Source organism: Microtus oregoni, unplaced genomic scaffold, assembly GCF_018167655.1.
Source record: "Microtus oregoni isolate MIOR12 unplaced genomic scaffold, Mior012 000005F_ref0000423, whole genome shotgun sequence".
Lineage (NCBI taxonomy): Eukaryota > Metazoa > Chordata > Mammalia > Rodentia > Cricetidae > Microtus > Microtus oregoni.
The window spans coordinates 622,755-759,176 of NW_024543064.1; the positions used below are offsets into that span (position 1 = coordinate 622,755).

The window sequence follows — 136,422 nt, forward strand, 5'->3', positions numbered from 1 at the left end:
CTTCTCAGACCCCACATAAACGTCCTTTACCTCGGCGCCTGGACTCATGCAAACCTGAAGCTGGCCAATACAGCCTGAGTCCAGCGCAGCTGAGTCCTGCCTCACCCACTGCCCTCTAGAAAGGACCCAACATGTTCTTACAGGGTTCTTAGTACTGGTCAGCCCATTCTCTCCAGAGAATCATATGGAAATTGAGCTTCACCTCCCACAAAGCTTGCTGTACCCCAAGTGAGTAACTGGACCCTGCATTGAAGGTTGTTTCTATGTGGTTGAGGGGTTGTCTGTCTGTTGTGCTCCCTGTGATGGACAGTCTCCTTATTGTCCTCTCTTTAAGCATTGTAAACAAAAGGCAGGGAAAAAAATCTCTGTAAGACAATAAATTTTATGCTTTGTGAAATTATACTTTGATCATCTCATTTTAACCATACAAAACATTGTCAAGCAGCTTTGCAAAGGACCAGGCTGAGGAAACGGATTCCAATGGTCTGTGCTCCCACCGGAGAGAAGGCCTGCAGAAGTGAGATATAGGGCTCACTATACCCCACCATACACAAGCTGGCTCTGGTATGCAACATATATGCCAAAACATACCAAGGTCCAGTGATCCCTGGAAATGGGGCTTGTATCCCAGCCAAGAGTCGGCATTGGAGTGAGAAGTGGGTGTTGTTGTTTTGTGCAGTGCCAAGCCCAGGGTCTCATGAATGTAAAGCAATCATTCTACCACTGAAGTGAGAATTGGAAGTGCCCTTCACACCCCAGGGTCAGTGACTTCTGGCTACTTCTCCAGAGCCTCTCCAGGATTGGGTGTGCTACCTGCTCAGGCTGGGGACCACAAGCCCCAATAACTCAGCCCAGGCCTCGGCAGAAGTGCTATGTGCGCCAACACACCTGCAGCCCCACCCTACTAATCTGGGGCAGAGGAGTTTCTTTGGCCAGCTCTGGGCTGACCACAAAGACCCCTGTCCCCAGCACAGCATAGGAAGGGCAGGATCCGTGACAGTAAGCAGTCCCACAAATAATGACATCTCATGGGGGCCACTCCTATTCCCACAGGACTCTGGGCACAGCTGGGAGAAGATGCCCTGCCAGCTATGCCTAGCACAACCTCCTGTTCCCGCAGCTTAGACCGGGGAAGAGACCCCAAAGGAAGAGCCATATTAATGGAGCCTAGGGGTGGGTGCACAGCCTCTAAGGGGATGATGGAGCCGCTTAGCATGGGCAGAACCACAAAGAAACCTGAAAGTGAGGAGGGCTATAGGGTAGCCTAAAACAACAGAAGTTGTTTTTCAAAATTTCCAAAATTCATCCAACACCTCACCAAGGCCCTAAGGGGAGCCCCCGTGTTTCCTCTTAGTTCACAGGTCCTGTGGCTTAGGACAAGATGATTCTCCCGAGATTCTAACTCAATTACATCTGTACAGACCTTTCTTTAGAAAATAGTCATGTCCATGGGCTCCAAGACGCAAGATATGGTTTTGTATTTTGGAAGCACCATATATCCCATCAAACTTTGTAACCCTTACAAGGCTCTGAACATGTGTGGTTCATACGGACCTCGGGAGGAAACTACAAATTGGCGCCAAGAACCAATGTGAGCCATGCTTGGTGTCAGAGCCTAGATTACTAGGTCTGGATTAAGGAGTCCCCGTGAATGCTCAGGATGATGCTGGAAGAATTCACGAGAGGATGCACAAAGAGGATGGTTCAGACATAAGGGGGGATGTCAATGCCTGACCCCTATTTATCCTCAGCATCCCCCCAGCCTCCTCAGCCCAGTTTGACTTCCCTACTGACTCTTGCTTTGCCCCTCAGCTCACACAATGGCCCCTTTCACCATCCGCCTGAAACTCTTGTTTACCTCTGGGCAGCTGCTGAATCATAGTTCCTGGGTAACAGTTGCCTGGAGACAGTTGCCAGGTCACCACTGTTGTATCCCAGCAAAGGGTTCCTAAGACCTTGCAGAGCAGGTTAGAGACACTGGCTGGTCACCTGCTGAGGGTCCTGACCAGGGCTGAGGCTGAGTGCTTGCCCTCCTGTACCCTGGTTATTTGCCCTTCCCAGAAGTAGACAAACAGGAGAGAGGACCGGCCAGAGACTGGGCAGCTTGGCTGAGCTCAGTCCTCTGCCGAGGTCACTCTCTCTCCAAACCCCAGTGTTTTAGCCAAGAGAGGAATGTCTTGTGGGGTGGGGCTGACCCATGTGGGTAACTCAAGCTCTGGGGAGGGCTGGGAGCCCTCAGGATGATTTGCCTAGAGCCATGTCTGTCTCCCCAGAACTGACCCCTCAGAAGGGCCACCTCCTGAGATCCACAGAGAACGCATCCCCAGACAGTGAGCGCTGCTCGGGAGGCACCAGCCCTTCAGAAAATGTCAGCACCTTCTCAGAGCCCTGTGTTGCCAAACGTTGTGTCTGGGGAAAACTTCAGCAGAACACTGATGTGGTCATTTTCTTGGCCGTCTTCTTCAGGTTTAAACGCATCTTCTGCCCATTGTACCGGGGTGTGATTTCCTGCCGGTCTTTTTATCTGACCAGGTAAAAAAGTTTATTTTAAATTTATTATAAAGACTTGAAGCTTCTGTCTAGCTCCTCACCTGGAGCTTTCCCCAAGACCCAGAACCACATGATTTGTTCCACTATTGAACAGCTTGCTTTCTGAAGTAGTAACTGACACTCTTACTGTGAAACTTCCTTTCTGGATTCTGGGTCTGACCCTGAGAGAGACTCTGGAACACACTAGACAGGGGCAGCTGCTGGCAGTGTCCCAGCTTAGATGCTGCCCTTCCTCTCTCGGGTAGACATATTCCTACTCACCCAGTAGGGTTTTTAAGGAAAGTTTTTGTCATTTTGTGGGGGTTTTATTTGTTTATTCATTTTTGAAAGAAGCTCAGGCTAGTTTCCCACTTCCCTAGGTTCCTGGAGTTGGCACTCCAACGTGTGCCCTCCTCAAAGGGTAGAGGGCTCTGGTTGATCACAGGGCAACCCCGCCCTAACTCCAAATAGTATGTCCAACTTCTTTTCTTTCCTAGTCTCTCAACAAGCTACAATGTTGAGTCTCTGTGGGTTTGTATTTGGTTTGATCCTTTTGGCCCTGTCCTCAGTTCTTTCTGGACAATTTCCTGGACTTAATTCTGACCTTTGTGTTTCATGTTTAATTCTCACAGGCTCCTTCCTATCCTGTTAGAATTCAGCACCTTTTTAGGAAACAGTATCTCTCCCACTCTCAAATACATTCTAGAAGAGAGTTAGAGTCCTTCAGTTTCCACATTTTTCTTCTTCCTGTGTGAGTCTGTATGTTCCTCTTGTTCATACCTAGAAGACCTCCTAAGATCTCCCTGGGGCCAGGCAGCCTCTTATGCTGTAGACAATACTGGACACCAGTGTCTTTTTTTTTTTTTTGGTTTTTGGTTTTTCGAGACAGGGTTTCTCTGTGGTTTTGGAGCCTGTCCTGGAACTAGCTCTTGTAGACCAGGCTGGTCTCGAACTCACAGAGATCCGCCTGCCTCTGTCTCCCGAGTGCTGGGATTAAAGGCGTGCGCCACCACCGCCCGGCTTGGACACCAGTGTCTTAAGGTCCCATTTCCATAGCAGGTCCCCATGGCTCTGGGTTCTGGAGACGCACTGGAGTGCATAGGACTTCCCCAGTGATTGCAGACTGCACACCCACACCTCCTACCTCAGCCTCTTCCTGGAAGCTTTTCTAAGTGGGAATGGGTCTCCAGACACCTTGGATTCCCCCATTTGCAGCCTACCCTCTACAGAAGTATAAGGTTCTCAATCCAGGCTTTCTCTCCACCCTACCTACAGAACTTTTTGAAAATTTTTTCCTGTCTTGTCAGCTCAGGGGGCATGGAATTGGTAGACAACTTTCATCTGGTTGCTGTCCTTGGCTTTTCTTTGCTGTCAGTCACTCTATAGCCACAGACCTGTTTCCTCTTTAGAGCTGACCTTCTCCTATCCAAGGGCAGCAACTTGTCTTCCCCTCCCAGTCACAAGACTCTGTGTGCTGTCTCCTCACTCACTCCTGACCAACAAACTGGGTTTATTTCCTTAATGTGGGGCACAAAGATTCATCTAGGAATAGATTTTAAATGCCCTAAAATGTTCTAAGTATGGAAAATAGAGAAAAACGGCCGCGTCCAGGACAGGAGTGGCAGGGAAAGAAAGGTGATGGTGGCTTTAAACAGGTTGTGTGATAGAACCAGGATTGAGCACCTGGGTAGCCATAACTGGTAGGAATTTTGATCGGGGCTAGGAACCTTTTTGCCCTTCAAGCCTGCAGATGGGACACCTTACCAACAGCAAGACTGATGGGCACCCTATTTGCAGCAGACACAGAGGCCACACTCGTCGAGGTCGGGGCCGTCTCAGCCGAAGAAGAGTCACCCGGCGGAGACGGAATGCAAAGATGGCCTTGCACCCACGGACTGGGAGGCCTCATGGCCATCACAGAGGTGGAAGTGAGCCACAAGCTGAAGGCACAGCCCAGGACATGGGGAGTCAGCCTTCCCCAGGCAGGGTGGGCCCAGCTGTCTGCCCCATCCGAGGGCTGGGATCTCAAGCTTCTCGAAGACCCCGAAGGGGTGTAGGGACTACATCTTCCTCAAAGGCTCATCGCCCTGGTGCCCTCATGCCTGCAACACGCAGTCATACAAGATTCATCCACTGCCGGGGTAAGCCCCCTCGGACACATGTCAGCTCCAAGAGACCCAAACGGTCCAGGATCCGTCGATGCCACACTCGGGCACCAGGTGAATGCAGAGTATCTCTGAGACTGGTTCCACATACTCTCAAGTCAGGACCTCCAGGGACAGCATTTTATAGGAAGGGAACTAGGCTTATACCAGGCCATGTCCAGTCAGCCAGCCAGGCTCTGAGAGAAGCTAGCAGGGGACAACATATAGGGACACTATGCTCAAGAATCTGCAGGTTCTACCTGTCCATGCCATTACAGTGGGCACTCCCTACCCCAACTCCACTTAGTGCAGCCTCTCATCTCTCCTGGTTGATCATAGACCCTTGGGTCACCCATGATGTCATCATAGACATTGTGACCCCTGCCCTCTGGAGACATACATCCCCACATCATGTCTGTAAGGGCTTCTGCCTCACACTCTGGCCCACTCCCTGCATGGAGCCGGCCCTGCTGGTAAGGAGGGTGGAAGTGGGGGTCACCCTTTTCATCCCCTCTGTAGTCTCTACACTACCTGGACTCTGCGTGATTTAAGGCTGGTGGAAACTGCCTCCTTTCACGGGTGCAATGACCCTCAGACCCCTCAGGCAGGTCTGTGTTGGGCCAAAGAGAGGTCCAGAGGGGTTGGGTTAGTTCCCAGCAGCTTCTGGCATTGGCTGGGCTTGGGCAGATAGAGTGGGTACCTCCCCATTCCTCCACCTGACAGCACTGATCTCCAGGCTGGACCCATGAGAAACGGATGGCGAGCAGTGTCGAGGAGGGGCTCCGACCTGAGCTAAGTCAGCTGGACCAAGATGCAGGTGGGGCCTCTGGCAGCTGGGAGGGGCAGGAAAAACCCTACTGAGCCAGAAGCCTGAGGCCTCTGACCACCTACCTGCCCACAGACCTCCTGGAGGAAGAAGAAGCCGCCAGACTCCCTTTGACCTCCCTGGAGGGGCTCTTTCTGGAAGGGGACAAGCAGCCCAGTCCAGGTCAGGGCCCTTTCTTTTACATCGGAGGCACCAACGGAGCATCAATGTGAGTGGACTTTGGGCAGCCCTGGTCTGCCTTCCGACCCCTGGTGTGGACTTAGCCCACGATGCTGCTATGGGGTGACCACTCCTGCCCTGTCTTCCTCAGACAACCGCAGGGCCCCCCCAGTTACTAACGCCTTTTACCCCCACAGAATCAGCAACTACTGTGAGAGCAAGGGCTGGCAACGCACACAGGACAGCCGCTGTGAGGATTACAAGCTGAAGTGGTGTGAGATCAAGTCCAGGGACAACTACTGCAGCTTCCGGGAAGGTAGGGGACACCCTGAGGGAAGCAGATGTGGCAGAGCAGCTTCAAGGCACCACCCACACAATCCTTTCTGTCCTGCCAGGCCAGCAGCTGCTGTTCCAGCTCCCCAACAATAAGCTGCTTACCACCAAGATCGGGTTGCTCAGTGCCCTGCGGGAGCATGGACGCACTTTAAGCAAAGCCAGGTTGCTGCCCAGCGCCCAATCCAAGTGAGCCCACCCCGCCCAACCCCAGGGGTGCACCCACTTCTACCTCCATCTTTAGGACCATTTTCCCCATTCCGTAAACTTTCCTCAGCTGGTCTACCAATCTGCTTCTCCTCCAGCACATGCCCACCATCCTTTGCTCAGATATCTTTACTCTCTGCCCACAACAGCCACCCATGGATGTCCCTCTGCACTTCTCCATTGCTCCACCCACTTAGCCAACATTTTGCTCCCACTCATTCTTATCTGCTCAGCCATATCCATCTGGTTTCCTCTAACCTTACCAAGCTGAACCTCAATGGTTCACTGATTACCTCCCCAGCCATTTACTCACCCAAATGTTTACTTAGAGATCTATCTTCTCATTCAACCAACTGCTCGCTGTCAGCCCCTGAAGGTAGCGTTTAAACACAGCCATCTATAACACCACCTAGACATCTGTGTCTCCAGCTGTCTACTTCTTACTAACTTTGACCAGCAACTCGTCTGCCCGCCTACCCCCAGACCCATCTATACTCTCACTCTGCATATCCACCCACATCTACAAACATGCTGGAGGTTACTACTCAGACCAGGACGTATGTCCCTTTGGGGAAAGGATGTATCAGCCCTTGGGAGCTTACATGGCCCAGCCCAGGATGCCTTGGGCCACAGGGGTAGATAGCTGAGAGAGACCAGAACTGAGTTATAATAAAAGGCAGTTTGGGAGCTCAGATACATACTATGGTTCTATGCCAGGCACAGTCTTGGCATTGGAAATCAACCCACATAGAAGAGAGCAAAGGGGAGAGAGAAAGCAAGGAGATGGGATGGAGGAGCCACAGTGGGGCTGGCAGCCAGAGGCTGAGAGTATGAGACACGTAAAAGGATATTCTGCAAGGACACAGTGTGAACAGAGGCCTTGCAAAGGAAATAGCTGGGGGACACCTGGTAGCCCCTTCCAGCTAGCCTACAGGTCAAACTACCAGATCACTGGCCAAGTTGAAGTCGGAGGACAGCCCTCCCATGTCTTCACCCCCCTGCTCTCCCAAGGGTTCTAAAAATGGACGAGTTTTTCCCAGAGACCTATCGGCTGGACATCAGGGACGAGAGACAGACTTTCTTCACGCTATTTGATGGTGAGAGGCCCCTGGGTAGGGCCAGGCACTCTAAAAGGGTAGACAAGATGAGGTTCGGAGCCCAGCAGGGTGGGCAGAGGGTTGGGGCAAGGCCAGACCTGGAAAAAGTGGAATAGTTCTTGAGAGGAAAAGTGAAGCCAGGGCTTGGGACTTGGTGTTAAGGGGTTGGAAAAAGAGGGTGGTGGTAGCCTTAGTTAGGGGTAGGGGTGTGGCAGGGCCATAACCAGATTATGGGTATGATTAAAGTGAGACAAAGGAACCGCCCTCTAAACTGGGGCGAGGTAGCGAAATCAGGGTAGGACAAGGGTTGAAGCCAGTTGGAGCTGGTCGAAGTGGTCAGGGCTGAGGGGGCGGGGTAAAGAAAGGGAAGGTCAAGGCTGGGGTGTGGTCAGGGCCAGGGCAGGGTGAGGGATGGGAGGGGCAAGGAGCACTCAGGGCCAGAGGCTCAGGGGTTACTCCCTGCAGAAACCGAGATTTGGATCTGCAAGCCCACGGCCTCCAACCAGGGAAAGGGCATCTTTCTGATCAGGAGCCAGGAGGAGGCTGCTGCCCTGCAGGCCAAGACCCAGAGCATTGAGGACGACCCCATCTACCGCAAGATGCCCTTCCGTGCACCTCAGGCGCGGGTGGTGCAGAGGTGTGGGCGTGGATACCAGGAAGGGCCTGGGTCCCAGACTAGTTGGTGCCTGGTGGTAGGAAACAGTGCTGCGGAGAAGCCCTCGGCCATTGCAGGCTGTAGCATCCAAACAACTTGCCTCCACATCTAGCCCTACAGCCTGCGCAGAGGAGGTGCCACATTTTAGCTGGGATGGCAGATAAGACTGCCCCTAAACACAGGCTCACTGGAGAGGGGGGGGCACGTCAAGGAGGGCTTGGTCCCTAGGTCCTCTGTCCTGTATCTGTCTTCCCTACTCTCCAGCCCAGCTACAACCTATCTGCAATGCAGAGCTGACCAAGGGTCCATCTGCCTACAGTGGGGTCCAGATGCTCAGTTTCACATAGGACTAGGAGGGGAAATTCAGATCACCCTTAGAAAGGTCCCAGTAGTGCCTTACCCTCTGCCAGTATTTACCCTTTCTCTGGCCATGGCTGCTACTTGCTGCCTTGTTCCCCTTCTATAGCCCCCCCCCCCCCAAACACACTCTCCCTACCTTAAGTCTTGAAGATCTGAAGACTATATGGAACACCCTCTCCCTTCCAAAGCCATTCACCGTTCAGGATCCAGAGTCAGCCTTCCTCCTCCAGATGGCCCTCCCCACCACAGGGGCCCAATCTGCTCCCAGAAACTTCCTAAGGGAGCTACACTTTAAGGTGGCCAGACACTTGCAGTAGATAGAGATTTGGTTATGAGGCCCTCTTCCCAATTCCTCTGACCAGTTCAAACTCGGAAATGTCCTCTGATCATGGACAGCGTTCAGCTAGCTGTCATGTCTAAGACAGGAGGGAGGCAATGAGAAAATGGTTCTTGTGGGGATGACAGTTGTAGGCCAGCTGACCAAGCCACTCAGTCCCAGGTGCCCCTTATGGTACCCCCTAGATATATCCAGAACCCGCTGCTACTAGATGGGAAGAAGTTTGATGTGCGCTCCTACCTGCTCATCGCCTGTACCATGCCCTACATGGTCTTTTTTGGCCATGGCTATGCCCGCCTCACCCTCAGCCTGTATGACCCTCATTCCAGTGACCTCGGTGGTCACTTGACCAATCAGGTAAGAAACCCCTTATGGGTAAAGCCCCTTTTCTATAGGCGTGGATGAGCTCAGAGAAACACTCTGATTGCTTGGGAGCACAGAGGAAGGGTCTGCCTGCCCAGGGTTGAGAGTGACTTAGTAGCCTTTGTCTAGCTTTTACCCCAACAGAGACTCAGGTGTCCTACAGAAGGACCTTAGAGCCAAAGGTAGAATGGGAGTCTCAAACAAGAGGTCCCTTGTTTAGGGTCTGTGGGGATTTTACGACTAGGAGGTGTGTGCGTGAACATCTCAGAAGCACTTGTCATGGGAGACAGGAATGGAGCTTCTGTGAAGGTCAGAAGGTTAGGATAAAGCATCCATAGAGTGGTCTCTTCGGAGAGTGACCTCTAGGCTCTGCTTTTGCTGTAGTTCATGCAGAAGAAGAGTCCACTGTACATGCTTCTGAAAGAAGGCACTGTGTGGAGCATGGAGCACCTCAACAGATACATCAATGACAAGTTTAGAAAGACCAAGGGCCTCCCCAGAGACTGGGTCTTCACCACCTTCACGGTCAGTCTGGCTTCGAGTGGGGAATCTGTGTTCATGTTGCCCTTGGGTTGGGCAAGGCGCGTGGCTTTTCATGAGTCATTGAAGCTTATGTAGTTGTAGTAAAGTCATGTCTAATTGTTCTAGGTGTCATTTTCAATATCATGTTGAAGAGGCAAAAGTAGACGTCCTTGTATTTCTTCTGATTTGAGGGAAAGTCTCACAAATTCCCTTCTCTCCCTAGTGTACTAAGTATTTTTTAAGGGTAAGATGCTGAGTAATATAAAATGCTGTTCCTATACTGATTAGGATGATCATGTATTATTTTTCCAACATTCTATTTGTGTGTATTGCATCGATTAACTTTCACTGCTCTTACGTATCTGGAATAAATTCTAGGTGGTAGTGGTATGTGATAATTCTAATATGCTTTTGAGTTTGATTTTATTGTATTTAAGTATTTTTGTGTCTGTGCTCATAAGTAATGCTGACCTATAGCTTTTCTTTAGTATTTTATCTGATTTTGATATGAAAATGTATCATTTCCCTTTACTTGATGTCTTGATGTTTTATTCTGGCTCATAATTTTAGAAGTTTGAGGTCTATGATCAAATTGATGAAGAGGTGAGCAGGCTCTGACACATTCGCCCCTGTGATGGTCTGCCCTGCTCAAACCTGAGAAACTGTAGTTGGAAATCCATAAAACTATGAAGCAAAAAGTCCTTACTCTTTGAAAGTAATTCTTTCAGGTATTTGTTATAATGAGAAAAACAAAAACAAAAAATTGGCACACCCTGTGAAGTAGCCTGGACTTTTAGTTGGAGGGAAGGTTTGTCATTAACACTGGTTTCCCATCACCCCTCAGTCTCACTTGGTTGATGTCAATTAAGATTTTCTATTCTTGTTTGTTTTTAAATTTTGATATTTATTAGTTTTTCTGGTGATTTTTTGCAGTTCTCCTTGCTTATATAATATATTTAGTGCACAGATATTTACAGTGTTTCCTTAAATTCATTTTACTATGCTGAGCATGGTGGTGCACACCTTTCATCCCAATTAGGAGGCAGAGGCAAACATCTCTGTGAGTTCTAAGCCAGTCCGATCTATATGGCTTCAGGCCAATAAGGTCTACTGGGGGACAAAGGAAAAGGAGAGGAGAGAGAAGGACGAGGAGGAAGAGAAAGAAAGGGAGAGAGAAAGAAAGAAAGAAAGAAAGGGAGAAAGAAGAAAGGAAGGAAGAAAAAAATAAAGAAGAAAGAGAAAGGAAATCAAGAAGAAGGAAGGAAAGAAGGAAGGAAAAGAAAGAAAAGTTGAGAAAGAAAAAGCCAGGAGCCAGGTGGGGTAGCACAATGCCTGTAATCCTACAATTTGGGAGTCAGAAGCAGGAGTTTCAATAACTCAACATATATTTAGCTACACAGAGAATTCAAAGATAGCCTGGTTTATATGAGATCCTGACTCAAACAAAACAAAACGCAGAGGACTAGGATTATGCTCTGTGGTAGAGCATTTACTTAGCATGCACAAGAGCTCTGGGCTCTAACCTACCACACAAAAAATGAATGAACACTTTTTATCCCAATATATGTTGTATCTTTAAAATGTTCTTTGGAGGCTAGGGAGCTTGATCTGTGGTCAAGAGCACTTTATCTACAAGCATGAGTTAGAATCTCCAATATCCATGTAAAAAGCCGTATGTGGCTGTGCATGCCTGTGACCCAGCACTGAAGAGTGGAGGCAGTTAGAACCTGAGAGCTTACTGGCTAGCCAGCCTAGCTGAAAAGGTAAGGTCCTAGTCTAGTGAGAAGCCCTGTCTCCAGGCAATAAGACATAGACTGATAAAGGAAGACACCCTAGGCTGCGCAGCCAAGGTCCAGAGAGCACACTCTGGAAGCATAGGCACAGGCATGCACTTTGGCACACTCACATGCACATACCACACACATTGTAATTCACACACAGGCAGGCCCACATGCACACGCACATTCCTGCGCGTTTGAAAAGATCATATAACCCACTGTTCATTAGAAGGTTCTGTAAAGGTCTGTGGAGTCTAGGTTTTTGTTTTGTTGTTGTTGTTTTGTTTTGAAAGTCTCAATATGTAGCCTTGACTAGCCTGGAACTTATTATGTAGACCAGACTGGCATCAAACCAGTAAGAAATAAGAGATTCGCCTACCTTTGCCTCCTGAGTGCTAGGATTAAAGGCATAGGCTACCACATTCAATGTTAAATACATTTTTAACATCCTTTTTGGGGTGCGGAGGAAGGTCACCGCCAAAGGATGACTTTCAGTAGCTCTTCCTCCACCATGTGGGTCCTGGGACGAAACTTGTGGTTAGGCTTGGCATCAAGTACCCTTGCTAGAGAAGCCACCTTACCTGCCCTTGTTTTATACATTATTGTATGTGTGTGAGTGCAGGCAAACATGTGCCGTGGTGAGAATGTTGAGGTCAGAGGGCAGGATTTTTCTTCCTCTGTGGGACCTGGGGACTGAGCTCATGTCCTGAGACTGGTGTGGCAAGTGTCCTTACCCACTGAGCCATCTTGTTGTCCACTGTGTGTGTGTGTGTGTGTGGTGTGATGTTGTATGTGCTGAGGCCACAGCAGGTTCTAGGAATCAAACTCAGGTCACCAGGCTTGCACAGCAAGCACCTTCATTGACTGAGCCATCTTACCAGTCCTGTACAACCATTTGTTCATAGTATTGGTCAAGTCTTCTGCTTTTTAACCATCTATGTATGTAGTCCAATCGTTATCTATCTATCTATCATCTATCATCTATCTATCTCTATCATCTATCATCTATCTACCTATTTATCTACCTATCTATTATTTACTTTGTCTTTTTGCAACAAGGTTTCTCTGTGTAGCCCTGGCTGTCCTGAAACTCGCTCTGTAGACCAGGTTTGCTTCACATTCACAGGAATCCACCTGCCTCTGCTTCCCAAGTGCTGGGATTGGAGGTGCTGGCCTTCACTGCCTGGCACTGCTATTTTCTGTCTCATATGTCTTCTGTTTACTTCCTCAACTACCACCTCTTATTGGAGCAGACATATGCTTTCTAGTGTGTCTTTTAGTTGTAATCTTATTGTTTTCTTAGTGGTTGTATTTGAGATTACCATTAACATCTTAGTCATAATTATTCTGATTCACATAGTTAATTTCAATAACATAGAAAAACATGGTTCCTATTTTATAGCTCTATTCTCTATTGTGCTGACTTTAGATCTACTTCATTCAGTTGCCTTGTTAGGAAAATCAATTTCCGGTGAAAAAAACAGATATGCTGTCTTTTACTTAACATAGTCACCTTTACTAGGGTTTTTATTTTTATTTCTTCATGCGAGTTCATGCCTCTGCTTTTCCTTATGTGGAAATGTCTTTTTGTTTATATGTTTTTTGAGACTGGGTCTCACCGTGTAGACCAGGCTGGCCTCAAACTCACTGAGATCTGCCTGCCTCTGCCTCTTGAGTGCTGGGATTAAAGGTGTGGGAATGTCTTAATTTTTTCATTAAAAAAAGAGATTTTAAAATGTTTATGTGTTTGAGTGCCTGCATGTATGTATGGGTACCACATATGTGCCTGGTGCTCACAGAGGCCAAAAGATGGCTTTGGATCCCTTGGGATTGGAGTGAGAGGAGACTGTGGACAGCCTTACGTGGACTCTGGAAACCTAAATGGGGTCCTTTGCAAGAACAGTCAAGTGTTCTTAACAGCTGAGTCATTTCTCCAGTTCCTAATTTCCCTATTCTTGAAGTATGCCTGTAACCCTAGTCCTTGGTGGTGATACAGGCAGATTCTCTTATAAGAGAAGGGCTGCAAATAAGGAATCATCACACCAGTGCACATGGGTTCCGATTGAACTCAAGTCCTCATGCTTGTTAGCCTGGGCTTTGAAGTATGATTTTGTTGGGTAAACAAATCCTTTTTACTATTTGTATGTGCTGTGCATGTATGTGATGTCTGTACATGTAGCACATGCATGTGGAGGCCTGTAGCAGGTGCCTTGTGTCTGTCCTCGGTCACTCTCCACCTTTATTTTTGGGACAGGGTCTCTTATAAGAGAATCTGCCTGTATCACCACCAAGGACTAGGGTTACAGGCATGCAGTTGCCATGTTTGGCTATTTATATATTCTAGGGCACCGAAATCAGTCTGTGCTTGTACAGTAGATGGCACTTGACCAACTAAACATTTCTCTTTTTAGCCTCTGTAGATAGAATTCTTGGTTGGCAGTTTTTCCTTTTAGTGTTTGGAATATATCATTCCATTCGGGCCTCATGGTTTCTGATAAAAAAGTGACTATTAATCTTATTGAGTATCCCTTTTATGTGATGAATAGGTTCTCTCTTGCTAATTTCAACATTCTCAGTCTTTTTTATGATTTTGTATGTGCATGCGTGTCTGTGTATATGTTCATGCCTGTGGGTATGTGTGTGAAATTTTGGAGGTCAGAGGTCAACTTCAGGTGCTGTTCCCCAGATGGCATCCTCATTGTTAAAGACAGAGTCATGTCTTCGTTGAGTTGAAGTTTACTGGATCTGTTTGTCTCTGCTGTCCCAGCAGAAGGGCTGCAAATAAGGAATCATCACACCAGTGCACATGGGTTCTGACTGAACTCAAGTCCTCATGCTTGTTAGCCTGGTCTTTGCTGACTGGGCTGCCTCCCAAGCCCCCTCTAGTCTGCTTATGATTGTTGTTGTATGAACGGCGGGGCTGTGTCCCGCCACCCGGCTAGCTTTACCTGAAATAATTACAAGGAAACTGTATTCTCTTAAACACTGCTTGGCCCATTAGTTCCAGCCTCTTATTGGCTAGCTCTTACATATTGATCTAACCCATTTCTAATATTCTGTGTAGCCCACGAGGTGGCTTACCAGGGAAGATCTTAACCTGCGTCTGTCTGGAGTGGGAGAATCATGGCGACCGCCTGACTCGGCTTCTTTCTCCCAGCCTTCTGTTCTGTTTTCTCCGCCTATCTAAGGGTTGGCCTATCAAATGGGCCTAGGCAGTTTATTAATAAGAAATCACTCCCACATCATATGATATGATAAGTCTATTAATTTATCCTTCTTAGACTTAATTGAACCATTTAAATTTAGAGATTGATGTTTTACATCAAATTTAGGAACCTTTCTGTCATTTCTTACAATTCCTTGCCCCTTTCCTTTCTTTCTGGGGTTCTCAGTACCTATACCTGCTGGGTTGATTCCTCTCCCCAAGAAGCTTCTAACTAAAGCAACCTGAAGTGCTATAATGTTCTCTGTTCTACCAGGGTTTTGTGTGTTCTAGCTGTCTCTCTGCTGCGAGCTCTAATTTTCTTCACTTTTGTATCTCCTGGTACCTGCCTCACAGTATGGTTTTGCTGAATGTGTTTCTGTGAGCCTGTAACTCTGAGCATGTGAAAATGTGGGCAGTCAGAGCTACGCGGGTGAGAGGTGACTTCACCTGGGTCAACCCGCCACAGCCAGGATCTCTCCCTGCTTTGCCCACAGAAGCGGATGCAGCAGATCATGGCCCATTGCTTCCTGGCGGTCAAGTCCAAGCTGGAATGCAAGCTGGGTTACTTTGATCTCATTGGCTGTGATTTCCTGATTGATGAGAACTTCAAGGTGCTGTCTTGGGAAGATGAGGTCTGGTAGGCTGGCACAAAGGGGGTAGAACCCATCTGTACAATGACCGCGTACGCAGGCCCAGTGGGTGGGCTCAGCCCTAAAGTCGGATGTGTCATAAAGCTCTCCTCCTACGGGACGTGAGCAGCCCTCAAGAGCAGTCTTAACTCCTTGAGCAAACATGGGGAAGAAAGCCATGGAAAGAAACAATCTGCCCAGAATCACATAGCTTGATAGGGACCAAGAGAACAATCTTCTTACTGGCCAACTGGGCTGTGGGTGGATTAGGGATGCTGACCGCTGTCTGCCGCAGGTGTGGCTGCTGGAGATGAACTCAAATCCTGCCCTACATACCAACTGTGAAGTCCTGAAGGAGGTGATCCCTGGAGTGGTTATGGAGACTTTGGGTGAGCTCTGGGCAGCCCCTTGTCACAGCATTCCCGTCTGCTTCTTTGTCCAGTTCTGGGTAACCCATCCAGCTTGCCTCCAAGTTCAGACTCTACAAGTCTGGTTTCCCAACACCCCATAATCTGCAAGGCCCCCCAAGCCCTCTTTCTGCTCCAACGTCTCTGTCACCTGACCCACCTACGTCTAACCCTTCACGGACATGCTGGAGAAGTTGCCCTGCTCCAAACTGCCCTCTCACTCACTCACCTCACTCACCCTCTCACTCACCTTGTCCTCCTCACAGATCTAGCTCTTGAGACCTGCCAAAAGAGCTTGCATTGTCAGAAGATGCTGCCTCTGCTGTCACAGCGTCGCTTCGTGCTCCTTTACAACGGCGAGACTATGGACGTGTGGCCGCGCTTGGGGGGCTCGCGCCCCCTTGCCCGCCTGCCTCCGCCACCGCCGCCGCTGCCTCCCAGGCCCTCCAGTGAGGCAGCATCCTCTACACTGTCCTCAGCACGTGCCACAGCAGACCGACCTGGAGCACGCAAGCCGGTGCCTTCCAGGGCTGCTCCCATATGCGCCTTCCACAAATCGCGGCTGCCTGACTCCAGCGGAGGGTCCAGAGCGGAGTCCGAGCCCTCTCTTTGTTCTGGGTCCCCAGAAAACAGCAGGGACGCGACTGGGGAGCCCTCCCTGGGGCCGTCCGAGGAAGAGCGCGAGGAGGAACAGAGGAGCGCGAGCCACCGGGGCTCCTAGCCGCCACAAGCAACCAGCGACCCTGCTCGCGGCCGTGCCCTCTCCGGGACCTATAAAAGCTACTTTGTGACAAACGCGGCCTCCAGAAGCCGGTCCCACCTGGGTGCCCCAAGCCCTTCTGTCACCCTCCTCTCTTTGCTCCTCGGTTGTCCTTAGCGGAAGGAGAGGGAGCTGCATGCAGAATGGGAGTGCATCCTTCAGAAAGGGAAAAACTTCACTGACCTGTTTTTCCTTCTATGGGGCAGCCCACCAAATCCTGGGTTCCCACTTATTGCTCTTTCTCATCCTGTAAGATCCTCCTGAAACTCCATGGCCTTCATGACCTTTTCAGCCTGGCATTGGGACTCACCCTCTGTTCCCTGGAGTCCCCAGGAAAGGTCTCGGATGCCCATGGAACTCTGGAAGTCCTATCCTACCTCATTACTATTCTGGAGCAGTACCGGGATTCATTCTCATCCTGCCCACCATCTTTCTTTTGGCCTTTCAGACACTGTGGAACAGGGTCTACAGCCTCCTTCCCCACAAAGGCCTGGAGTTTGTCAGGGATGGGAGAGGTATAGAGGAGTTGGCCAAGACAGGGCAGTTCCCAGGAGAAGGAAGACAGACATTAAGCTGACATTCGTGATTGCTCTCCCTCCTCCCCTGCCACCCCCTGCAATAGTCATGTTCCTAGTTAGCATGGAGGTTTGAAAGGAGACCTCTGACCACCTCACATTTTACACCAAAGTGGCCAGAATCCTGCCTTTAAGTCCCTGCAGCCAACTCCTGTCCCCTTAAGTTACCCCACCCCTACAAAACTCCAAAGACAACCTCCTACCAACTTGCAAAAGGACCTGCTCAGCTTGAATACTCTCTTGCATATCCTCTTCCTTGTTTTCCCTTCTGACCTTTAATTGGTCCCAAACATCAGGCTTAGCTCCATCACACGGGAGAAATGCCAGACTGGTCCCTGTTCTTTATTGAAGCAAAATCCCTCGGGAGGTAAGGGATCTTTCCTTGCACAACAGTCTAAACTGAGCCAGTTTCTAAGATGCAATGCCTGGCCACCAGTAGAGGGCTCTGTCCGCATACAGGGAAGTTCCCTTCCAGAAACTCCTCACAGTTGAACAACTGAGGCTCAGATCCCAAGGAAATTATAGAGACCCTACTTTAGCTTGTGAGCAATCTCACATCTCTGCACACTCCCCACAACCCTTCTCCATCCAGATGCTCCAGTCTTGCTGTGGCCTAGGGCATGAGGTACAAGGTGTGGTACAAGCACACTCTTGTCTGTAGGTGACCAAGCCCAGCATCTTCTGTAACAGTCCAGGAAAAGCCTGTCCCTGGTCAGAGGGTCTCTGGTCTATTGGCTCTGAAGCCCACTGAAGCTAAGAAAATGGAAACTCAGCCTCCCGAGAGCTTAAGTGTCCTACGTCTTGGTGAATCTACACCTGTTCCTGGGGTCAAGGTCACATTTTTGTTGGCAGCCATGGTGCTACTAGCCATGCCCCTTGGGGCCACCTGTCACTGCATTCTCGACTTGTGCCTCCTCCAAGACTTAGATTTCCCATAGCCTCTCCCCCTCCTCACAGTTCCCTGACCAAGTCAGAGCTGTATCCCCATCACTGGCGTGACAAATATTTCTGCTCTCAGCACCACATGGAGCTGCAGCCCTGCCCCCCTGGGGGGGGGGTCATCTCATGTCAGTACGGGTGACAAAGCTCTCAGGAGGAAGATGCTTCCTCTGCTGTTGTGGGGACATGGAACCTCTACTGAGACCATGATGTAACAAATACTCGTTGGCAGTAGCCTGTCCTGCTGTGCCAACCACAGGCTCCCCAAGGGCTTGGGCTGTCTGCTACCCTTCATTCCTGGCAGCTGCAGAGCATGTCAAGAAGGGTTTCAGGGACCTCCTGCTGCTCACTCATTCCACGGGAATGATAAGCGATGGACCCATCAACCTCCTCCAGATCCTCCTCAACTCTTCACAGCCTACATGCAAGTCCCCCAGAGCCCTGAGCTCAGGACTTCATCAGACTCTGGGGAGAGAGGGGCTGTGGGGCATCTGAGCACCTGGCCACTTGGCAGCTTCAAGGTATTCTCTGATATTCAAACAATATGACAGGACTGGGGGTTAAGGAGCTGAATGATGGCATCAACTCTGGGCTGGCCCTGCAGAGCAACCGATTGCCACTGGGGTTGGTCACCCAAGAACGGGGCTCCTGACAGCTGAATATATCCTCCCTTCTAATCACTCCCTGTTCTCCTGAGAGAATCCTGAGACCCTCCTGCTGAAAGTGTCAAGAGTTTCCTTCAGAAGATGTGGGGAATTGAGCTATTCACAGCTCTGACCCAAGCACCCTGTGCCTTCTGTTGTCCCTGCAGTCAGACCTTTACTGCACATACGTGCACACGCACATGCACACACACGCACGCACGCATAGGGTCTGGAGCTTTCTGCGTATTTTAGCTTCGGTCAGACAATAGTGGAACATCCTACATACTTTCCCACTCTAGTCCCCCCCCATCTAAAAAGGGGCCCGAACAGTAGCCTGGTCTTCAGAAAGTCACCCTAATTCATGGAGCTTCTTGGGAAGATGGGGTAGGTAAGGGATGGATGTCTACCTTCTTTCTCCACTCAGCTGCTTCCCATAGGGGCTAGTGGCTGTATAAGGGACAGTCCCTGAAATGTGAGCCCAGCCCAATAGAAGACCTAGACGTAGAGGTACTACCTGGTCATGCCTCAGTAGCTAGGAGCAGTCATTACCCACCTGCCCCCCAAGGTCTCTGGACTGCTGTCTGGAGCTGGGGGAGGGGTTGCCGAGTTGTAAAAAGGAAGCGACCTCTCACTTTCCATGATACAGGTCCTTCTCTCAAGCTGTGGGCTCTCAGCAAGCGAGAGGGTGGAGGCTGGGCAGGAGTCACCAGCTGTGGCCGGAAGCATTTCTGGGAACTGGGCCTGTGCGCTAGCTCTTTATCTGAGAACAAAACTTAAGAAATCAAGGCCAAGGGGTGTGTGTGTGCTGTGGTTTTCCGGAAGAAATGGAGAGTGGCTACTGTGGGGTAGGGGTTTCTGGGAATTGCAGTGAAACCTCCCTCCTGCTAGTCTAGGCCTAGCAGAGACACACCTCAGCTGCTGTGGCTGCCAGACTCTGCAGGTGGGTAAATGTCGTCCCTACTTCAGAAGGCAGGGTTTGAAATGGTCTCTGCTGGAGTGGCAGGAGGTGGCAGGAGGCTTCTGCAGCAGAATCTTTTCAGCCCATCCTCTTCTCCACGTTTCTAGTACTCCTGGATTTCACACGCACCTGCTTGCAGTCATGGACTCTGTCCCTACTTGACTACAAACTCTCAGCCCTGGGGAACTGAACAGACCCTGCACAGCTCACGGTTCTTGTGGAAATCCCCACATCTAACAGGCTGGCACAGTTCATCTTATGCCCCTGAGGTGAACATGAGAGGAATTGGGGGCGTTGCTGACTGCAGGGCAAGGGTACATGGGAGACTACCGCATACCTCACCCCACCCTGCAGAATCTCCCGCCATCTCTATCACATCCATCAGTCACCCACGGAGGAGTTTCCAGAAGATAGCAGTCTGCACACGTCATGCTATTTGGGGATGCCCCCACCTGTGGCAGTTCCAGGGGAAGGCAGGACTGCCTATTGCTCAGAATCTAGGGGTGTGGTGTGATAGGCAAGCTAGGAGATGCCCCCAGCCTCCACCTCCCTTCCCAGGCTTACTCTAGACTTTGTAGATTGTGCCTGACTCCTAACCCACCCAAAAGGGGACAGAAGAGGCAGCTCCAGGCAATGAGGGTGCTGGTACATCCCCAAGAGACTTCATGTGGCCCTGAGCGCTGTGCGTTCTGATCCCAATGTCCTCCACTTCCATGGCAATTTTTCCATCTCTTCCTCCAGTCTCTTCCAGGTGCCTGTGTGTTGATGGGGCTGTTAGCATCAGAAGTTGCAGATACATCCCCCCAATCCCTATTTACCTGCTGTGAGATAAAAGACAGGAGACATTAAGTGGAAGGAGGAACAAGTAAGTGCCCAGGTGTGCAGATGCCTTAAGGGTGCTGCTGCAATTCCTTCCCTCAGGCCTGCCACTCCCTGGATATCCATTCCAGGGTGGCCTTATTGGGTGTAGCTCTGGATGTCCTGGTTACTTTGTAGACCATGCTGGCCTCGGACTCCCAAGATCGGCCTGCCTCTGCCTCCCGAGTGCTGGGATTAAAGATACGTGTCACTACACCTTGCTCTTACTGGATCTTTCTATGAGCAGCCCCTACAACTGCCAAGAGGCAGGAGAGATGTTTTGCTCGGAGGGCCTCAGAGCCAAAACTATGCACTGTGCACTCCAGAGAATTTGCCTCGTGCCAGGAAATGCTGATATGGAAACTGGCTAAAGCCTGATTTTTAAAGTCCTAAAGTGCCATCCAACCCAGTCTCCCAGGCATCCCAAAGGGCAGTATCCCGAAGACTACAGGCTCAGTACATGGTTGCCTAAAATGGAACAGACAGAGGTGAGGGGAAGTGGTTTGGACAAGAAGCCAAGAGGACTGGAGAGCTGGCTCAGCACCTGCCGCTCTCTCACGCCTGCGTTCAGTTCTTAGCACCTATGTGGTAGCTCACAACTATCAACTCCTGCTCCAGAGAGTTATACATGATGCAAAGAAACTTACGGAGGAATAAATAAAAAATAGAAGATGAAGCAAAGAAGGCATGTATTCAGTATAGATTACCTCCTTCCAAAAGCCTCTCTAGTCTGATGGTCCCTCCTGAGGATTTGTGGCCAAGATTAACCTTGCCTCCACTCCCTTGAAAGATCATTCTAAAAGTCTTTATTACATTTTTGTACACGCGCGTGTGCTTGTGTGGACACTCACAGGCATGTGGCATAGCGTACATTTGGAAGTCAGAGGACAACTTGTCAGGGTTGACAGATTCTATCATGTGGGGTCAAACTCATCAGGCTTAGAGGCAGGAGCCTTTGCCAAGATATTTCACTAGACCATCCTTTCCATTCTACGCCCTGGAAGTGACCGTGGGCACAGGATGACAAGGGGTGTCCTCAAATGCAGCCCTGGGAACCTTACTTTCCTCTGTCCCTAGAACACAGTCACTCAGGTTACTAGAAAAATATTTATTGAAAACCACTTGTACAAGGTCTTGTCCTGAACACTCAGTGCTCTCTCTTGGAGAGCCTAAAGACCCCACTCCAACAGAGCTGACAAAAGAGGAAGACAGCCACAGGACCCAAGAGGAGTCACTACTCTCTTCACCCCCATCCTCTTACACCCACTTCCACCATCGAGGGGAGCAGGGCCAGGCCCAGGGAAGGATGCACAGTAGAGTCCTTGCTCTCACCAAGGGTAGGTCTGGGCAAGTCTTAGAGGGTCTGGCTTGGAGTACAGAGGAAGAAGAGCCCTCATGGCCACCGGTCTCCCAGACGATTCTTTTCCTCCGTTTGCTCCCCACGCTCCTCCTCGGGGAACTGAAAGCTGCAAGCATCCTCAGCTGGTGGAAACTGCACCTCCAAGAGTGGCTGCGTCTCTGCAGTAAAAATGTGGTCAGCAAGTAGCCTGAGCTGCATGTTCCCCTTCCCAGGGACACAACTGACCTCGGGGATATTTGTGCTGCCTCCTCAGCTGCCATACGTGTAGGCAGAGCTGGACTATGATTAAGAAGAGAATGCAAACAGTCGTGGCCAGAAGGATGACAGCCAAATGACCATGGCGTTCAGTGGGCAGTGGTTCCGGGATGCACACAGCATTGTGAGTCTTGTTCCCAGGGAATATGGTGAGAAATCCAAACTGGGTACAGCTGGACACAGACACAGACACTGTCAGGCTTGGCTACCCAAGCAGTCACACTGGGACCGTTAGCCTCTGAGACATTTGGGAGATGAATGGGGGCCTTTGAGGGTTTACAAGGGAGGGGTGGGAGAGGCTTCCTCAAGAGTGGGCCTAGGCTACTCATCCAGGACTTACTCGGCCCAAGGTCTGCAGCGGCCCTCACGGCCTGCGGAGAAGGTGCCCATGGCACAGTCAACACACTCGAAGCCAAACTTAATATTCCCTGTGGATAGACAGACAGACTATAAGGACTACTGAGGTTAAAGAAGAAGGAGTCAGCACTCTGGAGGCAGAGGCAGGCGGATCTCTGTGAGTTCGAGGCCAGCCTGGTCTACAAGAGCTAGTTCCAGGACAGAGAAACCCTGTCTCAAAAAAAAAAACAAAACAAACAAGAAAAAAAAAAGTCAGACTAGGGTCTATCAATCCACCGGATCTAATGTCTGCAGGACTAGAGGCTGGACAAGCAGTACTATGTACACCTATTCCAGAACTAGAATGATACATTGGTCCCTATGAAGAAGGATAGGATTGGTGGAAAGACCTGGCCATAGTCAGAGTCATAGTCTGAGAGCAGACCAGCACCTGGGCAGTCCTCACAGCCTCTCACAGCCAGCCCTGAGAAGATAGCAACACCCTCATTATGATGGAAAATCCCAGGCTAATAGGAAGAATGGCTCAGGTACTCTGAGACCACTTGGCCGACCTATCCCTTCTAGAATCTAGAATGCAGATCCCTGTCTACCCAGAGTATATACCCACGCGCCCTGTAGGTGCAAGCATTCTTACATGCCTACACATGCTCACTGGGCATCCCTACCAGCTTGGCTCTAGATTAAACTCGTGGTTAGCTTGGAGATATCTCCCAGGGACGTACCATGAGGCTGCACCTTCTGGCCTGGTTGGCAGGGGTAGTGCTTGCAGGTCTTGCACTGAGGGTCTTCACAGTGGTACTCCGGCATGACACATATACAATCTCCTTCAGGACAGTTCTCCTTGTCTTGGCAAGAATAAGACTCTCAGGAACTAGGCAGAGTTTCCCTCTTCAGAGCTCCTACTGGTCCTTCAAGTTCTTAGGGTGCTAGGCCTCCATCCTCAGTCAACCCCAGTGCAAGATCCTAGGCTTTGTCCAGCTCAGTGTTCCATCTCAGATGGCTGACCGCTAATATACATACCGCCCACTGTTCTGAAGTTATGGCTTCATAAGTCCCATTTCATATGGGAGTCACCTGGGGCTTTCTAAGGTCCCTGGGCCTATGCTGCATCAGGGTACTAGGAACACCTTAGCAGCTGCAGCCACTGCTGTCCACATTGCTTTCACAGACACATGGGTCCTCAGAGCTGCCTCTTTCTGTATCAGAGGGATGGGGGTGAAGTGCTAAGATATTTTTCTTTGAGGGGTCTTCAGACTGCTCTACACGTTCTAGGTAACATAAACACTGAATAGGGCAGAGGACAATGTTGGGGCACCAACCCAGACAGAGCTAAGGTTTGACCCACCCAGCAGACCCTGAGATGGTCCTCTTTCACCTTTGACCCCAGATCCCTCTTGAAGAAGAAGTTTCCAGCCCCTGCTCCCACACTTCTGGTCTTGAGCAAGTGACTCATATGGACCCTCTACCTCCTTCTCAGTTCCAGACTCATGATTCCAGACTCAGAAAGTCTTCCTACCCACCCTCCTTGTGTGAGAGCTGGGCAGGGCACTGGTGCACATCCTGGCTCCTGCTCCCCTCCTTGTCTTACCTGGAGCACACCGATTGCAACACCGTGTGTTGTTGCCAGTCCCACGTTGGAAGCTGCCAGGGCCACAGCTAGGCTCCTCAACCAGGCTCTGATGACCTAGGTCCAGCACCCAAATCAGTGAGACTCCACACACCATAGCCCATGCTCCCATAGTGTTTCTCCTGGGTCTTCTTCCTGTGGGTTGATTTTTAGTAGTCCCCAACCTGCTCCAGCATGCTTTGTCCCGCCCCTGCTTCAGTCCCCACCCCTCAGATTGGGCTCCAGACCAGCTCCACCTCCATCTTCCGGCAGGTATGTGGTGTTTGTAAAGGCCTCTGTAAAGTGTGCAACAAAGTCATATCATCTTCCTTGACACCTCCTGAACTCCAGCGAGCCTCTTCCAACTCCAGCAGACACACCCAGGACAGGCTGCAGAGGAAAAGGATCCTCATTCACACAGGCTGCTTGTGGGTACCCTTTATTGTGTAAAACTCCTCCTTTCCACCCCAGAGAGCCAGTGAGGGGAGCCCAGAGCTTATATGCCTTTCAGAGAAAGTCGCCATAAGCTGGGCATTCCTAGAAGGCGCCTGAAGCCAAGAACAGTATGTCCTGCCCAGATCCAGCCTGGAAGTTCCAGCTTGGATCTCTTGGCTGTCTCTGTCACTTTTGTTCACCTCTAGATAACAAGGACTCCCTGATGGAGCCTTCTGGGCCTCTTCCTCATAGGGAGACTGTATTGTCTTTCTGAGCCTCATTTCCTCATGCAGTCGCCAGCAGGTTCTGGAACCCTGCCTCTACAGGGAAGCCTTTCTGGATTGTTCAGCCCCACTTCCCACATCTTCCAGCTGAAACTAAGTACAGGGAAACATGGTGAGGACTTTGGGGAGTGTTGGAGGTGAATATGGGCATCTCTGAATTTGTGGGTACCCACAAATGGAAGGTGTGGAGAATTGTTGACACCCTTTTAAGATGCTGTTGGAGGAGGCTGAGGAAGTAGGAAATGTTACAAGTTACCAGCTGTGCAACTCCTACTGTTCTCTGGCCTCAGGTGTGTAAGCCTCCTGAGAGGCAGCTCTGGTCACTGCAGGGGTGGGGGAGGGGACTCTGGGTAGTCCACTCTGGGCCAGCCTTAGCAGAACCTCTCCTTCGAGAAACAGCTCCAGGCCAAGGAAGTGGGTCTGAGTCCAAGGGCAGAAGGGAAACCGTGTGCCTTGGCTCCACATAAAGATACTGAGGGCAGTATTGCCTATGCCCCTAACCATTTAAAAAAAAATTACGGGAGCACTCACTTTGGAAGCACATACACAGAAACTGGAACAATACAAAAATTAACATAGCCCCTGTGTAAGGATGACAGAAAAATCTGAATCATTCTATATTTGGGGCTGGACATAGTGGGACACACCTTTATTACGGCACTCAGGAGGCAGAGGCAGGTGGCTCTCTAAGTTTGAGGTCAGCCTGGACTATATAGTGAATAGGACAGCCAGAGTTATGGAGAGAGACCCTATCTCAAACAAACAAAAATCTAGAAGGTCAGCCGGGACCACGCCTTCATAGTATTACCCCAAGCCTGGTGAGTTCACGGTATACACATGGAATCCCCTGCCAGCCATGATATTCTCACACTGGGGATCCCTGTTCTCTAGGCAATGGTCTCTTCCACGGGGGAGAGATAACAAAGCACTCACCTCCAAAACACTGCCATGCATTGTACCTTGAAGGTGTCCCTTGGGAATTTTTGCCTTGGTGTTGTATCCGAGCTCAGCCATGGGCAAGGTCTGCTTGACAGAGACTTGCAAGGCTACAAGCTGCTAATGAGCTTCATAGAGGTTCTTTCCAGGAGACAACCACACACAGATCACAAAGATAAAAAGACACAGGTCATATACCTAGGGAGATGTTTTCATGCAGATGACATCAGGAAATGTCAGCACCTATGTCAGACTTCCTGTCCTACCCACTTCTAGGTACCCACTGCAAGGAACTGCCAAGAACAAGCAGCTTCCATAACCAGACAGTGGGCAGAGGTGATTTTATCTGCTCGCTGCTGTCCCCTTTATTTTATGTGCAGCTCCTGGTGTTTGTACTTCCATGTGGTTTGTTTCACAGGACTCGGTGAGGATGTTCCAGGCGGCAGAGGGTCCTGGCCGTTTGACCCTGTGGGGAACTCCCAGACTGAGATGGGGAGAGCAGCACAGGTAGTTGGGGAGTTTTTGAGATGAGGGGGGATAGAGAATATACTTTGGGACAGCATCAGAATGAAGAGAAAATAAACCCAGTATCTGTGCAGGTGGGGTCATGGGTATGTAACTCAGGAAGGGACCCAAGGAGCCCCCAAATGAGCAGGAGACCACATGAAAACTGGAGATCTGTGTCCAGTAAGGAGGGGGCATAGATCTGGCCTGCCTAGACTGAGAATAAAACCTCTTTCCTGTCAGCTCTAACCTCCCAAGCCCCATAGCATTCTTCCTCCCCCCCCCCTCTAGGATGGACTTCTCTATGGGATGGGGGCTGCCAATTGGCCTATGGTTCCATCCCCCGGCTTCAGGTGTGGTTGGTTGTACAAGCACCCAGTGAAGGGCATTTAGTAGTTCAGTGGATGTTTCCTTTGGCTGCGGGCAGCTGGATGTTGTCAGAGAATGGAGAGAGATGGGAAGGGAACCAGGATCAGAGATAGTTTTATCCAGCCAACCCATGGGGGTCTCAGTGACTTGGGCTATAAGTAATAGGGTGCCCCACCATGCAGATGAAGATCATCATATCTGGTCTGGAGGTGGTGGCGCATGCCTTTTATCCCAGGACTTGGGAGGAAGAGGCAGGCGGATCTCTGAGTTCAAGGCCAGCCTGATCTACAGAGTGAGTTCCAGAATAACTGGGGCTACACAGAGAAACCCTATCTCAAAACACAAAGAAACAAAAATACTATATCCGACCACAAGCAGATCAACTAAAAGATGGGAGAGGTAACAAGGTGTTACTTTAATGCCAGGCCGGTGGCCTCATGGTGGCAAGGGGCAGGAAACAAGGAAACAGTTATCTTTATAGCTCGTTATGGTTCCTATGCCTCCTCAAAGTGCAGCTGATACAGCCTGGCACCACCCCCTGCACCAGGATGTCTGGTGACTCCTTTCTTCTTTGGGATTTTTTCTTTTCTTTTTTTTTTCTTCCTTTCTTTTTTTTTTTAATTTATTTGAGACAGGGTCTCACTATGTAGCTCTGGCCAACCTGGAACTTGCTATGTGGATTAGGCTGGCCTCGAACTCACAGAGATCCTCCTGCTTCTGCCTTCTCAATGTTGGGATTAAAGGCATACACCACCAAGCTTGGCCATCTAGTGACTTTTAACATCTATCACATGACACCAGTTTGGGCTCTCTGGTTTCACTTGCATGATCAGGCATGACTGCTTGACTATCTCCAAGAGCAGTTTGGCACCTTCTGCCTGGAGTTCATTGAGCTTTTGGGTCCCTGTGCTCTTTGAGCAACACAGCCGTTGCCGCTCCCAGAACTGCTTGTAGTAGAGCACAGCATAAGACCCTGGGTCTTCGAAGTGTCCATATTCTTGTCAGGGAACATTTGTTTCTAGAGGAATAATCTCAGGACAGATGAGGTTTGGCTCAAGAAGCAGACCACATTTCCAACACAGCTGGCTGATTGGCTGCTACATGGGGCCATAGCCACCCTTGTCCAGAGATTTTAGAATCTCTAGGTAGTGCGCAAGGACCACCAAACACTTCTCACCATGCATGTGGCTGGAGAGAAAGGATAACTCTGAGTTATCTGCCTTAGTCACAGAGGTCAAAAGGGGCACAATGGTTCATGAGCCCCTCTGGTGATCAGGATACTCAAGCTGTTTGCCAGGGCGCTTTCCTTTTGGCTAAGACCCTTAGGTCCCCTTAGAGCGGTGGTTCTCAACCTGTGAGCTGTGACCCCTTTGGTGAAACTCTGTCTCCAAAAACATTTACATTACAATTCATAGCAGTAACAAAATTACAGTTATGAAGTAGCAACAAAAATAATTTTATGGTGGGGGGGTCACTACAACACGAGGGCTGAAGCGTTAGGAAGGTTAAAAGCCGCTGCCTTGAAGCACAGACTCTGGACTGCTCACCAAGCCGCCAGTTGGCTCCCCGAGTACCATCCCCTTGGCACTTTAGACCTCCCGTACTTCATACCCCTGTTCACACTGGAGAACACATGACTAAGTGTGAGTCTCTGAGCAGACCTTCACCTTGGCCTAAGACTCTTCCCCCACCAGAAGAGGATGCAACCTCAGCCCCCTAGTGCCAGTCACAGACTCACAGTTGCTAGCACATTTATTGGTGGTACCACCAGGCAGGCAGTATGCATAGCATACATAGGAGAGCCCAAAGCCAGCCCGGCACCTAGAACGGTGTGGAGGGTACTGGCAGGCACCAGGATATAGGCTGTCCATGCTCCATCAAACCCATTCCTGAGGTGCTGTTCAGATCTTGGCCAGAGTAAAGTGTGTGTCAGCTTGTTCCTCCTGGATGGGGATCCTGAAGCTGTTTCCCCCTAGGAGAAGCAAAGAAGGAAGAAGCAGTGAGGAGATATATCTCATCCCTCTAGGAAGCAAGCTTTATTAAGTCCACAGCGGGTACTCACAGTAGGGTTTGGGAGCATCAGGCAACCTCCAAGCCCTTCGGAGAAGATACAAGGCCAGCAGAACAGTCAAGGGAGCCAGCAGGCCCAGGCCTAGGCCTAGGAAACCAGTAAATACTGGGCCTATGAAGAGAGTCTAACTGAGTGAACTCACTCTCCCTCACCTCCTCTCCCCTCCCTTCACTGGGCCAGTGTCCCTTACCCCTAGGAGCCACCTGGGTGGATGTAGAGAACAACTGAGAAGTCCTGGGCCAGACTGTGGTGGACTGGACAGTGGTTGGTGTGACTGTAGAGCCCTGGGTCTCCCAGAGCACTGTGGCTGGGAGGCTTCTGTCCTCACAGACTGCGTCCAAGCTGGGACTGGCTGGGTGCCGGGTCTGCTTCCCAGATAGGGTGCAGCTGTGGGGTGAGGGTGTCCATTAGCTAGAGACAACGGTGGAAGTTGCACTGGGTCATCCTCAACTCTGCCAAGTCCTCCACCCCAAGCGATACATCTGTGTCTGTTTCTGTCCATCCCTGTCCTGCTTCTACATGAGGTTCTGCGCTCTCAAAACCCGCCCGGTACTTCTCCAGCCCTCCGAAGAACCACAACTTGAGAGCAAACATGTTTCTACAGCCTGGACTAGAATCTCACATGTCCCCACTCCACTTCCAGGGCTCCCCACAGGGGCTGTGTTGAAGGGAAGATGTCAGAAGATCCCCTGGTCCGTGGATTTCTGTTCTTTGAACTGGTTCGTCACATAGTCATCTAGGCACCAGCTCTTAAATGCCCAAACCTTTCTGATTCCATTCCTTCCACACCCCCAGTCCTCAGTGTTCCAGCCAGCCACAATACTCACTTAGTCCAGGGCTTGCAGGCCTGGTTGTTGCCTGGAGAAAAGTGGCCAGGAGGACAGGGGACACAGTCTGCAGCAAAGACATAAGTCAACTCTCTGATGCTACTAGGTGGGCCCTAGATGATGAGGCTGCTGGAGGCGGGGCCTGAAGTGGGGGACAGTGTTAAGGCTCACTCTCCAGTGCCAGTGCATGGGAATCTTGGTCTCTGCAAGCTCCTTCCTTCCCATGTGCCTCCCACTGGCACTGACCCAAGTCTTGACATGACCCAGTGGGAGAGGGGCTTTTGGCCAAGACTAGATAGATGCTGGGGGAAGTAACAATGTACCAAGTGGGAACACGGCTTGTTTTTATACCATTATCATGAAGGGCATCAACACACATGGATCCTGACCACCTCGCACACACCGGCCATGGACAGACATGAACCTGCCTGGTGTAGGAGGCCACCCTGAGGCTCACCAACTCCAAGTTTGTGGCTGCTGTCTTGCCGGGGCTGGGTGCCTGGCTTGCACTGGCAGACAGTATCCTGAGTCGGTGTGCAATTCTGCTTGAGTTCACTCCCACTTCCTAGAGAAGATGAAATAGAGACTGTGAATGTGGCTTAACTAGCCCTGACCAACGCACAAGGCAGGGTAAAATGGACTTGCCATCTCCAGTGGCGCAGGAACAAAGTTGAAGCTGAGGGAACTCTGCAGCCTGACTTCAGGCTTCTTCTCTCCTAAGACCCTCTCTCTGGCTACTCTGTTCTTCCTGGTCATAAAGCCCTGTAGAAAGCTACTGAGCTAGCACTGGGCAGCTGTGGCCTCCCTTTTCTACCCTTCCCCAACCTGTCTCCAGCCTAGAGCATCTGAATCAGAAAGGTACTCTCAACATCCACATCGGACCTTACCCACTAGGACAGCTTGGGCAAGGCCCAGTTCCAAGAGGCCCTGGCTGAGCCTTCACCGCAGAGGACAGAAGTGTCCCCTGAGAAATTCCCTGGCTACTAAGGAACCCTTAGTGAACAGAATTCATCATGGCTTGGAGTTAGTTCTGAAATCATATGGGAAATATGGGCACCCATTGGTGCAGCTGCTTCCTTGCTGGGCTGGACAGTGAGTCAGGGTAGGAGGAGCTCACGTTGGTTGCACTGTGTACACTGCTTGCAGCTTTCATAATTGACTGCCTCGTTGTAGAAGCCAGGTTCACACGGGTGGCATACGGTGTCCCTGTTGGCATCACAGCGGCTCACCATACCGTTGCCTGGAGTGGAGCCCAGAAAGTTAAACAGGTCAGCTAAGGCCCAGGACGGTGGAGACACAGCACCCTGACTCCTACAGAACCAGCCTTTTGGTTGGCTGTCTCAGACCTGGGAGCATCATCTGATATCACCTGAATTCACTTACCCGTCCCGCCCCCTAGAATATCTCTACCTGTGTCTCCATCATTGTCCCCCAACAATCATCACTCCCCCACTCCGCCACTACATCCCAAAGCAGGGCCGCTCACCTGGCTGGCACTCATGACAGCACCTGTGACCACTGGGGTACGTATCTTCAACACAGTTGAGCCTGAATGAAACCCCAAGTGTGAGTCCCAGGAGCAGAAGTGCTGTGGGCTGCTGGACCCACACATACATCCTTGTCTGGGCTCTGCCTTCACAGGAGTCTGGGGTTTTTCCTTGCAGGATGTGGCTATAAGGGCTATGGGGGAGGGGCGAGAGGAGTAGGCGGAGAGGCGGGAAGATAAGTGAGCATGTGTTCCAGTGTGTATGGCACAGGTGTAGAGTCCCGTAACGAGCTAGTGTTTGGGGCCACTGGGGTGAAGGGAGGTGCAGATACCCAACATACACATATGGAGGCACACAGAGAAACGCATGCACACAGGCATTTTAAAAAAGGATTTTATTTTTAATTATGTGTTTTTTTCTTTTTTTTGGGGGGGGGGCATATGTATATGGTAAGTATAAAACCCAAGGAGGTCAGAAGAGCTAGAGTTATAGGAAGTTGTGAGCCACCAGCGTGAAAACTAGGAACTGAACTTGGGTCCTCTGCAGGAACACTTGCTTTTACCACTGCGCTTGGTACTTCATTCCTTTAATCCCAGCTCCGCCTCGTTCACACAGTAAATAAATTTCCAGGACAGACAGTACTACATAAAAGAGACCTTGTCTCAAAAACAAAAGCAACCAAAAAGAGTAGTACAAGCTTAACTATTAAGTCATCTCTCCAGTGTGAACAGACTTTATTTTTCTTTCTCCCCTTTCCCCCTTTTTTGTAGTACTAGGAACCTAAATTCTCTTACTTGCTAGGCAAGTGTTCTACTTCTATATCCATAGCCTTTTTCATGTTTTATTTTGAACAGTTTTACTAGGTTGTCCAGGCTGACATTTGAATTTATTCTGTAGCCCATGTTTCAATCTTTTCTTTCCCTCTTCCCTGCCCTCTCTTTCTTAATTTCAAGATTTAGCGCCAGGCAGTGGTGACGCACTTCTTTAATCCCAGCCAGCACTCAGGAGGCAGAAGCAGGTGGATCTTTGTGAGTTCAAGGCCAGCCTGGTCTACAGAACAAGTTCCAGGACAACCAGCGCTATAGAGAAACCCTGTCTTGAAAAAACCAAACCAAAACAAAAAAGAAAAAGATTTAGTTCGAGACAGGGCTTCTCTGTAGCTTTGGTGCTCTTGTAGACCAGGCTGGCCTCAAACTCACAGAGATCTGCCTGCCTCTGCCTCCCGAGTGTTTGGATTAAAGGCGTGCACCACCACCGCCCTGCCAAAAGGATTTAGTTTATTTTTAATTGTGTATAAGTGTGTATGTAGGAAATGTATGCATGTGGTACTGGCACCCAAAGAGGTCAGGTGTCTGATCCCCTGGAGCTGGAGTTATAGGCAGTTGTGAGCTTCCTGATGTGGATATCAGGAACCAAATTTGGGTTCTGGCCTTGAACTTCTCATCCCTCATTCCCATCTTCCAAATGCTGGGATTACAGGTGTGTCACAGGCTCAACAGGCTTTCTTTTCTTACATAAAAACTACTGCACTGAAGGAGGAAATGGGTTAACTGGGAGGCACTGTTCTTATCATACACAAACTGTGACGTGGCATAATTCTCAAATTAAGTGGAAAGTTTCATGCTAGCTATGCATGTGGTGCACACCTGTAATCCCAGTCTTCAGGAAAGGCATGATGACTGCAAATTCCAGGCCAGTCTGGATTATAGATGAACTCTGTTTTGTTTTTAGGTTTAAAAAAAGAAAGGTGCAGGGATAGTCCTGCTGCAGAACGAGACACCAGCCTGGGGCTGGAAATCCCCCACCCAAGATCATATGTGAAAGCAAAAGTCCCCAGCTCTCTTATGGAAACTTATAATGTGGAAGGTCGGGCTGGGCTAGCAAACAGGTGGAAGAAGCCAGAGTAGGCCAGAGACTGCCCTCCCCTTGCTTCTGAAGGACAGTGAAGGTCCTGGAGAGGAATCCTCAGGGCATCCTGGGCAGCACTCCCAGTCCTTTCCTAAGGAGAAAGGAAGGTAAATCTCACATTTGACACACTGTCTCTCCTGAGGTCAGGTAACACTAAGGTGTCCTTCCTCCCCTCAGAACTCTGCTGTCCTTGGCTGTCAGACCTGGACAAGGGGCTTAGCATCGCACACAGGTAACCAGAGGTGCAGAGAACACTAGATGTGCCCTGTATTCCTAGGGACTCCCTACAGAGGATCTGGACAGGACAGCAGGCCCCTTCTGCTTGGACCACACTGAAACTGAGTAGCTTCCATGTAACTGAGATCACTGGCAGTGGCTGGTCTCACTGTGTCTCCTAATCACTACAAGGGAAACAGCTCTGGGATAAGGCACTAGGGGCTACAGTGGGGCCCTACTCGCCCCCTCAGGGCAACAAGGGACCTAAAGCAACTCCCAACAGGCTGCTGCCCCTTGAGAACCAGACTGGAAACCATCAGACTCTCTAAAAGACCCGGTGCTTGCCAGGGCAGCACTACACCTTCATCTCAGCTGTGACACTCCAGGCCAAGGCCGTGAGCAGGAGCAGGAGGGTGATGAAGTCTGATAGTCTGCCGAGAAGTCCCTATCCAAAGCAGTGTGTCCTACTCTTTGGGATACTCAGAGGCTGGGATCTGCTTATGCACATGATCATTCTAAGTACTGAAGTCTCATCTTTGCCTAGAAACAAGCTCAGGTACAACCATACTCCAATGACTATGAGGAGCCATGGTCCACCACCTCCACCACCACCACCCCCCGCTACCCCTGATACACCACTGATGTGGGATTCCCCTCTGTATGCTGTAAATGTTTTACTACCATTGGTTAATGGAAAGGCTGCTTCCACCTAGGGCAGGGCAGAATAGAACCAGGCAGGAGAACCAAACAAAGATACAGGGAGAGAGTAGGTGGGGAGTCAAGGAGACGCCACGAAGATGCAGCTGCCAGAAACTTTCTGGTAAGCCACAGCCTCGTGGCGATACACAGATTAATAGAAATGGGTTAATTTAAGATGTAAGAGCTAGTTAATAAGAAGCCTGAGCTAATAGGTCAAACAGTGTTGTAATCAATAAAGTTTCTGTGATAACCAACAAGCAGTCTTTGTTTACACACCACACAGAAGTAGGTTCCTGTGTCATCAGGGTCATCTAGAGCAGGCCTAGGATTGTGACGAGCTATCAGCTGTCCTGACAAGCCTGCTCTGACCGTTTAATACCAAGACAATGGCCCTGAGCACCAAAACAGATCTTCAAAAACACTGGCCCGGAACTTTGACCAGCTCAGACTCCGTTGCTGATCCCAACCGCAAGGCCCAACTTGATCCCACACAGTCTTTCTCATGCATGAAACTCCATTACTCTTTCATGTCTTGCTTTCAGGTCCTGTTTTCACTTCTACCATGAGGAGAATCCATGCCTACTGAAAGCTAGACACCCATTTAACCAGTGTCCACCTCAAAGGTGTCTAGTGTAAACTACCTAGCCACAACGTTTTCTTTTTTCATCTAAAGAATGACAATGTGTTGCTGGGCATTGGTGGTACATGCCTTTAATTTCAGCATTTGGGAAGTTGAGGCAGGTGGATCTCTGGATTCCAGAAAAGCCAGGGCTACATAAAGAAACCCTGTCTCGAAAAATAAACAAGAAAGCAAGAAAACAAAAAGAAGAGGCGAGAAGAAGGTAATTCTATTTTTAAGGAATGATTCTTGTGATGACAAATATCTGCACTTTCTCATGGGGCGGTGGTGGATAGGATCCTGCAAGGTTCTCAAGAGTTTGAGAAAGATCCCGCCCCAATGACCTACCAGACCTTACCAAGGAGGTAGCACCTGCAGAACTGTACGGCTGATTAATTCCAGAGAAATGTGATCTACTTTATGTTAATCTTTCAGTTTTCAAGGAAATTGCAAGAGTTGCATTTATTCCCCACAGTGTGGTAAGCCTACGGAGGGGCCCAGCCCAGAGCTCCTGGACCTGACGTGTAAAGCACCCTCAACTGAACCAACCACTCCAAGCAATTCTCAGAAGTAGAATGTAGCAATTGAGAGAGATTTAGCAAGCCAACGCAGCTCAGCCCATGACTGGTACAGAAGGGTTGCTGCCTCAGACACATGCTGGAGAGGACACATAGCCTAGTAAGCACATCTTTAATACGTCTGGGCCATGCTGTGGCAGAAGCTGAACCAGAGCATATGGACACAGCAGAAGAAAGGAGGTTCTGGGACAGCACTTTTAGGGGTCATGGTAGCCCCCAGACACAGAGTAGGTAGCATTTCAAACCCACCCTGGGACCCAGTCAACCACAGGTCTCACTAGACCACAGGCCCCTTGAGGTGTAGGAAGGGTCAGACAGGAGACTGGCAGCCTGGCTCCGGCTGAGGGGCATGCTCAGAACTCCTCATGCACGTTGCGGGCATAGTCCATCAGCTTGCTGCCAGTGAAGAACTCGCTATACTTGAGGATCTCCTCAGGTTCCAGGTGGTGGTTCTGGTTCTCATCAGCAATGGCGATCATCTGCTTGGCTTCATTGAGGGCATTGTATTCGTTCATGGGGTCCATGTAGTTCTGTGAGATCCAGATATAAGTCAGCGGCCTATACCTGGCACCCTATCAACAGGGAGGCCCTGTGCTAGCCCAGAGGTCACTTCAGAAGTGGGGCTAGTATGTGCTTCCTATTCTGGTTCCATGCAAAAGGGGCCTTAGGAGTCCCTAACACAGAGTGGAAGATGTAGCTCTGAGATGGAACAATTATTTAGCATGGAATTCATCCTGAGCACCAAAACGAATTTCCAGATGCCTTCCACAGACTAGGGAGTTGCTTTCTAGAGGCTACAGGTTTCATAAGACTTTCCTATCTCTTGAATGCGAGTACTAATGCTGATGCCCCCCCCCCCCCCCGTTCTCATCATCATGTCGGCAAGCCCCCTTTTCTCTGGGACCTCACTATAGGATGAACCCACAACCCCCAAACCCACACCCTTGCTCACCTCCAGCTCCTCCATGGTCACAATCCCATCATGGTTGGAATCAATCAGTTCCTCAAACTCTTTCTTCCTGTCTTTCACCCAATTGTCATCAATGTCTTGGCCTTGCTGGTTCTCAACAGTGCCCACGGGCAACGAGATGAATTCAGGCAGAGACAGCTGCTTATCGCCATCCTGGTCTGTAGATAAGGGTGGGGAGAGGAGGTGTTCAGCTTGGGCTTTACCAAAAACACCTCCTCAGAAACCAAAACAGGATAAGCCCCCTACCCTGAGGCGTGGTGTCCCTTTCAGCAGTGCAGTGCTCCCAGCCCACTGGTCACCCTCAGGTCCAGAACAGTGTCACAGTCGGTGACAGGCCTTACCCAAGTCCCGAACAATCTCCTTCACCATGAACTTGAGCATGCCCCGGCTATGCTCAGGGTGAAGGAATGAAAGGAACTCATCCTCAGTCAGCAGCAGGTCTGCAGGCGGATTGTCTGCCTGGTACCAGCGACCTTTGAGGTTCTCAAGGACTTCCTGTGCTGTGAGAGGCAGATTAGTGACTATTAGGCATGCTGGACACTAACGCAAGCACCCACAAGGTTTTACTTGAATTTAAAACGGCCATCATCTTCTGGGCTCAAGACTAAGGGTGCTAGCCCACCACCCAGAAGAGTCTGGCCCTTGGGAGGAGACAAACAGGACCCCCGGACACTGCCCAAGCCGCCTTCCCTGCACGCTCCAAGTTGTTTATTCCTCATCAGAAACGGAAATTTCACCGAGACTGAGGCTGACTCACCCTTATTGACGTCTATAGGAACAAAGGTGTCATTTTTGTTCCTCTGTACGTTTTCATGTGCATTATCATTCGGAGAGTATAGAATGCAAAAAACCCAGTTTCTAGAAATGACTGCGGCAGTGAGCAAAGCTTCCCATGAACTCTAGAAATGATTGCCTATGCATCCTCTAATGTCTCCCATGTTCCCAGGGCAGAAATCAATTTTCCTCCATGTGGGACTCAAGACAGTCAGTGACTATGTACCATTGCCTATGCATCCTCTAATATCTCCCATGTTCCCAGGGCAGAAATCAATCTTTCTCCATCTGGGACTCAACAGTCAGTGACTATGTACCATTGCCTAGGCTTCCAAGTTGCTCAGCTCCAGGAACTCTAAGAATCGTTGCCTGAGTCTGACTCTGGCCACATCCTGACTGTAGCAGCCCCTTCATTAACCTTTAAGTGCCTGGTCACCACAGACAGGCCAAATGGCCAAATGCACGGTATTTCCTGTGTTAATCTAACCTGACTAACAGGACTCACTTAAAAAATGATGGGGAGGGGGCTGGAGAGATGGCTCAGTGGTTAAGAGCATTGCCTGCTCTTCCAAAGGTCCTGAGTTCAATTCCCAGCAACCACATGGTGGCTCACAACCATCTGTAGTGGGGTCTTGTGCCCTCTTCTGGCCTGCAGGCATATACACAGACAGAATATTGTATACATAATAAATAAATAAATATTAAAAAAAAATGATGGGGAGGGGGCTGAAGAGATGGCTCAGAGGTTAAGAGCATTGCCTACTCTTTCAAAGGTCCTGAGTTCAATTCCCAGCAACCACATGGTGGCTCACAACCATCTGTAATGAGGTCTGGTGCCCTCTTCTGGCCTGCAGGTATACAGACAGACAGAATATTGTATACATAATAAATAAATAAATAAATAAATAAATATTTAAAAAAAAATAATGGGGAATGGGATACATTGGCTCAGCCCTGTAGTCCTAGCTGCTTGGGAGGCTGAAGCAGGCAGCTCATTTGAATGATTATCTCATAAAGTAAAAATAAAGACAAAAAAGTGGTAGAAGGCAGACTTCTCTGCCAAGACTCCCACCATGCACTGAGGGAGACCTACTAGCATTATACAAAAGAGATTATAAAGCATAGGCCTCTCCTCTAGGATACTATCAAGGGCTTAGATCACCTCAGTCAAAGGCCCTTCAGTGGGTTGAGGACAGGATGTGAATACACAGGCTTTAACTGTTTTAATGATAAGTGTCCCTCACCGTCTAGGGCACTTGAATACCTGATCCCAGTAATGCTATCTGGAGAGGTTTAGGAGGTGAGGCCTTGTTGGAGAAAGTACATTCCGAGGGGCAGGCTCTGAGTGCTTACAGTCTCTCACTTCCAACTCATGTGCCCTACTTCACGCTTGCAGTTCAAGATGTAAGCTTTTGGCTTCTTGCTCCTGCCACCATTCTGGACTCTAACCCTCTGGAACCATAAGTTTTTTGGTCATGGTACTCTATCACAGCAACAGAAAAGACTAATAGAGAAGTTGGCACCAGACAGAAGGGTGTTGCTGTAAAGAATCTGACCTGCTGGTTTTGAAGAATGAGAAGATCAGGGAATTTTGGACTCAGAAAGTGTGTGAATGCTATAAGCAGAGCTTACAGGGCCATGACAGTAGGAGCCCGGAAGATGGTAGTGCTAGGAGCAAGGCTGTCTGTGCAGGCCTAGCTCAAGAGGTTTCAAAGGGAAACAATATTAGCAACTGGGCTAGAGGGCATTCTGGTAATATTTTGGCAAATAACCTGGCTGCCTTTTGCCAGATTTTACCCAAAGCTAAATTTAAAAGTAATGAAATAGAAGTTGAAGAGATTGTCCGTGATTAAGAGCATGGATTACCTTTGCAGAGGACCCAGGTTCAATTCCTAGCATCCATATGGTACAATGTGGTAATCCTTCTGTATGATGTGAATATGTATTACTCTCATTGGTTAATAAAGCAAGCTGATTGGCCTATAGCAAGGCAGAATAAGGCTAGGCAGAACAGTCACACTGAAAATGCTAGGGGAAAGAAGAGAGGAGTCAGAGAGTGCCAGCTGTCACTAGCCACATGGCATACACAGATCAACAGAAACGGGTTACCTTAAATGTAAGAGCTAGTTAGTAAGAGCTTAAGCTATGGGCCGAGCATTTATATTCATATATTCAGCCTCTGAGTCGGTTATTTGGAACTGGGCAATCAGGACGGAGAAAACTGTTTACATATGGCGCCCAATGTGGGGTGGGGATCTACATAAGACCTGAGAAAGTTTTAAAAAGTATCTAAATAAAAACACAGCCACACTGGGCTTCCTAGTCTCTCATGCTGGCCACATTACAGAGACACATCTCCAGACAACTGCCCTCGAGATGGAGCTGGCCACCAACCTCCATGAGCAAAGTGGCATAGTAGATGTCGTAATCTCTCACAGGCCGCAGCAGAGAAAGGTGTCTCTTGGCTGCTGTCTTCAGACCTGGGCTGTGAGTGCCAGCTCGCTGCATGATGGATTTGAGGTTTTGTTCTCATAGACATAAAATATTACAGATACACAGTAAGGACAGATTCAGGCAGAAAGAACCTCTAAAGGAGTTATAGTGCATTTAAAAATATATGTAGGCTTGGGAGAGAAAAGAAAAAGGGTAGAGAAGGTCCTTTAAAAAATGAAGTAGGGCTGGAGAGATGGCTCAGAAGTTAAGAGCATTGCCTGCTCTTCCAAAGGTCCTGAGTTCAATTCCCAGCAACCACATGGTGGCTCACAACCATCTGTAAGGAGGTCTGGTGCCCTCTTCTGGCCTGCAAGCATACACACAGACAGAATATTGTATACATAATAAATAAATAAATATAAAAAAAATTAAAAATGAAGTAATGGGCCAGGCGGTGGTGGCGCACGCCTGTAATCCCAGCACTCGGGAGGCAGAGGCAGGCGGATCTCTGTGAGTTCGAGGCCAGCCTGATCTAGAAGAGCTAGTTCCAGGACAGGAACCAAAAGCTACGGAGAAACCCTGTCTTGAAAATAAAAAATAAAAAAAAAAAAGAAGTAAAGGGGCTGGAGAGATGGAGAGATGGCTTGGTGGTTAAGAGCACTGACTGCTCCTCCAGAGGATCCAGGTTCAAGTCCCAGCACCCATATGGCAGCTCACAACTATCTGTAAAAAAAAGTTTCAGGGGATCTGACACCTTCACGCCAATGCACATAAAATAAAATTAAATAAATAATAAAAAAAAATCTTAAAAAAATTTTGGCTGACTGGGCGGTGGTGGCGCACGCCTTTAATCCCAGCACTCGGGAGGCAGAGGCAGGCGGATCTCTGTGAGTTCGAGACCAGCCTGGTCTACAAGAGCTAGTTCTAGGACAGGCTCCAAAGCCACAGAGAAACCCTGTCTCGAAAAACCAAAAAAAAAAAAAAAAAAAAAATTGGCTGCTAAGAGACCTTGGATTATGAAAATTGCTATATTAACCCATCCCTATATATTTTTAAATTATTTTGAGTTCAAAATTTAAGTCAAAAGATGTGTTACTTTGGGGGAGAGGTTATGCTTTTGTTTCCACAGGAAATGAGAAGCTATGAAGTCACTCTAGGTTAAGAAAAATCAAATTTGAAAAAAAAAAAAAGGAAAAATTAAGTTTGATTGAGAAAGACCCCCTGAAATCCTGACTACAGACTTGGAAAATAAACCGAGAGCAACTACAAGACACATGATGTGTATTTTACCTGCTCAACATATAACCAAAAAAGCATCTATGGCTCATTTGTGTACAATACACAGTCTATACGTACATTAATACAGACATGCATGTCATCTTTAAAAGTTTATGTATTTTTAGAACAAGTGGACCAGACAGCAATAAAAACGGCCCAGATGATCCAGCATCCAGAACAGCTTCAAGGCTGCTGAGATGCTCCATCCTCACACAACACCCCAGTCAGGACCGAAAATCATCCTCATTTTCTCAGGGTCACCATTACCAGTGCCCTCAATCAACAAGAAGTCTGGAAAACTATGCCCACCCTCCCAAAATATTGGTTATAAATGTTTGTTTTCATTTAAGGAGGTTTGTGTACAAACTGTTATTGGTCTTGTGGTGAGCCCACAAGTATTATACAGCAAATGTACAGCTGACAGATCATCGGACGATCACGGTCAGTGTACACATGCACTCCATCTGGAGAGCCCATTCTGCAGAGCTGTGGGGGCATCTGTCCTTTGGATAAGTCACTGTCAGTTCTGTAAAATCTTGTGAGATCATGACGTTTCTCCCTTTTATAATATCCCAACAGTGTATCAGTGCATAAACCTGACTTTTCATTCTCCTGTAGGGCAACCAGATACCTCCCCCCACACCATGAAGCCATGGTGTGAAAAGGATTCGGACAGACCCTTGTTCTCATGGCCAAAATCCACATAAAAATATTCCCCCGCAAACCGTCTTTATTGATAGTGGTCACTGAAGTCTTCTGCTGACTTATCAGGCTACTAATACTCTGTATTACCCTTCACCTTGGTCTCAACTAACACAGGATCATAACCCAGGAGATTAACTGCTTATACAGGAAAAAGGCCTGAGTCTCTAAAACTAGCTTCAGAGGGAAAAAATTCTCACCTGGGCACCCTGCTGGAGTCAAAAGCAGGGTCCCCAGAAGAGACTCCTAACTGAACCACAGGTCAGTATAGCTACCAAGGCTGTGCTCCCAGCAACAGGGGAACCTCTCAGCCATGCCCCTCTGAGATGTAAAGAGCTCCTTGCCAGACCCACCAGTTTCTTATGACTGTGAAAGTGCATGCTTGATACTCTTGTCACTGCCTATGGAATTGTTAACTTGTCTGTAAGCCTATATAAACTGAAAGCTTTGTGGAGATCACTCCTTTTTACCCTTTTCTACCCTTAGCTTTACCTTTGCCCTTATCCCTTACTCTCACCCTTATGTCTGATGCCCTGCTCTTAGCCCTTATGCTCATCTCCCCTAAGGAATAAAAACCTTTATGAAGGGGGGAGGAGGGGGAGGAAGGTGGGAGGCTGGGAGGAGGTGGAAACTTGTTTTTTTTTCTCCTTTTCTCAATAAAAAAAAAAAGGAAAAAAAAAAAACCTTTACGAAAAGCGTGCCTAAGTCATCAGTTCATTCTCCCCTCAGATCCCGTTCCCAAGCCAGTCCTGACTTATCAGAGAAGTCCTACCCTAAACCCTGAGCGAGTGCTGAGGCTGGAACTCAGAGCTCCCGATAGGTCATAGTCAAGAAAAGACTAAATAAAAAAAAAATTAAATTCAAAATCTCTTTCTAAAAGAAGAAATGGGGATATAATAGATATGATATAAAAATGTGGGGAAAAGGGTAGATTATTGAATCTACTTTAATAAAAAAAACCAACTGTTAATCTCAAAATATTTTACATTGGTATAGATTTTGGTTTATTGATACAAATTTAAAGTTAATTTGTTATACTGTATATATATTTCTACTCTTGCTTAAGATATTGTGTTTATACAGTTCATTTAAAAATGTACTATAGCCGGGTAGTGGTGGCACACATCTTTAATCCCAGCACTCCGGAGACAGATACAGGTGGATCTCTGTGAGTTCGAGGCCAACCTGGTCTACAAGAGATAGTTCCAGGATAGGCTCCAAAACTACAGAGAAACCCTGTCTCAAAAAAACCAAAACTATATAATTAAGAAACACAGATTAGTAGTCATCTGTAGTTGTCAAACAGAGTCAGGGTTTCTAGGTATACAAAGATATTTCAGATAGATAGGTAATCATCAAACACTTCAAAGACCTGCAGATTATGGCATTTAAAGTGCTTTAATAACTTGGACTTTTCACAATAGTGAGACACGTCTGCTCCTGGCAACACCAGTTCACTTCAGAGAAGATGAAGGACATCAAAGAAACTCCATATGGAGTCTGTTTTCTTTAAGGCAAAAGCTAGCCACGTGGGCAGAGACTGCTCTTTTGTCTCAACTGCGGACAGCTACTGTCCAAACTGGGGCAGCAGGACACAAAAAAAGGTAACTGCCGAACTCTGCCAACATAAGGTAGGACAGTCCTTCAAAATCCCATGCTTCACAGAAAAGTCTGTCAGCTATGTTCCAACATAACAGAGAAACTTTGGATGACTGTCCAGGCAACAAGATGTCCCGTTCTCAGGTAACATTTCATTCTTCTGGGGTCTTTAGTTTTTTTTGTTTGAGGCAGGGTTTCTCTGTGTTTCCCTGGCTGCCCTGGAACAGATCAGGCTGGCCTCGAACTCATAGAGATCCACCGGCCCTTGCCTCCCAAATGCTGGGATTTAAGGTGCATGCCACCATGCCCAGCCCCTTTTGGGGTCTTTAATGGAGTTAAAGACTAGATAGTCATAGTTATAATTTTTCTTAGTTATAACAAAAGGTCAATAAATAAGATATAAAACTTTAGACTTGCCAAGATAAGATAGATAATAAAATATTTTCTCTAATTTTGCCAAATACAAATGAACTAGATATTGTAACTATAATACTTAATAACTATTTTTGTTGTATATAACCTTACTATGCTAAAGTTAAAACTTTTCTTTTTAATTAGACAAAAAGGGGGAAGTTCTATGGGATAATCCTGCTGTATGATGTGAATATGTAGGCTAGGCAGAAAAGCCAAACTGAGCCGGGCGATGGTGGCGCACGCCTGTAATCCCAGCACTCGGGAGGCAGAGGCAGGCGGATCTCTGTGAGTTTGAGGCCAGCCTGGTCAACAAAGGGAGTTCCAGGACAGGCTCCAAAGCTACAGAGAAACCCTGTCTCAAAAAACCAAAAAGAAAAAAGAAAAAAAGAAAAAAAAAAAAAAGAGAGAGAAAAGCCAAACTGAAAATGTTGGAGAAAAGAAGGGAAGAGTCAGAGAGATGCCAACCAGCTGCCAGGGAAGCAAGATGCTAGAGGACAGGTAAAACCATAAGCCATGTAGCAATACACAGGTAAACAGAAACAGTATAATTTAAATGTAAGAGCTAGTTCATAATAAGCCTGAGCCACTGGCCGAGTATTTATATTCATATATTCAATCTCTGAGTCAGTCATGGGACTAGGCAGTCAGGACAGGAAGGCTCCATTCACAATATGGCAGCTCACAACTGCCTGCAACTCCTCTTCTAGCTCTCTTGAGCACCAAGAATGCACAGGTGCATATACATATATGCAGGCAAAACACTCATACATTAAAAAAAAAAGTAATGGACTAATTAGTTTTCATAGAGTTTTTTGTTTGCTTTATTTTTTCAAGAAAGGATTTCTTTGTGTAACAGCTCTGGCTGTCCTGGAAATCACTTTGTAGACCAGGCTGGCTTCAAACTCACAGAGCTCTTCCTGCCTGTCTCCTAAGTGCTGTGATTAAAGATGTGTGTCACCATTGCCCAGCTTGGTGGAGATATTAAGACAGGAAAATATTGAATCTGTGGTGTAGTTACTATACAAGTCTACAATGAAAAAGAACAAATGGGGAAGAAATATAAAATGTAGTTTGGAGAAGAAGAGAGAGAACTAAGAAACTTAATGTCACAGCCAAGACATATACTGGAAGAGCTTGTAACTTGTTAAAGAGACTAGTGTCATTAAAGAGAGGCCTAATCTGCACTGGAACAAAGGGACTGGTGTCTGTAGTGGGAAAACCCCACTCAGCTAAGTTAATAAAGGGAAAAGGCCTAAGGAACTTTCTGCTCCTAGAAAGAGAAAATGAAAACTATTACTAATGCGGTTCAAGGGGGAATCATTCCAGGCTGGCAGCTGAACTTTGCAGTGTTAACCACGTGGTACTTTAGAAACATAAGAGTCCAAGAGTGAAGAAGTGATGGAGTTTTCCTCTATACTCGCAGAAAGTTGCTGAGGCCAGGCAGCTTACGGCAGGGAGGTCCTTGCATGAAGGCCGAGAGGCCACTGAGTGAAATGTAAAAGTGAAACCTGGGTTGTAGTAGACACCCCAAGATGTTGACAATGCCAGACCTGTGGGGTGTCTGCCAAGGAGAGTTGCATACAAGCAGTTACACCAACCCAAGAGAAACATGTATGCTGCAGGCAGGAAAGCAGGAGGGACAGCATTATCTAAACCCTTTGATACTGGACATGGAGTTATAAGATTTGGTATCTGCCCTGCAGGATTTCAGTTTTACTTTGGTTCAGTATTTTTCACTATGCCCCCTCTCCTGACTTTTGGAATAGTAATGTATATTCCATACCATTAGATGTTAGAAGTATATAATTTGCTTTTTATCAATTTTACAAGGCATTACAATCAACAGATTGCCTTGTGTCTCAGAAGAGATTTTGGACTTTTATGCAGTTCCCTATGGGTGATAAGAGCACCTTGCTTGTAAAAAACAGGATTCCTGTGACATTTCAGCTGATCTTGTTCAGTCAGCCCAGAAGAGAATGTGTGCTGGGACAGCCTATCTCCCAAGACCGTCTGTCTCACTGGGTACATAATTTCAGGAAGGAGTTCAGACCCATAGTCCCCAACACCCTCAACCCATCCGTATAAAGAGTTACAGCCAGCTTTTTCCTTTGGCAGACCCCTCGATTTGCCACACGAGAAAGGCTGCCTCTCATATTAATAAACATGTATCATCCACTGAAGGTCAGACCCTGATTCTTTTCTGCCTCTGTCCCTTTACCCTGCCTCAAAATCTAACAATGGGGAACAGAAGTGCACACTTTTAATCCTAGGGAGGCAGAAGAAGGTGGATCTCTGGGAGTTTGAGGCCAGCCATAGCTTGAGAGGCCCTCCTTGCTTAGTAAGCCTTCCTAGAGACCTTGAACGATATATAGAAAGGTGCCCTGTGGTTTAGTCTTTGCCAAAATGCTTCTGTGAAACACTGCAACATCCTCCCAGTATCCCTCACCTCCTCCACATCCATGACATCTTTAGAATCCCACTCTGAGGGCTGGAGAGACGGCAAGGAGATAAAGACCACTGGTTGTTCTTCCAGAGGTCCTGAGTTCAATTCCTAGCAAGCACATGGTGGCTCACAACCATCTGTAATGAGATCTGGTGCCCTCTTCTGGCCTTCAGGCATACACACAGGCAGAACACTGTATATATAATGAATAAAAAAAATCTTAAAAAGAAAAAAAAAAGAATTGCTTTTTTGTTGTTGTTGTTGTTGTTGTTTTTGGTTTTTCAAAACAGGGTTTCTCTGTGTAGCCCTGACTGTCCAGGAACTCAGCAATCCAACTGCTTCTTGCCTTCCAAGTGTTGGGGCAAAAGGCATGCGCCACCACTGCCTAGCAGCTTTTTTTAATTATTTTAGATTTTATGAGTATAAATGTTTTGCTGCATGTATGTGTGTGTACCACATATGTGCCTAGTACCCCGGGTATCAAGATTCCCTTGCAACCAAAGTTACAGGTGGTTGTGAGCCACCATGTGGGTGTGGGGAATTGAACCCAGATCCACTGCAAAAGCAACAAACCCTCTTAAGCACTGAGCCAACTCTCCAGTTCCTGCCACCTTAAGATTTTTAAATAATCAACGGAATCGTAAGTTACTGTACATGAAAGATAAAGAAACAAAAATCATATAAAAAAAGCTGTTTTCCTGTACGTGATGGTTTTTTTATGAACACAGTTTGTTATGCATGCACATCAAAGCTGCTTTCCTGAAGAAGTCTTGGTGTTCTGTCTCTTTATCAGAACCTCAATCTTTTTTTTTTTTTTTTTTTTTTTCGAGACAGGGTTTCTCTGTGGTTTTGGAGCCTGTCCTGGAACTAGCTCTTGTAGACCAGGCTGGTCTCGAACTCACAGAGATCCGCCTGCCTCTGCCTCCCGAGTGCTGGGATTAAAGGCGTGTGCCACCACCGCCCGGCAGAACCTCAATCTTATGGTGTGGTCACGAGACTATGGGGCTGGGAAGTATACATAAGGTAGGTAGTGGTTTTAATGAGAAGTGCCCCCCCCCCCATAGTCTAGGGTTTACAATCCTCAGTTGAGGGCACTTTTTGGGAAGGTCTAGGAGTAGAGGCCTTTCTAGAAGTAAATCACTGGGAGTGGGCTTTTGAGTCTTGCCTACTTCCAGTTCACTCTGTTTTACGCTTGTAGTTTAAGATGTGAGTTCTCAGCTTCCTGCTCCTGCCACCATACTTCCTTACTGCTGCTGGTATGGACTCTAACCCTCTGGAACCATAGGCCCAAATAAAGTCTAAGTTGCCTTTGGTAGTGTTTTAGCACAACAAAAAACGTAGCTAATACACAGGCTCAAGAGAGTCAGATGTGGCTGAGTAGGGACCTCAGGCATGGAGATCTTTGATAGTGTAAGATCTAAACACCTCCAACTAAGTCATGAGGGCAGATCAAGCTCAGAGACACAGGAGTGGCGACATGTTTCACTCAGGATAGACACAAAGAGGCCAGAGTCAGACTACATTCCAAAGAAGTCACAGAGGTGAGGGTACCAAACACCCTGTAGCTCTGAAAGGTATCTTCAAAACAACCTGGACAGGCATATACTAGCCTCACTACAAGAAAAGGACGAGGACCTTCAAGAACCTCCAGCAGTCAGCATGAAATGAAGGACAAGTAATGGAAACATAAAACAGAATAAAGGAGGGGGCTGGAGAGATGACTCAGAGGTTAAGAGCATTGCCTGCTCTTCCAAAGGTCCTGAGTTCAATTCCCAGCAACCACATGGTGGCTCACAACCATCTGTAATGAGGTCTGGTGCTCTCTTCTGGCCTGCAGGCATACACACAGACAGAATGTTATATACATAATAAATAAATAAATATTTAAAAAAAAAAACAGAATAAAGGAGAGGAAAATCAGATAATCTCTTTGGGAGGGATTCTCCCAAATTCTACTTAGCCATGTAGAATTCCTCTCACCAACAATACTAGTACTGTGGAAACTAAGGCAGAAAAACTGCTTTAAGTGCAAGGCTCCAACCTTCGGTGTGAGATCTTGCCAAAAAACAAAAACAAAAATGCTGGGCAGAAGCAGGCAGATCTCTGAGGTCAGCCTTTTCTACAATTCAAGTTCCTGGACAGTCACGGATACACAAAAAAACCTTGTTTTGAAAAACAAAAAACAAATAAGCAAAACAACAATTTAAAAAAAAAAGAAAGAGGAAAGAAATAGAAAAAAAAGGACAGAACTAAAATACCGGTCATCGTGGTAGTCAGTGTATGTGATCATGTGATCACAGCAGTAAAGGTTTCCAGCAGCTGTGCTGCTAGAAAGGCGTGAGGAGCTACTCTGTAGCCCCTGGCCGCTATTGAGGTCAGCTGCACAAACAAACTGAGGAGGAAGAGCACAGGTGTGCAATGTGTACATCCGCCAAGAACTATATATAATGTGTCCAGCCCAGGAGTGGCAGCATTGGGAGTAACAGGACCGAGTCCTTACCCTCCACAGGCCAGATAAGGGCTGTAAATGAATCACCAGGAAATGAGGTGAAGGGGAAAAGGTCCAGGACTGGAGGCCGTAACAAGTAAGGTTCTTTAGTTATGCGTTATAAACCAGCCATTCAGACTTCCCTTCCTGACAAGCGTCCCTGAGGGCTTCCTATTACTCCCAGCTTCCTCTGAGTCCTGCTCCATGTCCCCAAGACCAGCACGTCTGCCCTCCAAGCCAGACTGTCCACATCTCTGTCTGGAAGTGATGTCACTCTTGAGGTTCCAGGGCACTGCTGAATGTTGTGGCTGTCACTGCCCAGCTCTGGTGTCTCAAGGCCTTGACAAAGGCTGCTCCCTCAACTAAAGTCTCTCTTACTCCCTACCTCTACTTTAAAACACCAAACCCCAAGTTTCAAGCCAAGGTAGAGTCAGCCCCCAACTCTTAGCCAGTCCACCCAGGCCAGCAGTGACCCAGGATTCAGCACTTACTCTCCTCATCCACTTTGAGCTCCTCATGGTTCCTGATGGCGTCAGCAATTTCCTTCTCATTGTGGCCTTTGCTTGCCAAAAACTTCACTTTATATTCATCCCAGGACACACGGCCTAAAAAGAGATCACCCCGTGAATATACTTGGCAAAGAAAGTTGGTCATGAAAAAAGTTATTTTAGGACATCTGCTAAAAATCCTTTGGCCACAGGCAGCCAGAGGGCAGAGGGTACAAACTCCTCTGTGCTCACTGCCTAGTACTAGGGGAGGCTGAAGACATATGCAGCTCCAGATATCTTCCCAGGGTGGCATTCGGGGCAGAGCAACCAGTATCCAGCTCTCAGCTTCGGTCGGTACCCTGTATCTACTTCCTCACCAGCAGAGTCAACTCATACTTTTATCCCCCAGGGCCAAGAGAGATACTGGCAGGCAGCACATGGCATGAGAACCAGGGAGGCATCGCAAACTTTTAAAAACTACTGGGTTTGTTGGCTTCTTGAGTAGGAGTAGTCTCAGTCTGTAGCCCAGACTAGCCCTGAACTCTTAGATTCCTGTTTCAGTCTCCTGAGCACTGAGACTGTTAACTAGGATCCGGCATTACTTTTAAATTAAAATACTTGGGTCACAGCTAAGGAGACGGCTGGGAAGTAAAGCATTTCCTGTGTAAGCATAAAGACCAGAATTTGAATCCTAACATCTATGTAAAAGCTGGGTGGATGTGGAGGTCCATCTATAATCCCAGCAGAGAGGCAGAGACAGGGAATCCCTGCATAAGCTGGCTAGTTAGGCTAATGGAATCAGTGAGCTCTGGACTCAAAACACCCAATGCTAATTTCATTTCAGCCTTCACTGGCATACGCACGTATGTGCCCACCCCCACACAAAAATACACACACATCAGAATTTCACAAAGAAACCACTTATGTCCGTGTGGTACCTGCTGTGCCCTTTGGTTTCAACAAGCACACAGCTACTGTCAGAAGCTAACTCATGCCTTGAGCATTCCGACTCTTCTGTCCCTTGGCCTGGGGATATCTTCAGGTCCTTCCCATAAGGCTGGGGTATCCTGGCCGACTCCACCCACTTCCCCTAGCTCTGCCACTTGGCCCACTGTACCGTCACCATCGGGGTCCACAGCCCTAAAGTGTAGTTTGTTTTCCTTCACAGCCTCCTGGAAGTGCTCTGCTGTTTTCTCCATAATCCAGTGCTGCATCTCCTTGGCGCTGATCCTCCGGTCGGTGTTCACATCTACCCTAGGAGCAGGTAATGGTAAGCATCAGACCAGGCACTAGGGCCTTCAACTAAGAGGCAAATGCTGCTAGTTCTGGGAACTCCACAGGGCTGTGAACCTGCCACAAAGAGTGGCTCTTCTCATTTGGAAGTGTCACAGAAAACCCAGAGGCTGGAGCTCACTAGGGGCCACCAAAGAAGACCAGGGGCCGTCAAAAAGATTGTAGGGGAGCAGTTAAGTCAGAAGCTGCTATTTGAGGACAGAATAAACCATCATCGGGAACAAACTCTCTCCCACTGGAGGTACAAAGGGCAGAATCATAACCCTTCACTTAATCATTCATTAATAACTATTCGTTAATTTATTAACAACCCATTTAATTAATTAATTAGGTTTGTCAGGGCAGGGTTTTTCTGTGTAGCCCTAGCTGTCCTGGAACTCACTCCGTAGAGCAGGCTGGCCTCGAACTCACAGAGATCCACCTGCCTCTGCACCCCAAGTGCTGGAATTAAAGGCACTACCATATCAAGGTTATAACCCTTCTAATCATAGCACAGTCTTCATACTTTACATAAACACCTTTACATGCAACCAACGTATAGCAAAGCCCTTTGGGAAAACTGATATTTTGTTCAAGGACAGAACCAAGGTCTTGGTGAGAGAGACCTTGGGACTGGGGAGAGATTGTAGGAATCCCTAAACACAGTTAGTAGAGGAAATGTCAGGAAGAGTCTGTGTCAGGGTCAGTGAAATGGTACAGTCTCTGTGAGAAAAAACACTTGCTACCAAGCCTGACAATCTCCTCATACACACACACACACACACACACACACACACAGCAAATAAGTAAGTAAATAAACAAATATGGACAGTCCTTATATGATGTGGGATTCACCTCTGTATGCTGTGAATATATTTTATTACCATTAGTTAATAAAGAAGCTGCTTTGGCCTATAGCAGGGCAGGAAACCCAAGCAGAGATGGAAGAAGAAAGAAGGAAAGATGACATGCAGCTGCCAAAGAAGACGTCAAAACCTTGCCAGTAAGCCACAGCCTGGTGGCAATACACAGATTAATGGAAATGGGTTAATTCAAGATATAAGAGCTAGCTAGGAATATGCCTGAGCCATTGGCCAGTGTTGTAATTAATATAGCTTTTGTGCGATTATTCGGGTCATGGTAGGTGGGAAATGAAAGCCCAGTCTCTGTTTACACTTATGAGCTAAGCTACTATGAAGTTCAGTTCAGTCTGCCCATCTGAACCCTAACTTGGAAAGATACAACTTTTCTTCTGTCTTTCTTTTGGATGCTCAGAATCTAAGTATGCTTTTGCTGATCCTTTGGGTTCCCATACTCTTTCTCTAAAGCACCTTACCTGCCTACTATGTGGCTGTCTGTTACCACGTGGTGCACCTCCTTGCCAGTAACTCAAAAGGCATGGCATCTTTCCTTCTCTCTTGCATGCTTGTCTTCAGTCAACTGCTGAGACTTACAGCTTGCCTTCCCTGGGTTATTTTTCTTTTAGACTCTAATAAAATTGTCATCCATCTTCAAAAAATAAGTAAATGCAAAACTCAGTAAGAAAAGTAGGGGGTAAATGCTGCGATTTACCATATTTCAGTGTACATTTCTACCTCTGATCAAGATACTTATACACTGTTTACATTTGGAGGTCATTGTCCTCATTTATTGCACAGTTGTTTATTGTCTAAGTCTTTAAGTTAAATAGGTATTAAGAATTGAATAGATCAATAGTCATCTATGTTTGTCATACTTATAGATAGACTTATCAGGTTCTTTAGACATATAGAGATAATATTCTGTATGGATAATCTTCAACCTCTTCAAAGAGCTGTAGAAAATGACATTTAAATAACTTAAGAGTTCTGTTGAAGTGAGACACAATCGCTCCTGGCAACACCAATCTATTTCCAAGAGAATGTTGAGCACCGAAGACACTCCACTTGGAGCTTGTCTTCTTCTTGGCAAAACTGGCCTTTGGGCAAGGAACTGCCCATACCTCAACCACTGACAAAATACATAGTATCCGGAAATGGATAAGCAGGACTGTCAAATCTTGCCAAGACAGGGTAAGATGGTTTTGAAAATTTTCTTGCCTTTGAAAATAGTCTGTCAGTTATTCTAGGCCTTAGCCAAAGTTGGTTGCCTCAATGTTGCAAATGAGACTTTGGGTAATTGCCCAGGTAGCCAGTTGTCTCTGTGATTTGTTGCATGTTTTGGAAGTTGCTTAACTGCACTTCCTAATCACTCAGGTAACATTATTTCCCTTCTTGGATCTTTGATGAGGTTGAAAACTAGGTAAGTGTAGTTACTTTCCTCTCATGACTTGGCCAAGTTATTATACAAGACTTAAGCTAGTTAGAATAGGATATTTGTTCTTATTGTATATAATTTTGTATTAGGTTTAGAACTCTCTTAGTTAAACAAAAGGGGGAGGTGCTGCGGGAAGGTTTACAGCTAGTAACTACCCGTGTACGTGGCCTCATAGACTATTTACCCGGATATGGAAACACGTCCATCCATCCTGTCTCTTGTCCCCCTGGTTCCCACTTGGCTAGTTCAGGTTGTTTTGGATCTCATCTTCATCTGCCTTCAAGCAGAGAATCCTGGTTTTGTAAGATTTCCCCCTAAATAAATAACTGTCTATCTCCCAGTTCTGAGCCAGTGTGCGATTTCTTTTAAGTGCCCAATATCTCTGCCCATCAGGTAAAAGGCAGGCACGGTTGCAGAAACCTTTCTCCTAGCCCTGAGAAAGCAGAGATAAAGCAGATGTGATGGTGTGGTGTATATCTTTAGTCCCAGGGTTTGGGAGGCAGAGGCCAGCCTGGTCTACACAGTGAGCTCCAGGATAGTCAGGGCTACATAATAGAGATCCTGTCTTAAAACACACACACACAAAGCAAGCAAGCAAGCACACAGAAGCAAGAGGATCACTTGTGAGTCCAAGGCTAGCCAGGGATACACAGTAAGGTTTTATCTCAGAAAAAAGAAAGGGAGGAGAGAGGGAGGCAGGAAGGGAGGAAAGGCACAAGAGCCTGTGTCCTCCTCCCCTCATCAGCTCTTGACCTATTATAGGTTTGTCAGATCTTTTTCCTGACAGCCCAGGGCCATCCCTACTCTACCTTGAACTATTATAACCTGCTGAGACCACTCCACTTTCCACTTGGCCTGACTTTATGTTTTTCAATTGATAAACCTATAGTTGGAACAGTAATGCACAGAATCCATGAGAGGGGGAGTGGGGGCAGAGGTCTACCTGTCCTGAGGTCTTTCTGGCCATGAGGACCTAAACATCAGTGTTGGCCCTACAAGTCCATCAAAGTACAAGGTGCTAGACAAAGCAGTGGTTCTCAACCTTCCTAATTCTGTGAGCTTTCAACACAGTTCCTCATGTTGTGGTGAGCACCAACCATGAAATTACTTTTGTTGTTATCTCACAATTGTAATTTTGTTACTGTTAGAATCATAATATCAATATCTGTATTTTCCAACGGTCTGAGGCAACCCTCGTGAAAGCGCCATTGGATCCCAAAGGGGTGGTGACCCACACGTTGAGAACCACTGTGCTAGAGGACCAGCTTATGACAAAGGGATTATCATCTCAAATGCTGTGTCCTTCAACACACACTCATAAGGGACTCATGAGACACCTACTTGGAAAAGATGACCATCAGCTTCCTCCGGCTTCTTCTTGGCTCCGAGTCCTCATCAAAGCCATCCATGTCCTTCCCCAGGAAAACTTCCTGGTGGAAGTCCCTGTTCAGGTGTCCGTCCATCTCCAGTTTCACCCCATTCAAATGGTCTGGGGGTAGGATCTCGTTTTCCTCCCTGTTGGTCGCTCTTTCCCGGGTGGATGAGTGGTTGGCTGGTCTGGCAGCTGCATCCATCAGGAGGACAAGGCCCAAGAGCCAGAGGCCATGAACAGCCAGACCACAGAGGGAACTCTGCCTGGACGTCATCGCCACCAGTCAGACCATGCGACTCCTGCAAGGTGTGAACCAGAAGTAGCAGTAAGGAAGAAAGGGAAACCACAGATCAAACTAGAGCCTGGGGTACGAAAGTTCTGGGTTACTAGCACTGCCAAGAAAGCCCAAGGCTGAGGGCAGGCTCAACCTGACAAAGACAAACCAGGCCAGGTGATGATGGCGCATCCCAGCACCTGGTGACTCTATGAGTTTGAGGTCGGCCTGGTTTACAGATCAAGTTTCAGGACAGCCAGGGCTACACAGAGAAAATATGCTACACAGAGAAAGAACATATTTATTTTATAACATGATTTAATAATCAGGATCAACCACATATTCAAGCAGGATATGATGGCATTCACCTTTAATCCCAGAACACAGGAGACAGTCACAGGCGGAACTTTATGAGTTCAAGGCCAGTCTGGCCTACAGTGCTCTGAGCTGGCCATGGATAAACAGAAAGATTCTGCTTCAAAAATTCATGCATATGGAGCTGGTATTGGTAGCTCAGTCCTGGGGGTTGATCCCCAGCACCACAGAAAAAGATGAAGAGGGAAAAAGGAAAAAGGAAAGGCAACAGGTGGTATTTTTTACTTTTTAAAAAGAAACTGGAGGGATGTAACAGGAATGTTCTTTGGGCCACCAACCAGCTCCCAAATAAAGACAGAGAGACTTATTATCAATTAAGAATGCTCAGCCTTAGCATAGGCTTCTCCCACCAGCCCTTTTTAACTTAGTTTAACTTGTCTCTATTCATCTATATGTTGGCTCAGGGATTTTTACCTTTCTTTAATTCTGTATGTCCCACTTTGCTGCTTCCTCTGACCCCTGGCATCTCCCTGTTGTCTTTCTTTCTCCTGGATCCTAAATTCCTCCTCCTACTTCATCTCCCTGCCTGGAAGTTCCACCTATACTTCCTCCCTTGCTATTGGCCATTCAGTTTTTTATTAGACCAATCAAGTGCCTTAGGCAGGCAAGGTAAAACAGCAACACATCTTTACATAATTAAACAAATATTCAGCAACAGAGGAAGGCACTTGGCCAGGCTGAAGTCCCAACTCAGTTGTCACCACTTCCAGATGCTGATCTAGTCAGTATGCCACCTCTACATATCAACAGTACAACCTGCCAACAACACAGCAAGGCAAAACTGACCCCCTCCCTCCCTGGTTACTATTACAATGTTTAGTAGATAGCTGTGGTCACGCACTCTCCAGAGCTTGGCTAAGTCTTCTGACCTCTGTGTGTCTGTTTCTTACTAATCGCCCCCTACTTTCCACCTCAGTGTTTTGTGTGGAGTGGGGACACACACTGTGTGCCGAATAACTGAAAACCAGTCATCAGCAAACACCTGCACCAACCCAACAGAGACTACACACATACATTCACACGTGTGCCTCCATCAACATGTATCACTTAGGAAACGCTAGGAAAGCTGAAATGCCCGTGAAGTCTTATTTGACCAGAACGTGGAAAACACATTTACTTCTTCCCAGTCTATCTTCCTGCCAATTTGCTGGCCTTCCAGGTGCAGCCTGGTCCCACCTATGTGCGGTAGCTGTCTCCTGTTCTGCCCCTGGAAAGGACCTTGTCAGACTTAGCTTCTTTTTCCCAACACTGCCAAGCTATTAGAACCTAAAAGACATTCAATCAATGTTGTCTTCAGAGACACTAAATATTACTCAAAAGCATAGAGTAAATCCACTGGAACAGTACTTAAGATGTGCCCTGGGAAGTACAGCCTACCAAGAGCCAGGAGCTAAAGGAGACTGTTGTCACCCAAGGCAAGGAGCCCCGAGATATGGTTCTATTCCTGATGTCTCTACTCTTCTGGCCATGGAAACACTAGAACCAATGCAACTTCCCCGGGTGTTAATTATACTTTGCTCCTTGAAGAACAAAGTTCTCAATTCTAACTATTCTGATAAACTATGTGGAACAGTCACTTATATATCATACATAAAAAGCAACCCAAAACAACCAGGACTCCATCAACTTACTTCCTCATACTGGTTCAGTTTTTTCCTTGCCCATGCTAGGCAAGAGTCCCCACTACTACCCCACAATGGTTATTTATCTTAATGCAAAAGTTTGCAGTATAGCTAAGCAAGTTGGGCAGCTGCTCTCTTCCTCCCCACCTAACCTGAAATCCCTAAGTCAGGATTTCAAGGAGCTTCATCTTGTCATAGCCCCTATACAAATCAGCTCTCAGCAAGTGGTCAACAGAGAAGTTACTAAGACCTTCAGAGGTGACAATGGTACCTCCTGACCTGGCATCAACAGCAGTCCAGTGACACATATATCAAAATAAGTCACAACTGTTCTATTTTATGATTAGCTGTTAATCTCTGTCTGGGCCTAATTTATAAGTTAAATGTTGCTGTAACTATAAACCTGAGTTTCCGATTTCAGGAACCCACAGAGTGGTTGGGGGAATATTTGTACTTCTTTGCCATCCTTACAATTACAACTCTGATGAAACCAGGCATTTTTTTTTGTTGTTGTTGTTGTTTGCTTGCTTTTGTTTTTGTTTGGGACAGGGTCTCACTATTGAGCCTTGTTTGGCTAGGAACTTGCCAAGTAGAGCAGGCTGGACTTCAAAGTGTTGTGCAAACTTCCTGCCCATTGGGATTACAGGCAAGAGGATCAGAGTTCAAGGCCAGCAGCCTCAGCTAAATTCCAGCCAATCTGAGCTATGTGAGACCCTGTCTCAAAACTCACAATAACAACAGCAAAAAGGAAAAAAAATCAAAAGAAAAAAAAACCATCACAATCTAAAAAACAGCTACATAATCTAAAACCGTCCAAAGGCTGTTGGAGGACTGGTGTCTTGGCCCAGTTAGTAGAGTATTTGCCCCGCATTTGTAAGGTCCTGGATTCGATCTCCTCCAGCAACACAAAATAAGGATGTAAATAAAAATAAATAAAAGCTCTGTCAATTTAGGAACTGCACTCAATAGTACCAAACAGAGCTACCACCAAAGCCGGGCCAGGTATGAAGGTTTTAGCACAGGCCTTCAATTTCCAACTCGTAGAACTAGAACTCATGGCGCACATTTTACCGAAGACAAAACCGGGATAGAGATGCTGGAACACAAGTTGAGGTCACAACGCCAGCCGGTAACACAGCCCGAGCCTCAGTCCCCCGCGGCTCCGTGAGTTCCGGAATAAGCAGCCGGGCAAGAGGGCGGGCCACTCATAACAGGGCGACGGCGGGGTCAATCGGGATCAGACCCAAAGCGACCCGAACGGTGGACGCGTGACCTTCCAAGCCCGCCCCTCACAAAGCAGCTTCAGGGACCCCTCACTCACCCCCGGCTTTCTGGAGCGCCGGGTCTAGGGAGCGCAGCTGGGCGCCCGCAAAGTCTTACGCGGACCTAGACTCAGGCCGCCGCCATCTTTCTTCCGGGAAGGGGCGAGTAAGACAACTGGGAACCGTGAGAGCGGGCACGGCCTCTGGAGCGAATCTCGAAGGCGCCATCTTTATCATGGGCGGAAGCAGCCTCCGAGAACCAACCAATAAAGCTGGCGCGCGAAGTCACGTGCCACGCATCCTTGACCCAGGCCTCGCCTTCCACGCCGCCCCGGCTGTCAGATTCAGGCACCCAGTAAGCGAGTTTCTCGGGGCTCCTCCTACCGCTACCAGGGCGAGCCCGCTACGCGGGTCTCCGAGTAGCGCAGGCGCCTTCCAGCCTCCGCGCTTGCGCACTCGGCGACCTCCCGCCCGCACCATGAAGGTACTCCGGCGGGCTTGGCGGCACCGGGTGGTGCTGGCCCTGAGCGGCCTGGCGTTTTGCAGCACCACGCTGTTGTATTTGGCGCGCTGTGCATCCGAGGGCGAGACGCCCGCAGCCGCCGGAGCCGCTCAGCCCCGCGCTAAGGCCTTCCTGGCGGTGCTAGTGGCTAGTGCGCCCCGCGCTGTGGAGCGTCGCAGCGTCGTGCGCAGCACGTGGCTGGCACAGGGGAGGCGCGGCGGCCCCAAGGACGTGTGGGCGCGCTTTGCTGTGGGCACCAGCGGCCTGGGCTCAGAGGAGCGGCGCACGCTGGAGCTCGAGCAAGCACAGCACGGGGACCTGTTGCTGCTGCCCTCCCTGCGCGACGCCTACGAGAACCTCACGGCCAAGGTCCTGGCCATGTTGACTTGGCTGGACGAGCACGTAGACTTCGAGTTCGTGCTCAAGGCGGATGACGACTCCTTTGCGCGCCTGGACGCCCTACTGGCAGAGCTACGCGCACGTGAGCCTGCACGCCGCCGTCGCCTCTACTGGGGCTTCTTTTCTGGGCGCGGGCGAGTCAAGCCCGGAGGTCGCTGGCGAGAAGCTGCCTGGCAACTCTGCGACTACTACCTGCCCTATGCTCTGGGCGGTGGGTACATCCTGTCATCGGACCTGGTGCATTACCTGCGCCTCAGCCGGGAATACCTGCGTGCATGGCACAGTGAAGATGTATCGCTGGGTGCTTGGCTGGCACCCGTGGATGTGCAGCGGGAACACGACCCGCGCTTCGACACAGAGTACAAATCACGGGGCTGCAGCAATCAGTACCTGGTGACACACAAACAGAGCCCGGAGGACATGCTGGAGAAGCAACAGATGCTGCTTCATGAGGGCCGATTGTGCAAGCAAGAGGTGCAATTGCGCCTCTCCTATGTCTATGATTGGTCAGCACCACCCTCCCAGTGCTGCCAGCGCAAGGAGGGCATTCCCTGATGTCACTGCATGTGCTAGGGCCTCTCCGGACCCAGGTCAAGCTGCCTGGACAGTCTCGCCAATTGTCTGGGGTGAGCCTGGTTAATACAATTACTGTTGAGGCCTTGGGACCTCAGTTCATTTACGGATGGCCAGAGGCAGCTAACAACATCTAGTCCGTTCCTTGGAGGGTATGCTCATTCGTGGTCTTGTGTAAGGCCTGCCCAGGGGCATCTTGTATGGGTTTGTACATTGCATCTGCACCCCACACACACCCCAGTGTAATGCCACCTATCAGCCGTCTGGGGTGTGAGGGCAGGGGGCCTTTGCCCTTGATGAGTTTATGGTACTGCATTCCGTCCCTACTTACGATGTGCAGCTCACTGCGCTTTTTCGCAGACTGTTGGATTCATCTGTGTATTGCCATCAAAGTGTTACTTGCCAAAATTGTCATTGTATCGTTTGGACAAAGATCCATTCTGTTGTGTCTCCTGTTATGTACAAGTCTGAGATTTGACTTGATTTTCAAGTCAGCTAGCTTAGAGAGTATTTTGTCTCTGAAGATAGTTTGGTAAATGTAATTCAGTTTCCTTGAAAACTATTTATAAATATTGTAAATTTGTGTAGATAAGATTTTTAAGTTGAAAGCTTAACTTGTGTGGTGGTGCACAACTTTAATCCCAGCACTCAGGAGGCAGAGGCAGTTAGGTCTCTGAGTTCAAGGCCAGCCTGCTCTGCGGAGAGAGTTCCAGGACAGTCAGGCCTACACAGAAAAACCCTGTCTCAACCTCCACACCACCCCCCAAAAATAATTTGAGTTTGTGCAAGTCTTAATTTTTTTAACTTTTTAAGAAAAATACTTTAATGTCAAAACTTGTATCTGTGTATTAATCTATCGACACCCTGAGTGGCCAACCAGTTGCTGGACATATTTAAAACATAGAAAATTATTTCAACTGTCCATTTCTCTTTCAGGTCTCCTAATAAGTCCCTTTGTTTTTGTTTTTCTGAATAGACCACTTTTAAGGCTTTTCAGAGAGCATGAGCTTATGACTTTAAGGCACTTGGCAACTAGGATGTCCACACAAAGTTTGTCTTTCAAATATGCTTGGTTTGTTCACACAAACATTCCTAACAATATCTAAGTTAAGGCAGAAGCAGGTGGATCTCTGGGAGTTCAAGGCCAATTTGGTCTGCCTATTGAGGAAACCTGTCTCAAAAAAGAAAAGAAAGACAAAAACCCAGACGTCTCACCAAGCTGGGACCAGTTGTTTGGGCAGAAATGCTGCTGCAGGTTCCACTGAGGAATCTCCAGTGAATATATTACTGAAGCGTGCGTGCTTGACCACTGCCCACTGTGCCGTCCCGTCCTTCACTTGTGATAGACAAAGGATGGCACCAGTCAAAGTCCAGGAGATCCTTGAGAGTGTAAGCCGATGGCCAGCACTAACAGGCAGGCTTGAGGGGCCAAGCATCAGTGGTCACTGAGGCCAGGACCACAAAGAGAGTCTTGAGTCCTCTTGGTGTCAACACGAACTATAGAAGCCTCTTACAGGAACAGTGCGATCCTAGAGACCATTTCCAGACTTCTGATTTTTGTATAATTTCACTGGGTAGCCGCTTTGGACTAAGGGGTCATTGGCATACCATCCCCACCTTGGGGTTAGCTCATTAGCATACCACGACCTGAATTAGGCTTGTATGTGGACTGCCAGGGGGCTTGTGATGGAGGAAGGTCATTGGTTAAATAAAAAGAAACTGCTTGGCCCTCATTGGTTAGAAGATAGGTGGGAGGAGTAAACAGAACAGAACGCTGGGAGGAAGACGAAGTGAGCTCAGACTCCACAGCTCTCCTCTCGGGAGCAGACGCCTCAGAGAGACGCCATGCTCCCAGCTCCCAGCTCCCAGGCAGACACATGCGATGAAGCTCTGACCCAGGATGGACATAGGCTAGAATCTTCCCGGTAAGCGCACCTAGGGGCGCAACACAGATGATTAGAAATGGGCTAAATTAATATGTGAGAATTAGCCTAGAAGAGGCTAGATAGAAATGGGCCAAGCAATGATTAAATACAGTTTGTGTGTTGTTATTTCGGGCATAAGCTAGCCATGTGGGCAGCCGGAGTGCTGGGGACGCAGCCCCGCCACTCTTATTTACTACAAATGGCGCCCGACGTGATGGACTAAACCCACTTAAAAAACCTGAGAAGGCTTAAAAATAAGGGAGACAGAGTTTAACACAGATTTTTGCTGTTTGTTGGTGGCGTGCTGTAGAGAGATTTCCTGATTCGGCAACAGTAGCAGAAAAAACGCTGTGTCATTTTAAAGCGCGACTTCCTGGGGCTGTGCCGCCATTGCGATCTCTGTCTGGCTCCTGCGGGAGACAGAGCTTTTGAATAGAGCATTTGGAGTAAAGTGCTACAATTTTTTTGATGGCAACTAGACTCGCTGTGTTCTCCGGTCTGCTATGCTTGTTAGAGGCTCTCATCTAAGAGAGACTTCCTGACTCAGCTTTAGCTGCAAAGATTGCAGCTCTTTTAAGAGGTCCTGCCACGAAACACTTAAACAATGTTGACGAAAAGCTGAACGCATGCTTTTTGGTTTTAAGCCATAGCAGGAAAAAAGCTGAGCCATTTAAAAATGCCGGCTTTCTGGGCTGTCCTGCCAGGGCAAACTCTGACTCTTTTTTTTTTTTAAATATTTGTATGCTTTATTTAACTTTATTTTATGTGCATTGGTGTGAAGGTGTCAGATCCCCTGCAACTGGATCTTCGGACAGTTGTGAGCTGCCATGTGGGTGCTGGGAATTGAACCCGGGTGCTCTGGAAGAGCAGTCAGTGCTCTTAACCACTGAGCCATATCTCCAGCCCCAAACTCTGACTCTTTTACGCAGGCGGTTTGTGCGGTTTGCAAGGACAGGCTGCTGAAGCTCGCTTGCTGGCAGGGACCTTGAAATGCCATAGATTTGTGGCAGTAAACATGGCTACAGCCAGTACCTCAGCCATGAGGCTGGAAAGCTGAGGAATGGACTGGATCTAGCTGGCAAAGCCAAGGCTTTAGTCCTACTGAGATTGCTTGGTAAATTAAAGACTCATGTGATCAGGAAAACAGAGAGAGATACAGTAAAGAGAGCGTCAAAGACAAACAAAAATTTTAAATGATTTACAGCGTGTTAAAAATATATACAGACTAAAAGTTGAAGTTCTTAAAGTAAAAAACAAAAAAAAAAAAGGAAGAGAGTTGTTGTGTGTGGTAGTACACACCTTTAATCCCAACACTTGGGAGGCAGAGGGAGATTGACCTCTGTGACTTCAAGGTGTGGTAGCACATGCCTTTAATCCCAGTGCCTAGAAGGCAGAGACAAACAGATCTCTGTGAGTTCAAGGTGTAGTAGCGTACACCTTTAATCCCAATGCCTGGGAGGCAGAGACAGGCAGATCTCTGAGAGTTTAAGGACAGCCTGGTCTACAGAGTTATTCCAGGTCAAAGATACAGAGAACCTGTCTCAAAAAGCAAAAAAATAAAAGTAAAAATAAACAAAATAGAGGTTAAAATAAAGCGCACAAAGATGGAAAATACACAGAGAATTTTGATACTGTATGCTATTATGCTCTCTTTGAATTATTTGAATGCTGAGAAAAGAGCAACAGCTGCTAAAAGATATTTGTTTATAAATGCTGCTGAACTAATCCAACATAGATACTTTGAAAATGCCTTGACTTTGAAATTTGGATCTAAGGACATGATGCTTTGGAAAGGAGTTTCTTATTTTGTTTTCACAGAGGATGAGACCCTGTTCATTTCTTCTGTTCCGATTTGGTATGATGGACCACACCCTCCTGAAGGGTTGGTGTGAACACCTTCAGAAAATTGCTTCGCTCAACTCCCAACTGAGATGAAACTAGCACACAGGTTATACCATGAAAGACCTAATTAACGATGCCCCCATTCAGCAGGAAGCAGTTTGGAGAGAAATAACTGCGCCCATATTCCCAAAAAATGTTTATAAATGTTCTTTTACATTTAAAGGGGGATATGATATAGGTATGAATAATTTGCATTAGTATAGATTTTGCTTTATTGATAGAGATTTAAAGTCAATTTTGTTATATGTATAAGTGTTTCTGATATTGATTAAGGTATTGTGATTGTGTAGTTCATTATTAAAATGTAATGTATATTCAGGAAATATAGGTTGTTGATGGATAATCATAAATAATAGTCAAGTTTGTAGTCATGTTACTTAATATTTTCTAGATGTGCATAGATATATTTTAGATAGACATTCTTCATATTTTTCAAAGATTATAGAATATGGCATTTTAAATGTTTTAATAACTTAGGACCTTTCATGACAATGAGACACTCTACTCCTGGCAGCACAATCTACTTCAAGAGGAAGATGGGCATCGAAGAGGCTCGTTATGGAGTTTGATAGCCATTTGGGCAAGAAACTGCTCTTGCCTGGACTATTGCATAAACTGGACACAGAGAACCCACAGAGAGAGGACTACTGAACTTGCCTAAGGTGAGATGATCTTTCGGGGTTCCTGATTCATGAAAGAGTCTGCGAGACATTCTGCAGGACACAACAGATAGTGACTGAACTGACTTTGAATTTTCCTGCTTTATGGAAATGTCTGCTGGATAGCATGGGCCTGAAGGCTAAAGATGGATGCCCCAACGGTACAGAGGAACTTTGGGTGACTGTCCAGGCAGTGAGATGTCTCTGTCATTTCTAGAGTTTTAAAAGTTGCTTTTTTCTTGTTTGCTTAGGTAGTATTCTATCTTTCTGGAGTCTTTGACGGAGTTAAGAATAGTTAGTTATAGTTATAGTTTTCCTTAGTTATGATAAAGATTATTGTAACTTTTACTTGATAACTGTTTTGTTATATGTAATTTTGCTATGTTAAAGTTAAAGCCTTTTTTTTTTTTTGTTTAAACCGAAAAAGGGGAAATGATGGAGGAAGGTCATTGGTTAAATAAAAAGAAACTGCTTGGCCCTCATTGGTTAGAAGATAGGTGGGAGGAGTAAACAGAACAGAACGCTGGGAGGAAGACGAAGTGAGCTCAGACTCCACAGCTTTCCTCTCGGGAGCAGACGCCTCAGAGAGACGCCATGCTCCCAGCTCCCAGCTCCCAGGCAGACGCACGCCATGAAGCTCTGACCCAGGATGGACATAGGCTAGAATCTTCCCGGTAAGCGCACCTAGGGGCGCAACATAGATGATTAGAAATGGGCTAAATTAATATGTGAGAATTAGCCTAGAAGAGGCTAGATAGAAATGGGCCAAGCAATGATTAAATACAGTTTGTGTGTTGTTATTTCGGGCATAAGCTAGCCAGGCCGCTGGGGTGTTGGGAACGCAGCCCCGCCGCCCGTATTACTACAGGCTTGCTTCTGAGGCCTGGGTCTTATCAAAGCTATCTGGTGGCAAACTCAAACATATTATTTCAAGCTCCTATCTTTATAGTATGGGATCAAGTTTTGTGGCCTGTAAGGGTCAGATTAGGAGGCCTAAAACACTTTCTGTAGTGATCCTGAAGAAGGGATGAGCTGGCCTGTCTAGACATTGTTCTTGTCTGTGAGATGCAATGGGGCTTAAAGGGGTCATGCCCTCTGTGGCAGCATGAATAAGACTGACCCACAAAGGTCCATAGGGAGTGGCACTATGAGGAGTTGTGGCCTTGTTGGAGAAGGTGTGACTTTGTTGGAGGAGGTGTGTCACCGGGGGGGGGGGGGGTGGAGGGGGGGAAGGACTTTGAGATTTCAGGAGCTCAAGCCAGTTCACTTCCTGCTGCCTGCAGATCAAGATGTAGAACTCTCAGCTACCTCTCCAGCACCCTGTCTGCCTGCATGCCACCATGCTTCCTGTCATGATGACAATGGACTAAACCTCTTAACTGTAAGCCAGCTCCAATTAAATGTTTTCCTTTATAAGAGTTGGTGTGGCCATGATGTCTCTTCACAGCAGTAAAACCCCTAAGACATCCTCACAAGACTGGTGGCTTCCTAGAGATGATGATAGCAGGACCAAGACTCATACCAACCATTTTCTCATGGGATGTTTCACCTGAACTTGGAATTGCTTGAGGATTTGTTAAATCTCTGTCCTTCAGATGAAGAGATGAGCTTGAAGGGCCATGAAGAGACTGAACAACACGGAGGGCCATGTGGCCATAGGTGACCAGGACCCAAGCTAAGTGCTCCAGACGACTGCACAGAAAACATGGCACAGGTCCCAAAATAAAGGGTAAAAGTCTATAGACTCTATGTAGGCTGTAGAGATAATTCAGTCAATAAAGTGCTTTCCACATAATTATGAAAACCAGAGTTTGACCTCTACCCCTAGCACTCATGTAAAAAGCCAGGTGTAGCTGTGGGCTTGTAACCCGATATGAGGGGAGGCAGAAATAAGAATGCTCCTGAGTCTTACTGGCCAGCCAGGCTACAAGTGATCCCTGGGTACCAGTATCAGACCCTCTCTCAAAACCAAAACAAGGTAGGCAGCTCCTGAGAAATACTCAAAGTTGACCTCTCTCTAGGCTCCATACGTATGTGCACAAGCATGCGCACACACACACAAATACTCATTTTTTGCTAACCCTTCAGGGTGTTGTGTGATACTAGTCCAAGAACATAGACATCACTATGTCCATTAGGCACCACGAGGAAACATGAAAGAGATGAGCCCATGGAACAGCAAAGCCTTTAATAAATATCCACACAAGTGTGGTCGCTGATCCATCAGGGCTGTAGAACAAGGACTCTTGTTTCTCCTGGAAGCCCCGGGCAGGAGCAGAAGCAGAGTTTCTAAGCACAAAACCATGAACAGACCCAGAAATACAATTATCACATGTACTCACTCGTAAGTAGATTTTAAACATAAAGCAAAGAAAACCAGCCCACAAGTCACAATCCCAGATAACCTAGACAGCAATGAGGACTCCAAGAGAGACATACATGGATCTAATCTACATGGGAAGTAGAAAAAGACGGGGAGCATGGGGACTTTGGGAGAACATTGAAGCGGGGTGGGGGGAGGCAAGAAGGGGAGCAGAGAAAAATGTAGAGCTCAATAAATATCAATTAAAAAAAAACCATGAACACCTATTGCCAACTCATAGTTACAATTTTCCACTGGTCAGGATTCAAAGATTAGGGGCTTTCCCTGTGTCTTCCGTCATTGTCAACTGACACAGAATGTAAGCTTTTTAGTCCAGCCAATCAGATTCATTTGTTCTTTCTGTTGTCAGGAACAGATACAATGTTTTAGAGAACTAAGCATGCATGATAACTACTTCTGTTGCGTAAGGAGTTGGTCAGTTATTGGAGACTTCCTGCTCTACTATAAAACATAGAGGTAGTTTAACAAGTTGGAGAGCTCCTTTTCCAAGCATAGTTAAGTTGGTCTAAGAGCTGCCACCACCTCCTGACCACCAACTCAGTTGGTCTCTGCCTCTTTATCTCCTTTAGGTGACTCAGCCTGTCTGAGACAGTTTTTCTACATTCCTTATAACTTGCATATGCTTGGGGAATGTAAGTGTTACAGCTCTAAGGGGAAAGGCTTCCCCAATGGAAGTGTTATAGCTCTGCTCAGGCAAGAGGAAGGTTTCCCCACCACAAGTGTTATAGCTCTGCTGGGAAAGGTATCCTGAATCAGGAGCCTAGAAATACCACTAAGTCATTCTGCACAACAAACTTCACACAAGAGATTTATTTGGAGGGAAAAACACAGGAGGGTGGCTGCCTCTGCTTGGATGAGCCAAAGATGATTTTTGTTTTATGTTTGAACAGGTAAAATATACACCACCTGTCTTTTAGTTTTTCTAGTTTATTTCTTTATGTTTATTTTTTAGGGAGTCACCACCAATTAAATCTGATCTCTGTTAATCTGGAAAGAACCCATAGCCTTTCATTTTCTGTGGAAACAAAAGCATAACCTCTGTCCCAACACAACACATTTTCTGACTTCCATTTTGAAGTTAAGACATTTTTGAAATATATAGGTTGGTTTAATTTAGCAGTTTCCATATCCAATGTCTCTCCACAGCTATTGTTTTTTGTACATAGCATTTAAAATTTTAAAGTTAATAAGGCACCATATAGGATCCAGACTCCATGTGTATATTCCCATCCTTATGTGGCTTATTCTTTTTATATTACTTTATTTGTTCTTTAAAGACTTTGCTCTATTATTTATAAACTATTTACTTTCTATGACTGTTTATACCCATTTTTTTCTTTCTTACATCTGTGCACATTTTTTAAACACACTAACCTGTTTAGAGGGTTTTTTTTTTCCAACTGGATCAGGCTTTACTGTGCATCAGTAAGCTTTCCTGTCTGCATGAGAAAAACCTTAAATCCACCATGTGGCTTAGCTCTTGGTGCACTGGAGACTCACGCACCCAGGCAGCTTCCAGGAGATGTATTTCTGTATCAGAGCCGGCATGAAAAACAGAAGACTAGGAAGTCACATTGGGCTCCGTTTTTGTGTGTTTAGAATCTTTTAAAAGATTTCTCAGGTCTTATGTGGATATATGTTGCTGGATGTTGGTTGCTATTTGTAAGAAGATTTTTCTGTCCCACCTGCCAGCTCCCAAATAACCACACAGAGACTTATTATTAATTATGAAAGCTTGATCTAGCTGGGCGGTGGTGGTGCACGCCTTTAATCCCAGCACTCGAGAGGCAGAGGCAGGCGGATCTCTGTGAGTTCGAGGCCAGTCTGGTCTACAAGAGCTAGTTCCAGGACAGGCTCCAAAGCTACAGAGAAACCCTGTCTTGGTGGGGGGGGGGGGAACTCGGTCTATAGCTTAGGCTTCTTCCTCCCTTTCTCCCTTCCTTCCTACCTTTTTTCCTTCTTCCTCCCTTTCTTCCTTTCCTTCTTTCCTTCTTTCTTCCTTTCTTTCTTTCATCTATCCATGTTTCTTTATTCTTCTCTCTTCAATCCACCATTTCTCATTGTTCCCACCCTTACCAATATTTCCAGTTATATATATCCTATTTTGGAAGTGTCTTTTTTATTGTTTTTATTGAGCTATACATTTTTCTGCACTTCCCTCCCTTCATCCCCTCTCCCCTTCTACCCTCTCTCATAGTTCACATGCTCCGAATTTACTCAGAAGATTTTGTCTTTTTCTCCTTCTTATTTAGATCTTAGGGCCTTCTTTGTTGTCTAGGTTCTCTGGGGTTGTGGATTGTAAGTTAGTTTTTCTTATATTTTGTCTTTCTGGGTCTGAGTTACCTCATTCAATATGGTTTTTTTTCTACATCTATCCACTTACCAGCAAATTTCGAGATGTCATTATTTTTTACCTCTGAGTAATACTCCACTGTGTAAATTTATCCATTCTTTGGTTTAGGGGCATCTAGGTTCTGGCTATTACAAATAATGCTGTTTATGAACATAGTTGAGCACATACCCTTGTGGTATAAATGAGCTTCCTTTGGGTATATACCCAAAAATGGCATTGCTGGGTCTTGAGGTAGATTGTTTCCTAATTTTCTGAGAAATCACCATACTGATTTTCAAAAGGGCTGTACAAGTTTGCATTCCCACCGGCAATGCAGGAATGTTCCCCTTACCTCACATCCTCTCCAGCATAAGCTGTCATTAGTGTTTTTCATCTTGGCCATTCTGACAGATGTAAGATGGAATCTCAGAGTTGTTCTGATTTGCATTTCTCCGATAAGGGTGCTGAACATTTTCTTAGGTGTCTTTCAGCCATTTGAGATTCATCCGTTGAGAGTTCTTTTTTTAGGTCTGTACCCCATTTTTTATTGGATTATTTGTTCTTTTGATGTCAAGTTTCTCCAGTTCTTTGTATATTGGAGATCAGTCCTCTGATGTGGGGTTGATGAAGATCTTTTCCATTCTGTAGGCTGTTAGGCTTGCTTCTAACTAGCGCTTATAACTTAAGTTAGCCTATTTCTATTATTTTACTTTCTGCCTTGTAGCTTTATTACCTTTACTCTGAACTGCTCATGCTGCTTTCCTGCTCCCTCTGTGTCTGGCTGGTGACTTCTTCTCCCCAGTGTCCTATGTGCCTAAAATTCTGTAATTGGCCATTTTTATTAAACCATTTTTATTAAACCAATCAGAAGGCACCTTGACAAAGACACATCTTCACAGTGTACAAAAAGCTTAACCAATTTCCTTGCTGTAAGTCCCTTGAGGCATGAAAGTGGCCAGGCCACTCCCCTGAGGATCTTCAATCACTAGGTTCTACCCACAGAACACTCTAACTGCTCTAACAGCCAGACCCAGCCCCCACCCTACAGAGTAAAAAGTCCAAGCTCGGGACTTGAAATCCCACCATTTCCTGCTCTGGAAAGACCCCACACAGAAGAAATTCTATATAAACCCTGTCTTCTGCTCAGCTCTCCACTGCTTTTCACCCATGCAGAGGCAATCACTTTCCTGGGTTTTTCCCTCCCAATAAATCTCTTGTGTGAGGATTGTTGTGCAGTGTGATTTTTGTGGTATTCCTTGACTTTCTAGTCCCAGGATACCTTTCCCCTCAGAGCTGTAACACTTACACTTGCAGGGTGCAATGTTTCATCTCCTTTCAGAACATTCTGTGTTTTAAAGAGCTCCCCTCAAATTGAATGTTATAAATCAGAGGAAACTGTTTAAGTGTTGCAGATCAGATGAAAAGGTATTCTGGCAGTTGGGAGCCAAGGAATACCACAAAGTCATTATATGCAAGCATCACAGTACAGCTCTGTTTTGGAGAAAGTTTCCACAATACAAGTGTAACAACAACTCTGCTCCAGCGGGGAAAGGTTTTCCCAGAGAAAGTGTTACAGCTCTGCTCCACTGTTGTTACAGCTGGACTCTGCCCTGGCAAAAATGCCACACTTCACAACAAACCTCAATCAAGAGACTTATTAGGAGGGAAAAATACAGGAGGGTAGCTGCCTTTGCTAGCGTGAGAAGCAGCAGCAAACTGAATACAGAATACTTAACCACTGAGCTCTTAACCACTGAGCCATCTCTCCAGCCCAACATGCTCAATTTTCAGTGATGACAACTTCTACCACTGCGCAAACAAATGATCCAAAACACTTTTATATCTAAACTTGCTCTTTCTTCCTCTATTTCTTCTTATTTACACTTGTCTGGGGTAACTCTTACATACAGATGTTTATCGTCCAAGAGGGACCCCCCCCCCCACCTCTAACCAACAGCCTGTCCTAACAGGGCCTGGAAATTGCCCAGTATCAAGTTGGATGCATGGTACCAATGAGAGGTAAAGAGCAGAGTAGCAAAATGCAGATTAATAGAAACAGGTTAATTTAAATTACAAGAGCTAGTTGAAAATAAGTCTAAGCTAAGGTCAAGTTTTCATAATTAATAATAATTCTCTGTGTCATTATTTGGAGGTTCAAAGAAAATCTGACAAGAAAGCTTGTTACATTTGGTGTCCAATGTGGAGGCCTGGTTCATATATCCAAACTTAGGGTCTGAGAAAGCTGAACAAAGCCCCAGGCATGGAGTCTGCTGCTTCTGGCATAGAGGTGTGACTCCTTTAAGAGGCCCAGCTGTGCATCTGAACACTTGAATGGCACACTATTAGACAGAATGGGAGATTAGTTAGAAACACCTGCCTCAGCATAGGCTCAGAACCTTCCCAGAGCTGGGGCAGATATACGTGGCTCCAGGCCAGGGCCTGTAGGCATAAGACTCAGCTCTCACAGACCTGAAGAGGTTGGAGCCATGTGCTAAGTGGAGCCACAAGCAAAAAGTCAGGTCCAGACTGAGAAAACCTCTGAACAGGTACAGTGTGCTTGAAAATGTGCTTAGATGCTGAAGAAAGACAAGAAAATGGGTGTAGATAGTCAAAGAAAAGTAAATAAATAGTTTGAAAAAATGAAGTCTTTAAAGAGAGAAAGAATACAGTAGTGTAAGGAAAATAACTCATGTACACTTGGGAAATATTATAATGCAGGCTGTCTGGATCCTATATAGTGATTTGTTGACTGAATTTTTTAATGCAGCTGCTGAGAGATATTGGATTATGGAAAAAACTACTAAATTAAGCTAGCCTATACATTTTAAGGATGTCTTAAGAGTGGAAGTCAGGAAATGTGTTGGGGGAGGGGTCATGCTTTTGTTTCTACAGGAAACAAAAAGCTATGTATTTCTTCATAATTAATAAGGAATAGATTTGACCAGGGGAGACCTCCTGAAAATCTTGGCTGCAGATATAAAGAAAGAAACAAAGAAAGACTACAAGACAGGTGACACACACATATGTACACATCTGATCCCTCTACTGTGGGAACAGCTCTGAGACTGGAGGAGACATGATAAATCTTGTTAGCTACAGAATCCTCATGATTTATAATTACATCCCACCTTTTCATATGGCATGGCTTGAGATTTATATTACAATCTGGTTATACAGTCCAAACTTATAAAGTTGACAGATGTCTTTTACCTGCTCAAGCATAGAAAAGAGAACCATCTTTAGCTTATTTGTGCACACCAGAGATTCCATACTCGTGTTAAAGCAGATGTTACCTTTAAAAGGGTTCATGTTTTCAGAACAAAAGGACCAGACATCAATGAAGACAGGACAAGTAGCACTGATGATCCAGCCTCTCAGAATGCCTCTGTTGCAAGCTGTTAGATGAGATGGTCCAGCCTCATAGACTTCTTGATTTAGGACTTCAGGAAAGCTCTGCACTTTCCCATCACACCAAGACGGGACAACAGTTAGCTCTCCCAGGACTTGACCATTATCTTAATGTCCCCTAAAGATGCTGTCACCTCCAGACAACAGGAAGTAATTTTAAGAACACAATGTCCACATTCTCAAGAGGTGGGGTGGGTGGAATTCGGTCATACAGAATATGGTCTCCGTCAGTTCTATAGATAGGTCTGCTCCTGGAAGCACCAATTCTTCTCTCTCTCTCTCTCTCTCTCTCTCTCTCTCTCTCTCTTTAAAAAAAAAGCTATTGTTATAAAGTATTTAAGATAATTAAAAAATATAGTTTAGTAGTTAGTCATCTATAACAATCAAACTTGTAGTCATGTTAGGTATTTTTCAGGGTCAAACAGATATATTTTAGATAGGTAGATGATCTTCAAATACTTCAGAGACATACAGAATATGGCATTTATGATGTTTTCATAACATAAGGCTTTTCATGACAGTGAGACAGGTCTGCTCCTGGCAGCACCAATCTACTTCAAAATAAAAAAAAAGATGGGCATCGTAGAACCTCTATATGGAGTTTACGTTCACCATGGCAAAGTTAGCCTCTGGGCAAGAAACTTCCCTTGCCTCAACTGCTGAGAGTATGTGTGTAAACTGGACAAAAGAAGGCAACCAAACTTTGCCAAGAAAAGATAGGACAGTTCTTCAAAATTCCTGCTTCACAGAAAAGTCTGTCAGATATCCTAGGTCAGTAGGCTACGGATGGATGCCCCAATGTTGCAGAGGAACCTTAGGTGACTGTCCAAGCAGTTAGCTGTCTCTGTCAGTTCTATAGTTAGGAAAATTGTTTGCTTTGCACTTCCTGTTTACTCAGGTAATATCATATCCTTATCAGGTCTTTGATGGGAGTGAAGACTAGATGTTTATACCATGTTCTTTGTTACCAAATTCAGAAAAGAAACTTACAAGAGAGATGTTTATAAGGTTGAGAAACATAAAAGCTTAAATTGTTTATCTTAGAAAATGTTTTAGGGTCTAAAATGAAATTTTTAGGTTGGTAATACAAGTTATGATATAAAGTGATTTAGGTGTAAAACTCTGGGCTCACCAAGACAGGATAGATAATAGTTTCTCTGAATTTGCCAAATATAAGGAGATTGGACATTGTAAATGTAATCCTTACTTGCTAATTGTTCTTATTGTATACGGTTCTACTGTTAGAGTTAAAACCTTTCCTTTTTATTTAAACAAAAAGGGGAAAATGTTGTGGGATATTCATACACTGTGAAGATGTGTCATTGTGTTTGGCTTACTAAAAGATGAACAGCCAATAGCTAGGCAGGAGAGATTAGCTGGGACTTCCAGGCAGAGAGAGAAACTGAGATGATGAATCCAGGTGCATGGATTTTGCCCACAAGATGCAGAACAAGTTGGATAAATGGTATTGATGAGAGGTAAAAAGCCACATAGCAAAATATAGATTAATAGAAAGAGGTTAATTTAAGTTATAAGAACTAGTTGAAAACTAGGCTAAGCTAGGTTCAAGCTTTCATAATTAGTAGTAATTCTCCGTGTCATTATTTGGCAGGCCAAAGAAAATCCAATGAGTTTTAGAGATGGGGATTGGTGGAATTTCAAGTTCTAAGTTTGGGCTTTTTTTACTCTGTAGGGTGAGGGCTGGGTTTGGCCATTAGAGTAGCTAAGAATGTTCTGTGGTTAGAGGACCTCAGGGGAGGGGCCTGGCCACTTGTTTGCTTTATGGGGCTTACAGTGCCTTCTCCACCTGAGAGCCCAGTTCATTCAACACCAGCATTTCTACGTCTCTATCTTTACTTCATTCCTTCTCTCCATTCCTAGCCAGGTCCAGTCCCTGGACCAGAGCAAGGATTTGCCATTCCTTCTTGAGCTGGTAAGACAAGGGAAGTTGAGAAAGGAGGTGAAATAACAGGACGTTAAAAGGAAGGTAAGTGGTGCCAGGGAAACTTCCAGGAATCCGGCTAAGACCCCGAGGAATAGTGGAGAGGGTGCCTGAACTGGCCATCTACCATAATCAGATTGGTGACCACCCTAATTGTCACCACAGACCCGTTATCAAGTAACTGATGGAAGCAGAGGAAGAGATGCATAGCCAAGCACTGGGCCGAGCTCTGGGAGTCCTCCTGAAAAAAGGAAGGAGGGATTGTGCAACCCGGGGGGGGGGGTCAAGGAACCCACAAAGACAGCTGACCTAAGATCATGGGAACACATGGACTCTGAACCAACAGTTAGGGAGCCTGTATAGGACCAACCTAGGCCCTCTACATGTGTATGACAGTTGTGTAGCTTGGTCTGTTTGTAAGCAGTGAGATCAGGACCTGTCCCTGGCACTTAGCTGGCTTTTGGGAACCTTATTCTCCATGCTGCATCTCCTTGCCCCGCCTTTATGGAGGGAGAGGGGCTCAGTCCTACCTCAACTTGATAAGCCATGCTATGTTCAAGCCCATGGGAGGCCTGCCCCTTTCTGAATAGGGACAGGAGGAATGGGTGGATGGAGAGGTGGGTAGATGGGAGTCACGGGGAGCAGATGGGAGGAGAGGAGGGAGAGTAAACTGGATGTATGTAAAATAAAGGGGAAATGCTAATTTTAAAAAGGAGGTGAAATATTCCACCCTGCAACAAAGACAGGGAATGTTCTAAGGGGAAGTAAACACTTCATCCTGCAGGGAACTCTGGGAAGCTCAGGATGAGAAGAACTCAAGGGTTTCAGGAAGTTTCTGAAACTGACTAGATTCAGTTGGCTCCTCTCTTGCCAAGCAAGCATAAGGAGCAAGGATGCTGACCTCTAAAGATACCTTTAAAGAAGCTGAGCTACCTGGAAGAGTCGCAAATCAAATGGCCTGAAAGGAACACTAACTTGTTGAGCTACCTGCATGCTGTGGAGTGTACTCCAGGTTCCCAGCTTGTTACGCATGCTAGAAGAGGCTTTCAGTGATGCAGCGCCTTTGATCCATTTCTGCTCCAGTAAATAACCCCAATGAAACCCACTGGTTCATCAAGCTGGACTTTGGTGGTATCCTTCCTTCTATCTGGGTGAATAAACATTCACTTACATCTTCCCAGGAAGTGCCACACAATACCAGGCTTGGACATTCTTCACCCTTAGGTGAACACAGAGCTTTTGAGAAGTCAGAGCTTCTGTCATGTGTCTCCTTCTTTCTGGGACTCTTTTGCCCTGGCAGCCCATTTTCTGGAGAAAACTACCTTCCCTGCGTCTCACTTTCAGCTCTGTCCCTCAAATGCTCACCAGTTCCTGGCTCTGACATCTCTCAGTCACCATCACCCCCTGCTACATCGTACATCCTACTGAAATAATCATTCCTGGATCCCTGCCTGTCTTACTTAGGGTCAGTACTGCTTTGATGAAACACCATGACCAAAAAGCAAGTTGAAGATAAAGTAGTTTGGGCTGGAGAGATGGCTCAGCGGTTAAGAGCATTGCCTGCTCTTCCAAAGGTCCTGGGTTCAATTCCCAGCAACCACATGGTGGCTCACAACCATCTGTAATGAGGTCTGGTGCCCTCTTCTGGCCTGCAGGCATACACACAGACAGAACATTGTATACATAATAAATAAATAAATAAATAAATAAATAAATAAATAAATAGAAGATAAAGTAGTTTGAATGATAATGGCCTCATAGGATCATAAGGACTAATTATCGGGAGGCTTGGCCTTTTTGGAACATGTTACTGGAGGAAGTGTGTCACTGGGGGCAGGCTTTGAGGACTCAGAAGTTCCAGCCAGTCTCTTCCTGCTGCCTTGGATTCCAGATGTAGAACTCTCAGCTACCTCTCCAGCAACATGCACACCTGCATGTCATCATGTTTCCCATCACAATGACAATGGACTAAACCTCTGAACTGTAAGCCAGCCCCGATTAAATGTTTTCCTTTGTAAGAGTTGCCTTGTCATAGTGTCTCTTCATAGCAATTGAAACCCCAAGGCAGGGAGGAGAAGGTTTATCTGGCTTACACTTCCTTAACCCTATTCATCATCAGAGGAAGTCGAAACAGGAACTCAAACAGGACAGGAATCTGGAAGCAGGAGGTGGTAGAGGCCATGGAGGGGAGATGCTTACTGGCTTGCTCCCATGGCTTGCTCAGCCTGCTTCCTTATAAAATCCAGGACCACCAGTCCAGGGATGGCATCACCCACAATGGGCTGGGCCCTCCTCCATCAATCACTAATTAAGAAAATGCCTTACAGCCTGATCTTACGGAAGCAACGTCTCAACTGAAGTTCCCTCCTTTTCAGTGACTCTAACTTGTGTGAAGCTGACATCAAACTAGCTAGCACACTATCTCATCATAGACACGCTCTAGGGTTGCTCCCATGGGTCTCCCACATACACATACCCCTTGAAATTCCCCGTGGCAGGTGAGGGAGGCATGAAAATGAGTGGCTAGAACCAGAGTCCTTAGGGGAAGCAAGGGATGGCAAGTGTCAAAGTACCCAGAAGATCTGGCCCATCTGAGCCTCATCCATGGCTCATCTCCTAGCTCGCCTCAGGCCCCTGCATAAGGTGTGACCATCAACAAGACTTGTAGTGTGGCCTTAGCAGTATTCCTGTGGACTATAGTACCCTTCTCTGATGGGGTTATAAAGGAAAAATACTGTTTTGGGCCTTTCCAACAACACTGTGTCGCTCACCTCAGCCAAACTTGCTTTGGTAATGAATGCTGCTCCAGGTTGGGGAGAAGCCAGGAGTTGCGGTGTGTGGCCCTATCAGTCAGCTTCATACTGTAGAATAAATACTTTAGGTAGCCACTGCTTTTCCGAGGCCAGGCCTGGTGCAACAGCAGGCCAAATGAGCCTACATCAAACTCTGCCTTTCCACTGAGCCAGGATCTGACCATGCTCGGTGACCCAAGAAGAAGGAAACCTAAGAGGCAGCTGTTCATTCCTCTGGTGTCTGAGGGTCTCAAGCTGGCCCGGCCTTTACTGTTGGCTGTTCCTACAGCCTCCCACTTCTGATCCTGAGAGGAGATGAGGGATGGCCAGTGACAGCTCGAGTCCCTGTGGTGGTGGCAGGTCACTCTTGCCCCCCAGCATACCAGATGCGCCCTACTCCAGCCCTGGCAGCCCTGCACTAGAGGAAGAATCCTGAACCCCCTGTAAATGCGTTGGAGAGTTGGACATCAGTGTTCCTGTGGCCAGGACAGGCCTAGGGGATGCCACTATGACCTCTGGGCCACTAGGGAGGTGTCTGGAAAGGCCAGGAGGTGATTGGAGCTTTAGGGGATTGAACTGCTTAGGAGAGATACTTCAGTGGCAGAAATGGCTCCAACACTTGGCTTCCTGTTTACTCCAGTTCTGGCTGCCACCTATCACCAGGTCTCAGCAGGGTTGGCTTAGGGATGTGCTGCTGGGCTGGGGCTGCATGCTTGCATGCTGACTATTGCAAAACTGATGTTATCTCCTGGAAGAACCTGTGAGTCACTGCCCCAGAGCAAGGGGCTGTGCCCCAAATTCTCTCAAACAAAGACCCTTTGTCCCTAAACCCTCCCATCCAGGCCCACATGAACAACCACCAGACACACAGGCAGACGTGCCAATAGAGGTAGCCAGCACAGGTAGAATTAAGACTGTTTTCCATCCCTGAGTGTGTTTCTCGGCCCACCTGCCTCAGCTCTCAGAACTAAGCTATGGAAGATCTGGGGCTGGCTGCAGGAGGTCCCTTCAACAAGGCCCTGAAAGAATAGGGCCATAAGGTTTTAGAGCCCACAGTGACCTCAACTGGGAACCCACGGGCAGAATGGCCACACCCAGTCAGTGAGCAGTGGCCCCCATAATCTTGTGTTCTGCTCTAAGATGCAGTCTGCCTTGGATTCTTCAGTTTGTCTGAGACCAATGCTCTGGGGGCAAGACAGAGTCTACACAAGGCTCTCCCAGTGCTACCCAAGGACCTTCTTCCCAGGCCAGGAGTGAGGTGGGAAGCCTCAAACACCAGGGATGTGCTCACAGTAAGCTAGTGTGAGACCCTGAGCAGCCACGCATCCCATCTTGGAATCCCTAGCTGACCACGGCAGAACTAACGCCACTGGGTCTTACCCAATGACCAGATCTATGTTCACTCCTGAGTCTGACCACTTGCCTGGAGAGAGCTCCAGTCATCTGGACACCATCCCCATGCCTACTTGGTAGAGGTCTAGTCGATCTGGCTCCTCCTGGATCCAGGGAAGGAGTACCTCCAGAGAGACTCCCCACATGCCAGCCAGGTGCTCTTGGCTCTCTGCAGAATATATAAACTGGACTGCTTCCAAACTTAGGGGGCCCAGCAGGTGGCAAGTTACCCAAGGGGCCCTTAGAATAGACCTACTCAAAAGCCAAGCCTGCCTGGCTATACATATAAGGTCAGTATGAGCAGGTCTCTTCTGTATGTTGAACCCCCCAAAGCAGAGCACAGGGTGGGTATATGTGGGGACTGGAACCATCAAAGCTATGCAACACCTAAAACATAGGTCCTAGAGGCTAAGCCTTGTTCATGGCCAGAGCCCCTGTCCCTGCCTACCCCTTCCAACTCCTAGCCTGAGATGCACCCTAAGAGGACTCTCCAGCCATCCTGGGCATGAGAACCACATTCTTATTTGTGCTTAAGCCCAGGACAGGGTGCCAAGGATACAAAACAACGTACTTCCAACACCAGAGTGGACACTGATCCTAGGAGGGGCTGGCCAGGTCTAACCCAAGATCAAATTCAGAAAGGTTTCGGATCAAGCACTTCCATGTTGGATATGACTTTCCAGGACAGTCAGGAGCCCTTTGCAGTGGCTCATACCCCAGCTCCAAGTCCCAGCCTGGCAGGCACAAGTGTCAGACTGAGCTTGTGGGAAGTCAGCCTACCAAAGGGGCTAGCAAGGCCAGCCAGCACCTCTAGTTGCTCTAAAACAATGGCTTGGGATCAGGAGCAAACCAAGGCTGCCCAGCACAGCGATGCCCATGCTTTCTTTGTCCTCAGCCAAAGATGGGACGTATCTAGACGCTCGGGCCATTTCATAAACCAGTTCAAAATGGGAGAATGTAGAAAATAAATTACCTTCCCCTGAGCTCTCCCCACTCTTGAGACCCTCAAGATAGCCCCCACCTGAATATCATAGTTGCAGACAGTCTGTCTTCCATAGCATGCCATGCTCAGGCTGGGCAGCCATGCTAGGTTGTCTTCCCTGTATCTCTGAGATATCAGAGCCTAGTACCATGTGAATCTTGAGAAAACCATATGGTACAGCTGGGTACAAGCCTGGCTGCTTGTCTTTTGGGCAGGTTGCATGGGATTTTCTGTCCATGTTGGAGCCTTCCACTAATCCCGAGACACCCACTCACTTGCTCTTGGGCCCCCAGCCGCTGGGGCTCATCTGGAGACAGCACATTCCAAGGAAATTACAGGTAAGTGGCTAATGACCTCCGATTAGGGGCAGGAATGGGGAGAAAGAGCAGACAGACAGACGCAGGTGGAGTCAGGCGCAGAGACAAGGCCCACCCTGATCCTGGCCACCTGCCCAGGCATTGCTCTGTGGAGCTGGCCCCCGATCAGTGTCTCCTCATCTCTCATCTCCATCCGTCTCTTTGTGGGGCCCTAAGTTCCATTCTGTGAGTCTCCATCCTGGGCATCACAGACCCTGCAGCAGCCAACAAGACCAAAGGACAAAGCTGTGAGACCTATACCTTGGGCAGGGAGGCCCTATATGTGGTTCAGGAGAGCCTGTCTGGTGCTGCCCACCATGCTGGGTGGTTGGCTTCGAGCCTCAGTCTGATCTGCACAAGGTAATAGCTGCTATTAGTGGAACAGAGAAATTACAGGCCTAGCCATGCAGAGAAGCAGCCCCTGAAAACCCTAATAATGTAAATGAGATGTTTATGGATCTGCAGAGGGGTGGATATCCAAACCATACTTCTGTCCCATCCCCTTCCTAGTCCCTCCTTTGCCTCTCACAGAACCTTAGCCCTTAGTATCGGTATCTCCACTGACATGCCCTGAAAGGTCACTCTGTGTGCAAACTATCTCCCTGCCATAGTGGATGGAGGCCCTGCTCCTCCTGGGATGAGAATGCATGGATGTCCCAGTCCAACGGGCTGGGGCTCTGGAAGGAAAACTAGAGAGCTCCAGTTCTTGGTCCAGCAGGTAGGCTGCCTAACAAGGTTACAGAGAGCAGGAAAAAAAGAGGGCTCCCGAAACCCGGATATTTCAATCTGACCTGGACTCTCAAGCCTGTCGGGATCTCGGTAATTGGCAAGTGGGAGGACAGTCACTCCTTCCACACTTGGGCTCCTTTCTATTTACTCAATAGACCCTGCTTATGCTCCGTGTGGACCCTAGCAGGCTTTGCACCATCCCCCATCAAAGCAGAAGGCACAGAAGCTAGGTCATGTGAAAAACAGACCTCTCCAGACAGCCCCCGCCCCTGACGCCACATGAGGGTTGGGAGTGAGGGTCTGGAAGAAAGGTGGGGATGGGTCAGTGGCCAAGCCTATTACCACACAGACTGGCGCCACCCACACCACCTCCATGCCTGGCTTGATCTGCCTCACTGCCCAGAAAGACCCCAAGGAAGGGCCCTCCTATGGTACCTCAAGGACAGTCAAGGCCTTGGGTGAGAGATTGCCCACAGACCTGTGAGCAGACTCCCCATATCTCAGCCGTATACTTCCCTTTGGGAGGTCATTCCTCGGCCAGGGAAACTCTCCCCTGCTCAGTCTTGAAGACAGAATGCTGATGGCCTGAGAAGGTTTTGTCTTGAGAAAGTCAGGAGCTGGAAGCACCACCTTCTGATGGCCCAGGTGCCAACTAGAGATGCTATCTTGGAAGCTCAACAGGCTGGGACACCCTGACACTAATTTATATTCTTTGACAGGAGTTTGCCAGAGCCAAAGTAGTGCAGGGATAGAGGGATCTCATTAATCACTGACTCCTACCTTGAGGACTGCAGTGGACAGGCTGCTAGGTCTACCCTGCACACCATCTGTGGGCTCTGATCTTTAGGGAGTGGTGGCCTTCACTGAGTAAAGTGAAAGTGGCAAGAAAGGGAACTCCTGCCTTAGCCTGGACAGGCTTCCCTACCCCAAACTTTGTCTTAATCACACTTGGGTTTGCAGGTGCTCTCCAACGCGGCACACCTAAGAAGTGGGCAGTCTTGTATGCTTATATAGCCTTGCTCCCGTCAGCAACCCCAACAGTTTGTGGGCCCCTCCTCATAGGGTGCAGGCCTCACAAGGCCCTTGTGCTGACTAGTTTTTGGTTTTTTCCTTTTTGTTTTTGTCAACTTGACAAAGGCTAGAGTTAAATAAGAGAATCTCGATTGAGAAAATGTCTCCATAAGATTGGCCCGGCCACAAATGGTGGCACACACCTTTAGTCCCAACACTTGGGAGGCAGAGGCAGGCAGATCTCTCTGAATTTGAGGTCAGCTGGTTCTACACAGAGTTGGGGGCTACACAGAGAAGTCCTGCCTTTAAAAAAAAAAAAAAAGCAGGCTGAGCAAGCCGCGAGGAACAAGTCAACCAGCAGCACTCTTCCTGCCTCAAGTTTCTGCCCCGGCTTCCCTGTGATGGAGTGTGTGGTCTGAGACTTTTATGCTGAAATAGACCCTTTCCTCTTCAACTTTCTTTTGGTTATAGTGTTTCATCACAGTAATCGATGCCCTAAGACAGAAATTGGTACTGTGAGTGATATTCTGTTTGAGAGACCTGACTATGTGTTTTAGGAAAGACTGTGGAAGGACTTTGGAACTTGGGGCTAGAAAAGCCATTGAGTGCCCTGAGCTTAGTGAGCTACCGTCACTTACAGAAGATGGAGATGTCTGGCTTGTAAAGTTTCAGAGGGAAGTCTGAGCATCCCTTAAGCCTACTTATCAGAGCTATTTGCTATTTTGAATTAAGAATCTGTGGTCTGGTCAGCTAGGGCTGTTATCTTTCCTCACTGGGATAACTGACACAGGTCAGCTGGGGCTAAAGGATCAGCTGTGATTAAGAGACCACATGACTGAGGGAAAACCTTTCTGAAAGTATTTCCTCAGAGTCGGCACACAGAAGCTCTGATCCCAGAAGCAGCCAAGTCTAGCAGGTGAACTTGGTAATATATAAGAGTTTCGCCAGGTGATATTGGTTATGAAGGCATGAAGGCCGGGCACCCTGAAAGGTCAGGAGAGACCACTGGTGAAAATGCAGCCTCAGCTGTAGTTAAAGCTCCAGGACTGAAGGGGTCATGAGAGGTTGAGGATTGGAACATGCAGCTGCCCGGAGAGCCCAGGAGAGGCTGCTAATGAGGTACAGCCCAGCTGCAGCAGAGAACCCAGCATTCGGGAGACACCAGGGCCACAGGATAATCACCACGGGTAGCAACAGGTGTGGAGGCCAGCCTGAGCCTGTGAAACAAGCCGCGTGTGCTAAGGATGGCAAAACCAGAAGGGGACTTGCCAAGACCCTTCCCAGATATGAAGCACTGAACTTTTTATACTCTTGGACTTTGCTTTGACTGTACCCTAGTTCTTTTCCCTTGAAATAACAAAGTATTTAACTTGCTTTTTGATTTTACAGAAACCCATAATTATGAGGTCTTGAGTATTTTAGAGAAATTTTGAACTCTTTTTAAAAAATGTATACAGTGTTCTGCCAGCATGGATGCCTACACACCAGAAGAGGTTATGGATCTCATTATGGATGGTTGTGAGCCACCATGTGGTTGCTGGGAATTGAACTCAGGACCTCTGGAAGGGCAGTCAGTGCCCTTAACCTCTGAACCACCTCTCCAGCCCCCCAAAAATCTGAACTTTAAAAAGAGACTTTGAATTTTTGTTTTGTTTTTTGAGACAGGGTTTCTCTGTGTATCCCTGGCTGTCCTGAAGCTCACTTTGTAAACCAGGCTGGCCTCAAACTCAGAGATCACCTGTCTCTGCCTCAAGGTCAACTCAGTCTCCAGCTCACGAAGATTTGCTGGCTTCCCCCATCCTCCCGCTCACTGGCTGGAAATCTGCCTAGAGACCCTGTGAGGGGATTTCACTCTGGTCCCTGGGATCGCATTCCGACAATCTCCTGCTTGCTGTACATCTCCCGTACCAACACAATAACCAGACAGCACCCAGAGTGATGGAGAAACCCGGAGCTCTTTATTGTCATGACATTTATTAATTGGGGAGCAGTCCTTTGTAGTTCCTCCTCAATCATCGTGTCTTCAGCTCCCCTACGTACCCAAAAGCAGTCCAGAGAAACTGGAGCTGTTCTGGATGGTGAGGACGGCCCCAGAACTGTTGTCCACGAACACAGAGACATACTGTCCAGACTGAAGACATTACAGTGGGCATCGTTACAAGCGGGTGGCTCCAGCCCAGAGGTTTACCCATCCATGGGGATAGCATTTGGAGCCAATACTCCCACCCACACAGATCTAAATCCTCCTGAACAGGCAGCACACTCCTGGGCACAAGGGTTCACAGGTCCTGAGCAACTACTTGCACAAGGCTGTAAGACCCTCCCAGGCTAGAAGCCCACCCGCCTGTTCCCTGAGCCTACACCCTTACCTGTAGCTGCAACAGCCCCTGAACCTGCACTGTGAAGACCCTGCTGTTGCTCTCCAGGCCTGATACAGCCTCCAGGGACCTAGGCATAGCACCAAAGGGCAACAGTGTAGGGGCCACTGGCCCATGGTGCTCATATACCCCTCAAGGTGGCTACTTTTGATCTCAGTCCAAGGACAGACCCCAGAGGACCACTGTGGGCAGCAGGACTCACGTGTGTTGATGACACAGGGACTCAATACAGATGAGGACACGTATAGTGTCCCGGGTACGCAACCGGCCTCTGCCCTGTAGCTCACTGTGGTCTGTGGAGAGAGCGGTAGATAGGAGCCTTCTGGACACTGCCTAGAACAGACTCAAGTGTCTGCCTGGGGGAGGGACCCATCACCCATACTGCACACACAAGCTGGCTCACCAATGTGCAGGGTGGCAGAAAACTGGAAGATGGCAGAGACTGGTGCTGTGAATCGGCCCAAGGCCAGGCTCAGGCCAGATCCCCGCAGGAAGGCACCCTGGGCAGTAGGCTGTAGAGATTGGGAGGTGACTGGCTGGATTTCAGGGCCTGGACCCTCACCATAAATACTCTAGCCAAGGGAAGTAGCTATAGCCCAACCCCATATGGGTCTTTTCTGAGCCGCGTTCTCTTTGTGGAAAGGACAGGCCTGATCTGTGTATCTACACCCACGTGGGCCTTAGAGCAACGGTTCTAGGTTCCAGGGAGTAAACAGGACCCCAAAAGCTATCATAGGAAGTGGCAACTCTAGGTCCCACTTCTGACTTAGTATAAGGTGAGGAACATTCAGACTCCTAACTGGCACGTGTCCAGTGGTGTCTGAGGGCCCATCTTGCCAGTAGGTGCCCACCCCTATAACCCATCTCCTTGGTTTAGAATCCCCAAAGATGAAAGGACTACTTTGGCCCAGGCCCCACTCACGGTCTGGAATCCTTGCAGCTCCACCAGTGTCTTCTTGTCCACCAGCACAGGACCTTTCAAGCGGCAGTGGAAGGCCTCAACCACCAGCTGATGGCTGGGTTCTTGGGGTAACAATGTATCTGGTAGCCCTGAGAATCGAAGTTTCGTGGCCTCTGTGGGGAGGGCCACTGTGGGTCAGGCCCCTTCTAGCCCTGAAAGAGCCTCCTGGCTTCTGAAAGAGGTAGGGTGCAGGACACAGTCTTACCTTTCAGCATCTCCTGAAATTCCTGCAGCAGGACCTCTGGGGTGACTTCCATACCAGGGGAACCAGGGGGACCAGGAGGGCCAGGGGGTCCCGGGGGCCCTGGGAGACCTGAGAGGCCTCGCTAGAAGAGGTAACAAAGTGAATCTAAGTAGGACCCTAGTCACCCCTTTCCCTGGGCTTAGAACTTGAAGGGAACCCACAAAGACGGCTTCCACAGCAGCTCAGGGGCTTACCGACTTCTTATTCCGGCCACGGCACCGTTTCCTAGTGGCCCCATCATCTGGCCGGCGGACAAAGTTCAGCCATGTCATGTGGGCATCTGAGAGTTCAGGTCCAGAGACCTCTGGTGGCTGAAAATCCAGAGGAGCAAGGCTAGTGTATTGACTACCAGGCCCTTGGTCTCTGTCCTGACATACTCCAAAGATATTTATGAACGACAGGTTAGTGGGGGGGATTTTGGGTATACAAGCATAACTCAAGCCACAGTCTGAAGAGACTATCCCTGGTGATCAAAATCTGGATGTCCCCAAGGGTAGGGGATGGGGGTAGGCAAGGTGAGGTCTGCTGCCTCTGAAAAAGCAAGAACCTGATGTTAGGAAGGACAGAAAAACATTGCTTCCCCCTTAGGTGCCACCCAGGGACAGAGGCAAGAACATCTAAATACACCACAATTCTCTACCCAGATCTGACCCCTTGGAACTTACAAGGGCAAAGGCTACAGGGAGATGTGAAACAAGACCACCCCCAGCACAAACCTATCTAATGAGGACTACTTAGGACTGCAGGAACTCCCACATAAGGGGCCACACTCTCCCTTTTGCTTGCCTAGGAACTAGCGTATGGCTTACACTCCCTCAGTTCTGCTCAGCCTAGTTGGAAAATGGGCCCTTAGGCTTGAGATGGGTTGATGTGGGCTGAGAGGCAACCAGAGAGACATCCTAGGAAGGAGAGATGCAAGGGTCAAAGATTCAGAGCCAGAAGGCTCCTGTTTGAGTAACGGCTGTTTCCCTTCCTGTCCTGGAGGCCCCTAGGATGGCAGCAGTAGAGGCTTTGATACTAATGCTCAGGAGAGATCCCTGTCCCTAGAGGACTCAAAGGACAGGGCACGTTCTTGCATGCAAGAAGCCCCAGCAGATGGGACTACCACAGGACCCCTGGAAAGCACAGGGGACAGGCTGGTCAGGCTGTTGCCTGTATCAGGTGCCTCATTTACCAGTCTGCCTAAAGTCCTTCCCCCACCCTCACCTGAAACGGCAATTATACCTAATGGCATCCGATTACTGAAAAGCATCCTGAGGCTTCAAACAGTTAACTGTAGCCCCACCAGGTATGGTAGAGGGGGCTCCCCACAGGCCAGCCTTTGTGCTGTCTGCAGCAAACTCTAAACCAAGACCAGCAGTCAAGGTCTCAGGCAGTGCTCAGGTTCTTCCCCAGGAAGAATAGGAGCAGAGCTGTTGAAGTAGGGGACAGTCTAAGCTTTGAAGCTGTACTCACGCGCCCACATGCGCCCCAGAACGCACCTACCTTGAAGAAGCCTGGCAATCCCTCGCGGTTGGATGTGGTGATATTAGGGGACTCCACACGAATGGCCAGCTGCCGTGACCCCGCTCCTGCAGTCTGCAGCCAGAGGAGGGCTGCTGTGGCCCAAGTCCAGGCCCACATGGCTCGGTTTCCACAGGCAAAGGCTTACGGATAGGAGGCCGGGCCAGTGTTCTCATGGGGGCGGCCGCATTCAAAGCCCCTGCGCGGGGGCGAGGCCCAAAAACGAGCCCGGCTGCCGCTGGTGCACGTCTGCAGGATGAGCCAGAGCGCAGCAGAGAGCTACTGTCTCCACCAACCACCCCTCCTGCATAGTACCCTTGCCGGTGCCCCACCACCAAATGAGCCCTCCCTCCTTTCTAAGCCTCTCAGGCTCCAAGGGGAGGGTTCACACAAGGCTCATCCACTGCCTGGAAGGCGGGGCAGGGCAAGGGCGGGACCCCCGTGACCAGTGATTCAATCACCCCTTTTAAAGAAGTAGGGAGGAGCAGGGCTGCATCTCCCCTGCACAAGCAGTTCCCTGGTCTCTTTTCAGCAAGATTTTTATTTAGTTAAGCTAGAGGTGGGGGTAGGAGTGCTGTCAGCATCAACGCTGTGGCATCTTTCATACCTTCAGGGCTCACTGTGACTCCCAAGTGATTCATTCACTTTAGGAAGCTTTCTACAAATCTCCCAAAACTCCTCACACACACCTCATTCACCAGATGCAGCCCCTACTCTAAACCTGCAACACAGGGCACTGGAGGAGAGCATCTCCACCACCTGGTTGCCTGCCCCTCCCAGCCAGTGATCCTCCACTACTTCCATGAGGCCTACCAGGCTGATCTCTGCAAAAGCAGAGCAAGTAGAGGCTGCTGGTCTAATTTGTCTACACCAGTCACGGGGTGAACCTCTACCGTCTGTCCCCAGGCCTCTCTCCTAAGTTAGCACAGGCACAGGTCATCTGACTAGTGGAATTTCCCCCTCTAGTACTTGTGATACAGTGGCAGGTTCCCAGAGGAAGAGGTCTTCTGAATCACCTTCAGGCTGCAAGTTGGTTAGCTGAGGCCAAGCCAAGTCAATGGTACCTTCGCCTCAGTGACTATGAGGTAGTGGCCCTTGTGAGACTCGGCCAGGATTCCCAAGAGCCAGTTGACCTCCCACTGGTAAAAGCTGTGGCTAAGAGCAGTCATAGCCAGTGGATCTAACTGCTCTATAAAGAAACAGGAGCTGCATCCCCAACACACACTGGTTCCAGTGGGTTTGGGTCCTGGTAATCAGAACAGAATGTTCTAGAAGAGAGCCCCCTCAACTCCCACACCAAAAAAAAAAAAAAAAAAAAAAAAAGGTGAAAGGTGGCCAAGCAAGCAAACCCAGCTCCAGGCCACACCCAGTCAGAGAAGCCTCACAAAGCTAGGGTTTCCAGCTCCCAGGCAAATCGTCCTCCCCAGGAAGAGCAGAGGTTAATCCTGAAGTGTTGCACACACACACTGTCAATGCCTCGAGCCCTCAAAAGTGCCGCTGGCCCTCATATTTATTGATGAGATTACTCTGGATGATGAGGAAGGACCAGCATTCGAACCTGCCAATGACCCGTACCTAGTATATACCTGTATGTCAAGGAAGACAGCTCTCCTGGTTCACCTATACCCTGGTGGCCTAACCCTTCTCAGTGTGACTGGTAATGGGATTCCCCAACTCTGCCTTGCAGTTTATAAGCAGGTAGGCTAGGAGGCAAGACTTGGCCTGTCACAGGGATAACACAGTAAGGACTTCCTTGGAAAATAACCAAAAGTATTCTACTCTGGTTTACAAAGACCCTGAACAAGATGACCAAAGCAACTTCTGGCTCTCAACCCCCAAGCCCTGGAGAAAACAGCTTGACAGGAACCCACTGGCTCACTACACAAAGAGACTGCGCCCTCCTGCCCATTCTCTAATGACATGTCCAAAGGTCAGCCAGGCCTATAATCCCAGTACCTAGGAGGCGGCCTCTGCTACATAGTAAATTCAGGCCAGCCTGAGCTACATGAAACCCTATTAAAAAAGAAATTCCCAAAGGTTGCCTGGGAATTGTTTTTTTCTCAGGAGAGGAACAAGAGGTAGCAGAACTGAGCTGTTTCCTCCCAAGGTACTGCTCCCTAAATATCAACAGGACGTGAGCTTTGGGAGAGGCTTTTCACCTGTACCAGGATCTAATGGAAGGCAGTCCAGAATGCCAACTTGCCCCTCCAGTGACTACTGCCAAGAAGGGCAACACACAAACATGGCTAGACATGCTTGATCCAATGGAATAAAGGCCATCTTTTATTTGGGGTCAGTGCAGGAACTCACTGTGGATACAGGGTCCTCTAGCACTCAAAGGAGCTGGGAGAAGGGCAAAGTCTTGGGGCTAAAGGCACCTGCTACACTGAGTGCGACACCTTGTGGTCAGAGATAGGCTGACTTCTTACTTCTACTTTAAGAACAGCACTAAGATTTTCTTTCATTCTGGGCTGCCAAGAACTGAGATTTCAGCCAAACAGCAGTGGCACCAGATCTCTGAACTTGAGGGCAGCCTGGTCTACAGAGTGAATTCCAGGACAGCCAGGGCTACACAAAGAAACCCTGTCTCAGAAATAAATAATAATAAAATTAAGATTTCACACACAGACAACACTACATGTTAAGTAAACTAACATTCTGCCTTATAAGAACTTCAGGAAACAAGGCAACTTTGGAACTGATGTTAAACAGTTACCCAGGTGCAACAGAGTACTACACAGCCAGGGAAGAACTGAGATCTAGTGCTAAAGGAAGTTCAAGTTTACAGGGCTCCACCTACTGCCACCACGCCATGCATAGACACATCTCAGCCAATAGCCGCAGGTTTCACAGGCCCAGGCCCAGCCATGGATTATCAATCCACCTTTTGGCAACAGCGACATACCCCTCCCCCAAGCCAGGTGTTACTCTTGCTCAGTCTACCAGGGAAGAACATTAACACTGGTAGCATGGCGTTTAAGAATGAAGGTATAACTAAAACCTTTTCAGGAGAGGGCATATACTAATCGCAAATTACAGAACTAAACCAAAATGATCACACAGGTTACACACTTCAGCTTCACCACTGGTCTCTAAAATGAGGTTGGTTTAGGAGTCTCTTTGGGTCCCCTGGTGATGGCTGATGTCCTATACAATGTCACTGCCTCCATCTGGTCCCTTACAGATGTCAGCTTTCCATCCAACTACTGCAGATACATTAAACACAAACATTAAAAAGGTAAGATGTTGGCCATAAGGGAGAGTCAAGCATCTACAGGCAAGAAGGGACAGGTATTAAGGCTGACAGTAATACCAGGACCATCCCCCACCGGCCCAAGCCTTCACTGGAGTCCTCAGCCACTGTGTGTGGTCAGGGAGAGCAAGCTGACTCTTCTAACTTAACAACAGCACAAGCATTTTCTAAAAGTTTTTCCCATTCATATGCAGAGTTTTACAATGAGGCCAAATCACTTCTCTCCTAGACCCCAACTAGGGCTGTTACCCCACTCAGCCCCACTGGAGGTTTGCAGCACTGGCCCCATCATGAAGCCTTCAGCAACTCCACTAGGAACACACAGAGTATTTATTCGATAGGCATTAAAGTTTTATATTTTTTAAGTGACGAAATCTAATAAAATGGAAAACAAAACAAAAAAACCAGGTTTACTAAACTGGTCCAAAAGACAACACAGGAGATAAGCAATAAAACCAAAGCGTGAGTGGCCCTTGTCCACATCAGCCTCTGGAGGGAGGTAAGAATCTCCAATCTCCAAATCACACATTTTGGTTTTTGCTTTCTTTTTAAGGTTTTTAAAAAGTGAAGCCCAGGAGTCCAGCAGGCCGTCCTGTGCTCAGCAGCATGTCCATTCCGCCTGCACCAAGCTCTGGCCCCTGTGTCCCTCAGCAGCAACTGTCGACTGCGGCTCTTGAGTCTCACTCCTGTGCTATGCTTCTCAGCACATACTTGACCGTGTAGGCAAAGGCCGCAAACCCAACTATAACAAACAAGTTCGCCAAAGCGCCGCCCAAGAGTCCATGATGCCTGTTGGCCTGTGGGAGCCCAGCGAGGTTCGGGCCGGCAGCAGGTGCATGCCCATTGAGGAGCTGGATCCCATTCTGGCCACGGTGCATCTCCCCATCAGGAACCACGTCTGGCAAGGGAAGGTTCTGGGGCCTGCTACTTAGTTCATCTTGTGCTTTCTGTTTCTGTTTAATTTCCTGAGAGAAAAACATAAGAACCTTCAGTTGTCTTAACAAACCTATTCCTTTGGGAGCAGCACTTGAGTTTTTATGAACCCAGAGTTACCACCCAGAACACAGGTCTGCATTCCCCTGTAGCAGATCCTAACCCCAATAGAGGACAGTTCCTGGTCCCAACTTTACAGGTGAAAAAAAAAACAAGATATCAAAATTACTATTCTGTGCCTGCACCAGGAGTAACAATGAGCCATCAAGTATTACACCACTGTCCAGCCTGGTGCTTCTGCTCACTGTCATGGTCTCAACTCCAGGCCAAATCAGGAAACACTTAACTCCACATGGCATAGTACAAACCCATGTACCTCCTAGCCACTGTTGGTGGATCACCTGAGGGACAGCCGCTGATTGGCAACTTTCATGCCTCTGTAAGGACAGACTCAGTCCCCAACACTTACACATCTCTCTGGACCTCCCCCATCCCTGGGCTCTGTCTATCCTACACTGTAAGGTCCTGGAGAAGAGCCAGCTCTGTCACCCAAAAATGTGGAGGCTATCAACACAGACCCCCTCTATGTCCTGCAACAACATGGAGGGCTGCAATTTCTCTACGTCTACAGGGAAAAGGCAGTAGGCACACAGACTCAGATTTTCTTTGGAAACAATTAAATCATAAGTGTTTTAACATAGGGGAAGACAAAAACTGAGTTCCAACTTTTGCTTTCTTACCTCCACAACTTCAGGAAATAATTCACAAAAGACTTTATCTTTTAAATTAAACACTAAACTCTGTGCTGCCAGCTGTCTTTTCTAGGAAGAAAGAGAAAGGAAATATCAGCCAGAAAGCTAATTTTAATTTTTCTGTTATTTTGTTTTTTGAGGCAGGATTTTTCTGTGTAGTCCTGGCTGTCCTGTAACTCACTCTGTAGACCAGACTATCCTCAAACCCAGAGATCCATCTGCCTCTGCCTCCCAAGAGCTGGGATTAAAGGTGTGCACCACTACTGCCTAGCTAATTTTAATTTAAAAAAAGAAGTAGTAGTTCTTGCTGGGCATTGTATGCCTTTAATCCTAGAAGAGGTAGGTGGATCTCTCTGAGTTTGAGGCCAGCCTGGTCGACAAAGGGAGTTCCAGGATAGCCAGAGTAGTTACATGGAGAAGCCCTGTCTGGGGGTAAAAAAATAAATAAAATAAAATTCTTAGAAAAGAGATAGATATGATGGTGCACACCTGTGATCCCAGCATTCAGGAGACTGAGGTAAGAGGATCACTACAAGCCGGGCGGTGGTGGCGCACGCCTTTAATCCCAGCACTTGGGAGGCAGAGGCAGGAGGATCTTTGTGAGTTCGAGGCCAGCCTGGTCTACAAGAGCTAGTTCCAGGACAGGCACCAAAAACTACAGAGAAACCCTGTCTCAAAAATCCAAAAAAAAAAAAAAGGGTCACTACAGATCCAGTAACAGCCTGCCCTACACAGTGAGGTCCAGACCACCATATGCTAAGAATGAGACCCTAATAGCAAACAAAACCTCAAAACAGACTCCTGCAGAGCCAAGGATTATAGAAAGCATCCAAAATGCCTTTTCCTCTCAAAAACTATGTCTTATGAAGGCTTATTTATCTTTTTGTTATCAATTAACATCACATGATCATGATTCCTATCATCTAAACAGAGAACTGAAATGAGCCCCTTCAAGTCTTACAAAGTCTCCTGAGTGTCAGGGATTCTTAGCATGGACAAAAGCAGAGCTGGAGACAGAGATGGGCAGTGAGGCCATGGGCCATGTTCTAAGGCAGCCAAAGGAGAAATTTCTACAATGTGGCCAGGAACAGGGCAGAACCAGGATGAGAGATTGGAGGCCACGGTGCCACAAGGCCCCAGGCGAGGTGCTGCCACACCTCACCGTGAAGTCCGATGTCTCTATGCTGCCCAGGGTTGGGCCCTTCTCCACCATGAAGCTCAGAAGCCCTGTTAAAATGGTGGAGACAGACCACGCCGGATTCCATGTGTCTGGGTGGAAATCTGTGATGGAGAGACACAGCCTGAAAGAAAACAACTTTTGTAAGGAAGAATGTACATTTCCTATGACCACAGACAGCTCAAAGCACTGCATCACCAGGAAGCTTACCTTGTGTTGCACTTAAACCTTCCATTGGGGGTTATCATGTAAATACTTGGAGGTTTAAATGGAAATTCTCTGGGAAAAATTAGTTTTCCATGATAATAGCCACCTATATCAAAAGAAAAATAGGCTTATTAGCCTTGTCAAGAGCCAGTGTGACTGCTTCTCAACTCTCACCACCTTATCCAGTTCCCAGCTGGCTTCCTGAGCCAACAGTATCCCATTGCTCTCTCCATGCTGACCCACTACCACAGCCTGCCCCCCAGCTTCTGACTCTCCGTCCATTACAACTGTGCCCACAGGAGTCTGTAACGATCACTTGCCCCACTACAGCTACAGAACACCCCTTCTCTCTCCAGATTCTTCATGTTCCTCCCTTACTGAGAACTGAGCCTCCTCCACTGTTTCATTTGGTTCCTAGCAAATATATTCCTAGCACCAGCATTTGTGTGCAGGAAGAAAAAAAGACCCACTTGCATTTCAAAGAAAAGGGTCACATGAATAGATGTCAGGCATGAGCTGGGTGAAAGAGGAATCTATATGATATAATATAGTGCAAATTATATAGGAAAACAGCAAGCTACTGGACATCAGTTAACTACTTGCGTTAAAGAACACATAAATGAGCTGGGCATGGTGATGCACACCTTTAATCCCAGCATTTGGGAGGCAGAGGCAGGTGGATCTCTATGAGCTTCAGGCTAGCCTGGTCTACAAAGCAAGTTCTCAAAAAAACAAACAAAAAAAAAAAGCCAAAAACAAAAAACAAAAGAAAACGCATAAATGAAGGCTAGAGAGATGGATCAACATTTAGGAGCCTGCTACGCAAACATGAAGAGTTTGGATTCTAGAACCCATGAAACAAGATGGTCCCATGCATGGCTACAACTCTAACAATGAGGGTGAGGAAGAGAGATGGATACTGGATCTTGTTGGCTGCAAGTCCAGGTTCACTGCTTCAACGGAACAGGGACACCTGACACCCTCCTCTAGCTTAGCACACATATGTGCACACCCCTACTCCCACCCCCACTGAAATGATTCTTTGTGTATAAATACACATTATTGATTGATTGGTCATGCTGGGGATTAGACCTAGGGCCTTGCACATGCTAAGCACTCTACCACTGATCTCTATCCCTAATTCCAAGACACAGGTTAAAAAATACTCATTGTGGACAGGTCTCACCTCAAAGCATGAAGATATGCCTGCTAGAGGAATGCTTTTACCAAAATGACTACAGCAAGACAGACCCTCTCCCCTGCAACCAAAGTCAGTTCTTGCCATGGAACACAATCAGCAAAAGGCTCCTCTACAAACCTAACCAAGAGCACAGAGAGAAGTCTATGATGAATGGGCCACAAGTATAACCTTGGCCAAAGTCCAGGGACAGAAACCCAGACAACAAAGCAGATCTATACTATTTTGTCAGGCTTTGTTTCCCTACTGGTTTGTGCTCTGCCAACACCGACTGACCTGGTGATATGCACTGTTTCTGGGCTCTACATCATGCTCTACCATCTGTTTTCCTGCACCACTGCTTGCTCCTCACTGCTAGACCCACATAATGTACGGGAAACAGTGGCTCTTCCACTTAATTCTTCTTTCAAAACATTTTTATTTTTTTGGAATCTACTTTAGGTCCTCTGTCCTTTCATGTAAATTTTAGAGTGAGTCCTAACATTCCTAAAACACAAATAAGATCACATTAAATCCACAATTAGTGGTAAATTAGCAAACTTTCCACAGGAAGTCATGTTTTTACTCTTAGGATGGGTGTGTCCAAGAGTACTAGGAACAGGACAGTCACCGAGCTCAAAATGAGGAGTTGCAGAGGAGCCATTAGGAAGGCCAGAATACCTCACACATAAAGAGGAAGAGCACAGGAAGTGGCCATCAACAGTACCATATACTAGAGGATAAAAACTAAGGACTAGCTGGTTGGTGGTGGTGCACGCCTTTAACTCTGTGAGTTTGAGGCCAGCCTGGTCTACAGAGTGAGTTCCAGGACAGGCTCCAAAGTTTTACAGAGAAACCCTGTCTCGAAATACAAAAACAAAAACAACAACAACAAAAAAGAAACAAACAAGCAAACAAACTAAGGACTGAGGAAATCCCTTAGGCAAGACAATTTAGAGGATTCCTTATAGACTCTTGGAGAATATTATCTACAGCTACCAATGGCTAAGTCTGATTGAGTAGCGACAGCTGAAGAGAGGCAGTAAAGAGGGGATGACAAGGGTTCAGTAAATGGGCAGCCTGAGGGACAGGACCCACAGAACAACACAGAAAAGGATAAGGAGATGGAAGAACAGAGGACACCAGCATTAATGGATAAGACACTAGAGTTATAGGTTAGGAAATAGGAACAGCTGAAAGCAAAGTGACAAGATCAGGGTTAAGTCTCCAAGATTCTGCTCATATACCCTTCAGGGCGACATTCTTCTTGCCCCGTGTCCAGCCCATCCTTCCCACATCAACAAACCTTGGTTAACCGAGTGCTAGGTAAGGTCTTGTCACACAGTGTTCAAATGCTCACAATTTAAAAACAGAATAGAGAGGTTCAGAACTTAGGAGCACCTACTGCCTTTGCAGAGGCCCTGAGGCTTGTTTCCAAGCATCCATACGGCTGCTGGAACTGTAACTCTAGCTACAGAGGATCCAACACCTCTATTGACCTCTACAAGTTCCTACATACACATATTTAAAAATTCAAAACAACAGCCAGGCTTTAGTGGTGAACGCATTTAATCCCAGCACTCGGGAGGCAAAGGCAGGTGGATTTCTGTGAATGTAAGGTCAGACTGATCTACAGAGCAAGTTTCAGGACAGGCTCCAAAGCTACACAGATAAACCCTGTCTCAAAAAAACAAAGAAAACTTAAAAACAAATACCAAAAACCAAAATAACTTCAAAACTTAAAATAATTCAAGCACATCAAACACACAAAGTGTTTTCATATTATTTTTACCAATTGTTTGGAAGCCCATCTTTCACATCTGTTAGGGACTAACCAAAAGAAGTATCAAGGGCTCTTCAAGACAAATAGCCTGTATGCCTCCCCTATTTCACCTACACCCTGCTGCTCTAAGGCTCAGACAAGTTTCTGGTGTCTGGCACTGCAAACACCATCATCATGACATGCACACACATTTATCTCCACCCCGCCCCCATAGACCCTGCACTCATTATCCAAAACAAATCAACCCAAAACTTAGGATCCCTGGGTCAAAGGAAAACCTGTTTAAAAAAGTATCACTCAGGGCTGGAGAGATGGCTCAGTGGTTAAGAGCACTGGCTGTTCTTCCAGAGGACCTGAGTTCAATTCCCAGCACCCACATGGTGGCTCACAATCATCTGTAAGAAGAGGAGGTCTGACCCCCTCTTCTGTAGGCACCAGGCACACATGTGGTACACAGACATATAGGCAATCAAATACCCATACACACAAAATAAAATAAAAAGTCTTTTCCCCATCTCTAATCAACATAAGAGGCTGGGGAAATGCAGGTGATTAATTACAAACAGTCCAGAAATACCAAAATGAACAAATATTTCTAGGACTTAGAGAAATACTAGGATGAGGTTCAGGTAAATCTGATTTAACTACTATATATCCAAACAGAAAGACTGTTATTTACATTGACAGGAATGATTCATGTGTTTTTCTACTCACCTTCATAAGGAGTCATCTCAGGACCTCGGACAACATAATGCCTGAGAGAGAGAAGCAAATTACTGGATGTGTAAACCACATAACTCCCTAAAACTATAAAGTTCTCACAAAAGGCTTGACACTGCTGTTTGGGGTAATACCTGCCACTCTAAACAAAAATGGGACAGACACACACATCATGGCTCATGCTAAATCCTTCTCTCCTAGGAGTTTGGTGTTTCACTGGGTGGCAGGCACAGGAGCCTAATGGCCACTCAAACTGAGCCTGGCACCAAGTGTCTGACTGTCCAAGCTCACTGTTGGGAGCTAAGGGTGCTCTGAGCAAACACCCAGCGCCAGGAATCTAGTTGCTTCTTTCTGCATTCCTGTTCACTTCACCTCATCTACCGCTTCCCTTTGATGCTTTTGGGTTTTTTCATTCTAGCAGATCTTAAGTGAGAGCCGGTGAAGTGGACTAGTGGGTAAAGCACACACCACCAATCTGATGACCTGAATTCAGTCCTAGGATCCCCTATGGTGGAAGAAAAGAGCTGACTCCCAAAACTGTCTTCTGACCTCTGCATATACGTGGTGGCACACATGCACCCACTCCACAAACACAAAAAACACAATTAAAAAAAAAACATTAATTTCAATCTCAAGCAAGTCCTTCCTAGAACATAATCAAATCAAAGGGTGAACCTAGAGCCCTCTAACCAGCACATAATAAAGGAGTTTCCCACAAACCGGGAAAAGGTAAGCAAGCCCCTCAATGAAACTAGTCCCCACACCAGCCAACTATATCCTAAGGACCACATCTGACTTTCATCACTGGAACAGGGTTAATTCTGACGCCACCAAAGAGGCCCCTCATGTATTTCTTCTGTTAACAACTTCCAATCTGCAAAATACTTTTTATTTTTAATTCAGGAAAATCTTCTCAAGATTTTGAAACCTCTAAAAGTAGTAATGTTTTTGTTTTTCAAGACAGGGTTTCTGTGTAGCCCTGGCTGTCCTCAAACTCATAGATCTACCTGCCTCTGCCTCCCGAGTGCTGGGATTAAAGACATGTGCTACCACCGCCCAGCAGGAATACAGAATCTTACCATTCAAGAATATTTGAAGGGAGGGGCTCAGCACAGATGTAAGGCACCGGGTCTTTCTTAATTCGAAGGTAGTCCTGTTTCAACCTTTGTGTTGCTGTTGTTGGAGCTCTCTTATTGCTGTTATTGCTCATCTATTCAAAAGAAAAAGAAAAGCCATCTCTATTTACAGAGAACAGAAGAACATAGATGACCACTTCTGCTTCCTTCCTGCAGCCCAACAACCACACCCTCCCCCAGTCTCTTCTCTGTACCCCTACTACCATCACCACTTTCATTTATGCAACATACCAAGTGTCCAATACAGACGTAAGGTAGAAAGAACCATGAAGCTGCATTTTATCCTCAAAGAATTTACAGACTGATTCACTCAAGTGGGATCTGGGTAGGCATGAAGTCAGGCTGCACTGGCTCCAAAGAGCAACTCTTCATGTCCTTTAACTCTGTTCACCAACACCTCAGTAGTGGGCATTTCACAACAGGAAAGAAACGGGCCCTCTCCTGGCTTAGAAGCCTGTTTTTTATCATTGCTCACAAGTAACACCAGTGGGAACAAAGAAATGATGTGATGCTTTCAGAGAATTAGATACATGTACTAGGCAGAAGAGAAGGCAAGTTCAGGGGGGAGCACACTGGTTACCATGTCAGGCAGGAGCTCAAACACAGCGAAGGACAAAGAACAAGATTAGCCAGAGAGACAAAGCCAAATTTCCAGAATCCCAAGAGTTTTAGACTCCAGCCCTAGGGTATACATGGTGGTTTGCATAAGAATGGCTCCCACAGGCCCACTGCAAGTGGCACTATTAGCAGGTGTGGCCTTGCTGGAGGAAGTGGATCACTGCGGGGACAAGCTTTAAGTCTCAGATGCTCAAGCTAGGCCTAGAGAGGCATTCACTTCTGCTGCCTGTGGATATAGATGTAGAACTCTCAGCTCCTTCTCCAGCACCATGTCTGTCTGCACGCCACCATGTTTCCCACCATGACAATAGACTAAACCTCTGAAACTGTAAGCCAGCCCCAATTAAATGTTTTGTTTAAAAGAGTCATCATGGTCATAGAGTCTCTCCACAGCAATAGAAACCCTAAGATAGGTCAGGAACTTCTACTAGGAAGGTCTCTCTGGGGCCTCAACACAAGGCAGCAGTGAAGGACACACAGGCAGTGAGACCACAACAATGCTAAGAAGGGACTAGGGCTTTTGAGATGTCTCAGTGAGCAGGTAAAAGTACATGCCAAACAAGACTGATGGTGGCGTTCTGCTGTGTGATGATGCTCTTGTACACTGCAATGATTTGGCACTCGATTGCCCCCCCCCCATTGGTTTAATAAAATGCTGACTGGCCAGTAGCCAGGCAAAAAGTATAGATGGAACAAGCAGATTAGAATTCTGGGAAGAGGAAAAGCAGAGACGCAGTCACAAGTCAGAGACAGAGGAAGCAAGATGAGAATGCCATACTGAGAAAAGATACCAAGTCACATGGCTAAACATAGACAAGAATTATAGGTTAATTTAAGTTGTAAGAGCTAGTTATTTTTTTTCTTTTTTTTTTCTTTTGGTTTTTCAAGACAGGGTTTCTCTGTAGCTTTGGGGCCTGTCCTGCAACTCACTCTGTAGACCAGGCTGGCCTTGAACTCACAGAGATCTGCCTGCCTTTGCCTCCTGAGTGGTGGGATTAAAGGCATGTGCCACCACTGCCCAGCTAAGAGCTAGTTAATAAAAAGCCTGAGCTAACAGGCCAAACAGTTTATAATTAATATAAGCCTCTGGGTGTTTCTTGGGACTGAATGGCTGCAAGACCCAGCAGGACAAAAACTTACATCTAGAGTTTGATCATCAGAATCCAGATAGTGGAAGAAAAAGAACTATCTGCTTCAAGATGTCCTCTGACCTTCACAAACAAGCCCACATACATGCACACTCATGCACAAGCATGCATGCGTCCACAAACAATAAATACATGTAACATAAAAACTTTTACACATCACAGCACTTGGGAAGCGAAAGCAGGTAAAACTCTTCAGTTTGAAGCCAGCCCAGTCTACATAGTGAGACTCTGTCTCAGAAAAAAAAAAAAAAAGAACTGAATGAGGGACTCAGACCACTTAGCTCTACTCCAGGAGGAGGCAGTGATGGAGGGAATAGTGTTTCCACTGCCAGAGGTGTCAGAAGAGCTCCTACTTGCTCTCTTTTCTCATGATTTAAGACAGAAACAAACACACTAACACAACCTACAACTAAAAATAAAGTCTGAATACTACTAGTCTAAAATACAATTGAGGGGCCACTTGGGGATATACAAATTAGAGAGGAGATAACAGGCTGGTGATATGGTTCAGTGGATAAAGATACTTGTTGCCAAGTTTGATGACCTGAATTCAATTCCCAGGACCTGTATGACAGGAGAGAACTATTACACGCTGTTCTCTGACCTGCATGCACATGCTGCAGCATACACCTCCCCACTACCAAACATAAATAAATATATTTATTTTAAGTTCAGATGAAAAAAGCAGGAAATGAGCTTGGCTACAAAAAGAGCAGGCTGGACATGGGCAGTTACAGATGGCCGTATCTTGTGATACTAAAGATCCAGGTTTGCCCAGCACAGCCTCCACTTCTTCCTACCGCTATCCCTAAACCATTTCAGAGTGCTGTCTGGTCACTTCAACCATGACCTAGACATCAGCAAACATCAAACATCAAAGCTGTGATCTCCCCATTCTGACCTCCCAAACTAGATAAATCTAAAGTCAACCCTATCCTAGTCTTGTATGACTTACTCATAGCAGACAGCCACACGTTCTTTCACTCTCTTCAGTATTTGCATATTACTTGAGAGTTATCGACTTTTAGCCCTTTGGCCTGGCTAATTTCTTGGTAGACACAATCACCTCAGACCTCTGCATTTGCCTCCTCTACGAGTATTAATACCTCAGGACAACCAGGGCTTGGTATGTACTTACTCTCTACCCTCAGGGCCTGCAGAGGGATAGTTCAGCCAGGGTATCCACCACAATCCTCTCATGTGGCTTCTCATTTGGGGAAGTGGGGGATGAACCCTAGTCCACGTTTTACTTGTTCACTTCCTTCCAATTCCAACAACCATAATGCAGAAACACATTACTTTCCTGTCAACCACAAGAACCGCCAATCTCTTCACACTTCAACTCATCGTGTGCACCAACTCAAGGCAGCTTAACCATCCACTCCCCACCAGAGACAGCACAGAACGGCAGCAGCTTCTTTATCTGCCACACCCCTAGACAGCCCATCTAGACCCAGCTCTCAGCACCTGAGACAGCCCAACCTTCACAGCCCAGTCTGGACTGGTAGGAAACACACCTACATCCATCAGGGTCCTCACTGACTTCCCTAGTCAAATAAACATCTCTTTGTCAGTCGTCAACCACACCACCACCACCACCACCACCACCCCCATGGTCTAAGAGTATAGTGCACAGAACCTTTCTGGCAGAATCAAGGGCTTTTGCCTGATGCTTCCAAGAATGCTCACACCAGGAACAAGGTTACAGTCCAGCATGGCCAAGAAATGCTTCCAGAAAGCATTGTCCCCAAGTTCTTGGCTTCAGAAGCCATGTGGGCCAGAGAGCTCAACTTGCCCAGCACCTAGTAAGAAACAAAGCAATAGCCAATGATCCACAAGCAGAACCACAAGACTTGTTCTTTCTCTTATGGTCACCCTTGAAGTTAATACTCCAACATATACAAAATTATTTCAGTGGGTAATTCCAAAACAACTGATTTAGATTCAGCTAAATGATCAGATAGGATGCATAACCAAAGTCAGTGGACACACAGGAAACTAGCAAGATTAGTTGCGCCAGGCTACAAATGTAACTCAGTTGGTTAAGTGCTTGCCTAGCATGCTTGAAGCCCTGTGTTTGATTCCTGCACCACAATAAACAGGGCACGGTGGTGCATACCTGTACTCCCACCACTGGACAGGTAGAGGTAAAGAATCGTAAGTTCAAAGTCAGCCTAGGCTATATAGCTTAGAATACCATAAGATCCTGTCTCTTAAAAAAGAAAAAAAGTCAGGTGTGGTAACACACATCTTTAATCCTGGCACTTGGGAGGCATAGACAGGCAGATCTCTGTGAGTTTGAGGCCAGCCTGATCTACAGAGTGAGGTCCAGGACAGCCAGAGCTACTAAAAATCAATCAATCAATCAATCAAAACCAAAACTGAAAACCAATCCTATCTGGTCAGTCACAAGACCAAGGTCCCTCTCATACTTGTGTTTGTTTTTTTTTTTTTGGTTTCGGGGGGTGTTGAGACAAGGTCTCACTGTATTGCTCTGGCTGTCCTGTCCTGGAATTCACCTTGTAGACCAGACTGGCCTCAAGCTTGAAGATTCCCCCTGCCTCTGCTCCCTCAAGCGCTGATATTAACCAAATGTGTCACTATGACTGGTTTAAACTTTTCTTTCTTTGCCTTTTCAACACTGGAAATTAACCTCACAGGAGCAAGGGAGGCAAGAGTTCTATCACTGAGCTGCATGCCCAGCTTCAAACTTGCTTTTAGACACAAAATCATACTTATGACTCCTCCGTTGCCCTAACTACTCCTCCTTTATCTCATTCAGAACAACACTTTCTTTCATGATTCTCCTAAGGGACTGCAGGTGACAGGAAGTAGCCAGTCACTAGCAAGGTAAGTCTTTTTTCTCCCACATCACTGTGTCTCTTGGACAACTCTCCCACACCAGTACAGACAGGTCAGGTGATGGTGTGGAATGAGACCTTGGCCTGACACACCCAAGGCCAGGCCAGGGTTTCCAGGGAGCCAGGGGCTCACAGCAGCAGTCCAACTGCCACTTTCCCACACACACCTGAGAGGGGGCTGACACTGAGTTCAGGAACACAGTGATGTGCAGCCGAATGAGTGCGAGTTCTAGCACCTAGACCTAGCTCTGCTGGAAGCTCATACACAGGACTTTCCAATTAAATAAAATCCTAACATTCTTTTTCTTTTTTTTGCTTAAGCTAAATTATCATTTCACACGCCTGGAATGAATAAAGCCTTGTATCATAGCTTACAAAAAAGGCTACTTTTCTGCACTTGTTAGCTTACAATAAGGCCTTGCCTTATCTCTTCCTAGCTGTCTATCTGGGTCGGAGAACTGGACTAAGCGATTAGGAGGCGAGGTCATCGGTTGAGGGTCTGCAGTTGGTGAAAGTAAACAGTAAGTCCCCACTGTCCTCACCCCGCTCCCCCCCCCCCCGCACAGGGCAGGGTCTCTTGTTCGGATCCCAAGTCCCACTCTTATTTTCCGGTGTTCTGTTACTTCCAAGGGCATAACGGTGGCCACGCTCGCTTCTGTCGGGGTTTACTAAGCAAGTCTGAGGTTCTAACGGCTGCCACCCCACCGCTCGAACTTCCCGGAAACGCTTTTAAAGATCGACCCTGGCTACTCCTGGAAGTATTTATTCCGAGTGCTCCAACCCACAGGCCTCTCCGTGGGAGATGGTGCCGCGTGGCAAACCCCATCTCTTCCCTGCCCAAGGCACCAACCCCCAGCCGGGAACCCCAGGGCGCCCTCAGTCACCGACCTCGGGTCCGCGAAGGGACGCTCCGGTCCGGGTCGGGGCACAGCAGGCGACGTAACGAACCGGACCCGCCGTGCGGAGTCCCCCAAGTCCCCGCCCGCCGCTGCGGCCGGCTCCGGCGGGGCGAACGAGCGGGCCCGAGGCCCCGCGCAGCCCGCGAGCGAGCGCCCAGCACCTCTCCCTGAGGCCGCCGCCGCGTTCAGCTTCGCCGTGGTAGACGCCAGAGCAGGGTGCGGAAGAGTGGGGGCCGTTCTGGGAGCCGCACCCGCACCGGGACTCGGCCCCACCGCACCTGCCGCAGCTTCTCGGCTGCTACCGCCGCTCGGCTTCCAAGATGGCCGCTCGGGGGGGGGGGTGGCCGGGGCGCCCCTTCCGCTTCCGGTGCGCGTTTGCGAGGGGAAGCGCTTCTCTAGGCAGCTCGGTGAAGGGCTCTACTGTCCGTCCCCGGGTGTCCCGCGTCTCCTCTCTGTCTGGGAGTAAGTACGTCCCGCCGCTGCGCAAAGGGTTGCTGGCGCGTGCGCACTGGGAAATAGCTGGGACGGGGCGGGGCGAGGGGTGGGGGGCAGGGCGAGGGGTGGGGGCGGGGCCGAGGCGGGGACGGACGTGGCTCCTTTCTGTCTCAGAGACTTGGGCTGGTTGCCTGTCTCGTCCAGGACGCTCCCTGGACAGGATACTGGCTGGCTGGCACCCCAGGAACAATAAGTGGCTGCAGGAATCCCCGCAGTGCTCCCGTCCCCAAATCTCGGGCCAGTCCGGGACGGGGACCTGTGAGTTCACCACGATCTGAGACTGCCATCGGTCACCTTCTGCGTGAGGATCCACTAGTCTGCTCTTAACGCCAGGGTTCCGGGCTTAAAGGTCATCCCGCTTGCTCTCGCTACCCCTCTAGCCCTGAAGATCCCTGTGTACAGCGCAACTCATGGTCACAGGCAGAGCCAACCCCGCGACAGCCTCCTAGCCCTGAGGACAGCCGTCCTCGTAAAAAATAGTTCCTGTGTTTTTGTACCAAGCTTTCCATCCAGCTCATGAATACCGTCATTATGCTCAAGGACATTTCTCTAAGACATGTTTTCCTCTCCCACGGTCTCCTTCCTGGCCCAGGGGAGGGGAGGTGTCACAGCTTGGTCACTTAGCCAGATTATCTGGCTGGGGCTGAGGCATGAGACTGCCAGTGAGGATGTTCTGGATACGAGTTCGGATCCTGGCAGCTGGAGAAGCTAGGTAGAGAGGCTGATAGATGTCCAGACTTCCTAGTCCCTCATGCTCACCTTCCTGCCTCACCATTGCATTCCTGGGATGCTCAAGTTTGTTCCTAGGTTGGTGACATATTTGTCACGCACATACCATGTTCTTGACCCAGCACCTTCCCATTCCATTTGCTTGTGAACCCAGTGTGTGTAGGTTCCAGGAAACCAAGCTGGATATGGCAAGTGTTGGGACTCCACCTTGCAGGGCAAGTAAGGGCTGGGATCTGGAGAAAAGGACCCAGATGGTCTCACATCCTCTTTGGTCACTTGAGAAGCAGCTGAAGACTGGACTAAGTGTCCAGTCCTTGGGGTGTCCTCAAGCTGTTCCAGGGATGCAAGTTTGGGCTGCGAAGAAGCAGCAGTCATTGGCATTGCCTGGCCAACCAGATATGTAGGGCAGAACTGCTGTTCAACTTTAAGGTCTTGTCCTTCACCGTGACCCTAACTGCTCCTAGGCATCCGCAGTGGGCTCACTGATTATTGACAATGGGTGGCTGAGATTCAGCACCATGAGTCCAGTAGTGGCCATTGATTCACAGGTCAGGTGGTAGATGAGCCCACCCACCTGAGTTGTGATCTGGGCTGCTGCAGCTCTGGGGAGTTATCTTTGGGAGATCCGTGGCTTCTCCCACTGTCAGACTCAGAAAGCACATCAGCACAGACTGCCTCTTCCTTCCCCAAGGTTCTGTGGTCCCTAATCAAGGTAATTTAAGCCACTTTTGTTGTTTTGTAGACAAGCCTGTCATGCATTTTCTTAATTTGTGAGTGATGTGGGAGGGCCTAGGCCATTGTGGGTGGGGTCACCCCTGGGCTGGTGGTCCTCGGTTCTATAAGAAAGATGCTGGGCAGAGTGATGATTGCCTTTAATCCCAGCACTTGGGAGGCAGAGGCGCAGGTAGATCTGAGTTCCAGGCCAGCCTACAGAGTGAGGTCCAAGACAGCCAGTGTTACACAGAGAAACCTTATCTGAACAAAGAAAGAGAAAGCTGAGTAAGCCGTAAGGAGCAAAGCAGTAAGCAGAATCCTCTGTGGCCTCTGCATCAGCTCCTGCCTCCAGGTTCCTGTCCAGTTTGAGTTCCTGCCCTGACTTCCTTCAGTGATGAACAGTGATGTGGAAGTGTATACCAAATAAATCCTCTAGTTGTGGTTTGAATAGCAATGACCCCATAGGTTCATATATTTGAATGATTGGTCACTAGGGAGTGGCACTATTAGGAGGTGTGTCCTTGTTGGGGTAGATGTGACTTAGTTGGAAAAAGTATGTCACTGGGGGTGGACTTTGGGTTTTCAAATGTTCAAGCCAGACCCAGTGTCTTTCTGTCTGTCTCTCTGTTTCTGTCTCTGTCTCTGTCTCTCTCTCTTCCTGCTGCCTGCCAATCCAGATGTAGAATTCTTGGCTCCTTCTCCAGCACCAAGTCTGCCTGCATACCGCCATTACTGTGGTCATGGTGTCTCATCACAGCAATAAAAACTCTAACTAGGACACCTTTCCTCACCAAATTGCTTTTTTTCCTGGTGTTTCATTACAGTCATAGTAACCCTAAAATAATTCGAATGCAAACAACAGCCGGAGTTTGGGCCATAGCCATTCTCCGACCCGCTTGTTCTTGTTGGAAGCACTAACATACCTACCAGGGTAGCGTGACTACCTAGTGCTCTCAATCACCCGAGTCATCTCTCCAACCCCTTTCGGTATCTCTCAAAAAGTAGTTAGTGAATAGTGACCACAGGGGCCTCTTGTTGATCAATAAGAGGGGACATTCTTATGCTACCCTAGCCTGCCTCCCCTTCACAGGACCAGGAGCACCTAGGGAAGCGAGTGTGGGACAGGCCAAGAAGAAGGAAAGACACATACTCTGAGGCCCAGATCAAGTGTAAAACATGAAGCTGAACTTCATGGTGCCAGAACATTAGCTGTTCCTTCAGGCTTTCCCAGGTAGGCGTGGAAAGGGGCTGAATTAGAGGCCAGTCAGTGTTCCTTCATTCTTCTCCCCCTCCCTCCCTCCCTCCCTCCCTCCCTCCCTCCCTCCCTCTCTCCCTCTCTCCCTCCCTCTCTCCCTCCTTCCCTCCCTCCTTTCCTGTCTGTCTATCTATCTATCTATCTATCTATCTATCTATCTATCTGCCTTCCTTTCTTTCTTTTTCCAGCCCCAGAAATACTGGGAGATATGAGTTACTCTAGTTCAGACAACTTAACCCAGGCTCTTCTCCTGCTACTGAATGTCCATTCCCACTCCTCCCAAGGAACACTGCTTAGGTGTGGGATGTCACTGCCCACAGTACTATCTGCCTGGTCTGTTCCTGCCAGAACCTAATTAAGTCAGTATCCTGGGGGATGCCACTCCTGGGTGCCCTGGGGGTGCTCTGCTGGCAGCTTGTGCTTCTATTAAAGCAGTATTGGAGCTACCCAGTCACCATGGGAGTGCCCATGCACTCTGAGTGCTAACTCTCCCCATCTGTCACTCTATGCGACATGAACCCACACTGGTGGAGGTCTGGGTATTGTCAGTCTTGGGTATGGGCTCCCTAACATTTATTTCAGCCTGGGATGTCTTCCTGGGTTTGGTCTCAGATGATACCTCATGATGTAATTTCTCCTAATCCCTGTACCTAGTCAGGACTTCTCAGATCTCTCAGTGTCACTGCTAAAGGAACAACCAGACACTACTAGGAGCCCAGGCTTATGAGGTAAAAGGGAACTTTATAGGTCAGTCGTAAGCTCGGTTGTAGGGCACCTCAGGAAGAAGGGCCAAGTAGAATTCCAGGTAAGGAGTGGCTATGAGCCTGTCATGAGGACATGTGACCCTAGAAACTGCCAGACTGGGGACTTGACCTCAACTCTGAAGTTATGAGAGTCAATGGGTCCAGCTTCTAAAAAAATTCTCTCTTGGGGCTGGAGAGATGGCTCAGTGGTTAAGAGCACTGTCTGCTCTTCCAGAGATCCTGAGTTCAATTCCCAGCAACCACATGGTGGCTCCAAACCATCTGTAAAGAGATCTGGCGCCCTCTGGCGTGTGGAGGCAGAAAGTTGTATACATAATAAATAAATCTTTAAAAAAAAAATTCTCTCTTTTTAGAAGGGGAACAGACTTCTGTCTTCATTGGACACACAGGGACACTGAAGTCACAGAGTGCTGGATTACCCTGATCCATGTCATGGGGAACCCTACAATGATCTACCCTGCCTCCAGAACAAATGCCATGCCCCAACATCTGAAAGTACGTGATGCATTTGCCTGGGAGAACATCGATGCTCTCACAAATTCAACCTCAGTGAGGGCTGGGAGTCAAGGAGGTGAGGGTGCTGGCATGCTGCTGTGCTTCAGCAGGCTTTTCTAGCAAGGAGAAACAGTGGGCCGTGTCTGACCTAACCCTGTGTACCCTCGGTGTGATAGTATCAGTGACGACTGCGTCTACTGTGCCTGTTCCTCAGGTATACCGGCTGCTCAGGAATGGTATCATTTCTACTACACGGACATCTCGGTCCTATTCCCCTCTGCCTGGGAGTGACCTGGTGACCACTTTGTCTTGTCCTGTCACTGTGACAGTGAGGATGGCTGCGATGGGTAAGCAGGGAATGATTGGTAGGCTGCCCCCCTCTATCCCATCAGCAGAGTGGCCTTATCCTGGGGTCAGGAGTTAGCTGTCCAAGGCTGGCTACAGACAACTCATTGCACAACAGACAGGCCATGGCCCCTCAGGGCACACATGCCAGGGTAGAAAGTCCCACCACCAGACCTGTGGTAACTGCTGTACCACAGGTACAGGGTGCTGGGCTGCAGGGCCCTTGCCACCATAAATGGTGAGTGCTAATCCCCAGCAGACATCTGGACGTAAATATAGAGTTGGGCAGGTGTCCTCAACATCTCTTTCTTGGCTTCCCCAGGGATTAGCCTAGTCCTCGGGGATAAAAGGCAAGATCATCTCCTTCTTGGAAGGATTTCAGACCTTGGAGACTGGAATCAAGGACATGGTTCACAACTACACGCACCCTTCTAGAATGCAGTGGCTTCGGTTTCTGACCAGGGACACAGAATACCATTGGAATTTGAGAGGTAAGCAAGGTTATTGGGCTTCCTGTGCAACCCAGGCACTGGGGTAAGGCAGGGCCTCAAGATGCAGTGAGCAGAATTGAAGCCCCTTTTCCCCAAGACAAGGTGCCTTGGCTTGGAAGTCCCTTTGTCCTCTGCATGGATGCTGCTAAGGGCATAGATACTGAACTGCTGTATAACACCCCAGACCTCATGCAGGTGAATGGGTGGCAAAGAGAGTCCCTGAACCGTGTGTGGGTAGGGCCCACAGCTTAAGGCCTTGCTGTCTCTTCAGGCATGCCTGGTGGCCTGCTTCAGCAGCTTGTGATGGAGATCTGCTCCAGCTAGAGCCCAGCTCTGCAGCCACAAATGACACCCAGCCTGGGGTGAGCCTGTCATCTCTTATGGGATTGCTGGAGGTCTCTGAGGCAGTGACTCCTAATGGGCCCTCTCTTAACAACCCCTCAGGTCACTGCTCCTACCCAGCCTACCAGGACCTGGAAACCCAACCCACTAGTTTTCTTGTATTTCCCACTGCCCTGGGCCTTGCAGGCCGGAGAGGATGATGGGATTGGGCGTTAGGCATTAGTTCGCCAAAGCCCTACAGGATGGCCACTGGTCCCCTCCCTTTCCAGTCCTAAGAGAAGTCAGGGTGCCCTGCCCTGTGGTGTCTTTGTACAGATTCTTTGCAGGAACCTCCAGGTAACCTTCAGCCAAGTCCACTGTGAGTCTCACGGAGCATGTGGGGCTGGTGCTGAAGCAGGGAGCGTGTAGCTCTGCAAGTCCCTGTGCTGTGCTGTGCTGTGCTGTGCTCAGAGAGTAAGAGACCCATGGAGCTAAGGCTAGAGCAAGAGCCGGAGGTGGGTGCACCCCCCAGGGACACATCCTGCCTCTCTTCTGCCAACCTCCTTATACCTCTGCTACCCTTGAAGCAGTGTGGCCAAGGTGAACATTCTCTATCAGGAGCTTAAATACCATATTGTGGATGAAGCAACAGTATACTCTGAATGGTTAGAGAGACACAGGACGAGGGCTGGGTAGAGGCAGTCCGCTCCACATTCCTGTGTATAGGTGGGATACAGGAGGTCCTGCTGGACTTACTGCCCATCTGCCCATAGGTTCCACAGCCGTTGTGCCATGGGCAGCCTCTGGAGACTGTGGTTCAGCGTATCTGTCTTGTCCCTGCTGGAGCTGCTACTGGATGTCACTGCCCTTGCCCGGCTGCTACTGGGTTTTCATTGGCTCTGCTGGGGGAACCTGTCCTAGCTGGGAGTCAATACTGCTTCAGGCAGTCCCACACCATATCAGAGGCCAGCCAGAGACCTCCACCCCAAGCTTCAGGGGATGATGCCAGAGGCCCAGAAGGACATAACCCCACAGAGATGCTCTCAGGGTCTTTGGGGGAAGTTTCAGTGTAAGAATTTGGCTAAATTCCAGGCCCTTGAGATTTTGTTTGTTTTTCGAGAGACGATTTCTCTCTAGCCCTGGCTATCCTGATACTTGCTCCTCCGTATAGACCAAGCTGGCCTCGAACCCTAGATCCACCTGCCTCTGCCTCCCAAGTGCTAGGATTAAAGGAGTGTGCCACCGCTGCCTGTTTGATTTTTGAGACAGAGTTTCTCTGTGTAGTCCTGGAATGAGATATGTAGACCAGACTGGCCTCAAACTCCGAGATTCCCCTACCTCTGCCCCCCAAGTTCTGGGATTAAAGGCATGCACCACCATCCCTGGCACTATCTTGAGATCTTGACAACTGAAGTAACCCCAACAGAGCTATCTGATCCCTCGGTCTAATGTTGGGAGCTGTAGTAGCAGTGAGCTCCCTAGTTGCCCAGAGTGTACCAGACTAGCCATTTGAGGATCCAGAAAGCAGTACCATCTGACCCATGCAGAAACCAAGTATATCCAACACACCAGGGACTCTCTACCCACCTATCCCACCAGACAGTGGCCTATTGGGTTGAAGGGGATCCCAAGACATGGCTGAGTAGTATCCCCTCTCTAGACTCCTGGACTCTGGATATGGGCATGAGTGTAGAGGTACTTCTACACAGTGCAATCTATTTGGTTGTCACATTTGTCTGTGCGTGTTTCTGACACATGTCTATATACATACATATATACACACATACATACACATGTGTATATGAATGTGTGTGTATATATGTATATACGCATATCAGACAGAGCCTGTACTGGTTTTAAGGTAGCCTATAGGTAAGCAGGAATAAAGGTAAATCCAAACCAAGACACCCACTGACCTTGGACTGCTCTACAGTAATGTCAGCCGTTCCCTCTACTGTCTTATGCATAGATGTGTCTCCCCAGTCACCTACGTCAGAGTGAGCTGCAAACCTCAGAGTCTAACTCAATGCCGCCTTGAAACGGAGCACAGCAAACACACTGCAGTGAGGGACACTGGGGGCAGATCGGGGACACAGTCTAATTCAGAGAAGGACAGAGAGGAGAGGCCAGGGAACAGGGGCTAAGGATGTCAGGTGTCAGTTTTTCCCAAAGCACCAGGCCCCTGGTGGCTGGGTTATATCCTCTTGGGAAGGGGCAACGTTGGGACTCCGCTTCAGGCTGCTCCCAGACAAACCTTCAGCTGAGAAAGAGCCAAGCAAGGCTTGATACAGCAATGAGCAGGCAGTGGATGCAAGCGGCAGAGGTTTATTAAGTGAGAGTGATCAGAGCAGGAAGGAAGTGGGATCCTGCCAGCCCGGAGGTGGCAGGGTAGGTGGTGGGCAGAGCTCAAGCAGGAGGAAGAAGCCGATTCTGCTCTTTAGGGCCGCAGCCATCAAGCAAGGGAGTCAGAGGCCCTGATCCAGTGCCTACCTTACTGCCCATGGATGCTCCCAGGGCAGTATTTGCATAGTGACCTAGCCAAGGGCTCCATAGTATGCAGAAGGGCCCAGCCTCTATCCTGGAACTCCTCCAGAGAAAAGGAAATTGAAGGCATTGGTGGGCCCCCCAAAGAAGGGACCACTGGACTTATCAGAGGCCCAGCCCAAGGACTGAAGCTTGGGGGCGGGGCAGGGGACATCTATGTGGGACTCTCCAGCCGCAGGAAGAGCTGGGATCAGGATGGTCCTTGAGAGTCCACAGAAAAAAAGACGCAGACAAAGTCAGAATGAGGTCGCTGTAGAAAATCCTCTCAGTCAGTAACAAAGGACATTGGGCACACGGTGGAAAGTGCCAGTTGCTTTAGTTAGGCGTGGGCTCTGGCCCAGGTAAACCAGACAGTGCCTCTGGAGAAGGCAGGGATGGAGTTAGGCCCTCAGGCACCAGGACCCAAGTGGCCAGCCACGTGGCCTTGGGACGCCTGCGTCCAGCCTGGGTGGAAGGCCTGGGCCAAAGTTCCACCTCCCAGCACCGTCAAAGCCCGACCTGGATGCTGGGGTCACTGAGCGAGGTACTCAGGTTGATTCCCTGGGTGGGCTGCCAACTCCTGCCAGGGAAGGTGCTGGTGGCCAGCCACCAGCCCCAGGCTGGAGGGAGGGCTCTGGGGGTATATAGGAAGGACCTAGCTAGCAGGTCAGTGTTCTGGGGCAGTAAACATAGGGGCACAAGGTGAACTAGGCCCTGAGGGCAGAGGGGTATAAGGTGACGTGGACCTCAAGAGTGGTTTGTCCCATGGACAGCCCAGACCCCTGAAGAAAGGACCACCTGAAGACAGAGGTTCCCCAGGTGAGATGAGGGGCAACAGATGATGCAGCACCCCATCCCCCAAAAGTGGGGCTTCAAAAAATTCAGTGCTTGGGTCCCTGTCCTCTGGCTGAGCATTAAAGTTGCCAGAAGGAGGGACGAGCAGGAAAGTGGGGACTCCAGAAATGCCAAGGTACTGGGCTGTAGGGATGGGCCCACAGTTGTCACAGGCAGGGCTGTGGCTAGATGAGGGGCTAGGGTCTTCAGGGACATGCAGGACTTCTGGGCCGGGTAGGCTGGGGTCAAAGTAGGGGTCCCTCAGCTGCCCGGCCTGCCAGGCCCTAGCTTTCCTCCAAGTGGAGGCCAATGAACTCCTGGATGCACCTGCGGTACTGCAGCTCGGTAGGACTGCTTCCTGGCAGGGGGCCTGGCTGGCCAGGGGCCGCCTCAGCTTCTCTCATCTCCTCAGCCATGCGGGCCAGGCGGAGTCTGGGGGTGGGGAACAGTGTGAGGTGACTCTGTCCCCACGTAGTCGGTGTCCCTTTGACAGTGACTACATCCCCAGGACCCTGCCCGACTCACAGTGTGACAATGTCAGCGTTCGCCGCTTGAATTGCGATGGTCAGCGGATCCTGCTGCTCCTGGTCCAGGGCATGCTGGTCAGCCCCCCGCTTCAGGAATAGACAGACCTGGCTGAGGGTAGAGGAGCTTATTGAGAAGGCCCCAAGGCGAGGGGATACTGGTAGCACGAGAGAGACCCATGGAACTCACCCAGTGCGGCCCAAGAGTGTAGCATGGTGCAAGGGTGCCCGACCAAGGCTGTCTCTTTGGTTCACATCAGCCCCGTTTTGCAGAAGGAACTCGCAGACAATCAAGGAACCCTAGGGATCCAGGGAAATCACACTGACCTCCTGCCATGAGCACCCCCAAAACAGGACCAAGCCTGTCTCTAGAACAACAGAATGCACGTGTAGGCATGCAGTCTTGTGTGCAGACGCCCGCCTGTGCTCACCCCTAACACAGCTTGTACCAGTGGCGTCTTGCCCTCATCTGCTGCATCAGCCCAGTTGACTTCAGCTCCGTGGGCCAGTGCTGCAGCCAGTGCAGGGAGATCGCGAGTCCGTGCTGCTTGGTGTGCCAGTAGCCCAGGGTGCAGTTCACGCACATCTGCCAGGCTCCAGGCCTCCGAGTCTCCATCTGCCTCACTGTTGGACTCCTCAGACTCAGCACCCTCTGCGGGAGGGCACAGGATAGGGAGCTGAGACTCTCAAAGGTGCTAGGATGATGGGCTATATGGAGACAGGGAGACACACACCTACCTTCCTCGGTGACACTGTCCACCACAGAACCTGTGCCGAAGGCCAGGACATCTGAACTGCCATCAGAGCTGCCTCCAAGACCACTGTCACTGCTTAGACCTGCAGGACCACAGGAAGGGAATCTTTAGCACTGGGGCGGTCCCAGAACACGGGAAGAAAGCTGGAGCCCGACCCGCCCTTCAGTGGATTCTCCCCTTCAGGAGCAGGACTAGCCCTTACTAGGGAACACCAGGGGATATTGCCCAGGCTGAAAGGAAAGGAAACCAAACAATAGCTCAGAGGGACAGGGGGAGCCCTCTATGTCCAGTACAACCCCGAGTGCCCCCTCCCAACCCTCTAGGCTTTAAGGTCTTCACCCTGAAGTCACAGATCGGGCAGCAAAGGAAGGAGCCCGAGAGCCTGGCTTACAGCCAGTACTACAGCGCCATCTGCTGTCATCATTCAATCTCATTCGTGCAGGGACAAAATTGTTCCCTACCTACATTCACATCTGTGTGCATAGACCCCACACTTCACACTATTTTTCCTGAGTCTTACAAACGTACCCAGGCTGACCTTGAACTCACTATGTAGCATAGTATGGCCTTGGATTCATTACAATCCTCCTGCCTCTGTCTGTGCGTGCTAGGATTATAGGTATAAACCATCATTCCTGGCTTCCACATGGTACTCTTGTCAGTTGTGTTCTCAGGCCTAGGTTGGTGGTCAAGATAACTCCAGCCCAATGGTTCTCAACTTTCCTAATGTTGCAACCCTTTAATACAATTCCTCATATTGTAGGGATCCCCAACCATAGAATTATCTTGTTGCTATTTCATAATTGTAATTTTGCTACTGTTATGCATTGTAATGTAAATATCTTATATGCAGGATATCTGATATGCAACCCCAAAAAGGGGTCAAGACCCACAGGTTGCGGGGGCTGGAGAGATGGCTCAGTGGTTAAGAGCACTAGCTGCTCTTCCAGAGGACCTGAGTTCAATTCCCAGCAACCACATGGTGGCTCACAACCATCTGTAATGAGATCTGGCGCCCTCCTCTGGCTTACATGTAGGCAGAGTGTTGTATACATAATAAATAAGTAAATCTTTTTTTTAAAAAAAAAAGACCCACAGGTTGAGAACTGCTCTCTAGACCCTTTGGATATTTTTCCAGTCTTAACCCTTCTGTGGCATCACCACCCTGTCCCAGTCTCTTCTTCAGGTTCTTAAGCAGGTATCATTCACATTGTCCACACTCCAGAGGAGCCTCAACTGGGGTGTGGCTCTTGAGGGACACAGAGAACATGGGAAGGGAATCTGTCCCAGCACTCACTGCGTGGACCAGCCCCAGCAGCCCCTGCATCAAAGTAGGAGAAGAGGGAGTCCAGCTCATCTGGGCAGAAGAGGGAGTCTCGGCGGAACTTGCGCTCCACAGTGCCAGCTGCAGGAAACAAGGCACATGTTCAGATGGAGAAACAGAGACCTGGGATGGGAAGGCCTCGGGTTATTTAGAGTCAGTCAGAGCTCCGAGGTGCTCCTATAAAGCCCTGCCTCCAGCCTACCCAACCCCACTGTAATAGAGGGTTGGTGGCTCCTCCCAGGGCTGCATCGAGCCTGTTCCCAAACCTGCCCAAGTACACGAGCTCAGGTGCAGCTGCTGGCAGCCCTCCCACCTGAGGACAAAGCAGCGATGGAGGGCAGGACAGGCTCAAGCCGGACCTTGCGGCGGGTAGTAGGGGCGTGGGGGGAGCTTTGAGGGCGCTGGCACTTCTGTGCCCTCCAGCGTCTTGGGGCTTCTCGGGTTGGTGCAGAGGTCAGCTTCCTCAGAAACTTCTTTTCAACATATTTGTCCTTAATCCATGCCTCTTTGTCCTGTCTGGACCAGAGGTGAACATGAGACAGCATCCATAGGCTGGGGCTCCCATGGCCGAGCTGGCTGTCCCCACCTTACCTGGAACTGCTGGCTGTGGGTTTTCTAATGCCTGGGCCCTCACACTGGGCCTCATAGATCTGGTTCATGGTACTATTTCCAAGCTCACACATCAGCTGTGGGATGCAGTGTATGTGGATGTTAGTCCAAGTTCAAAGACCTAGATCCCACCCCTGCCTCTCTAGGGCTCCAGTGGGCTTCATCTTCAGGAGCCCTTTCACGTACCTTTAGCAGCTCTGGCTCCCAGGAATCCAGTGTCAGGGACCGTACCTTAGAGCAGTGAACACCCAAGCTCCTGGAAAGAAAGGGATAGAGATGGACAGAGGCATGACTATCCAGAACCTCAGTCAGCCCTGTCTAGCCAGAGTCGAGAAGGACTACCTGTGGATGCCGGAGCACTCAATACAGAGCAGCACACCCAGGTTGATGCTGGCCCAGCGAGGGTCTGGCTGGCCACAGTCGCCACACTGGCTGTTGCCAGCCACGCTCTGAACACGCTGTAGCACGCTCTCGCCCTTGACTCCACGTTCCCGAGAGTCCGTGGTGGAATCAATGCTGCTTGTTGACGGTGATGCTGTGCGGTCCAGCCTCTGGTGAATGGTGGGAGGAGCCACTCAGCCCTTCAGGAGCTTGTCTCAACTCCCCAGAAGAACCCCAGTTAAGAAGAGTCAGCATAGACTGGGGCCCCTCAAACACAATTCTGCATGAGTGTACATGTGCAAACACTGCACATGCACACATGCACACACTAGCTGCACAGGCATGAACGTAGCCTACAGGACTGTTCTGGGGACACACAGATAGGCACAGGTGGGAGGAGAGAAGCAGCGCACCTCACTATAGCAGCTGTCTGGACTTTCCCGGTAGGCAGAGGCAATGCTGGCCTGCACAGCTTGAACCCAAGCCTGTCTCAGCTTCTCAGAGTCAGCCTGTAGCATACAGCTCCTACAGGGAGAAGCTGGTCAGCCTGGGTAAGCAGGGCTTTCCCCGACCCTTCCCGGGACTGGGCTTCCTCACTTGGTAGGCGACACAACTTCAAAGCAGAACCTCCGCTCAATGTCCTCACACGGCTTCACGGAGCATAGACGCAGGTCGTCAACCACCACAGTCAGCGCATCCTGTCGGCGGTACAAGCTTACTACTCTCATGTCCACCTTCTCCTTTATCTTAGACTCAAGCAGTGTGTTTCTAACTCCCTGCTCCCCTGATCTTTTGCACTTTGGTGCCTGTCTGGGTCCTCAGCCCTGTGCCAACATCCACTAAGGAGCCCAACCCATAGTCTAGATGGGAAGGAGTCTGGCCAAGGGTGGCCCTGTCCCCCAGCACACCTTGAGTTTCTTCTGGTAGACCAGCTGGCTGTTCTGAATGGAGAACCATCGTCTAGGTGAAGAAAAAGGGGAGACAAGCGGTTAGGCAGAGCTAGCTCCATGGCTACTCCACCCTCAGCCCTGCCTGAGAGGGGTCCTTACCGGTTCCACGTCTTGAAGGCATTGCTGGCTCTCTTAAAGAGGTAGCCCTCCATTACCACGCCACTTGGTGCATCCACATCAAACTCCACTTTTGGCTCATCGTAGGAAAAGTCCTAAGGGTAGAGCTGGCCCTCGGGCAGTGCCCATCCTTGAAGGGTCCCACCCCCTCTCAGGCATCCCCCAAAGTAAAGCTAAGGTGAGGCACATGCTTGGGGAACCTCTGCCCGCCACAATTTCCTGACCAAGCAAGGCCCTTTGTCTAAAGACCCTATGGGAAGATCCCTTGTGTTCACAGCTGGTCCCGAGTACTCCGGCCCCCACGACTAGGCTTGCAGAAACAAGCAGGCTATGATCAGGAAGGAAACTGCACTCCCTGTCTACCCCCAACCCCATCCTGAGTGTTTCATGCACTTCGCCAGCTGGGCCTTCTCCAGCTGCCTGACAGAGCTCCATTCAGAAGCCAGAGAGCCTTGGGTGTCCTGTGTGTCCTGCTGTCTGCCAGGCCAGGCCAGTAGAGAGCCTTGGGTGTCCTGTGTGTCCTGTTGTCTGCCAGGCCAGGCCAGTAGAGGGAAGAAGGCCTTACCACCTGCTCTCGGCCTGAGCAGGGGAAGGAAGACACACTGCCACCACTCCTGTAGGAGGACTGGCCAGATTCATCTTGCTGGTGCTACCAACTAGCTGGCCTACAGGCTCCTCCCAAAGGGCAGCAGGAGCACTGAGATGGGGAGGTGTACTCAGTGTTAAAAGACCCCAGAAAGAGAGCATCTGAATAGCTCCATGAGTCTATCCCAGAGTGCAACTCTCTTACCTGCAGCAGTGTCTGAGGTCCAAGCAGGAGGAAGGGGAAAAGAGAAGAAAAAGGGAGATCCAGTGAATGATGACGCTGTTCCCCAACACTGCCAGGCTCTTTTATCCCACCTGCAGCCAATCTCTGCCCGGGGGTGGGGGGATGATGGATGGGACCACTGTCCAGCAGTTGAGCAAAGGCTCCAGAAGGAACCCATGATTAGTTATAGGGGTACCCACAGCCTCTAAGGCAGTGGTTCTCAATCTGTGGGTCATTACCCCTTTGGAGGTTGTATATCCTGCTTATCAGATATTTACATTACAGTTTACAACAGTAGCAAAATTACAGTTACGAAGTAGCAACAAAATAACTTTGTGGTTGAGAGTGAGCCATAAACACGAGGAAGGTTGAGAACCACTGTTCTAAGGAGTGAAGTTCCAGGTCCCAGCTCTGGCCCTTCCATACATATATCAGACTCAGTCTATCAGAGAGTCAGCCTGCAGCAGACATCTTTGTAGGGAGGTGCTGGTCAGTCTGGGTAAGCTGGGCTTTCCCCAGCTTAAAGACGGCGCCCCTCCCTCTGCTGCAGACTAAGACAGCAATTGTTAAAGGCCTACTGGGTAATAAATGGACAGTCTTGGGACGAGGGGTGGAGTTGGTGGATGTATCTACTGGAGACCCAGGTCAGAGCTGTGGAGTGGTGACGAGGGAGTAATGCCCTGCTCAGGGAGACAGGGCTGCAGTGCCTCACCCGTTGCTGAATGGCAGCATGCTTGCGTTCCATCTCACGCTTCTCAACGGCAGAGTCGATCACAAGCTGGTCCAGCTGTGGGGAGGGCATCACAGGAAGGCAGTAGACCCCTTCCCAAGACCTGAACCAGGAGCCCCCCCGAAAGCTCAGACCCCAAGTCACTCGTGTAGGCTCACCTCGGCTGCCAGCTTCTTCATGTAGGGGTCCAGCTGGTGGAGAAGACTGTATCCCTGCTGGAAGAAACTGTACTGGGCATGCATAAAAGACAGCATCTGTGGGTGAGAGCAGAGCCCAAGTGAGGCCCGGATCCCGTCGTTCAAACCTTGCCCATGGGTACCTCCCCACACACACACTCACAGAATCTAAGATCTCAAACTTCTTCTTGGCCTGGAGGACGTTGATCTGCCAGAGGAAGAGCAAGCAGACGAGGTGTTAGAGCCCAGAAGCCCATGGTCATCTATCTGGACTGCTTATAGTTCTAAGACCCCCAGATAGTTTTTAGGTCTCTGTATGTTATTAGCTCCATCCTCCCCTGGGTCCAGTCTTTCCCCTTGTCTGAATATGAGGTCGCATCTGGATGAAACCAAGAATCATCATCCTTGCTCATATCCCTAGAGGCTTCCTGTATAAGGTCAAGGCATCCACCCCCTACTGCTTACCCTGCCTCCAGGCCTTTGCAGGACATCATCCCTACCCATGGGAGAAGATACACCTCTGTTGCCCCACAGCTAACCTGGAGCACGTAGTCCAACGCCAAGTGGCGGAAGCACTTCCGGGTGAGAGTGAGGGCACCTGTGGCCTCCTCTACTTCATGGGGCCGGTGCCTTGGGGCTTGGGCATTCCTCACCAAGGACAACTCCATGTCCTCCCGCACTTTGTCAAACTGCTTCTTTGTCTCTTTGAACTTGCGCACATCCCTAGGTGCCAGCCGATACGGGTGCCAAGAATCAGGTCAGAATGAGAGTGAATGCACAGTAAATTTCAGATATCCTGGGACCCCCACTGGCTCCTGAGAAGGATCTTTTTTCTTAACTCCCTATCCGGGACTCTGTCTTATTTTTTCCTCCCTCTTCTCCGACCTAGGACCTCCAAACCTTCACAAGTTTACTCTACATCCTGACACAGCCTAGACCCCAAGCTTATCCCTGCCTCCAGACCCATGTGGCAAATGTCAGCCTAGGGTACGAGGATAAACTGCTTCCTCCACCCTATCCCGTCTGCCCCATCTCCTAGCCTTTGCCCCTGTAGGCTGAACCTCCTACAAAGCCCTCTCACAGCCTGAAGCCTCGGCCAAGGACCTGCTGCCCTTCTTATTTTATCCGGAAGATGGAATATGGAATTCAGCATCCACCATGGCGCTTGGCTATAGGGCTAGGAGTTTGGCTGGTGGCTCTGGTCACTCACTCTTTGACAAAGTTGTGGAGCTGCTGCCGCACCGACCTCTGGGCCTGGTCAAACAGGATCTGGGATGGAGGCAGGGTGGGGGTTATTAGGGTCACTGTTGACTGACAGGATAAAGACAAAGTCCAGTCCCCTACCAGGTGAGAACTGGGATCCCTGCCCATCTCTTTCTGGGCCCCAGCGCCCTCTACAAAGGACACTAGCTACGGAGCTTGTCATGTACCAGGGGGGCCTCTTGGGAGCCAGGGGTAACAGCTGTAGCCACCTGCTCATCTTTCCACCTGGCTCTTCGCCAGTCTGGAGGTCAATATGATGGCAGGCAGGCCTCTAAACTCCACCCTCACCATCTGCATGGGCTACTTCAGGCCCACTGCTATCAGCAAGAAGGACTCAGTCAGAGCAGAGAGTTCCAGTAGGTCCTGGCCTGGGGAAGGTGGTAGCTGACTGCTGGTAACCCTCCATACATACCCCTGACCCACAGGGAGGAGGGATGAGCCAAGCCAGGGGTAGACAGACAGACTAGCAGCTGCAAGGATGAGCCATCCCAAGCTGGTTTATGTCTGAGCTTTCCCTGGTCTGGCCAAGTAGGAACCCCTGTTTAGTCTGAGACTCTGACTCCCAGGCCATGGTTTACCCCGACTCCACTGACACTTGGCCTGTTCTTTTTGTCTATTCACATCAGTACTGGGGCTTTATGAGTCTACTGCCTGGAAGGCAGTGAGGCTGGCACCCAGAAATAAGTTGGATCAGGGCCAGGGGTAAGCTCTGCCCAGCTTTGGAGAGAGAAGAAACTTCCAAGGTTTCCTCACCTCAAGACACTGCTGCCCTCAGGTTTGAGCTGTGTGCTGTCTCCTCTGCCCCAGGATTTAGTCTAGCCACAGCCAAAGACAGGGCAGTTCCCCTGGAAATATCCCTCACATTGCAGTGACTCATAGACTTGGAGTGGCTACGATTTCCTTAGATTAAAGGAGCGGAACATAGCCTTTCTCACTCAGGGCCACCAGTTCAACTCCCTGAGAGCCAGTCAGCTTTGCTCTGGTCTAGGTAGGGTCTTCAGGAGAAGAAGTGAGGTGTGAACTCAGATGGAAGCGGAGACCCCACCTGCCCCTTGGAGCTCACCGTGTGATAGTTGACCATCTCCTGTAGGCTGTCTCCAAACCTCTGCAGGCATTCCTGAAGAAAAGCATGGGGAAGACCACACTGAGGTGAGCAGTGGGGCTGAGGCCATACTAAGCCGTATATGTAGCATCTCCAAGTCCATAAAGACTCCTCCCTGCCCACGGGTTAGGTGTACCGAAGCAGAGTGCAGACACCCAGTGTTCGTGATCCAGACACCCTTTGGGGGGCTTCCTCCCCTCCCCCAGCCCCACCTTGGCCCCTCACCGAAATGACGGTGTCACCCTGGCACTGCAGGGACAGGTCTCGGACGCCGCTCACGAAGAGCCTGTTGGTGGTAACATAAGCCTTGCCAGCTTCGATCATACCGCTGCACAGTTTGACCAGCTGCAAGTGGGACAGAGTGGGCAGGATGAGGGCTTGAGGCCACAAGGCCAGGCCATACAGGATACACTTCCAGCCATGGGCAGCCAAAATTCAGTTCAGGCCCATTAGCATCCAGACATAGCTGCCCGCTGAGCCTCAGCTCTGGACTGAAGAAACCACAGCAGAGCATACAGGGCTAGAGTATGGCCCCACAGGGTCAGAGGGCCAGGCAGCACATAGCCCCTGCCTCCCCAGCTGTGATGCTTGCTCCTTTTCCCCTTCCCTTCCTTATCCTTGGCCCCTACCCCAGTCACACTAGGCACAGCAAGGACAGCAGCTGTATCCCAACCAATACGCATCTCCAACATAGGCAGATATATAGACTGGGCTTGAAGTGGGCCAATAATGCTGGGCCCTTTATGGACCACCAGGTCTGTCTCTTACCTTGTCCAGTTTAGCTTCGATCTCAACCACATCAGTTTCTACCTCATCAATGGTTGCCCTACAACAAGAATTGGGCAGTTAGGTCAACTGGAGTTTCATCTCCTGTTGCGTCTCCCCAGGGATTTTGCTGCCAGAAGGGGGCTCCAGGAAACTGAGACTGAGAGGGGCAAGCACCTGCCTGATGGACAGAACTGGGACCCAGGTCCAATACTTTGGAGCTACCCAGAGTCCACCAGATAGGCTGAAGCCACCTAGCCATATCACATGGGCTATCATGCGCTTCTCTCTCTCTCTCTCTCTCTCTCTCTCTCTCTCTCACACACACACACACACACACACACACACACACACACCCTATAGTAAGCAAGCATAGCTGTGATGTTGGTGCCCATGACAGTCCTCTCTGGGGGGCTCAGAGTTGAACTTGGATACCACTTGGATAGCCAGCCCCTCCTCAACTGAAAAGAGTCTGTCCCCTCACTTCTTCGGCCCAGCTCCAGGCCACTTTGGCCTGCAGCTAAATGACACTAAGGAAGGCTGGTTCTGAACCAACAGCTAAAGGACAACTCCTCAAACCAGCAAGGGACAGGCCTTCCATCTCCCTCAACCTCAAGACTCCATCTAGCTCAGTTCAGCCAGCAGGAGAGGTTCTTTAGAACCCATTCCCACCAATCCAGCCTGATAAAAAAGATATGCCCTGGGGAGGGAGGAGTTAATGGTGACATCACCAGGAGAAGCCAGGGAGAATCCCGGAAGCCAAAGACAGATGGACCAGTCACATGACCCCCCCCCCCCAAAAAAAAAAACTCCAACTTGGGAACAGGAAATAAGGAAATAAGGGCAGGCTCCCAGCAGTCCCCACCTCAAACAATCAGCTCAGCTGGTGAGCTACGCCCTTCTGGCCTGTGTGGGAACATAACAGGCCAAGGGTTTAGACAGACCACTGACTTGGGGTGGGCTACCAGAGGGGACATATAGCCATATAGTTTTGCAGCTCCTTACCCCTTTCTGCCCTACTCTCTAGAAGGATAAGGAGAAAGATCTGTTCTAGGGTTTCTCCTGAGTAAAGGGCTTGAGAAACACACAGGACATAATTCAGTGTGGCCTCAATTAGAACCCTCAAAGGGTCTGGCCATCAGCCTCATCCCTTCTTGGGGGACAAGGCACCATGAATCCTAAAGCAGAGAAGAGGCAAGAATAGAGCTGCAGCAGCTGATTAAATCGTTGGCAGCATGCCTCCAAAGGATACCCCATGGCCTGCCCTGCTTAAGGAAAATGCCCTTTAGCTATGAGCCTAACACAGGCCACTACAGGAGGCTCTGGTCCAGAAGGCTGGCTACTATGGGAGTCAGAAGTTCCCAGAACACAGATGTAACTATCTGCATAGGAGAGCACAATTCAGGACACCCCCAAGCAGGCCCGACAGCCCAGACAGCTGCATGGAGAATTGCAGCTGGCCAGGGAGCCAGGAACTGGGAGGAGCTGCACCAGGAGCTGACATATGTACTCCCAGGGACGTGGGAACATGGTGGGCACTTAGCAGAGGCTCAGGGAGCCAGCACTCTGTCCTAGGAGTCTCTCAGCACTCCCTTGCTCAGCCAAGGACCTGAGGCATCCTCCTCCTGCCCTATGCCTGTCTGGCCAGCCAGGGACTTCCTCAGCATGGAGGTTGGGGAGGAGCCCCCTCACCAAAGCCATGACTCAGCGCTTGAAGCCCCACCCAGGGCAGGGCTTGCAACCAAGGCTGGGCGGCTTCTCTTCCGGGGCTCCCCTGCACCCCCACCCACAGCTTCAGGGACTATGAGACATTCCTAAGGCTGCTGTCATAAGCCCTTATCCTAGGCTAAGAGCCCCAAAACAAAATTCCCACCATTTCCAGGTTAGGGTCTAGGCTTCACCTCACTTCCACATCCTTCTGCCAGGCGCACCCTGCCCTACCTAAAGGTTCTTGGCCAGAAAGATCAAGTTATAACCTTAGTAACACCTTAGAGTAGACAAGGTACTCTTCAAATCCCTCAAATCACAGCCCACCCAAAACCACCAAGCCAGGTTTCCATGGCACCAGAACCAAAGTCCAGAAAGTCATCTCCCACAACACCCCCTACACATGCACCAAAAGAAGCGATGTTAAGCCTAGCCAGCTGCCACACCTACTGCAGCCCACAAGTCCAACTGGCTGGCTATAGCAGAGAAGGCCCAGAAGTGAATGGATTTCTGCTAAGGCCCAAACCCCTCCACAAGGCAGAGTGGAGCCAGAGCTTCTCAGAAAGGGGTCAGGGGGCTTCAGCTGAGGCCAAGTGCCTGACACTGAGGCCTTGGCCATGCTTCCTATCAGGCCTGGATACAGGATTGTGGGGTATCTGAGTCACTCGATCATTCAGGGATAGAAAATAGGAACGCAGAGATGAAGATTGCTTCAAGTTCCCTGCCTACAGTCAGCGGACACTCTTGGCTAACCAATGCGCCAAGGCTCTTGAGGTGTTTCTTGTTGACTCTCTTGCACGGTGGTTTTGAAAAGAGCTGAACTGCATGTACAAATGTGGTCAAGCACATATGTGCAAAGGCACACATACATATTTATACGTAAATATGCATGCATGCACGCATGTAGTAGCACTGGGCACACAGACATGTGTGTTCCACGGACACGGTGAACACATGTGCATGGGCATGTGCACCCATGTTAAAACACACAGCTGCATGGCAAACATGGTTCGTGAATCCACAGAGAGGTGGCACACGCACATACATGTGTGCACCCTCTATGTGCATGCATCAAGCGCACCAACCCCGTGTTGCAGCTCACCTACACATCCATGTGCATGGTCTGGCACCTCCTCAAAGGAGGGGCAGAGTGGCAGAACATGTTCCCCTGTATATATGCACACACAGAGGTAGGGGACCTCATGAAGGTATACAATTTCAAACGACACACAGGAGGTACTCCATTACTGTTTGCCAAATGTCAACCAATGAAACAGATGTATATCTGTGTGGCCATGTGGTTCACACAGACGTGCACGACTGTATGTCCAGGAACAATAAAAGAAACAAACTCATAAGTGAACAAGGTCCATACCCTCCCACCTAAGCCTGACTTCCTCGTCCCCACAACCCCCACCCCTCCAGGAGCCCGGGTCACTCATACCACCCTTCTTCACTTTCACCAGGGTGTCCATCTCAGGCTCTGATTGCTCCAGCTGGCTGCACCCATACACTGCTCTGGACATATGGGCCAAGACAGAAACCAGGGACAGGCGAAGCAGGGCTCTAGACAATCCTAGCCAGAACTGGACTACAGGGCCCACGGGGAGCTCAGTACTAGTGACATACGAAAGCACAAACACAAAGGAGAGTGGACAGTTCTAGAGGTGGCACTGAACGCAAATGCCCGGCGGTACACGGCTGCCCAAGGCAGTCCGAGCACTCACCCCCCGCGCGGGAGGTGATCAGCACAGACAGGGGCGTCTTTTGTTCCGGTCCCCCGAGGCCGGAGGCGGAGCTGCGCGGCTTGGGGACCGCGACTCCGGCTCCGGCAGGTTTATCCAGGCCAGGTCTTCTGCTCCGTCCAGGTGGACTCGGACCGGTCACGATGCTGGGCATCCCTTCCCCGCCCCCGGCACAAAGGCGGCTACCCATCCCTGACCGTGCCCTATCCCAGGCCCACAGCACACCTAAAGCGCGGCGAGTCCTTGATGCATTCCTCGAACTCTACCGTCATGGCTGCGGCGAGCGGCGCTCACTGAACCGAGGACCACGACGCGTCGAGCGGCATCCCCGGCCGGTGGACGGTCCGTCGCGCCCGCGCAGCGCTCCGCGCCCGCCCGCCCGCCCGCCTCGGAATGAGGCCGGCGCGCCGCTGCCCCGCCCCGCCTGTCACCGCCGGGGAGCGTCGCCAAAGTCCGCCGCCGCCTGCACCACCCGCTGTCACCTCCAGGGAGCGTCGCTAAATGCGCCGCTGCACCCCGTTGCCTGTCACCGTCCTCTGTCCTCAGCCACCCGGGTCAAGCAGCTGGGCCGGCCGCGGCGGTTGGGATTCAGAGAGGTCGGCCCGGCTGCGAGAAAGGGAAGGGCGCGGTTGTCTCACTTCGGGCATCCCTGTCTTGGTTAAACTCAGGAAATTTACAAAACAACATTTGGGAGCGCTTGGTCAGAACGCAGAGACAGACACATTCCGGGAGGACGGGACGGTGGCGGGGAGATCGGGAGTGAAGGGGTGAACAAATTAAGGAGGACACTCGTGCTGAAACAACCCGTCGCCGCGCCCTGTAAGGCAGAGGACAGTGAGCCCCTTCGGGCCCGGAGGACGGCACTTCGCACCCGCTCCCTAAGCTTGGCCCCGCCTCCGTTGCTCGGTCCCGGAGGCCGGGCGGGGTGAGCCGAGTGAGTGCGCAGGCGCCTCGCGGCGGGGCAGGGCGGACCGCCGGCCACGTGCAACCGCCCCGCCCACCAGCTACTCCACCATGGGTTCCTGCGGGACTGTGGGTCCTGTGCGCGCGCGCTACCTCGTGTTCTTCCAGTATTTGGGCACGGACTTCAAGTACGTTTCCCTGTCATCACCTCCGGTGTCTCCACTCGGGCTCGCAGGGGGTTCGCGAGACGCCCGTAGGGGCCGAGACTCCAGGCGGGACAGCTCCCGCAGACGCTACCGATAACTCCCTGCTCTATCTCTCCGCAGTGGGGTCGCGGCCGTGAGGGGTAACCATCGCGCTGTTGGGGTGCAGAACTTCCTGGAGGTGAGCTGTTTTTTCTTGGGGACAATGGGGGGGAGAAGCAGCCGACAGCCCCAATCCCGGCCCGCACCCTGTCCCTGCAGGAGGCCGCCAAGCGCCTGAACTCCGTTGAGCCCGTCAGGTTTACTATCTCCAGCCGCACTGATGCCGGGGTGCATGCCTTGAGCAACGCGGCGCACCTGGACATCTGTCGCCGCTCCGGCCTGCCGCCTTACTCCCCGGAGGTCGTGACCCAGGCCCTCAACACCCACCTGAAGCACCGCGACATTCGGTGAGCCGGGGATTGAGTGTGGTTCTGGTCTTTGTTCTTTACTAATGTACCCCACACCTCACTGTGAGGAAGTCTGAGGTCCAGAACGACATTGTATTCTGGGCAACTTAGAGGTGAGTGGGAGATTTCCCGGGATGAGCCAGATTTGTTTGCCACAGCGTACTGAAGGCCTTCCGAGTGCCCAATGACTTCCATGCACGCCGTGCAGCCACCTCCAGAACCTACCTATACCGTCTGGCCACAGGCTGCTCCTGGCCTGATCAGCTGCCCGTGTTTGAGCAGAATGTATGCTGGGCTCTCCAGACAAAGTGAGTGAACCAAGAACGGGAAGAAATGGTTCACCAGCATCTGGCTGGGCCCTCCTCAATGCTTATCTGCCTCTGCAGGTGCCTGGATGTGGCTGCCATGCAGGAGGCTGCCCAGCACCTCGTCGGGACACATGATTTCAGTGCTTTCCAGTCTGCCGGCAGCCCAACCACAAATCCCGTGCGCACACTACGAAGAGTCTCTGTGTCTTCTGGTCCAGCCAGCCTATTTGCCCTCCCCCAGGAGAGCAGGTGAGAAGTGTGCTTTGCACTATTGTCTGCTGCTGGTCTAGAGGCCACCAGGGTTAAATTAGACCTCATAATAATCCCATAAAAATGGGATGATGCCCTGGGTGGTGGTGGTGCACTCCTTTGATCCCAGCACTTGGGAGGCAAAGGCAGGCTGATCTCTGTGAATTAGAGGCCAGCTCCATTTACAGATCTAGTTCCTAGACAGCCAGAGCTACAAAGAGAAACCCTGTCTTGAAAAAAACAAAACAGTAAAAACAGCAGGCTGATGCTAAACTGGTATACTGGTCATCCATAAGGCCTAGAGGGTGGAAGGTGCTGGCCACTTAAGAGATGAACCAGTAGCTTTCCTGTCTGGCTGGGGAGCACAGGGTAGAGAATGTTGCCTTTCTGAGGACCCTGCCATGCCCATAGCTCTCTGTAGCAGATGGACTTGGCAGTCATTGAAAAGGTTTCATTGGAGTAGTAGTTCCAGTCCAATTTGACAGACTGCATAAGTTCTCTGCCCCAAGCACTGCCTAGTGGACTTCCCACCGGGAACCAACTGCTGACCTTGAGAACACTGCAGCTAATGCCAGCCCCCAGGGGAGGAAGGACTAGGCCAGGGTTCCTGTCCTACCTCCACACCCATACTGTGGCCTTTCCACATGAAGGAAAGCTCAAAGCAATTGCTGTCTCCTGTGCACAGGCTGATGACTCTGTTACATAGTTGTCTGCTTATATAGACGCCAGGAAAAGTCGTGCAATACCCACTCGATCTCTGGAACTGGTGGTCAACTAGGCAAGAACCCACGCTGGATGGATGAGCCTTTAAACCAGAACTTCAATCTTTATCTTGCCTGAGGCCACATGTTGGGCTAGGATGGCTGGGGCTGGCCTGTAGCTTGGACATCAAAGCCCTCTGTGTTCCTAGGAAGCTGCAGTTCTGGACGCTGGAGTTTGAAAGCCAGTCTTTCCTGTATCGACAGGTAGGCTGTACTAGACCCTCCCAAGGTGCATCAGATAGACACCTGTGACCATCTCAGCTCTACTGCAGGTACGGAGGATGACAGCTGTGCTGGTGGCTGTGGGGCAAGGGACCCTGACACCTACACAGGTGAAAGCCATTCTGGAGAGTCAAGATCCCTTGGGCAAGTATCAGACTCGAGTTGCCCCAGCCCGTGGCTTGTTCTTGAAGTCAGTGCTATATGATGATTTCGGTAAGAGGGGATGGGATGGGAAAGACCTAGGTCCTCACTGAGGGTAGGGGCCTTTTAGAGGCAGTCAGACCCTCCCCTCCCCCCCGCACCGTACTAGATGAGAATCCAAGCACCTAGTGGGGAAATCAGTGACAGTGGGAGAAAGGACTTCAGTTGGGGACCAGTGACCAAAAAGCGTGGTGGCCTGGGTTGAGTGGTCCACAGGTGGGGTCTCTGGATGCAACTGTAGGAGTTCTGCTCTGACCGAGGGTCTATCTATAGGTCCTACATCCTGAGCCCTATAAGGTCCAATGTGGAAACCAGCTGACTGTACCCTCAGTGGAGGTGAAGAGCCACACAGCAGACTGTCTGACCGACAGCCTTACTCAGTGTTTACTGCACTCAGCAGAGACTAACCCACAGCTCTGTGGGGCTCTGGTAGTCCTGCCTACCTTTCTGCAGCTCCCACCTCCCCAGTCTTTCCACCGTGGACATCACTTTGTCACTAATGATGGGGTGCCAGGCAGGAAACAGCTGTAAGCACCCAAGTAGCTTCTGTTTTCCTGGGAGCCCCATCCTCTAGGGATAAGGGAGTAGGAATAAAAGGCATAGAGTAAAAAAGGCCTGTTTATTACTGTAGCCAGCCTGTGACTCTGATCTTGTCCCTAGGACAGAATCTGTCTCAGGGTCTCAGGGCACCCACTTCCCAAAGCCAAAGTCCTGGTCCTTCTGCTGGGCAAACAGGAGACAGAGTGGTGGGTTACTGAGGTTGCAGGTCAGCTGGGCGCCTGGGGAAGGCCATTCTTGAGCAGTGCTGTGAGGAAGCTTCCCAGCTCTTCATCCTAGAAGAAAGGGAAGCACAGTTACCCACGGACAACCTAATGCCAAGGAAGTGAGGCCCCAGGCAAACCACTGACACCCATCCTTACCTGGTAGGTCCAGGAGACCAATAGCACCTTAGTACCAGGGTCCTCCGAGTGAGCAGCAGCCTGGATAAGAATGGACTCCACAGTCACAGAGCCATCAGGGAGGTGCTGTACACAGTGGTCCTTGAGGGTGCTGTAGAGAGGCATAGTAAGATCCCTGCCTCACCCTGCCTGTAGGGGTGGGGGCAAGGCCAGAGCGCACCTCTTGAGGTGACTGTACACACGTAGGGCTGTTTCTTGCTCTTTGCGTGTGTCCTGGAGGTGCACACGACAGGTAAAGCGCAGTTGGTGCTCAGCCAGGCCCAACTCTTTGAGGGCTTGCTCTGAGGATACCAGCCGGAAACTCTGTGGGGCAAGGGCAAGCTAGTCAGAGGAAGTAATGAATGCTACCCCCCCATCACTCTTTACACACTTACACTGTCTTTCATAATTAGTGTGCCATGCAAGAGCCGAGGCTTTTTGGCCTCAGGGAGCAGTCCTGTGAGGAAAGGAATACTGCAGTCAACACAAGCACCAATTACCTGCCTCCCTCGGCCCGTGTCCCAGTCTCCCCTTCATACCCTGCACCATCTCCCGCTTCAGCAGCCCCAGGGAGATGCCTACAGGAATGCTGGGGCTTGTGGGCAGCGTCACTGTCTCGCCATTGGCCGGCATGTAGCAGCTGACTCCTGAGGAGAGTGATACAGAGTCTCAGTCTAGGCTGGCAGCCTTGCCTGTACCATCCCACAGGCCATCCCTGCCCACCAGCTGCCTACGAAATTCCTGCTCAATCTTCTGCCTCAAGAACTCCATCTTCTTGGCCTCGCCATGCACCAGCAGCACACTCTCTGGCTCTGCTTGTCCCACCAGTTGCATGATACCCTTGGCATCAGCATGGGCACTGAATGACATGTATTCCACTTGCATCTTTACTTCCAGCTGTGGTGTCACAAGATGCAGGCAGTTAGCAGCAGCAGTAAAAGCCTGGGAGCCTTGCTGAGCCCAGGACAGGGAGGTACTCACCACCTGACGCCCTTCCATCTCCAGTTTTCGTTGCCCACTAAGGATCTTGTGGCCCACAGTGCCTTGCACACAGTAGCCAGGCATGATGACCTGAAAGCAGAGGTGGCCTCCCAACATAAACATTTCCTCTTGGGACAACCCCTGACCTGAATACTCAGTCTGGGCTGCTGCTGGTAGAACACAGCAGCAGCAAAGTCATTATGGGATTAAGAAACAGAAAGTTCAAGGGCCAGTCCTTCTGTACTCCAGTTCCCTAAGACAAGCCCCATCCACTTTGGGAATTGGCTCCAAGCCCTCACCATGTTCTTCTCATTTCCTGCCCACTTTCGGAAGATCTGCAGAGATTGGCCAGCATGCAGCATCCCAGGTGTGGCAAACACAACCTGCAGGATTGACAAGGGTCAGAAGAGTAGACCTTTCCTCCCAGGGCTGCAATAAGCACCAGGTTATTTCAGGAAAGGGGCTCTTTCCTGAAACCCCACGGGCAGGGATCCTTGAAGGCCAGATGAGGAAAAGCTGCATTGGTAGGGCCTTACCATGGGACCTGGGTTGTCAGCAAATGTCCGGTCAAAGGCTTTGATGTGCTTAAACTCAAACATGTTCCTCTGGACAAAAGTCTTACGTATCTTCTGGTTGGTCCAGGTGATGAAGAGCTTATAGTAGTGGTTGGCCTTCTCTGTCAGGCCCGTAGAGAAGTAGATGGGCACCTTCAGGTTCATGCGTTCCCTGTGTGTCCACCAGCCCAGTCAGTGCAGGGAGGACAGAGTTAGCCTGCAACCTGTAGCCCTGTGCCTTTGACTGCTATGGCCAGGGCTGAGTTCAATGTCCCTTGAACATTGTCCCCTGTGCTGTCTCTACCCTGATGACCACCAGGCCAGACCTCTCAGCTTATATCCTATAAAACAAACATGGGAGTGGAAGGGGTCCCCAGAGCTCATGTAAGGAGATCAGTAGTCCATCCAGTGACAAATACAGCCCACAGCTAATGGTTCAAATGTGATGTCCCAGTACATGCACAGTTCCGCCCAGGACAGCAGGGCAAACAGTACTGTATCCTGGACATACAGTACCCAGTGGTAGTCACTGCTGCCTTGACTTCTCCACAGTTCCACTGTGCCTGGCAGTAAGAGGAATCGTCTATGCAGAGCCTGTTCCATGCCTTCCTGCCCACCCTGGAATATTCCTGTTTGTACCTACCAGAAGGTCTCCAGCAGGATGCACAGCTCTTGTGCCCGGCCCAGTGCAAACACAGGGATCAGCACCTGAGGGCAGGTGAGGCTGATTCAGGTGGGAGCCACTGGCCACATTACCCTTCCCTGAACACAGCAAGTAGCAAGATGTTCACTATATACACCCTTGCTGGCAGGCTGAATGACAGCGTTCAGATAGCATTACTGCAAAGGGATAGCCAGACATTTAAGAACTACAGGGTTTTACACACACACACACGCCACACGTAGAGACAGCAGGAACTATGAGAGGCTCCTGAACAGCCGTTCATGGGATACAAACATGAGGGAATAGAAGACTCTGGAATCTGTCATCTCAGCACCAAATAAAGAGTAACCCCCACACCCAGAGACCCTGACCACACGGAGAGCAGTAAAGCCTGCTGGAGACCATACTGTGTGGCCAGAGCAGGCACACACCCAGAGTCGGCTATAGTCAGTACCTTCCCACCACGCTCCACAGTCTCATGAACTTTCTTCAGGAAATCTCGCTCTCTGCAGCGTTTGGAATCCCGGATAGTTGTGGCATACGTGGATTCTGTGATTAGCAAGTTGGGGCGACACTTGTCAATCCATGCAGCCCTACAACAGAGATAGAAATAGGCATAGTGGGTTGCTCATGGCTGCAGAATTGGGAGCAAAGTGGACTGTAGCCCCAACACAGCACATCTCTAGATCACCGTGACATGAGCCTTCTACACGGCCCGTCAAACATCGTGACGGCATACTCTTAGGGAGACAACAGGAGAAAAGAGCCTCTAGCCCAGACTTCCACAGGTACTTCCATAATGCATGGGAGGACCACGGAAGTGCTGAGCATTTAAATGCCCACTATGATGCCTCTTAGATTCCAGGAAGTTCCCACGGGGTGAAAGACAGGCCTACTCACCCCAAATGCCGGTCTGGGGTCATGTTATAATCACCCTGGCAAAGAAAATGACAATGAGGAAGGTGTCTTTCTACCCCAGCAGCTACACTCAAGCCAAGTACTTGCACTGACCGTGTAGACCACAGACTCTGAGCCCACTTTAATCTGGAACATGGCTGCCCCCAGTACATGGCCTGCATAGTATGCTTTGATTTCCAGTTCATCATCCACCTGCAGAAGAAAAAAATGGTCTCAGGCCTGCAAGGCAGGGAGGAAGCAGGAAGTAGATGATTACCTTAAGCCTATCAGTCCATTCCAGGTTCTCACAAGAAGTCTGGGGCTTAACCAAAAGCAACTACTCCTAGGGGTGGTAGCACAGTAAAAACAAAACCAGGTAAGTAAGGATCTAGAAGCCACTCCTCAACTAGACTAAGTATAGATAAAGCCACAAACACTACAAAAAAGAAATTCTAAAACTAGGAACTACAGTAACCCAAATTAATTCAGTAGGTATGCACACCTTTAATACCAGCACTTGGGAAGCAGAGGCAGGTAGATCATGGCCAGCCTAGTCTACAAAGCGAGTTCCAGGACAGCCAGTGCTACACAGAGGAACCCTGTCTTAAAAAACAAAACAACAACAACAAAAAAAAAAAACCAACAAAAAAAATTCAATAGGTCGAGATGGGTATTGTGGTACAAGCCCGTAATCCCAGCACTCTGAAAGCTAGGCAGGATAGTATGAGTTCAAGGCCAGTCTGGACTACACAGCAAAGTCCTACCTCAAAGAAAGAAAAGAACTGAAATAGGATTTAAAACAGTGAATAAAGTCAAGAGAATAAATGACTAAAATGTTGAGGAACTGCACATGGTTGCATACTATTGTTATCTCAGTTCTTGAGTTCTTGGAAGGCTGAAGCAGGAGGATGGAGAGTTTGAAGTCAGCCTGGGCTGTGCAGTGAGACTGCTTCAAGAAAACATTTTTTTTTTTAATCCAGTATGAAGCATAACACAAAGAGGGCAACGGAAGATTACAGTGAAAAGATCTAAAGTTAAGTTACTCAGAGCCCAGGAACATAGGCAGCAAGAATCAGATATCAAGCTCCTGTACTATGCCAGAAAGTGGACTCAGTTTGTCCTGCATTTCAAAGCTGGTGGGGAGTGTCTTTTTTGTATTTGTGGAAGAGGCAGTAAAACCATGAAATGTCACAGCATAAACTGCAGGGTGGCTGAAGAGTAGACTGACCAAGGTCCATCACAGCACAACCTGCCAAGGCCAAGGGAAAGCAGCCTAAACAAAAGGAGCAGAGAGTATCCCAAATGATACGGGTAAGATAACTATCATCCTGGAACTCTGCATCTCATGAAAAATGATCATGGAAGAGCTTCAGGGAAGACAAGACCACAGGAAGCAGAAGAAAGGGGGCTATGTTGGAGGGCACGTTCTGAACATTCCCTCCAGATTGAAACATTTGCTCCAGGAAAGATGAGCAGGCTCAGAGCCTCGAGGGGTAAACAGGAGGTAATGAAGGATCACATTCTAAAAGAAGACAAGCTTGGAAGAGTCTTTAAACTCCCCCACCAACAGTGTAAATGGGAGTCAATAGTTGCTGGAATTAGAGACTCACACTTTAATCCCAGCACTCGGGAGACAGGGATAGATAGCACATCTCTAACTTCCAGCCAGTGTTTTTGGGGTACCGGCCCTCAGGGCATGTGGGAGCTGACAAGCTGGAAGAGGCTGCTTGCTCTCTTGCTCTGGCTCTTGTTTGGCATGAGGGGAGACCGGGAACGGTGTAGAGACAGCATGGGATCAGCGGCGGTTTTAGCCTTTCTCTGTATTTTGTGAGTTAATACATCAGTTTTATTTACCTCTGTGTGTTCACACATTACCGGTCTACAGAGAGAGTTCCAAGACAGGACTACATAGAGACACCCTGTATCAAAGAACAAACAGACAAACAAAAACAAAAAAACACAGAAATCCCAGATGGATGAAAGAACAGAACCCAGTTTCTAAAATTCCAGCTGGCCAGCCTTCCAAAGGTGAAGCTGCCTGGCCCTCAGCAACATGCAGCTAGCCAGGCGGGTGGCAGGAACGCAGCCCGCAGCTCCATCAACAGCCCCCCATAATAAAAACTCTATTAAAAAGTTTATCTACCTACCTATCTGCTTCCCCACCTAATATCCTGGTTGCATTTTTTTGTCAACTTGACCTGAGCTAGTCATCTGAAACCCTGTTTCAAAAAACCATGTGGGTGCTGGGAATCAAACCCAGGTTCTGTGGAAGATCAGCCAGTGCTCTCTTACACTGAGCCTTCTCTCTAACCCCACCATGCACTTGACTAATGACTGAAGTGGGATGGGTCAGCCCACTATGGGTAGTGCCACTCCTGGGTTGTATTAAGAAAACAGGCAGCCAGGCAATGGCGGCACATACCTTTAATCTGAGCACTCCAGAGACAGGGGGATCTCTGTGAGTTTGAGGTCAGCCTGGTCTACAAAGTGAGTTCCAGGACAGGCTCCAAAGCTACAGAGAAACCCTGTCTCAAAAAAAAGGATGGATGGTAACATATAAAGCAAACAAAAATTCTAATAAGAAACAGACAAATCCACAATTTCTGGAGAATTTTGCTAAATTAAACCAGTCAACCAGTCACTTGACCCATACATATATTACCGTCTGGTACTGGGTACTCAGACAGGTCCATCTTGTCCTGTCTCTGCCTCCTTATCAAATGACAGGCCAAGATATCCAACGAGCTGCATACACCTCAGATCCCCCCCTTGGGAGGGGAGAGGACAGGCTGGCTTATGGAACATTGCTTGGGCAGAGCCAGGTGGGAAAAAGCCTTGATCACATAGCTCTGTGCACAGACATACAGACACACCACATATATGGCTAGACACTCGCCCATTGCTGTGTCTTGGTGACAGAACAGTGAGTTGAGGTGGCCTGGGACCAAGGCCCTACGGCCTTTCAGACTACATGGAGAAAGGGCTAAGGATCCTGACCTGAACCGTCTGGTGCAGGTGAACGGCTACCACCTTCTTCATACAATCTTTGATCATCTGAGAAGTGAAGAAATTTGCCTCGCCCTTCTTGTCCACTGCGATCTTGCGGTAGTCTTCCAACAGGATGGGGCAGATGGCCTGGGTGGGGTGGGTCATATAGATGGGCCCATCATAGCCCACCATCTCACTGAAGTAAGGGAGTGCCCCACAGTGGTCCAGATGGAAATGGCTGGGGGAATGCGACACTAGTCAGCCTGGAGCCGCTCTCCCAGCCAGCCCACTTCTCAGCCCTGTGCTCATGGTCCACTCATTGACCTAACATAGATCGCTATCATAAGATCTAAGATATATATCACTATCATATAGATCACTATCGTAAGTACAAGAGTCAGAAATGAATAAAGCACAAAATCTACAGTGTCCCAAATGAGCAGTCTAAACACCCAGCAAAGCAATATGAAAATTAGTAATTAAACCTGAATCGGAATAGGCATGGTGCACATGTATGTAATCTGAGCATTGGGAAGTGTAGGCAGCAGTAGGAGTTCAAGCCAGCCTCTGCTACAGGAGACTCTGCCTTAAAACAACAACAAAAAAAAAAAGCAGTCAGGTAGTGGTGGTGCACACCTTTAATCCCAGAACTCAGGAGGCAGAGGCAGGCAGATCTCTGTGAGTTTGAGCCCAGCCTGGTCTACACAGCAAGTCCCAGGGCAGCCAATGCTATACAGAGAAACCCTGTCTCAAAAACAAAAACAAAGCAGCCAGGCAGTGGTGGTACAGGCCTTTAATCCTAACACTTGGGAGAGCTCTCAGTTTGAGGCCAGCCTGGCCTACATAGTGAGATCTGGGACAGCTGGAGCTAGTGAGACCAACTTGAAAACAAATCTTAAATAAATAAATCAATCAGGTGTTGGCAATTGAAACAAACAATAACAAAGGGTTGGGAGATCACTCAGTTGGTAAAGTGTCTGCCTCATAAACAAAGGACCTGAGTTTGATTCCTAGCACCCATATAAAAAGCACATGTGCTTACACTACCAGTGCTGAGGAGGTGAAGGCAGGTACATCCCTAGGGCTTGCTGGCAGCAATCCTGGCCTAATTAGTGAACTCAGGTCTAGTAAGAGAGATTATCTCAAAAAAACAAACAAACAAACAAACAAACCCCACAAGGGCTAGCCAGGCATGGTGGTGCACACCTTTAATCCCAGAACCCAGGAGGCAGAGAAAGGCAGATCTCTGAGTTTGAAGCCAGCCTGTCTACATAGAGAGTTCCAGGACAATTAGGGCTGACACACAGAAAAACCCTGTCTTGGAAAAAGAAAAGAAGAAAAAACAAAAAACAAAACCACAGGGGGAAATAACACGTGAGATTGTCTCTAGCCTCCTATAAATACATACACAAACACACCATCTGAATCAGACAGTGACAAGTTGGTAAGTAAATAAAAGGCAGGCCAGTAAATACCACACTAGGATAAGGGCCACTATCTGTCCAAGTGGAGGCAAGAGAGAACTGAGTCAGCTCAGGGCAAAGCCTGGGAATACCCTTCCAGAAAGAGTGGGCCCGTCAACCCAAAGCAGGCAGGTAGTGAGTGATCCATGTCTAGAAGGGACCAAACACTAGAGCCTGAGTTACCAGGACACAGCTTACCAAGTCAGGCTGCCGTAGGCCAAAGGACACCCTGGCTAATGGCTGCAGGGTGGGTGTTGAGAGGGAAGCACTACAGTCAGAGGGCCCACTCGACTATGAGTGACAACAGGGACTGCGGAAGGGATGGGCCCGGGAGCACCTGGCAGTCATCTGGACAGACATGAATATGGGAGCCAAGGAGGATAGAAAGATGTCTACCCTTGCTAGCTCTACCAGAAAGAGGTAGTAGCAATCAGGGGCTAGGACATCAGTAACAGACAGTAAGCAACAGGAATTAGCACTCTTGTGACAGCAAAAGAAACAAGAGAAAACAAAGCTTGGGAAACCAGAGTTAGAGGCTGGAAGGGGAGCAGAGCAGAAATATAGCACATGTACTTAGCTAGTCAAACGGGAGGAACTAGTGAGAGGGTGTGATCACGGCTGCCGGGTGCTGCTGGGAAAAAGTCTCATGGGGTCTTCTAGGCCCCACACTTGGAAGGTGAAGGGCGCATCTTGGCACTGGCTACCCTGGCTAGGTCTGTACTTCCTAGGCTTTAATCATGAGACTCAAGGGCACAGACTGCATACACAATCATCTTCCTGGCTCTGAGGCAATAACGGCCACTTTGCAGAGTGAGCCACAGTGCA

General features: G+C 48.9%; 10 protein-coding genes, 1 long non-coding RNA gene and 1 other non-coding gene across 18 annotated transcripts in view; 5 read left to right on the top strand and 7 right to left on the bottom strand.

Moving 5' to 3' along the window:
- Positions 1 to 4,390: 4,390 nt before the first annotated feature.
- LOC121448611 (protein polyglycylase TTLL10-like) lies at positions 4,391 to 16,331 on the top strand. Of its 2 annotated transcripts, XM_041652745.1 has the most exons (13): positions 4,406 to 4,457; positions 4,545 to 4,748; positions 5,410 to 5,490; positions 5,575 to 5,707; positions 5,856 to 5,974; positions 6,054 to 6,180; positions 7,210 to 7,295; positions 7,761 to 7,932; positions 8,833 to 9,004; positions 9,395 to 9,535; positions 15,010 to 15,126; positions 15,440 to 15,533; positions 15,818 to 16,331. In XM_041652745.1, exons 1-13 carry the CDS (start codon positions 4,406 to 4,408, stop codon positions 16,270 to 16,272), a joined length of 1,953 nt encoding a protein of 650 aa, XP_041508679.1. In that variant the 3' UTR covers positions 16,273 to 16,331. The 2 variants fall into 2 exon arrangements, with proteins under 2 accessions (XP_041508680.1, XP_041508679.1); XM_041652746.1 differs by having other exon boundaries at positions 4,391 to 4,748.
- A 5,347-nt stretch (positions 16,332 to 21,678) lies between these two features.
- Positions 21,679 to 23,996, bottom strand: LOC121447794 (tumor necrosis factor receptor superfamily member 18-like). The gene is made up of 5 exons (XM_041651040.1): positions 23,846 to 23,996; positions 22,980 to 23,102; positions 22,241 to 22,328; positions 21,871 to 22,073; positions 21,679 to 21,803 (listed from the first exon to the last, which is right to left on the bottom strand). The coding sequence occupies exons 1-5, from the start codon at positions 23,994 to 23,996 to the stop codon at positions 21,679 to 21,681; spliced, it is 690 nt and encodes a 229-aa protein (XP_041506974.1).
- A 1,109-nt stretch (positions 23,997 to 25,105) lies between these two features.
- Positions 25,106 to 25,207, top strand: LOC121449015. The gene has a single exon (XR_005974473.1). It is a non-coding gene; the product is annotated as a U6 spliceosomal RNA (small nuclear RNA).
- A 3,004-nt stretch (positions 25,208 to 28,211) lies between these two features.
- Positions 28,212 to 30,910, bottom strand: LOC121448894 (tumor necrosis factor receptor superfamily member 4-like). Its single transcript, XM_041653160.1, has 7 exons — positions 30,776 to 30,910; positions 30,407 to 30,529; positions 29,747 to 29,854; positions 29,290 to 29,356; positions 28,653 to 28,849; positions 28,454 to 28,573; positions 28,212 to 28,363 (listed from the first exon to the last, which is right to left on the bottom strand). Exons 1-7 carry the CDS (start codon positions 30,903 to 30,905, stop codon positions 28,293 to 28,295), a joined length of 816 nt encoding a protein of 271 aa, XP_041509094.1. The 5' UTR covers positions 30,906 to 30,910; the 3' UTR covers positions 28,212 to 28,292.
- A 3,984-nt stretch (positions 30,911 to 34,894) lies between these two features.
- LOC121448812 (45 kDa calcium-binding protein) lies at positions 34,895 to 57,071 on the bottom strand. Of its 3 annotated transcripts, none has more exons than XM_041653031.1 (7): positions 56,917 to 57,071; positions 53,294 to 53,623; positions 49,503 to 49,639; positions 48,389 to 48,502; positions 36,108 to 36,266; positions 35,749 to 35,924; positions 34,895 to 35,326 (listed from the first exon to the last, which is right to left on the bottom strand). In XM_041653031.1, exons 2-7 carry the CDS (start codon positions 53,596 to 53,598, stop codon positions 35,150 to 35,152), a joined length of 1,068 nt encoding a protein of 355 aa, XP_041508965.1. In that variant the 5' UTR covers positions 53,599 to 53,623; positions 56,917 to 57,071; the 3' UTR covers positions 34,895 to 35,149. The 3 variants fall into 3 exon arrangements, with proteins under 3 accessions (XP_041508965.1, XP_041508966.1, XP_041508967.1); XM_041653032.1 differs by lacking the exon at positions 56,917 to 57,071 and adding an exon at positions 56,667 to 56,805; XM_041653033.1 differs by lacking the exon at positions 56,917 to 57,071 and adding an exon at positions 56,660 to 56,771.
- Positions 57,072 to 57,298: 227 nt separating this feature from the next.
- B3galt6 (beta-1,3-galactosyltransferase 6) lies at positions 57,299 to 59,058 on the top strand. The gene has a single exon (XM_041652610.1). The coding sequence runs from the start codon at positions 57,336 to 57,338 to the stop codon at positions 58,311 to 58,313; it is 978 nt and encodes a 325-aa protein (XP_041508544.1). The 5' UTR covers positions 57,299 to 57,335; the 3' UTR covers positions 58,314 to 59,058.
- Positions 59,059 to 82,100: 23,042 nt separating this feature from the next.
- On the bottom strand, positions 82,101 to 85,407 carry LOC121448784 (adipolin). Its single transcript, XM_041652989.1, has 8 exons — positions 85,213 to 85,407; positions 83,922 to 84,038; positions 83,689 to 83,809; positions 83,445 to 83,596; positions 82,926 to 83,034; positions 82,725 to 82,815; positions 82,514 to 82,592; positions 82,101 to 82,275 (listed from the first exon to the last, which is right to left on the bottom strand). Exons 1-8 carry the CDS (start codon positions 85,348 to 85,350, stop codon positions 82,177 to 82,179), a joined length of 906 nt encoding a protein of 301 aa, XP_041508923.1. The 5' UTR covers positions 85,351 to 85,407; the 3' UTR covers positions 82,101 to 82,176.
- Positions 85,408 to 88,795: 3,388 nt separating this feature from the next.
- Positions 88,796 to 102,278, bottom strand: LOC121448916 (ubiquitin-conjugating enzyme E2 J2). 3 transcript variants are annotated; one of them, XM_041653187.1, is made up of 8 exons: positions 101,884 to 102,258; positions 99,774 to 99,936; positions 96,312 to 96,442; positions 95,227 to 95,267; positions 91,556 to 91,658; positions 91,331 to 91,469; positions 90,157 to 90,237; positions 88,796 to 89,448 (listed from the first exon to the last, which is right to left on the bottom strand). In XM_041653187.1, the coding sequence occupies exons 3-8, from the start codon at positions 96,440 to 96,442 to the stop codon at positions 89,164 to 89,166; spliced, it is 780 nt and encodes a 259-aa protein (XP_041509121.1). In that variant the 5' UTR covers positions 99,774 to 99,936; positions 101,884 to 102,258; the 3' UTR covers positions 88,796 to 89,163. The 3 variants fall into 3 exon arrangements, with proteins under 3 accessions (XP_041509121.1, XP_041509122.1, XP_041509120.1); XM_041653188.1 differs by lacking the exon at positions 99,774 to 99,936 and having other exon boundaries at positions 91,326 to 91,449; positions 101,884 to 102,278; XM_041653186.1 differs by lacking the exon at positions 99,774 to 99,936 and having other exon boundaries at positions 101,884 to 102,252.
- A 4,002-nt stretch (positions 102,279 to 106,280) lies between these two features.
- Positions 106,281 to 107,543, top strand: LOC121448917. Its single transcript, XR_005974399.1, has 4 exons — positions 106,281 to 106,346; positions 106,561 to 106,693; positions 107,014 to 107,182; positions 107,454 to 107,543. It is a non-coding gene; the product is annotated as an uncharacterized LOC121448917 (long non-coding RNA).
- A 2,269-nt stretch (positions 107,544 to 109,812) lies between these two features.
- LOC121448048 (arf-GAP with coiled-coil, ANK repeat and PH domain-containing protein 3) lies at positions 109,813 to 124,242 on the bottom strand. The gene is made up of 24 exons (XM_041651655.1): positions 124,042 to 124,242; positions 120,368 to 120,425; positions 119,825 to 119,944; positions 119,561 to 119,614; positions 118,445 to 118,503; positions 117,774 to 117,957; positions 117,398 to 117,442; positions 117,217 to 117,312; positions 117,041 to 117,115; positions 116,311 to 116,322; positions 115,503 to 115,615; positions 115,362 to 115,413; positions 115,051 to 115,151; positions 114,867 to 114,978; positions 114,415 to 114,623; positions 114,259 to 114,328; positions 114,055 to 114,149; positions 113,777 to 113,979; positions 113,437 to 113,544; positions 112,123 to 112,221; positions 111,816 to 112,036; positions 111,575 to 111,684; positions 111,386 to 111,496; positions 109,813 to 111,292 (listed from the first exon to the last, which is right to left on the bottom strand). Exons 1-24 carry the CDS (start codon positions 124,086 to 124,088, stop codon positions 111,145 to 111,147), a joined length of 2,502 nt encoding a protein of 833 aa, XP_041507589.1. The 5' UTR covers positions 124,089 to 124,242; the 3' UTR covers positions 109,813 to 111,144.
- A 156-nt stretch (positions 124,243 to 124,398) lies between these two features.
- On the top strand, positions 124,399 to 127,705 carry LOC121448050 (tRNA pseudouridine synthase-like 1). Of its 2 annotated transcripts, XM_041651657.1 has the most exons (8): positions 124,399 to 124,907; positions 125,046 to 125,103; positions 125,184 to 125,371; positions 125,530 to 125,679; positions 125,758 to 125,928; positions 126,839 to 126,893; positions 126,962 to 127,124; positions 127,386 to 127,705. In XM_041651657.1, exons 1-8 carry the CDS (start codon positions 124,831 to 124,833, stop codon positions 127,397 to 127,399), a joined length of 876 nt encoding a protein of 291 aa, XP_041507591.1. In that variant the 5' UTR covers positions 124,399 to 124,830; the 3' UTR covers positions 127,400 to 127,705. The 2 variants fall into 2 exon arrangements, with proteins under 2 accessions (XP_041507591.1, XP_041507592.1); XM_041651658.1 differs by lacking the exon at positions 126,962 to 127,124 and having other exon boundaries at positions 126,839 to 126,961; positions 127,386 to 127,704.
- A 7-nt stretch (positions 127,706 to 127,712) lies between these two features.
- LOC121448049 (integrator complex subunit 11) overlaps positions 127,713 to 136,422 on the bottom strand; it is an 11,896-nt gene continuing 3,186 nt past the window's right edge. Inside the window, exons 4-17 of the mRNA XM_041651656.1 lie at positions 134,144 to 134,372; positions 131,261 to 131,359; positions 131,150 to 131,184; positions 130,704 to 130,842; positions 130,229 to 130,293; positions 129,568 to 129,757; positions 129,331 to 129,414; positions 129,032 to 129,121; positions 128,785 to 128,947; positions 128,590 to 128,697; positions 128,446 to 128,507; positions 128,232 to 128,374; positions 128,033 to 128,162; positions 127,713 to 127,945 (exon numbers count right to left, since the gene is read on the bottom strand). Coding sequence (XP_041507590.1) covers positions 127,880 to 127,945; positions 128,033 to 128,162; positions 128,232 to 128,374; positions 128,446 to 128,507; positions 128,590 to 128,697; positions 128,785 to 128,947; positions 129,032 to 129,121; positions 129,331 to 129,414; positions 129,568 to 129,757; positions 130,229 to 130,293; positions 130,704 to 130,842; positions 131,150 to 131,184; positions 131,261 to 131,359; positions 134,144 to 134,372 — 1,603 coding nt within the window. The 3' untranslated portion in view covers positions 127,713 to 127,879. The remainder of the gene's footprint in view (positions 127,946 to 128,032; positions 128,163 to 128,231; positions 128,375 to 128,445; positions 128,508 to 128,589; positions 128,698 to 128,784; positions 128,948 to 129,031; positions 129,122 to 129,330; positions 129,415 to 129,567; positions 129,758 to 130,228; positions 130,294 to 130,703; positions 130,843 to 131,149; positions 131,185 to 131,260; positions 131,360 to 134,143; positions 134,373 to 136,422) is intronic.

Coding starts and splice junctions, on each gene's coding strand:
- LOC121448611 (XM_041652746.1), top strand. CDS start 4,406: ATGGCCTTGCACCCACGGACTGGGAGGCCTCATGGCCATCACAGAGGT. Junction 5,975..6,053: donor CTACTGCAGCTTCCGGGAAG/GTAGGGGACACC, acceptor CTGTCCTGCCAG/GCCAGCAGCTGCTGTTCCAG. Junction 7,933..8,832: donor CAGGCGCGGGTGGTGCAGAG/GTGTGGGCGTGG, acceptor GGTACCCCCTAG/ATATATCCAGAACCCGCTGC.
- LOC121447794 (XM_041651040.1), bottom strand. CDS start 23,996: ATGGGAGCATGGGCTATGGTGTGTGGAGTCTCACTGATTTGGGTGCTG. Junction 22,074..22,240: donor CGCTGCAGACCTTGGGCCGA/GTAAGTCCTGGA, acceptor GTCTGTGTCCAG/CTGTACCCAGTTTGGATTTC. Junction 21,804..21,870: donor GCAGCACAAATATCCCCGAG/GTCAGTTGTGTC, acceptor TTTTTACTGCAG/AGACGCAGCCACTCTTGGAG.
- LOC121448894 (XM_041653160.1), bottom strand. CDS start 30,905: ATGTATGTGTGGGTCCAGCAGCCCACAGCACTTCTGCTCCTGGGACTC. Junction 29,855..30,406: donor GTGTACACAGTGCAACCAAC/GTGAGCTCCTCC, acceptor CATCTTCTCTAG/GAAGTGGGAGTGAACTCAAG. Junction 28,574..28,652: donor CACCCAGGTGGCTCCTAGGG/GTAAGGGACACT, acceptor CTCTCTTCATAG/GCCCAGTATTTACTGGTTTC.
- LOC121448812 (XM_041653031.1), bottom strand. CDS start 53,598: ATGACGTCCAGGCAGAGTTCCCTCTGTGGTCTGGCTGTTCATGGCCTC. Junction 49,640..53,293: donor CTGATGGTCATCTTTTCCAA/GTAGGTGTCTCA, acceptor ACCTGCTCCTAG/GGTAGATGTGAACACCGACC. Junction 48,503..49,502: donor TGTGGACCCCGATGGTGACG/GTACAGTGGGCC, acceptor ATCTCTTTTTAG/GCCGTGTGTCCTGGGATGAA.
- B3galt6 (XM_041652610.1), top strand. CDS start 57,336: ATGAAGGTACTCCGGCGGGCTTGGCGGCACCGGGTGGTGCTGGCCCTG.
- LOC121448784 (XM_041652989.1), bottom strand. CDS start 85,350: ATGTGGGCCTGGACTTGGGCCACAGCAGCCCTCCTCTGGCTGCAGACT. Junction 84,039..85,212: donor GATTGCCAGGCTTCTTCAAG/GTAGGTGCGTTC, acceptor CTGGATTTTCAG/CCACCAGAGGTCTCTGGACC. Junction 83,035..83,444: donor AGCTGCAAGGATTCCAGACC/GTGAGTGGGGCC, acceptor CAATCTCTACAG/CCTACTGCCCAGGGTGCCTT.
- LOC121448916 (XM_041653187.1), bottom strand. CDS start 96,442: ATGAGCAATAACAGCAATAAGAGAGCTCCAACAACAGCAACACAAAGG. Junction 95,268..96,311: donor CCTTCAAATATTCTTGAATG/GTAAGATTCTGT, acceptor TCTCTCTCTCAG/GCATTATGTTGTCCGAGGTC. Junction 90,238..91,330: donor TAGAGACATCGGACTTCACG/GTGAGGTGTGGC, acceptor CTTTCTTCCTAG/AAAAGACAGCTGGCAGCACA.
- LOC121448048 (XM_041651655.1), bottom strand. CDS start 124,088: ATGACGGTAGAGTTCGAGGAATGCATCAAGGACTCGCCGCGCTTTAG. Junction 120,426..124,041: donor AAGGACTCGCCGCGCTTTAG/GTGTGCTGTGGG, acceptor TTCTTGTTGTAG/GGCAACCATTGATGAGGTAG. Junction 119,615..119,824: donor AGGGTGACACCGTCATTTCG/GTGAGGGGCCAA, acceptor GCTTTTCTTCAG/GAATGCCTGCAGAGGTTTGG.
- LOC121448050 (XM_041651657.1), top strand. CDS start 124,831: ATGGGTTCCTGCGGGACTGTGGGTCCTGTGCGCGCGCGCTACCTCGTG. Junction 124,908..125,045: donor TATTTGGGCACGGACTTCAA/GTACGTTTCCCT, acceptor ATCTCTCCGCAG/TGGGGTCGCGGCCGTGAGGG. Junction 125,929..126,838: donor GCCCTCCCCCAGGAGAGCAG/GTGAGAAGTGTG, acceptor CTGTGTTCCTAG/GAAGCTGCAGTTCTGGACGC.